At 46.3% G+C, this 115,191-nt stretch overlaps 1 protein-coding gene across 1 annotated transcript; it reads right to left on the bottom strand.

The window, feature by feature from the left end:
• Positions 1–57,644: 57,644 nt before the first annotated feature.
• Positions 57,645–114,862, bottom strand: TIMM44 (translocase of inner mitochondrial membrane 44). The gene is made up of 13 exons (XM_039515168.1): positions 114,422–114,862; positions 109,794–109,901; positions 109,039–109,209; positions 100,397–100,477; positions 98,148–98,297; positions 81,755–81,891; positions 80,513–80,598; positions 77,804–77,896; positions 77,253–77,377; positions 75,393–75,443; positions 73,288–73,377; positions 66,830–66,940; positions 57,645–58,065 (listed from the first exon to the last, which is right to left on the bottom strand). The coding sequence occupies exons 1-13, from the start codon at positions 114,446–114,448 to the stop codon at positions 57,946–57,948; spliced, it is 1,350 nt and encodes a 449-aa protein (XP_039371102.1). The 5' UTR covers positions 114,449–114,862; the 3' UTR covers positions 57,645–57,945.
• Positions 114,863–115,191: the final 329 nt, after the last annotated feature.

Genomic DNA, 115,191 nt, shown 5'->3' with positions numbered 1-115,191 from the left:
AAAAGCACCAAAGAAAGAAGAAACTGCCTTGGAGAATGAACAGTGACACTTGAGTGTGGTTGGTTGATTTTAATTTGGTTGATTAGAAAGCCTGATGAAACCTTATTGAACTATATTATAAATATTGATTGTATATTGTTTTACAATGAACTGAAATTTATATTTAATTTTCATGTCCTGCCAAACAAATCAACTAAATTAATTTTTATTGTGTTTAATACAGTGTGGTGTCATATGTAGGGCCCTATGTAGAGCCAACTCTTGATTTTGGAAGTTATGTTGCATTTAAAGCATTCAGAGTGATGACACTCTTTGCAGTAAATCATATGGAAAAAAGAATTCCAATTACATTTGTCCCTTGCTATGTATAACTGATTTTGTGCCTTACCCTTTCTGATTTTGTCCTTACACGTATATGCTATTCTTTTGTATGCCTCCTTAGTAATTCTTCCATGTTTCCACATTTTGTAGGATTTCTTTTTGATTTTCAGGTCATTAAAAAACTTCCTTTCCTTAGAATCATGAAATCTATCATTCATGATCACTTTCACTCAAATCACCTTCCACCTTCACATTCACAACCAGCTCCTCCCTGTTGGTCAGAATCAAGTCTAAAATGGTTGTCCCTCGGGTTACTACCTCCATTTTCTGAAACAAAGCATTGTCCCTGGTACATTCCAGGAACTTACTGGATAATTTTGTGTTTTGCCATATTCCTTTTTCAACAGATGTCTGGGTAGGTAAAGTCCCCCATTATTATCAGGATTTGTGTTTTGGATATTTCTGTTATTTATTCTAGAAATGACTCATCTCCCTCCTCTTCCTGATTTGGTGGTCTGTAATAGACCCCTACCAGGACATCACCCCTGTTTTTCCCTCTTATCTTTACTCAGAGACTTTCAACTGGTCTGCTTCTAATCTCCCTCTGGTCCTCAGAACAAGTGTACAATGCAATACATCGTCTCTTTTTTCCCTGTCTGTCCTTCCTGACCAAGCTATAGCCCTCTACACCAATATTCCAGTCATGAGATTTAGCCCAGCAAGTATCTGTGATGCCAGTTAAGCTCAGTTATGACTTATGTACTAAAACTCCCAGTAATTACTGTTTATTCCCCATTATTATTACTCCTTGCATTTGTGTTTAGATGTTAAACAGATGCCCCCATGGATTTCCCTCTTGTTGGTCCTATAATTCTACTGCAATTTTCCACATCTACTTCTCCCCAAACATCTAGTCCTCTATTAAGGTCACCCTTTTTTTACCTGGCGGCTTTTTTCACACCTGCCCCCTCTGAACTTAGTTTTAAGCTTTTCTCATAAGGTTGGTGAGTCAGTGCATGAAGATGTTCATCTCTTTCTTGGTCAGACAGACCCCATCTCTTCCCAGCAAACCTCCTTCCTGCAATAGCAACCCCTGGTAGAGGAAGTCAAACCCTCCCATAGACCCATCTTCATAACCCTATTATGTGGATATGCCTACCGTTGAGTGTGTATTGAGCAGAAAGAACACTCAGTGCAGGAGACAAGGGGACTGAGTTAACCTGCAGATGTCAAGTTCACATACTTTCTGTGGCAAAGTACCTACTTCTCCTTGGCTGCCTCAGTCCCTTTTTGCCTTGGGGACACAGGCTTGGGCAAAGCAAAGACCTTCCCGGCCACACAGAGTCTGGCTGATCCTTTTCTCAGTCAGTCCCTTGCTGTTTTTTTCTCCCCTTCTGGGGACAGAGTGCAGTCTTCCTTGCTGGAAGAGTTCAGAGTCTTGCTGCACCTACTCACTAGCAGCTTTGCTTCCCACCCTCCCAGGGAGGGTTTAAAAAGGTCTCCAGCAATTGGGGCCAGCTGATCCTAATTAGTTCCCTGGTAACCCCTGTTCCAGCTGAACCTAATTTCTCCATGGCTAGCTCCCCTCAATGGATAGGGAGAGGCCTTTTAACCCCTCTAGGACTAATTACTACCCCTCCTTTGGTAGCTATTTGTCCTGGGTTTGCCACATTTCATTTTCAGTGACTAATCTCTTAAACCAGTGGGGATGGCCACAGTACAAAAGTATTTCTGTAGATCAACATGTGATTATTTGTATTGCAGCACTGCCTCATAGTCCCAGTCACAGACCAGGATCCCATTGCGCTAGGACCTATATAGACATAGAACAAGATGGTCCTTAACTGTCATTAATTGACAAATATTAACAGCACAACAAACAGACAAGAGAATAATAAAGCAAGCAAAAAAGCCCCCTTTGACTAGGTACCAGCATATAACTAATAGAATGCTACATATTTAGGGAATGTGAGGGCAGTTCACAGTCTAACCCTCATGCTCCCAGGTCTCCTGCCCAGGCCCTCGCTGTGCTGCAGGGATGCTGTGGGTCGGACACTTGCTCTGGCAGTGGCCACATGCCCTCTGGCTCTAGGTGGCACGACCCTTCTTCCCAGGGTCAGTCCCCCCATCAGGGTTATGATCCTCCTCCCAGTCTGGCCTGCAAGGCCTCTTGGCTGGGGGCATCTCCCTGCACTGCGCCCGCTGCCCAGGTTCCCCCTCGCTCCCCACAGTGCTCACTGCTCCAGCACTGATGCTGCTCTGCCTCCAGCTCCTTGGGCTGCTTTTCTGGCAACCTCTGGCTCTGGTTGCTGCAGCTCTGCTCCCAGCACAGGTCTTCTCCCTGGGCTGCTTCTGTGGCCCTGCTCCCAGCATGGATCTGCACCCTGGGTTGCTTCTCTGGTTCTCTCTGGCTCTGGCCAGTGTAGCTCTGCTCCCCAGCTCAACTCAGGCTCCTGCTCTCTCCTTAGCTCAGCCCCATTCTGTTCCAAGCAATTTCAGCTCACATGGAAAGGACCCCCCTGGCCTCCTGACTCCCTCATTAGCCTGCCCTGCCTTGTCAATCAGGCTGACCTGGAGCACTGGCCTCTCCCCAATAACCCTGGGGACTGTCAGTCTCAGGGTCCTGATTTCCCATCGACCCTTCTCCTTTCTTTTGGTACTGGGAGCTAGTCAAGCAACCCCTACACACACACACTGAGTTTCAGTAAGGGACCAAGAGTACCCTTACTCAAAGCTCGGGGCATAGCGCCAACCCTGGGATCTGAGACACAGTCCTTCCAATGTGAGGAGACATTAATGGAATGGAGACATAGAATCATAGAAGATCAGCGATGGAAGGGACCTCAGGAGGTATCTAGTCCAACCCCCTGCTCAAAGCAGGACCAATCCCCAACTAAATCATGCCACTCAGGGCTTTGTCAAGCCGGGCTTTAAAAATCTCTAAGGATGGAGATTCCACCACCTCCCTAGGTAACCCTTTCCAGTGCTTCAACACCCGCCTAGTGAAATAGTTTTTTAGTAATATCCAACCTAGACCTCCCCCACTGCAACTTGAGACCATTGTTCCTTGTTCTGTCATCTGCTGAGAACAGACTAGATCCATCCTCTTTGGAACCCCCCTTCAGGAAGTTGAAGGCTGCTATCAAATCACCCTCACTCTTCTCTTCTGCAGACTAAATAAGCCCAGTTCTCTCAGCCTCTCCTCATAAGTCATGTTCCCCAGCCCCCTAATCATTTTCGTTGCCCTCCACTGGACTCTTTCCAATTTGTCCACAACCTTTCTGTAGTGCGGGGCCTCAAAACTGGACGCAATACTCCAGATGTGGCCTAACCAGTGCTGAATAGAGGGGAATAATCACACCCCTCGATCTGCAGGCCATGCTCCTACTAATGCAACCCAGTATGCTGTTAGCCTTCTTGGCAACAAGGGCACACTGCTGACTCATATCCAGCTTCTCATCCACTGTAATCCCCAGGTCCTTTTCTGCAGAACTGCTGCTTAGCCAGTCAGTCCCCAGCCTGTAGCAGTGCATGGGATTCTTCTGTCCTAAGTGCAGGACTCCTAAGTGATTTCCTAGGCACCGAGTGTGAGGCTGACAGGCCAAGAGCCAGCTCTTGTCCAGGCTGCAGGCATTAGCTAAGAGCGAATGGCCTCAGAGCTGGAGACCAGACCAGGTTAGTTTTGCAGGTTAGTTTTGCCCAAAATAAGGATTTGTCTTATCAAAACGTGTTCAGTGTTTAGACTCTGTGAAATGCTTGTTTGTTGCTGCTGCATCAATCTCACTGGTAATGTCTGTATCCAATTCATAAGGTAAGTTTCAGTGTTTGCTCTGAAACTGGAAGCCCCCACAGTGAGGAGAGAAACATTACCAGGGGTGGAATGCTAGTTTGCCGCAGGAGCTGTCATCTTCTGGCCAACACAAGAAGGCCCACAGACACCAGACAAACCGTTGTGGAGCATCAGAGAACAAAAGACTTTTTTGATTGCTCTTTCCCCTCCCCCCAAAGAAGGGATGTGCACATGGACTCCTCCCATCACCTTGAACTGTGGGGGAAGGGAATAAAAATCCCCGACAAGAAGAAACCCTAGGAACAAGTGACTCAGAGGGGAGGGCAGATTCTCCATCACCCGGCACTATAAAAGACCCTTATAAAAGACCCTTGGGTTCTGAGCCTGTTTATCTCAGATCTGCTTGAGGCTTCATGCAGGGGAAGCCTAAGTCACAAGGACTGAAATCCCAGTTCTGACAGGACCACCCTGAATATCAACATTGGATTATAACCTATGGACTATTTCTGAAAGAACTCTTTGCCGCTACAAAGCTCAATGTCTCTGCTATAAATCTGAACCTCAAGAATGATACTCATGTCTGTATGTTATACTTTTCTTTTAACCAATTCTCTCTTTTCTTATTTTAAAACATTTTAGTTTAGTTAATAAGAATTGGCTGTAAAGGTGTATTTGGGTAAGATCTGGAATATTCATTAATCTGGATCGTAATGTAGACACCTCCTTACGATCCTTAGGGATTGGTAGCACCTTTTCTTTTATATGATGAATAAGATTTTCATTGATCTTCATCATATTTGACTTGGGTGTCTAGGTGGAGCCCTGAGACTGGGCTGCTTTAAGGGAACTGTGTTGTTGACTTCTGAGTAACCAGTGAGGTATAACAGAAGCTGTTTTGGGCTGACTTGGTAAATCTAAGTATTGGAATATCCACCAGCTGGGGGGTTTGCCTGCCCATTCTTTGCAGTTCACCCTAATTGAGTGACCTCAGTTGGCTCCCCTGGAACCCCAGTCACAGGGACCATAAAGAGCCCCAGACACAAGGGAAGGCAGCATGGCCCAGGCAGGCTCCAAGAAGACCCCTGGTGTGGGGTCTCAGGGGGCCTCATCCTCATGGGGCAGCGATGGCAGCGGGGCATGGGAGACTGGTCATTCAGCGGGTGCCTGTGGGGGACGGGTGGGGTTCAGGGCACAGCTGGGCCTGGCAGGGATGGAGAAGTGCCCCTCCCCATCAGCTGGACAGGATGAACTTGGGTTTGGCAGAAGCCGATCTTGGACTCCTCTCCAGAGCAGGCTGATGGGTCAGGAAGTCCTGGTGTGAGGAAGTCCTGCCTGGGTTCCCCAGGGTCACGGGTTACCTCACTGCCCTAGAGGTGGGAACTGACTCCCTGCCTGCCAGGAAACCAGCCACTTCCCCCATCACTGCCAGGTGAGGCTCCAGCCCAGCCCTCAGTCCCATTTCTGGCAATGGGGTCCACTCTGAACTCACAGCTGGTAGGGTCCCATGGTGAGGAGCCAATGGGCCAGGGCCTGCCTGCACCAGCAGGTCCCGCAGCCAGCCCAGGGCCCATCTACCCTAATGTGCAGTAAAACAGGTACAAGCTGCAGACGAGGGCCCTGCAGTACATGTATAAACTGGGGGTAGGAGGGTTCTGGGGTGATGGGACTGAGGTGAGGAGCTTCCTGGCAGCGAGATGCATGCGACAGCAGGATCCTCCCCCAAGAGAAGCACAGCACAGCCATGCCGACCCCACAGGCGTTAGCAGACAGACCAGTGAGTGGAAGCACCAAGCACCAGCCTCTGTGCAGTGAGCGGAAGGAGCTCCACCCCCAGTGCTGACCAGGGCCCGGTGCAACCACTAGGGGGGAGATACCTATGTGTAACACTGACAGACCCAGGTTGTCAGCGGGCAGGATTGAATTTGGGACCTGTGGAGCTAAATGCATGAGCCTCTACCACATGAGCTAAAAGCCACCTGGTTCTTAGCTAAAGTTGTAGACCAGACTCTTTTAACTCTCTCTAAGTGGTCTTGGTGCCATTAGATGGGACAGAACACCACACCCAGAAGGTGCGTGGGTTACATGTGCACAAGGGGACAGAGGTAAGGTGATGAGGGCAAAGTGGGTTAAGCTAAACAGAAACAGGGCAGCTTCAGTCCACAATGAGCATCTCCATCCTGAGCTTTTCTGGGGCCTGGTGCCAGCCTGCAGAATGAGCTCCCCCAAACCACCCCACTGCTCGGCACAGGTCACTAACCTTCCTTTCTCTGGGATTAACTACCCTGAGATTTAAAGCAGCCAATAAATCTCTGCCAAGGATAGGAGTGCCTTTGTGGACAATGTAGAACTCTGCAGTTACACAGCAATGGTTGCTGGCAGAGAACCATGTACTGTAATATGGTTTTTCAAATAGCACACCAAGTGAAGGTTGGGTTCAGTAAGAGGCACATCTTTAAAATAATGCAGGTAGATGGAATCAGGTAGTATAGATACTGCTGAGCCAGTGTCCAACATTAGCTGAATAGAGTGTGATTTGCCTAAGGGTAGGGCAGAAACGTTGGACTTTATTTGTTCTGGAATATGTGCAGGAATGATTTTGTCCACACGCAGCCCAGTAACAGCTGGTATTGTAACTGCACGCACCTTTGATTGAACTGGCTGGTGCGACATACTTTAGCAAAATGCCCAATCTTTTTGCAACGATGGCACTGAGCTACTTTTGCCGGCCATCCTGTGTAGCTTGCAAGGTGTGGTGGGGATCCACAGGGAAAGCATGCTTTTCCTGTACTTTGAATTTGCTGATTTGGTGGGCTAGGAGAGGGTACTCAGGAGCCGAGTGCAGCTCAGTGAGTGGATGGGGAGGTGCCCAGCTCAGCAGGGGAGTGTCTCAGGGTGAGGTTGCAGGACAAAGCCAAGGCACTGGGAGCAGTTGGCCCATTTCGGGAGGGGGAGGTGATGTAGCTGGTTCTGGCTTCTATGTCCCATCTCTGCTGGATCAACGCCACCCCCTGCCTCAGTTTCCCTTCTGTTTACATGTTTTCCCCGACAGGGAAGAAGCTAGTCAGGAAACTAGCACGTTGGAAACAGGGGCCGGTCCTGGCTCCAGCGCCTGCCTGTCCCGGGCTTGGAGGCATGGCAGGGTCGCCGAGGATGGATGCAGAGCCCTCCCCATCGGGCGGCTGGCTGGACAATGGCTCTTGGGCACTACTTATTTTAATTGGGAGAGTTTCTTAAGAGAGGGGGGAATGTGGTGTTTAGATGTTGCTTGTAATTATTAGAACTGGAAGCACTGGCTGTTGGGAGGAAACAGGAAACAGGAAGGAGGAGGGAGGAGTTGAAGAGGCTTAGTTAGAGCTACTGTGGAAGCAGGGAAAGAATTAATAAGGATTTGAAGGGGATTTTAATGCATGTCAGTCAGTTAGCAAGAGTTAGCCTAGCTGTAACCCTAATGATGTGAGACTTCTAGAAGCAAGAAAGAACTGTGTAAAAAGTTATTACGACCTTGCAAATATGCAGGCTGGCGTCTTTTAGGAGTGAGACAAATAAAATAGCAGAAAGGCTTATGTATAAACAAAATGTATTTGTTGCTTTTTACCGTCTGTATTATTGCTAGAAATTGTCTGTAACAAAGGTATAAAGGCTTGCTGTAATTGTTTACCAGTTGAGAGACCTGTCCAGGACTGGGGCGACCCTGTGTCCTATGGCACTCTCTCCCTCCATTGTAATTACTGGAGAAATAATAAAGTATTTGATTTTGCTGCACCCAAACAAAAAGCAAGAACTGAGTTTTTCTCCGACACTACCGAGGATGCAGCAGCAGCTTGGTAGAGGTTTCCACTTTAAAAATAAAGTCCTGTTGAAGTTTGTTAGTACCTTGCCTGGTTACTACAACACAAAGGCAGCACTTCCAAAGGGAGGAATCCCACTCCACATCTGTAGCATTTACCCTCCTGTATGGCCAGCCTTTTCGAGGGAGGCTTAGCCCCCCCCCCCAAGCCTCTTATATGTGCTGCCTACGGCTGTGCCGCAGTAAGATCTGTAGTGTAGCTATGGCCTTATGCAGTGTCACAGCTAACGACATTGTGGAACAGATTGTTGCACAAGTAATTAACACATATTTCAAGGGAGCATTCAAGGTGAAGTGGTCTGTTCATGCCCCTCAGTCATAGGGAGGAAAGGTGGCGGGGAGGGGGAGTTATAAATTATTTGCAATAGGCCATAAATCCAGTATCTTCATTCAGCCCATGTTTTTTAGGTGTGGAAGAATAACGCAGTCTTCACTCTTAGGTTGGTTACAACATGTCAGAGGCAGTTTATCCTCAAGCATTATTGCAAGGGGGAGAGTGCACAATGGCAGGGCTCCCAAAAGTTAAACAGTTAAGGCAAGTATTTATACCTTTTGTTACATACAGTAATGATCAACAACTGCATTTTGTTTATACATATTCTTTTCTGATATCTTACTTTTTCTCAGCAATTTCTGCTACAGTCTGCATTCTATTCTTATCTAACACAAGGTCGAAAAACAGCATCTCTTACAGTTCTTTTCCACTTCAACCTGGCTTCCCTAATATAAATACAGAGAAATGTGTACACATAACCTGACCCTCAAACAAACTGTGACAGTCAGCAGTGACCCCCTAACAGCTAGTAGCCTTATAATAGCTGGCAACCAGTAGGGGAAATTGGACAGCTCACGAACACAGAAGCCTGAACTTTTGAACTGTCTTCCCTTATCGGTCTTGAGGCAGTTGAAGCTAGTCCTAAACCAGTTTTTGCTGAGCACATTGCAGAAGTGCAGGGTTTGCTAACCACCAATCAAATGCTAACATGACCAAAGCCTGTGTGTGAGTGTGTATAAAAGATTCTTGGTTTTTGTATGGAGTAGAGTCTTTGTACCAAGGTGCAAAACTCTTCTTTCTTCTGCAGAATAAAGCAACCTTTCCTTATCCCTGTCTGGCTGTCATTGGCTCTCAGCTAGGCAGACCCGACATTTCGGTAACAAAACCAAAAATCAAAGCCCCACCAAAACAAAACTGCACACACAATTCTTCCCATGAGAAGAGGATGAGAGAGAATGAACTGGACATGGCAAATGTTATTTGCAATCGTGTTGTAGCCATGTCATTCCCAGGATATTAGAGACACAAGGTGGGTGAGGTATAGGGTGACCAGCTAGTACTATGAAAAATTGTGATGGGTGTGGGGTGGGCTTGATAGGCACCTAAACCCCGAATATTTGAACTGTCCCTATAAAATTAGGATATCTGGTCACCCTAGCTGAGGTAATATCTTCTGTTGGACCAACTTCTGTTGGTGAAAGAAATAATCTTTCAAGGACCTGAAGAAGAACTCTGTGCAGTTCTTTCACCAACAGAAGTTAGTCCAATAAAAGATATGACCATGACAGATGTTAGTCATATTATTAATGTACTAGGGGAAGCTGCTCAGATACTGCATTGACGATAACAGGATAAAAACCTATATAGAATAAAGTGAAGGAGAAAGAGAGAGCCTCTTTCCGAGATTATCCTTTTCCTTCTCCCTAATGATCCTATTTGCTAACAAATAGATACATTCTTAGTGCTGTTGTGGTTTTGTGCAGAAGTGTGAATTGTCTCAGTAGATTCTGATGTATTTTATCCTTTAGGCAAAAATATCTTTAAAAAGGGAATATAAATCAGACGTTATGCAAATCCACACCAGTAGGTGGAAGCAGATATTTTGAGTTGTCATTTATTGAGAAGCTATTTCAAAAAGCGAAGTAATGTTCTTGGAATTCTGCTTTAAGCCATAAGGCACACAGCTAAGCAGAGTAATCTATAGAGTGCTGGATCTTTAATTTTTTTTTCCATACAAGAACCTGCTTAAAATCCCTTTAATAAATTTTGTTATCTTCACTCTCCTATTTGTCTGTGCTGTGACAGAAAAATAGAATTGTCTGTTAATAATGGCTTTTATTTGAAGCAGAGAGCTAGAAAACATTTTTGTAAAATGTGTTGAAGAAGAAAATCTCTCTAGAAATGCAAATGATTATCATTGTTGTTATTATCGGGTAAATTCTATAGTCCTTGCTCAGATCCTAAGAGGTATTTAGGCTCCTAGCTCTCATTGGTTTCAGCGGAAGTTAGGAGTCTAAATACCTCTGAGGATCTGGGCCTCATATCCTACTCAGACAAAACTTTGACTGACTTTAATTCAACCTAGCACTGAGTTGGGTTAAGCCCAGTATCTTACTGTACATTGTACAGAAGCTTCTTGCTAGCAGGAGTTAATCTGCTGGCTATTTTTGCAGTAATGCATTTTCTTTATTTAGCACCTTTGTTTTCTTGCATCCTCAGACATTTTGGGCCTTGTACATAATGTGTATAAATGGAATATTTATCATCCTCCCTGAGTGTAATGTGTTTAAGTGATGGTGTCTTGTCAAGCTGCATTCAGTATGGGTTGATCTGTTGATCCTCATTAGTGAGAGAAGTGTATGAATTACAAGCCCAAGACCTGCTACGGGCAGGATCCCACTGCTCATTGCTGCAGCTCAATTTGCACGGCTGCAGAACACTATTTGTGTTTGTGCACAAGGCTTGTGTTGTGCAAACCTTGCCCCATGTAAATACACTCAAAGTAAACCTATAAGCCAGCTCTTGTAAAATGCAGCCAATTAACACCACAGTGACCATGGGTGTAAAGCTGTGGCCTCCTTTTGAGGGTCTACTATTGCCCAAGATCTAAGTCAAGCTGAGGCAGTGTTTGGGTGATGATGTGCTAATTTATGAGCTCCTTGATGCCTATGTTCTATGTTTGTACAGGCCCTAACACAATGGGATCCTGGTCTGTGACTGGGACTATGAGGCAGTACTGCAATCCTGATCTACAGAAATAGTTTTGTACCATGGCTTAAGAGATTAGTCACTGAAAATGGAAGACACCTGCAGTTTAACTCAGTCCCTTTGTCTCCTGCACTGAGTGTTCTATCTGCTCAGTACACGCTGTCTGAACGCACAGGAGAACCGTGATGGATGATGACAAAGGTTAAGTGTTGTTTCTTCTCCTTCTCTTTACAGATCAGGCTGCAGGTAAGACCTGTGAGTGTCCCTGGCTGCTGCTCAGATGGACAGCCCTGAGTCTGTGTCCAGGGCAGCCTTTTATGTGCTTGCCCAGGAAACCCCTTAGAAAAGGCGGGAAGCCCTTCTGGGAAACCCCTTAGGAAAACTGGTTCTGACTGGAACTTGTTTACAGCTTCCAGGAGAACTGTTCAGTGTGAGTAAGGGCAGAGGGACCCAGTCCTATGAACTAATGTCTGCAGTCCTTCGTTAAGCAGAATAGAAGTCAGGAGGAATTTACCTGAATGAGGATTGAAGGGCCTGTCCTGCATTCCATGCGCCCCTTGGTATCCTCAAAACTTGCTCCGTTCCAGTTGGCATTTTGTTGTGTCAGATCATAGCCTGAGCCCAGAGAGAGAGCTGCAGTATGTGGCTTTGTGAAGAAAAAGGAGAGTACATCACAGTAGTAATAAATCTCTGAGGGCTTGTCTTGTGTTGGGGGTGGCATGCACTTGACAATGTCTACTGACGTGATCATGAAATGCCGTATTTCATCAGAGACGCTATTAAATTAAATCCCAAATCTAACCTCACTGGGGCAAGATGTTGATTGATGTTACAGATAGAGGTTGGCTGCTGCACATCACAGAAGGGCTAATAACTATTTTGGGGTGCCCAGATGGACTTTTTAGAGTGTTGTTTACAATGAGGGTTCTCAATCTTTTTCTTTTGAATAACCCCCACACACACCCACACCAACATGCTATAGAAACTCCATGACCCAGCGAGGGAGGCCCCTCCAGGATTCAGATTTGGAGGGCAGGGCCTCTGGGCTTCAGCCACAGGCAGGATTCTGCCCTATGGGGCTGGGAGTGAGGGGCTCGGGAGCTCCACGGGATATGGGGGGCTCAAGACTTGCCCCGCAGAGCAGAGGGATTGGGGTCCCGTGGGCCTGCAGTTGAGAACCGCTGATTTACAACACAGCACTAAAATAATTAGTGAGAGTGATTAATCCAAAGAGAGAGAGAGGTTGTTTGAACATGGGTGTAATTAGCTGCGATTTACATATAAAACAATGTAGATTACAGCAGTGCTCCAGGATCTACACTGGCATGGGAGGCAGCAATACTACCATCACCAGCCATATACCTGTGGTGGTTCCCTTATACAGGAGGAATTCTCTAACATCAAGCTGCAGCTGGTTTAAGTTCACTGAGTGCTAGTTACATGGTGCAAAATTAACTTGGTGGGCCAGAGAATACAGCTGTCTGAGCTCACAAGCCACAACTCTGAATAGCTGTCTATTAACACTTATTAAAGAGACAAGGTGGGTGAGATCATAGCTTTTATTGGACCAACTTGGAAGTGGGAAGTTGGAAGCAACTTGAAAGTTAGTCAAATAAAAAAAATTCCCTTACGCACCTTCTTTCTAATATCCTGGGACCAACTCGGCTATGACAACACTGCATATTAACATTTAAGTCCTGCACTTTCCTTGCATGTAGGATGGTGAATTATACCAACAAACTGAGGCATGAGGAAGTGGACCAAGCAGTAGAGTTGACTGTAAATGTCTTGAGTGATATCACACCAGTAAATTTTGTGACCGTAGAGAATGGCAATGCTAATATCATGATTACATTTGCTTCTAAAAGCTGCCTGGTTTCTTTGGTGGTGCTTTCTTAAAGTGTATTTCCAAAAGACAGGACTCCCACCTCCAGGACTGTCTGGGACTTGGGAGGGCAGAGCTGGGGGACCGCCCCGGCAGGAGGCTGAGGAGCCGGGCAGCACATCCCCAGAGGGAGCGGAGCCCTGGAGAGCGGGATGTGGGTCCCTCATGGCAGCGCCCCGCCCTCTATAACCCCGCTGCTGCTGCTTCTTCTGGCCGCCCTGCCACAGCCCCTGGGCAGCTCGGGCCACTTCGCCCAGCCCCGGCTGTGGCGCTGGGGAGCAGCCACCTTGTGGCACCTGCAGGCGGCTCCGTGTGCCCCGCGGGACGGCCCCCAGCCTGAGAGTCCCCCGCTGAGAGCCTGCCCAGCCTAGCCACAAGATGTGGGTGCTGCTCCCCCGTGGCACGAACCGCAGCAGCCACAGGGCACCCCTGTGCGCAACGTGCTGCTGCAGTCATGGCCGGCTCTAGGCTTGTTTTGGGCAGCAAGAGCCCAAAACAAAACCAAAAAAAAAATGGCCAGAATGCCGCCCCTGAAAATGTGCTGCTCCAAGCACGTGCTTAGTTTGCTGGTGCCTAGAGACAGCCCTGGTCAAGGTTTGGCATAATCTAAGCCACCTGGATCCAAAACACTTTTGAACTCTAAAAAAGTTCAGCTCCAGATTCAAATTTGTAACTTGGGCCCATCTGTACCTACTACAAAAGTTTAAAACAACCTTAAATGTATATCTTTAATAATCAATGCTTTCCAAAATCTAATCAGGTGTGTTTATGCAAATGATCATTTGAGCCACTGAAAATGGGCCTTACTTCAGCATTTAATGTGCACCTTATGAAAGGAAGGATCTGGTTTGCTGACAAAGGCTCAGTGCATGCAGGTATCCAGATGTAACTAACTTACCTTCCCACATCTCTTTGGTCCTATCAATTGCAGGGTCCTTTTGAACTATAGGATGAATTAACATGTGATCTAGTGGACAGAGCATCAGACTGAAAATCAGAATAACTGACTCCTATTCCTAGCTCTTCCACTTCTTGCTAAACAGCTTGGACAAGTGATGATTTCATTTCTCTGTGCCTGCATTTCCCAGTCCCAGTAAAGGGGGGGATAATTATATACACTCTTCTTGGTAAAGAATTTCAAGATCCCCAGACAAAAAGCATTTCAAGTATTTTGAGTTATTTAAACTCAGAACTTTTGGCCAACTTCCAAAGTTTTTATACCCCCTTATTTCCAAAAATCGCAACCCAGTTTTCTCCTCATCTTTATGCTGATTTTAGCAAGAACAAGAATGTAAATGTAATTTAACACACATATGTATTATTTTGACAATCACAATTCTACAATGGCTCAGCTCAGCTTTTTGTTACCTCCCTTGTAAAGGTTAATGTGTTCAACTGAACTGTGTTGTAACACTATGAAAATCAATAAGCAGCACAGTAATTGCAGTTTAAATATGACAGACGGTAACTGACTGGTTCTTCTTTCATCCCTTAAAGATAATTTTTACAAATGTAATTAGTCATTTCAGATTTCCCCCCCCCTCCCTAGAGCAAAAGGCTAGAGCGTTTTAAGAGAGCACTTATTTGTGTCTGTGGACGCAGGGGTGGCTCTAGCTTTTTTGCCGCCCCAAGCACAGCAGGCAGGCTGCCTTCGAGGGCATGCCTGCAGGAGGTCCCCGGTCCCGCAGATTCGGCAGCTTGCCTGAAGGAGGTCCGCCGGTCCTGCGGATTTGGCGTACCCGTCACCGAATTGCCGCCGAATCCGCGGGACTGGCAGGGCGCCCCCCAAAGCTTGCCACCCCAGGCATGCACTTGGAGCGCTGGTGCCTGGGGCTGCCGCTGCGTGAAGGATAGAAAGCATGCTGAGATCTCTAAAACTCACAGAAGCACTCTGGTTAACAAGGCTACATGAGTCATTCTAAGTGGCAAGGGCTTGCATAAAGCTTAGCAATCAACTTTATTTACCTGGCTAGGGAACAAATGCAGAGAGCAAATAAATAATATCAAAATCAACTCTTTTATAGATGGATCTACATTGTCCCTATTTGACCCCAGGAAAAGGAAAACAGCCACTGAACCTGTACTGTTCTGGGCCCTACTTTCCAAGCTTGTTTGAAATTACAGTAATTTCCATTATTACCAAGAAAGATAAAAAAAAATCCATTATTACCAAAAAGATAAAAGTAATTAAATATAAATTCTACACCTTGCTGCTCAGTCAGTGGTTTCCTATCTTTTTACCTATTTCCTCGAAGGTATGCTGTGACTAATTCACAGCTAATGGATGTATTTATAAAAAAAAATAATAATAACAGGAGATATACCAATCTCCTAGAACTGGAAGGGACCTTGAAAGGTCATTGAGTCCAGCCCCCTGCCTTCACTAGCAGGATCAATTTTTGCCCCAGATGGTCCCCTCAAGGATTGAATTCTCAACCCTGGGTTTAGCAGGCCAATGCTCAAACCACTGAGCTATTCCTTCCCCCATTTGCCTCATAGCACTAGGGAAATCATCTCTGAAGACATCCTGTGGAATCTGACAAGTAGCATCAGGGTTAGGTGAATAAATGTGACCAGCTGTCAGACTTTGGGACCTGTTCAGACCTACAGAGCCATTCTAGTGCCTCACCCTGGCAGACAGACTAGGTGGATCTCCAACTCAGGACCTCAGGCTGAAGCCAAGATTTTCAAACCTGGGTGACCCACAGTTTTCAGAGCTTTTGTTAAAATCAGGGCCCTAATTTTGGCACCCAAATATGGTCTAGGGAATCTAATCTTAGTGTCCCATTTTTTTAATCTTGGCCTGAGTACCCATAGGGGAGGGAGAGCTATTGGGAGGGACAGGAAGCCTTTGTGTTTGAAGTAGAATCTGGATTTCTGACATTTAAAGACAAAGCACGGGATGAGGTGAGTGTTTGGACAGCAGTGTAGTCAGTGGGTACCTTTAATGCAGCTATTGGGGGGAGGGATAGCTCAGTGGTTTGAGCATTGGCCTGCTAAACCCAGGGTTGTGAATTCAATCCTTGAGGGGGCCATTTAGGGAACTGGGGTAAAAATCTGGGGATTGGTCCTGCTTTGAGCAGGGGGTTGGACTAGATGACCTCCTGAGGTCCCTTCCAACCCTATAATTCTATGAATATGGCCTGGAGCAATCCTTAATAACAATGCAGATCAGCAGTATTATACAGACAACATCCACTAGCCAGGGACTGTATCCACAGACCATATCTGAAGCTAGCAGGGGGCAGCCAGAACATAACTGGTTATCTAAGGTCTAGCACATCCCTGCTTTATGGCACACAGAGCCTTTGGAGCTATGATTACAATACCCCTTTTTGTAACCCCAAAAAAGGGAGATGTGAAAATATTATTTATGTAAGAGGCCACATGAATAGCTGAGTTCCTGGTTGCATTCAACATGGCCTTTGCCCTCCTACCATACATAGGCAGCAGGTTTGTATAATTTTTGGCAGTGCCCAAAATGGTGGGGCCCGCCCCCCCCCCCGCCGCTCCCACCCTGTAAGCCGATATAAAATGAAGCTACAATGCATCAGCACCACAAGATTACAAGGGTCAATTAAAAGTGGAAAGTCAGAAGCAGCACTTGCCTGCTTCAATATACGGTATTATATTTTGTTGCACCTTTTGTGACAAAGTGGGAATGTTCTTAATGTTTTCCCTGAATACTGTGTGGGTGCCTCAGTTTCCCCTGCAAGGTGCCAACTGAAGGTGTTGGGGACAAAGACATCAGGTGGCCTCCTTGTCCAGAAGAGACACAAAGGCTAGAGGAGGGAGTGTCAGTTTGGAGCTGGCTGGGGAAATGGGGAGAGGCCCAGAACTTGGGTCTGGGCTCCCCACCCTCCAAGATGGACCTGATTGAGGGGTCCTGTTTTCTGTACCTACAAGCTCTGTTTTAGACTGTGATCCTGTCGTCTAATAAACCTTCTGTTTTACCGGCTGGCTGAGAGTCACGTCTGACTGCAGAGTTGGGGTGCAGGGACCTCTGGTTGCCCCAGGACCTGTCTGGGCAGACTCGCTGCGGAAAGCGCACAGTGTGGAAGGGGATGCTGAATGCTCCGAGGTCAGACCCAGGAAGGTGTAAGCTTCTTGCCCTGGAGACAGTCTGCTCAGAGAGAGGAGGCTCCCCCAGAGTCCTGACTGGCTTTGAATGGAGTAGTTCCAAAGCATCCCAGCATCCCCTTCCACACCATGCGCTTCCCAGAAGTCCGCACAGGCACTGACACTCCCTCCTCTGGCCTTTGTCTCTTTTCCAGGCATTAGGAAGCCACCTGATCTCTTTGTTCTCCAACACCTTCAGTTGGAACCTTGCAGGAGAGCGGCCCAGGCCATCAGTTGCCCAGAGACAGGGTTTCGGCCATTCTTTGTGCAGACGGCATCACAATGGCACTCTAGGTCTCTACAACAATCACACCCCCTTATCCCACCATCTAGATCCTTGAGAAATGCATAGGGGAAACTGAGGCACCCACACAGTATTCAGAGAAAACATGAAGAACATTCCCACTTTGGAACACCTGTATACTTTAAAGGGTATAAAATAATCAAGTATTGTGCTAAACACAATGATACTCCAAACTGACCACCAAATTTAAGTTGCACGATTTTCCCCTCAAGTGAGGGCTCTGGGGTGGGGCTGGGGATGAGGGGTTCACAGTGCTGGAGAGTGCTCAGGGTTGGGGTGCTGGGGGCACAGGCTCTGGGGTGGGGCAGGGCTGGGGATAAGGAACTTGGGATGCAGACAGGCTGCCCCAGGGCTAGGGCCAGATAGGACTCCCCACCCCGTTACTGGCAGCAGCAAGCTCCAGGGGAGGGACCCTCCTATCCCCACTCCCCCCCGCCCCCGTCAGCACACTCACTCTATACCACAGTCACTGCACATGCTCCTAGGGACTCTCTCAGGTCCAGAAAGCCCACTCGCCTCCCCTATGGTGGGTACCGGGGCGGGGGGGTTGCCATCACGTGTGGCCTCCCCTGCTGCTGCCCGTGGGTGCCGGGGGTGGGGGAGAGAGCTCCCAAGCACGTGTGTGCCTCCTTCCCCCTCCTCTCTCCCTCTTCCCCTCCCCCGGTGCTCCAAGAGGCTGCCTGCCGCGGATCTCTATAGCCTTAGGCAGAAGCAGCACAAACAAGGGAGAGAGGCACTGGCTGTTTTCTTTCAGGCAGGGAAGCTCCGAGGCGGGGGCAGGGCCAGCTCCAGGCAGGGCCAGGGGAGAAACACAGCTCCAAATATTGGTGGAGCACAGCCCTCAGCCTTGAATATTCCTGGTGCTTGAGCACCTTGAGCCCATATAACATGCCGCCGCCATGTACTCAGTTACTAGGCAGACTTTGAAGTGGATTAGGTTATTCACTGGACTGAAGACTGTACATTACACACTTGCCAATTTAACCTTATCCTGCTGTTTGCTTGAGGATTTTTCCACTTTTGGAACTGACTGAGAGACCTTAGGGGATTCAAGGACAGCACTGCCATGGTTCAGATCATGGTTGATAGTCTTCTCCTGTAACAGAAAGATGCAGTACTGATATCACCATGAGAGCATTTAAAGGTCTATTGAGAGAAGCCAAATTCTGTCTTACAGGACTTCCAAATGGACACTCCTCCCTGTGAGAAGGAAGTAAAGGTGAGAATAAGGGCTTGTCTACACTATTGCTTAAGTCAAGGTAAGTTACATTGTTCCAGGTGTGAAAAATCCACCCACCTGAGCGATGTAACTTACATCAACTTAAAGTGATGTCTACACTGCGCTATATCGGCAGGCGACACTCTCCTGACAACATGGCTTCCGCCTCTTGTTGAGGTGGAGTAATTATGTCAATGGGAGAGCACTCTCCCGTCAGCATAGCACGTCTTCACCAGATGTGCTACAGCTGTGCCTCTGCAGCGATGCAGTGCCGCCAATTTAGTGTGGTAGTGATCACAAGCCCAGAGATATTGCCCCATAGAAATAGCTTTGAACTTTCCAAACTACTGGAGTCTCATAGTCAGTCACCATTCCTCAGGAATACATGTATGAAGTACATTATTTTGATATTTATTATTTCCCTGTTAATGTGCCCTTTTCCTCTTCCTCCAAAAAGTTACATTGCTCGCCTTTCCTCTAACTTCGGTCTTCGCACTGGTGGAGACAGCTGGACTTCACTGACATTCCCTTCAAGTAAGCTGTACTTCTCCATACAATAGACTAGGGGAAGCTTTGCAATAGGTGGATGCACTTCCTACTGACTCACAAGAGTCAGAAGCAATCCTATAGGATCTGTGTTACCCTTTCCTTTTGAGCAAGTCTACTGCAGATGAAGATGTATGGACAGGGTGATGCAACCTTACCAGTCAGCTCAGTGAAGATTTCCCTTCCGTAGAATTCATTCAGCCTCACAGTCCATTGGAAGACCAAGTCTGGCCGCCTTCAAGGCACATCACATTTAGACAGACATCCTCAATTATTTGATAAGTGGTGGCAGGTAGGACAGGTAACAGTGGAACAGCAGGTTCCAACAGTTAGACTAAATCCCTGGGGAACAGCACTGGGTCTCCCTCCCTGCTTTGGAGACCAGCAAGCATGTCAGTGCTCAACAGATACTCTAGCTCGGGTGTTCTCAAACTTCATTGCACCATGACCCCCTTCTGCCAACAAAAAATACTACAAGACCCCAGGAGGGAGGACTGAAGCCTGAGCCTGCCCGAGCCCCACTGCCCTGGGCAGGGGATTTGGGTGGGGGCAAAGGCGAACCCCAAGGGCTTCAGCCCTGGTGGGGAGCTGTAACCTGAGTCTCGCCGCCCAGGGCTGAAGCCCTTGGCCTTTGGCCCTGGATATTGGAGCTTAGTCTTCGACTTTGGCCTTAGACCACAGCATGTCTAACACCAGGCCTGGCGACCCCATTAAAATGGGGTCACGACCTGCAGTTTAAGAACCATTGCTCTAGATAATGGAACAAAGTATCCATTACAATATCTTTCCCTGCTCCCCAAAATAGATAGATTGTACTTCGCCCTTTATAAAAATTGTGCATCGAACCCATGCAGCAAGGGAGGGCAAAATCAGAGCTGCACTGAACTTAACGTAGGGACAGTTCCCTGGGCCAGGGATCAGCAGTAGAGCTGGGTGGGAAAAGGTTTTCCTCATCCCATGAAAATTTGAGATTTTGAAAATTTTCCCCATCACAAACTGGGACAAATAGTTGAAATCTTGAAAATCTGTTACAGTAATACAGTAGCATCTAGAGGCCTCACTGTGCACATCTAAAGGAAGAGTCACACTCTGCCCTAAAGCATTCACACTAAATAGACAGGGGAAACAGAGTAATGGAGAAGGGAAGTGACTTGCCCAAGGTCAGTGGCAGAAGCAGGAACAGCAATCAGATCTCTCAAGCCCCAGTCTAATACCCCATCTGCTGACCTACACCTCCATCCACTTTACCCATCACAGCATAAGACAGGTAAAAAGAACAAGTAGGATGTGTTGCTTTGTTTGGCATTACCTGGAGTTGCATTAACATTCATACAAATCAAATGCTTCCCTTCTGTTGAAGGCAGGGGGGAAGGGTGTGTAGGAACAAATTAACAGCTACCTTGGGTGCTTATCTGTTACCATATTATCTGAACACAGTCTTTAAAATAGTTATCCGTCAGCACTCCCATGATGCAGGGCAGTGCTATTAGTCCCATTTTACAGATGGGGAGCTGAGGCACGGAGAGACTAAATGACTTTCCTAATATCACAAAGTGTTTGGGGTAGAGCAGGGAATGGAACCCAGGTCTCCTGAGTCCCAGGCTCTGTGTAAATCACTGGTCCATATTTCCTCCCTAGAAGGTCCTTATGGAACAAGACCTAGCTGTGCAGGATAGGTTTCATGCTTTCTGGGCTGCAGGGCATGGGCCATTTTAGATAGCTTCAGTGCATTTCCAGGTTGATCAGACCCACACCACGTGTTAGCTCCTTACACACAGACAAGCTGACGACTTCATTCTGGCACCAAACGACATTTAAAACAACCTGACTGTTAGACTGACAACCTAGCAGGTGGCACTGGCACCCTTACTGCTGCTGATGGCTTCCCAGGCCAGCTGTGATGCCACGACTCCACCACAAAGGAGCAGGAGAAAGATGCACAAAACATCAATCAGCCCTCCAAAAATACCTCTGGTCTAAAAATATCAGCTACCAAAAGAGAAAAGTCGCTCAAAGAAGAATCACTTTAAGGAGAAGGAGATGGGAGCAAGGATAGCTTGACAGTTTACATTAGTTTACGAATTACCACTCGGTAACATTGTAGCCTTCAGAGGTTGGCTTTCCATAGAAAAAACATCAGAAGACAGAAGGCCTTAGCTTCAATTCATCCTATCCAATACAAGCCTGATCATCAGTAAAACCAGCAGAACCCATCCCACAATCTGAGATTAAACACATGCCCTTGCGTATACTCCTCCCCCGCCCCAAAGCCCCCTAGACTGGTACAGCTTCCTCCAGCCTTTTGGTCATTCAGTACAGTGGAAACCCAGAGAAGAGAAGGGAAGAGTAGTGAGCACATTTTTCACAACTGACCTCAGGTAGAGGGAAGGATCCTAGGCAAAGGGGCTGTCTCTTTTGGGCACACTCACAAGGTATGCAGATCCCCAGGGGCATTTAACATCGGCACCCTAGAGAGAGACAGCCCATTCCACAGTCCTGCTCCCAGATCCAATAGGACTGGCCTTCCAGGACACCCAAATCTACAAGACTTCATAGACACTACATTAACTCTCTTTGCAATCTCCATGGGTGATCTCCAACGTTAGTACAGATAAAAATTGCTGGATTGGCAGCCCTAGAGAACAAAGTCATTATTTATCCACAGAAAATTGACAGCAGAGGCAGTGGCAACACAAAACTTTGCACACACTGTGGACCTGTGAGGAGTAAAGATAATTTAGTCTCAATGCCCATTCAGTCCTTGTGCTCTCTTCCAAGACTGTGAACATGGCTTCCAGCAGATACCATTGATAGATGTGGGTAACATGTCTATTAATAATTAGACCAATACCAACTCAGCTCATTTCATTTCAGCCACCAAATGGCCATCAAATGGCAAGAGCAATTTTCATTACTCCTGGTCTGGTTCAAAACAGTGCCCTAAAGGAAAGGCTCTGTCTCCCACTGAAGAAGTGACAAAACAGGCAAGCATCCCTTCTGAATTCCTTCTTTCCAGAGATGCTTCAAGTGCTGTGACAAAGAGGGAAAGTTCCTAATGTTTTCTCTGAAGACTGTGTGCGCCTTGGTTTCCCTTATGTGTTACACAAGTATCTAGGTGGTGGAATAAGGGTGTGTGATCATTGCAGAGACCCCAAGTGGGCAAGTGTGATTGCTGACTGGGCACAGAATGGCTGACACTTTGTATCCTGGCAACTGATGGCCGGAGCCCATCCCCTGCAAGGAGCCAACCAAAGGTGTTGGAGAACAAAAAACCCAGGTGTCCTGTTTGCCTGAGAAAAAGACAAAGGACGGAGGAGGGGCAACAGGGGTGTCTGAGGCTGGGCTGCTGAAAGCAAGTCAGTCTTGGGGGCGGGTGGGGGTACCTAGGGCCCTGGGCTCTGGATCCCCCCCCAAGATGGACTTCACTGAATGTTTCTTGATTTTTGTGCTAACAAGATTTGTTCTACGCTGTGTTCCTGATGTCTAATAAACCCCCCTGTTTTACAGCGCTGGCTGAGAGTCACTGCTGACTGCGAAGTTGGGATGCATGGCCCTTTGGGGGTGTGTAATGCTTCCCCAGGCATCCCATCCAGGTGGACTCATGGGGACCTCATGGTATGAACGGGGGGTGCTGAACGATCCACGGTCAGACTCAGGAAGCACTGAAGCTGAGGAGGCTTCTTGCCTTCCTGAGTGTGCAGCCTGAGGGGAGACACACTGCACTAGAGTCCTGTCTGAACTTCATTCAGGGTGGTTTCAGAGCACCAAGGCTGTGACTCCATGGCAAAAGAATAGCAAAACAAAAAGCAACCTTGTCTTCAATGGCAATAGCAATAAGCAAAAATGGGTAAATATACTTTTTATTGTGCATATTGGCCAAAGGCAGCAGCTTTAAGATCTATCACACCCTCATATGTTTTTCTGCTTGGGCAGCGCCAGTTGCTATCTATATAATATACAGAGACACTAACTGAATATGCAGGATCACTTTTGTTCTGAGAATAATTTTGATTTATTCTGTCTGCCATGTCTATTTAGACCATAAACAGTTATGGCCTTATGAACAAGGACTGTGTTTGGATAGTTAGTACAGTATCTAACATGACTTCAAATCACTAGTGTGATACAAATAAAATACTGAAAGCCCTCCGCAGGCAGAGATTTTTCACACCAACAGAGAAGGCAAGTAACTGAAGCTAGCCCTCAATACGTAGAAGTCAAACTGAGTTTGGACTAGAAGGGGGTCCAACTTTCAGATCAGATCTCAAACCGCAGCAAAGATTTGAGCCCAAGTTTTGGGCCAGCTCTAGGTTAGATTTACACTATTAACTAAAGATATTAATGAAGCATAATAAGCAGACTCTCCCAATGTTTCAGATAATCATCACTGTTCAGTTTCTAAAATGCCTGAGCCATATTTCATGGGTGTCCTTTTCTCTCCAAATTTGAAAGCTATGGTATCTCTAGTTTGTCTCTGTTCAACTGTTCCTGCAACATCTTTTCAGCTTTGAAACTGGGTTTAAGTAAACAGTGCCCATCACCTACCTTTCTGATCTGTCCTGAGCTGCAGGCACACTGTCCCATTTAGAGACCAAAAAGCCAAGAGCAGGTTCCACAGGAAATCCCCATATGCAGGGAGCATGAAGTTTCACCTATATCCAGGGAAGGTTCAAGAATCACAGATGCAACAGGCAGGGGTGGCTCTAGGCACCAGCAAAGCAAGCAGCTGCTTGGGGCAGCACATTTGCAGGGGCGGCAGCTGGCAGGGATCCAGCCTGGGAGCTGAGAACCAACAGGGGGTCCTGGGAGCTGTAGCTTGGTTAGCTCCCTGCCTATAGAGCCAGCCCTGGAGCAGGGAAAGAACTACATTTCACAGCATTCTCTTGGCCACTACCAACAGGAAAGGAAGGGGGAGGGAGTGAGGAAGCTGAGACCTCATGCTGCAGCCTGCTGTGAATGGAGAGCTGCACTGTGAAGGGTAGAGAGCATGTTAACATTCAAAAAATAGGACACTCCACGGGGAGGGAGGGTAGCCCCAACCTGCCACCATCCACTCCCTCCAACTGCCCCCCACAGAAACTCCAACCCGTCCAACCCCCCCCTGCTCCCTGATCACCCCCTCCCGGGACCCCTGCCCCTAACTGCCCCCCGGGACCCCACCCTCTACCTAAGCCTCCCTTATCCTTGTCCCCATCTGCCCCCTCCTGAGACCCCCCCCAACTTCCCCCCTAGGACCCCACCCCCTACCTGTCCCCTGACAAACCGCTGGGACTCCCATGCCTATCCAACTGCTGCCTGTCCCCTGACTGCCCCCCAAACCTCTGCCCCATCCAAACCCCCCTGCTCCCTGTCCCTTGACTGCCCCGCCCCGGAACCCCATACCCCTTCTCCAACCTCCCAGCCCCCTTACCATGCCACTCAGACCAACATGTCTGGCTCCGCGCAGCGCCAGACATGCTGCTGCATACGTGCTGCTGTGCTCCCCCACGGAGCCACAGCCCCCCCACCCCCAGCACCTGCCTTCCAGATTTGAACACCTCAAAATTCAGGAGTGCTCAGGCTCAGTTTGGGCAGCTGTTACTTCATTTCTCCCAAATCAAATATACTGATCCACTGTAACTTGCTGTAGAAAAAGTAGGATAAAATTGAGCAAGAAATGCTTCCCAGTGGTTATTAGGACTGGAATTGCTATTTTCAAGAGCCATTGCCTTGTTTGTTTGTTTAAAAGGAAGACAATGATATTGCACTGGCAAATTCCCCATAGAAAGAGAGTGGAACAAAAGAAAAATAAAGGCACCTCAACTTTTCCTCATTTGTGTAGGACAGTCTTATAATATGCATCCAGATATCCTCCAATCACACAAGCTGAAAATGGTTCCACTTTACTGCAGTTCTGTAGCCATATGGGAACCAATCCTGTGTTCTGTGCACATCCAAAATTCCTGCTGAATGACCCGCCCTGGGAGCAAGTTACCAGTGACCTAGGGCTGCGCCGGAAGGAGGATGCAGGTGGCGGGTGCGGGGGGAGAAAGAGAGCCCAGGTCTGGGGTGGCAGGAGGTGTGGGGGGGGGCAATGGTGGGGGGAAAGGGGTGGGGGGGGCGAGCCCAGGGCTGGGGCAGCAGGGGGGTGCAGCAAGGAGCCCAGAGCTGGGACAGGGAGCAGCCAAAAATTTTTTTGCTTGGGGCGGCAAAAAACCTAGAGCCGGCCCTGGCAACAGGCAGCTCCACATCAATTCAAACAGTTTACCTTAAGGAGCTGGCAGTTGGCTTTCACTTCAGCAGCACTCAATACAATAAAACCAGACTTTGCTTCACTTTACAAAAAGCCTTTTTTACAATTCTAATTGATTTAAAATCAATCAAAAACTGACAGAAAATAGAAATATTTTATATATGTATATATTATCCCACCAAGGGAGCTTTGACACTTTAAGGTCAGAACAAACCCAAAATCAATTTGCAGAGTAAATGTAGATTTGAAAAAAAGATTTATCTATAGAAGTGCTACAGTGTCTTCCACAGCAAAACTGTTCCCATAAACTCTTGCAGTGCAGTGTGGCATCAGTGCTTCACTTTTCAAGGAAAAACATCCTCTGTCTAAAAACAAAATACAAGCAAACTGTTCTGTCACCAAGCCATCATATCACACATGCACAATTCTGATCTTTCTGCTTGACCGACACAGTGAAAATCCACAGTGAGGAAAATTATCCGTGCAGCCTTTGGTCACAGAAGACGGCCTTCCAAGTGGAGCAGTGGGGGAAAAAGACATATCTGGCTTCAAGACTAAGCTTGATAAGTTTACAGAGGGGATGGTATGATGGGATAGCCTAATTTTGGCAATTAATTGATCTTTGATTATTAGCAGGTAAATATGCCCTATGTTCTGTGATGGGATGTTAGATGGGGTGGGATCTGAGTTACTACAGAGAATTCTTTCCTGGGTGCTGGCTGGTGAGTCTTGCCCACATGCTCAGGGTTTAACTGATTGCCATATTTGGGGTCGGGAAGGAATTTTCCTCCAGGGCAGATTGGCAGAGGCCCTGGAGGTTTTTCACCTTCCTCTGCAGCGTGAGGCACGGGTCACTTGCTGGAGGATTCTCTGCACCTTGAGATCTTTAAACTATGCTTTGAGGACTTCAATAACTCAGATATAGGATAGGGGCTTATTACAGGAGTGGGTGGGTGAGATTCTATGGCCTGCATTGTGCAGGAGGTCAGACTAGATTATCATAATGGTCCCTTCTGACCTTAAAGTCTATGAGTCTATGAGTCTATGAGAAGGGTTCCATTCAAGCTTCCTGCATCAGGTGAAGAAAGAGAGAAAATACAAAATGTGGCTGCTCCAACCAAGCAAACACAGAGCTTTCTACCTAACGCATTCTCAATTGTCCATGTGGGGTTGAAAAACTGATGTCTGTGGGATACAAATTAAAGACTCACTCTGACTATATAAGCCTGCTAATGCCCAATGCGCTGTGTCACTTAACGTGGGTGTAAACACACTTTACTGACATCCCGCTGCAGTCAATATCCAATACATCAAGCATTTTTTCGGAAAGACAGACGATACACTGTTTCTGGTTAGCAAATCAAAAACATTCCTTGTGAATTTGCAGACATGAAAGACACTGTTACTGTTGTTGAATGAATTGTGCTCAGTGGCACAGTAGGTTAATGCAAAAGTCTTTCACCTTAGGAGACCTGGGTTTAAATCTCCTTTGCATTCAGCGCCTGATCCAAGTCCCTTTGAAGCCAATGGGAATATTTCTATTGACTTCACTGGGAGCTGAACTGGACCCTTAATGCTCACTTCAGATCTCCTTGCCTGAGTAGTTCTTCCCTCACCAACCAAGGAGGAGCAGCAGCCCTGAGGAAACAGTGCTCCCCCAAGACAGGGAGCGCCCTGCCTCTGCTTTTTTCAGCGGGAGCTGCACCTCAAAAGCTCTTTCTTTCTTCAGCTTTGTAGCTGCAAAGAGTTCTTTCAGAATTAGTCCATAGATTATAGTCCAATGCCCATATTCAGGGTGATCCAGATTAAAACTGGAGATCTCAGCCCTATGACTTAGGCTTCCCCTGCATGAAGCATCAAGCAAATCTGAGATAAAAGAATCCAGAGCTAGAGCCAAGAGGTTTTTATACGGTTCCAGGCCTTCTCTTCACAGGTCAGAGGCCTTAGGCGAACAATAGGCAATCATGGAGACTTTGAAGTAGACCTGTTTCCTAAGCATCACCGATAATTAGCTACACAGATTAACATAAGGCAAGTGCCTGTTTTCAACCATTCTCAGGTGATTTGCTAAACATTTCAAAGAGAGATGAATACAGTGACATCACTACATTTACAGTTCATTTAAACGTTAATATTTCCTTTAGATCTCTGAATTAACAGAACACGGCATAGACAGGGACTGTTTGACTACATTGTTATCCTCTAACAATAGATACGTAAACACACAAAACCACAAACATTATCTACCAATATGTTCCTAAAGGTTGAATCTGGGTCATTTAGCCTGCAAGCTGCTTAACTCTTTTTAGCCATGCGTCACACTTTTTATAAGATTCGTTGCAATTTTATAACAGTGGTGGTAGCAACAATGATTTGCATGGTCATACTCTAATCAGATAATGTCACAGGAGGCCATTCCAAGTATGCCCTGAGGTTATAGTGAACTGTTGTAAATCACTAGTACTTACACAGAGCAGCTGCCAAGCACTCATCCATCACACCTGGACTAAGGTCCTGTGGGCTTGCAGTCTGGACCCCAGAAAGTCCAGGGAATGGCATAACTGTTTGATTTTACCAATTTGCTACTTTCTCTGCAGTTGCAGACTTGGCCAGCCATGGGACTCTGTTCCCTCTGCTGCTGTCTTTGTCCCTGGAGCACCATAAAAGGTGCATCATCACATAACTAATGGGGTTAAGTGCCCTCTCCTCCACCCCACCCCCCGCCATGGCCATAATGGCCCTGCTCAATAGCCTTCTTTCCAACCTCCTCCTTCTGTAGTTAAATGTAACATGCTGGTACCAAGGAGCCAGTGCATCACAGCCATGGTCCTAGCTCCTAGTAACATCTTTCCTTTCGCTCACTCACTCATTCCTTAGCATGGCCCTGACCTGATAAGGGATGGTGTCAGAAATGCAGATCTGTGATGGAGATGGTCTCACGGTACCACCTAGCGAAGGGTCTCTTACACAGGGGCACTCTTGAATATCCTGCAGCTCGAGCGCACTGATCAGGACATCAAGGTTAGGGGGGCAAGCAGATCCCCAGCTCACCCCATGACTAGCCTTGCTGGTACCCTAAAGACCCTAACTGTAAGCTGGTTCTACTCCCTGCATTTCCTTGGATCTGCTCTCACATCAAGGCTCTCTGAATCCCAGGGAGGCAGATTTCTCAGCTTGACCTGGGGACACAGCAATCACCTGTTTTTAAACAGTTCCATTTCCCCTGACAAGCAACCTCTCACATTTAGGTTCATTAAATACCAGCTCTCACTTAGCAGGCCAGTCCGTAAATATGTCACAATCCTGCTGAAGCTGACCAATAAGGGCTGAGTTATTTGCTCTTTCATCTCATTTTCTGCCGTCAGCAAATCTAGACACGCTCATACTTTAATTCAATCTTCTGAGTAATATAAAAGGCTAAAACATGCCCTGCTAACTGCTGCTGGCAGCTGGCTTGGAGTGCGAGGTTACTCCAGGAACTGTAAATCTCCTTGTCTTCTGGCTGCTCCTGCATTTCCTTAGAGTGTGTTTTCTGTACGGCTCTGCTGCCAATGCACTTTGGAGTCTCGCTGCCACTGCCACTCTGTCTTTAAATATCTCTGGGAAGTGTTGATACCTACAGATAAAGTTGCTAGGAAGAGGAAATCTCAACGAAAAAATGGATCACTAGCTCTGTAATGGAACGCTAAACTATATTATATGGTCAGCCACTAGCTGGCACCGTGTGTAATATGCTACTTAAGCTAACCTCAGCCATACCTGGTAGAGCATTAAAGCATCTTAGATTAACATATGTGGTGTATATAAGCAAAACACACCAGATGAAGCCAGTAAGTATGTATGTAACCAGTCCATATCTGGTACAGGGACATGAAGTGGTGTCACGAGGAACAAAGCAACAAAGATTGGAGGATCTCATCAGCATACCACTCTTCAGTGCCCCATAGAACTTCAGCTTTGACAAACCTTACAATGGACAGACTTGAAGTGTATTTTGCAAGATTTCAAATTGCAAACAAACTTCACAAAGAAACTGGAGATATTCAGGTATCTTCTGTAATTTATGCTATGGGGAAGCAAGCAAGGCATATCTTTAAATCCTTTAACTTCACTAAAGACAATCACAAATCTGACTATGAAAGGGGTTCTGGCAATGGTTAATGCATACTTTATACCTCAGTTTATGAAAAAGCAGATTTCCACAGGCTGACTATCCCCTTACTTCATAATGTGGAAACTGAGTTAAAGAAACCAAAGCAGATTGGCATAATCGAGAAAAGCCAACAACACGATGTTCCCCATCAGTGCCAGTTATAAAGAAAAATGGAAAAATATGAATCTGTGTGGATCTTAAAAGACTTAATGAAGCAGTTGTGAGAGAAAAATCTATCCTCCCAACACTGGATGACTTCCTCCCCAAAGTGAAAGGAGCTACAGTATCCTCCAAACTGGCTGCCTTGAGCAGATACTGGCAAATTCCTTTAGCCAAAGAAAGTGCTAAACTGAGTACAGTTATCACACCCTTTGGAAGATTTTGCTTTCATAGATTACCTTTTGAGATTATCAGTGCACCTGAAATTTTCCAAAGAAAGATGGCAGAACTGTTAAGGAACACAAGTGGAGTTGTAGTTTTCATGGACGATATTCTGAGATATGGGTCTTCAACGGAAGAACACAGCAAAACCCTCAGCAAAGTCCTAAGCCTAACAAATCAGCCTGCACTGAAGCTAAACAAGGAAAAAATGTGTTTTCCGCCTTCCCCAAATCAAGTGTTTGGGACAGACAATAAACAAAGATGGAATCAGTCCTAGCCCTGATAAAGTAAAAGCAATTTGAGAACTGAATGCACCAGCTAATGTACCAGAACTCAGCTGTATACTGGGGATGGTAAATTACCTTGGTCGATACCTACAAGACCTTTCTGCAGTGAGAAAACCACAGAATGAACTGTTGAAGTGCAACGCATGTTGGCTATGGGGGCCAAACCAAGAAACTTTTAATTAGAGGGGAGGGATAGCTCAGTGGTTTGAGCACTGGCTTACTAAACCGAGCATTGTAAGTTCAGTCCTTGAGAGGGGCCACTTAGAGACCTGGGGCAAAAATTGTTCCTGCTAGTGAAGGCAAGGGGCTGGACTCAATGACCTTTCAAGGTCCCTTCCAGCTCTAGGAGATTGGTATATCTCCTATTATTATAAATTGCCTTAAAAAAAGTAAAAGAAATTTATCACACCAGCTCCAATTCTCAAGTACTACAAAGCCACAATGGTCAGTGTGGACGCAAGTGGCTCTGGCCTAGGTGGTGTACGGCAACAACACGGTTCAGAGTAGAACCCAGCTGCATTTTTCTCTCACACACTCACAGCAACAGAAAAACGATCTGCACAGATTGAAAAGGAGTGCCTGGCAAGCGTATGGGCATGTGAAAACTTTTACAGATATCTGTGTGGACTGGATTTGTTTACACTGATAACAGCCATAACCCATTTTAGCCCTCATCATTAGAAAAGACCTGGATCAAGCATTGCTGGGATTCCAATATCTATTGCTGAGGTTAATGCAATTTAATCCAATTGCTAAATATGTTCCTGGGAAAAATCTGGTAGTAGTAGACACGCTGTCACAGAGCCCTGCATCACATTCAACTACTGTGAGATCAAAGATGAGATACAGGTGCACACTGATGCTGTGGACATATGCAAACTAGTGTCAGAAAAGAGACTACTTCCGCTGCAAAAAGCAACCTCGACAGTCAAGTAGCTAAAGGACACTAAGGAAGTGACAAGACTACTTTGCAGTGCACGGACAATTAAGCAAGTCAAAGGGACCTGTGATTAAAGCTAATTGCATCATAATTCCAAACAAAATGAGAGGAGAAATCCTAAACCTCATCCATGAAGGACATCAAGGATTAACTAAATGCCATGAAGAAGGCCAATCAATCAGTGTGGTGGATGGGCATCTGCAAGGATATAAAGAATAGAGTACCTACATGTGAACATTTCAGAACCAACAGACCAGCACAACACAAAGAACCTTTAATAACAACACCTCTTCTGGACAGACCTTGTAAGAGACTAGCTGCAGATGTATGCAAATTCAGAGGATATCATTACCTGGTCACCATGGACTATTTTTCCTGGTATATAAAAATAATGTATTTAAAAGATATAACATGTTGAAGTGCTATTGAGAATCTGAAGTGCACTTTTGCTCATTTCAATATTCCAGAACAACTAGTGATGGACAACCAACCACAATTCACTGCAACAGAATTTAAATCATTCCAAGCAAAATATGATTTTGATCATGTTACTAGCAGCCCACATTACCCACAAGCAAATGAAAAGGCTGAGCGAGCTGTATAGACAGCCGAGAAGATCCTACAGCAGGAAGATCCATTCCTTGCTATTCTGAGTTACAGATCAATGCTTTTCACAGCTACTGGATACAGTCCAGCACAACTCCTGAGGGGAAAACAACTCAGAACTACTGTTTCAGCTTTGGAAACCTGTCTGTTTCCGAAGTGGCCAGAGCTGAAGAGAGTTGCAAAATCAGATAAAAAGGCTCAAAGAGCTTATGAACACTTTTAAAACAGACTTCAACCAGTTAGAGAACAGCCAGGTCTAGAACCTGGTGACTGTGTTCCTGTCAAATTGGATGGAGAAAAAGATTGGAGAACTCCAGCTGTCATAAAGAAAAAGTATTCGGTGCCCAGATCATATGTGATTGACACTGACACTGGAGAGTTCAGTAGAAACCATCGGCATCTACAACGTGTTCCTCAGAAAGAACAATCAACAGAGCAAAATCTACAGGTGGCAAATGCAGAGCAACAAGAAAACTCAGTGATTCCAAACCAACCGCAGCCAGTTATTGCAACTAACGGACAGCTTGATGACCAAGTTGTTATGTGTTTAGGTCATGTAATTAGGAAACCAGTACTATTCAGAGACAGTTAACAGATAGATCCATGCTGAGCTTCAACGACAGCGTGACAGTGTAAATATTATAAATGGTAATATAGAACTTACCGGGAAGATGTAATGGAATACTAACGTGTATTATACCCTTCAGCCACTAGGTGGCGCTGTGTGTAAAATACCATATTCAAATGAACCTTAGCCATACCTGGCAGTGCATTAAAGGACCTAATGATGAACACACCTGTAGCCGATCCATACCTGGTACAGGAACATGACAGGCCCCAAAGAGACACCAGCCTCATCAAGTCTTTCTCATGTCACCAGAGATACATTCATCACCAGTAATTTCTCGCATTTAGCACAAGGGCCTGCTGGGCACCAACCTCACAATTGGCCATTCTTTTTGGGTGCCCAAATTGAAACCATGATGGGGCTGATTTCTCAGTTGCTGAGCACTTGAAGCTCCCATTAAATCCAAGTGAAGCTGTAAGTGCTCAGCACCTCTGAAAATCAGCCTTTGGTAATCAGAACCTGGCCGAGCACAGCACCATGACCACTGCAGCTTTATCAGCAGAGAAGCCACAGGATCCCTGGAAAGGAGTTGAAAGGAAGCAGAACCACCAAGCTGCAGTGTTTCTGACCCCACTGACTGTAAGAGCCTGGGGATCATCCTTCTGTAAGTGATAATCTACCCAGAGACCCACATCGTCACAGGGAAAGTATCTCTCTATCGGCGTGAAGGACAAGGTCCTTCTCTGGGTACCAGCCTTGTGTGCCACAGTGTAGCCTGGGGTGGTATTTGACAGGTGGTATGGCACCAGACACTCCTGAATGGCAGGACGAGGGGGGGACACTACCTTGACATGGTGGGAAGGCCAGTGTGCTCCAAGGACCATCAGAGCTATGCCTGCAGGAGATTTCATTCTGGGGATGGTTACCAAGCCAGACATCTCAAAGGCAAGGACCAGACAAAGAGCAGTCTGCTGGTCTCCAGGGTGAGATGGAGCAACCTATCCTTGTAAAAGAAAGTTAAGTTATAGAAACCCACCAAGATACCAGCAAACATCTCACAAAAGTTACAGACTTTGTCTCGGCAGGAATGTGCTCTTTGGTGAAAGCCATCAGGAAGCCGAGACTTTGGAAGGCTCTTTACTGAAGGGAAAATAAACTAGAAAAGTAGGTTTCTGGATCATTGGAACAATGGCTACAACAACAAACAGCACACAGGTGAGGAAAGAAATGGATGACTGTAATCCTTCCAAATCCTTGGTATGTCAATGTGAGAAAAGCAATTCAGAAATGAAAATAACCTCGTAATACACCTCTACCCCGATATAATGTGACCTTATATAACATGAATTTGGATATAACTCGGTAAAGCAGCACTCCGGGGAGCAGAGCTGCGCACTCCGGTGGATCAAAGCAAGTTCAATATAACGCGGTTTCACCTATAATGCGGTAAGATTTTTTGGCTCCCAAGGACAGCGTTATATCGGGGTAGAGGTGTATAATTCGGGGAGATGAGATCATGCCACCCAGAGGGAGTAGCATTAATTATGATTTGCAAAGTATAAAAAATTGCTTATAGACGGGGAGCCAATTAATAGCCAGTCGCTTTGAGCTAGGTTTCAAACATGAGACAGGAAAATGACAATTCTACACTGTTAGTCACCAGCAGACAGCTAAGATGATGAGATCAAAGATCAATTCAACGATTGCCTGTAAACTCTGACTGACAATATTCCCCAGCATGACAGTAACAGGGACTTCAATGCCAAGCTTGGGGATGACAACAATGGAGTGAAGAAAGCAATGGACACGCACAGCCTTGGTCCCTCACATCAGAACAGTGAAAGGCTGGTAGAACAGGGCTTGCTATCAGGGCTCATAATGAGTGGAACCGTATTCCCACAAAGATAGCCACAAAATAACTGGGAATTCCCCAGAGGACGTCACCAGGAACCAGAGTGACTGTGTATGTAGGGGAAGGATGTTTAGATCAACTCTCCAGGATGGCAGAGTACAGAGGAGCTGATGTTGGACGTGACCACAATTTGTGCGTGGCAAGACTGAAGATCAAAGTTAAGAAAACAAACCCTCCAAAAGCACCAAGAAAACTGACAGCAAAAGGCGATGGACAAGACATCACAGCAGCACTTTCAGAGTGAACTGAAGAACAGATTTCAGGTGCTACCAGACTAAGATCTACACAGGAAGTCAATATTGGCACATCCTGGTCCTTTCTGCGGGACCATGTCATGAATGCTGCAATAACTATAGCTGTTTTCCAGACCAGATCAGTCTGGGCAAGGGAGGATACATGGAACTGTGTGAAAGGAAGGAAATGAGCCAAAGCAAATATCAACTCATCCAAAACATCTCCAGGAGCGGAAGCAGCAAAAAAAATCTGCATAAAATAAAGGACAACGCAGTAAAAAGCAGAGTGAGAAGAGACAAGAGGAACTACACAGTGTAACAGGGTGGCCTGGCCCTTTAAAGGCCAGAAGCCTGGGGGCGAGCAGTCCTGTTTCCTAATTAGACCCAGTGGTGGATTACCACATGGGCCAATGGGGCCTGTGCCAATTTAGGGGCCCTGCAGGAGTGGCTGGAACTCTTGCCCTGACCCACTCCTCCTCTTCCCCTGAGGCTGCACCTCCTGTGGTAGGTTGAGCAATACATACTCCCCCAGCCCCCAGGCAGAGCTGCTCGCCCGAGCCTCACGCTGCACTGGAATGAGGGGCCCCCTGCCCTGAACTGCACAGGACTGGACTGAGAGCCCCTGCCCTGCACTGTGCAGGGCTGGACTAAGCCCCTCTCCCTCCCCCCTTGGTGCAGCGCAGCACAGCACTCACTCACCTGAGCCCTTCTCCATTTCCCTCATAGAATCATACAATATCAGGGTTGGAAGGGACCTCAGGAGGTATCTAGTCCAACCCCCTGCTCAAAGCAGGACCGATCCCCAGACAGATTTTTGCCCCAGATCCCTAAATGGGCCCCTCAAGGACTGAACTCACAACCCTGGGTTTAGCAGGCCAATGCTCAAACCACTGAGCTATCCCTCCCCCCAAGAAAAGAGGCAACTGCTTCCCACACTGGGAGTTGAACCCAGGCCACCTGGGTGAAAACCAGGAATCTTGACAGCTAGACCATGTGGCACAGGCCCTCTTCTCCACTATGTGGCATGGAGCTGGTCCATACCCCTCTTCCTCTCCCGCCCCCCCTAAACTGGCCCTCTCCCCTCTGGTGATCAGTTGGCAAGAGCAAATGGGACAAATATCCAGTTTTGCCAAAAAAGTTGGGACATCTGGGGCCAAAATGGGACGTATGGTCACCCTAGGCCAGGAGTGTCACGGACTCTCAAGACTTCTGCTCTCTCTCGGCTCCGTGTGGTCCCTAGGAGGAACTCCTGCAGTGCGACAGCCCTTCTCAGGGGTCCACTCTCTCTCTCAGGGCTTAACCCATAGGCCCCTCCGCCTCCTGGAACCGCACCTCTCTGAGCCCTCAGCACGCCTGTCTCTCGCCATGGGCCCCCTCAGGGAGTCCACTAGCTCTGGACCCCTGGGGCCTCCACTCCCTGATCTCTAGAGTGGAGTGACTCTCAGCCAACGTAAAACAGGAGGATTTATTGAGCGTCTGAACTCAGCACGGGAAACTCTTCAGGCTTAGCATCCCTCAGCACAGTACATCTTGGTCTCTCCTGCATCCAGGTGAGCCCTGGCTGTTCTCTCCCCAGTCCAGCAGCCCCCCTCTTTCCAGCCGATCATCTGATATCATCTTCCCCAACAGCTCCTCCCCTGTCCTTTGTCTTCTGTCCCAGGTAAATGGGTCACTGGGGCCCTCTGTCCTTTGTTCCCACTGGCTGGAAATGGTTGGTCAGGTCACCGGGGTCCTCTCTCCTCAGCCCTTTGTCTTCCCACTGGCCAGAACCAGCTGGCTGCCAAGCTGGGGTCGGCCTCCTAGTCACCAGGTCACCAGTCACTAGGGTCCCCCATCTCCAGGCAGTTGTCCAGGGTCCCGGCTGCTAGGCGAGGTCACACCGGGTCCTCTGCAACAACAAACTCTCTCCCACCACCTTGTTACACACACAGCACACAGTGAAAACTGAGACCTGCACAGTATTCATGTAAAACGCCAAGAAAATTCCCGACTTCGTCACAAGGGGTCTCCAAACTTTTTCAGTCAGGCCCCACCCCCGCCCCCCCAGAGCTGGAGCGAGGAGCGGGGCTGGGGCCCACATTGGGGCTGTGAGTGGGGGTGCTGCCAGGAGCAGAGCCACAGCTGGGACTGGGGGCAGGGGTGGGGTGGGGCTGGAGTGGAGCTGGGGGCAAGGCAGGCCCGGGCCCTGCAGCATCCCCCGAGCGTTCCTTCATGCCCCCCTAGGTGTCTCCCACAGTTTGGGGACCACTGCCCCAGGCTGTGGTAAGAGCCACCCAGGGAGCCCGGGCAGCTGCGGGGAGCCCCGAACCCTGCACCTGCCTTGGGCGGGGGGCCAGGATGCCTGAGAGCAGCCTCCGCCCGTGTTCCCACCCCCCAGGACATGCTGCCCAGGGCAGGTGGAGGGTCCAGGGCTCCCTACAGTGGCCTGGGCTCCCTGGGCAGCTCTTATCATGGCCCGGTGGAGCCTTGGGGGAAGGGGAGGAGCAGGGGTCAGGGCCCCATGCTGGGGGGAGGAGGGTGTGTGGGGACCAAATGTTCTTTGTGCCCAGGCCCCAATATATCTTAATCTGTCTCTGATCAGACACAGGTGTTTCCTATAAAGAGCTGCAGGAAGCTGTAAGAGAGGGTGTCTGCAGAGATGCGGCAGGAAGGGACAGTTTCCTGCACTAGTCCCTGGAGCAGGGAAAGGGCTACAGGAGGGAAGGCTCATGGGAGCAGCCCTGTGGCCACTGTCCCATACCTGTGAAAGAACCTAGGAGGGACGTGAAACTTTTATTAAGCCAAGGGGGGATGGACTTTGTGTATGTTATTGCTTCATTCGAAGAAAGAATGGGGACTGACAAACAGCTGTGTCACAGAAGATGGTAAAGTAGGAACCTTCTGGGCTATGGTATTGAACTTTATTTTGCGATCTGAGGTATCCCTATTCATAGGCGCCGACTTATATGGGGCTCTGGGGCTTTAGCCCCAGGAATATTCCCAAGCAGGGGCTCTGCCCCACCAATGTTTTCTCCCCTGCTTGGAGCGCACCCGCCGCCGCCACCGTCGCCACGGCTGGAGCTTCCCCCCTCCCCGCCCGGCAGGGGCGGCTCTAGGCACCAGCAAAACAAGCTGGTGCCTAGAGCTGGGGCCCCAGCTCATCCTGCCGCTGCGAGCCGAGGAGCAGCCCGTCCCCTGCAGCCAGGGCAGGGCCGCGCTCCCGGCTCCGCTTGGGAGAGGATGGCCTCACGTAGCGCGGCCCCGCCGGGCTGCAGAGGACGGGCCGTTCCTCCTCCGCTTGTTCCCCGGGTCCTAAACAGCCCGGCAGCAGCTTGGCTGGGGGGGGGGGCTGAGCTCCGCCCCGCTCAGGCTGCGTGGTCAGGGGGCGGGGCTACAAGCTCCGGGCCGAGCAGGGGCAGCTGAGCTCAGCCTGGAGCTCATGGCCCCGCCTCCCCACGCGGCTCTGAGCGGGAAGAGCTCAGCCCCTCCGAGCCATGCGGCTGCCGCGCGGTGAGCCGCGGGTAAGCAGCCGGGCAGGGGTGGCTAAGGGGCAGGAGTCCCGGGACACTCAGGGGCAGGGAGGGGCACAGGTTCTGTGGGGGAGGCGGTCAGGGGCCAGGAAGGGGTTGGATTGGGGGTCTCAGGAGGTGGTTGTCAGGCACCCCGACCCCATTACCCCCAGGCCCAGCCCTGACCCCAGCTCCAAGCCCAGCCCCACTGAGATGGGCACCCCCAAACCCATCCTCCCCACCCAGCCCTGTCCCCAGCTCCAAGCCCAGCCACTCTGAGGTGGGCACCCCAAACCCATCCTCCCCACCCAGCCCTGACCCCAGCTCCAAGCCCAGCCCCTCGGACCTGGGCACACCCCGGCCCCATCCCCCTCACAGCCCAGCCCATCTGATCCGGACATCCCCCTGTACCCATTCCCCCCACAGCCCAGCCCCCAGCTCCGAGCCCAACCTCTGATCCGGACACCCCCTGTACCCATTCCTCCCACAGCCCTGACCCCCAGCTCCGAGCCCAGCCCCTCTGATCCGGACATCCCCCTGTACCCATTCCTCCCACAGCCCTGACCCCAGCTCCGAGCCCAGCCCCTCTGATCCGGACACCCACCTGTACCCATTCCCCCCACCGCCCTTACACCAGCTCCGAGGCGAGCCCCTCTGAGCCAGACAACCTCTGACCCCATCTACCCACAGTCCTGAGCCCAGCCCCTGTGAGCCAGGCACCCCCCAGAGCCCAGCTCCCCACCCAGCCCTGGGCAACAGCAGCACCACCTCCAGGCAGTGACAGCCCATTGGCACCAACCATCACCCAGCAACAGCCCATTATGTAATTGCAAATGTAGACAGACCAGTAAAGCATTTAATGTTTTTAAATAATGTATTTGGTGTATTTTCAAATTATTACAAATTAATTTTCACTAGTTACTTTTTACATTTCCAAATACATGTTACTATAGTATTGCAACTTTTTATTATGTAAGGGGAATTGCTTTGCCCCAGGCCCCTGAATCCTCTGGGCGGCCCTACCCAGTGTGTGTGAGGAGCTGGGAGGGACGGAAACGGGTCCCCTGGAGCCGAGCCCGGGCTGCGATGGCGGCGAGGGGCTCCTGGAGTGTGTGAGGAGGTGAGCAGCCGGCTGGGTTGGTGCTGAGCAGGTAGCCCCGCAGCCGGAGATCCTTGCCTTCCCTCCTGCCGGGCTGGGCCAGGGCACCGTGAGGCTGAAGAGCAGCAGGTCCAGGGGGCTCTCCAGGTCCTCGGCTGCCAGCAGCCAGACAGTAAAACAGAAGGTTTATTAGATGACAGGAACACAGTCTAAAACAGAGCTTGTAGGTACAGAAAACAGGACCCTCAGTCAGGTCCATCTTGGGGGTGGGAGCCCACACCCAAGTTCTCGGCCTCTACAGATTTCCCCAGCCAGCTCAAAACGGACACTACATAAACTGGCCGTTGTGTCTCTTCCGGACAAGGAGGCCACCTGATCTCTTTGTCCCCAACACCGTCAGTTGGCACTTTGCAGGGGAAACTGAGGCACCCACACAGTATTCAGAGAAAACATTAAGAACATTCCCACTTTGTCACAACAGATGCAACAAAATTTAATACTGTATATTAAAGCAGGCAAGTGCTGCTTCTGACTTTCCACTTTTAATTGACCCTTGTAATCTTGTAGTGCTGACGCATTGTAGCTTCATTTTATATCAGCTTACAGGGTGAGAGCGGGGGGGGGGGGGAACCACCATTTTGGGCCCCACCAAAAATTATACGAACCTGCCGCCTATGTCCCTATTAAGAAATGACTCTGTGACTTGGGTGTTGTTAGCCTAAGAGAGTGTTGGAGAAATATCTCTGAGGAGCCCTAAAAGGGGGAAACTGAGGGGAGAGGGGTGTTTTCAGGGCCACCCCACACCATGAGGGGCGTGAGGTCACCCATGGCTAACATTGCCAAAGCAGCTGAAGTGGCTGCTGAAAGGAGTGATAGTAAAACACTTTATCCGTAACGGACCCTGTGGCTGGGTGTAAAGTTGCAAGTTGGAGGCTTTGGGGAGTTTCTAAGTCTACACGTACCTGGGTGGGGAACAAATATTTGATCAACGGTTCTTCATTCTAGCAGACAATCATAGAACAAGGTCCAATGGCTGGAAGGTGAAGCTAGATGAAGTCAGACCAGAAATAAGTCAAACATTTTTAACAGGAAAGGTAACGTTAAACTCTGGAACAATTTACTAAGGGTCATGGTGGAGTCTCCATCACTGGAAATGTTTAAATCAAACCAACATCACCAGAAATTATTGACTTTGACAAAGAATTTAAACACCCAGAACTAGACATTGAAAAATCTTGCCTGACAAGCAAATAAGAGAAAAATGCAGTAAAAAGGGTAAAACTTGGGAAAGTTGCCTGTGAAGATCAAGGTCCCAGGGAAATGTTGGAAGCTTGCAATGATGAGACCACTGATAAAACCAGTGAACTTTTCAACATAGTATGGCAGCAGGAAAGGCCTCCAGAACAATGGAAAACAGCATTATAGTCAAAATGCCAAAGAAAAATGAGCTAAGTGACTACAATAACTGGTGAGGTGTTACCCTCCTCTCAGAGATCTACAAGGTCTTCTGCAGTATCATTTTAAGCAGAATAAAGGAAGCAGTTGAAGCAAAAGAAAGGAAAGAGAAGACTGGATAGCAACCCAGAAGATCATGTCTCAACCAGATTTTCACCTAAGAACAATCATAGAAGAGAGAATCGAATAGCAAAAAAACACTCCTCATAAATGTTGTAGACTTCCAGAAAGCACAAATACAGCTTTCAGCAGATGAGGGATTTATTTATATCAACATTAGTTACACAGTGTTATGATGGTGGGTGGAATGGGATGCGGGCAGAATGAATATTCATGGCATTAAGTATCAGAGGGGTAGCCGTGTTAGTCTGGATCTGTAAAAGCAATAAAGAATCCTGTGGCACCTATAGACTAACAGACGTTCTGCAGCATGAGCTTTCGTGGGTGAATACCCACTTCTTCAGATGCAAGACTTCAGGTGCCACAGGATTCTTTATTGCTCATTCATGGCATTGTTTCATAGCCCACAGCCAGGATGCAAAACTCTATTGGGAATGGCTTGTAAGTAACCAATTGGTTTTTGCTTTTTTCCTGAATACAATAAAATGTTAACCCATTTCCCAAATATGTTCCCTGCCCTTCTCTGCCCCAGGCATAGTATTTGGCCCATGGGAACATATGCCAAGATTCTCCAGCGTGGGAGTCGTGTCACCCACCAACTCCAGGGGCAATCGGAGGCAGCTGTAGCTCCTCAGAACCTCGGAGGATCAGGCCAAGGCCTAAATGTGGGTGCTGGTGCCACACTTTAAATCTCCATGCTCAGAGCATTGGCCCTAGTTGCTCCTCCAGCAGCATCTTGCTAGGACAGAAACAGATGCTGGCATTTCTTTGCTCACAGATAGTCTGATTTCACAGTCTTCTCCTTCTCGTGTGGCTGACTCCAGCCCTTGCGCCGGGCTGGCAGCAGGAAGCCGCCATGATGTGTGTTGTTTATCTGTCTGCAAGATCCAGGTAATTCATGGGCACAGAGCTCACAGGCCACACTGGGTCATTTATCACCGAAGGCAACTCACACCCGGGGCAGCTGCCCAAGAAAGCCTTGAGGTGCCATAAACCGTGTTCTCGTCCTTCACTCTCTGCGCCTTGGCAGCTTCGCCTCATGCACAAGTCAGTGGGGCCAGTTTGGTCAGAGGCGTGTAAGGAGCCTACTGTATTTATCATGTTGACACCAGGGAGACAAGCGAAAGTTTCCATTCATCTTTGGGAAGCTGGACGCTGAGGTGCCCACCAGACAGACGCACTCCTGCCCCTCCCAGCTCGCCTAGGGGGGCAGGAAACAGGAGGGCACAGAAACAAGCTGTGCCAGTGTGATGCAAAGAGAGGTCTGCCATGCTGGGAGTGACCCCAGCCGGGCAGGGTCCCACCGCTCTCATCCTCTTGCCAGCGGCTGGCACAGATACATGGGCACCCAGAGGCTGCAGGGCCCTGTCTGAATGCCCCATCCTTCCCAGCCCTTTGCAAGTGGCTGTCTCTAAATTGAAGGGACGTGGGACAGGTCCCCTAAAATCGGCACTGATCCTGAAAAGGGACTCTGCAGCCAGACCCTTCCACTGACACTGAGCCCCCGCCAAGCCAATGGATGTAAGGGGCCATGCTGCTGGGCAGAGCTGGCCCAAACGTTTTTGTCACAACAGTCTTCCATCAGAAAATGCAGTTCCATCTAAAGTGAAATGTTGTATGGAAATGTGTTGATTTTGATGAATTTTTTGGAGGAAAAATGTCAAAACAAATGTTTTTGACTTTGTCATTTGGTTTCTATAATGTTGAAACATTTCATTTTGACTTTACGTCGTTTAACTTATATATACAAAATATAATATTTGTTATTTGATGTTATGTTTTGACCGTACTGAAACAGAACATTTGGATGTTTCCAAATACAAACTTTTCAGAATTTCCTTTCCGCGAAAAAATTGAAATTTTTGACACAGATAGTTTAGAACAAAAGCAAAATTTTGAAATACTGGAATTTCTGTCAGGATGGAAATACTGTTTTCCAGCCAGCTCAAATGCTGTATCTCTTTGGTACTCAAATCAACATGTAGGTGCCTCAGTATGGACTGAGGTATCTATCTCACTTTAGACACCTATGGTTGAAAATACCTCTCACTTTGTTAGAACATAAGAATGGCCGTACCAGGTCAGACCAAAGGTCCGTCTAGCCCAGTATCTGTCTACCGACAGTGGCCAGTGCCAGGTGCCCCAGAGGGAGTGAACCTAACAGGCAATGATCAAGTGATCTCTCTCCTGCCATCCATCTCCGTCCTCTGACAAACAGAGGCTAGGGACACCATTCCTTACCCATCCTGGCTAATAGCCATTTATGGACTTAACCACCGTGATTTTATCCAGTTCTCTTTTAAACGCTGTTATAGTCCTCGCCTTCACAACCTCCTCAGGTAAGGCATTCCACAAGTTGACTGTGCGCTGCGTGAAGAAGAACTTCCTTTTATTTCTTTTAAACCTGCTGCCTATTAATTTCATTTGGTGACCCCTAGTTCTTGTATTATGGGAATAAGTAAATAACTTTTCCTTATCCACTTTCTCGACATCACTCATGATTTTATATACCTCTATCATATCCCCCCTTAGTCTTCTCTTTTCCAAGCTGAAGAGTCCTAGTCTCTTTAATCTTTCCTCGTATGGGACCGTCTCCAAACCCCTAATCATTTTAGTTGCCCTTTTCTGAACCTTTTCTAGTGCTAGAATATCTTTTTTGAGGTGAGGAGACCACATCTGTACACAGTATTCGAGATGTGGGCGTGCCATGGATTTATATAAGGGCAATACTATATTCTCAGTCGTATTCTCTATCCCCTTTTTAATGATTCCTAACACCCTGTTTGCTTTTTTGACTGCCTCTGCACACTGTGTGGACATCTTCAGAGACCTATCCACGATGACTCCAAGATCTTTTTCCTGACTCGTTGTAGCTAAATTAGCCCCCATCATGTTGTATGTATAGTTGGGGTTATTTTTTCCAATGTGCATTACTTTACATTTATCCACATTAAATTTCATTTGCCATTTTGTTGCCCAATCACTTAGTTTTGTGAGATCTTTTTGAAGTTCTTCACAATCTGCTTTGGTCTTAACTATCTTGAGCAGTTTAGTATCATCTGCAAACTTTGCCACCTCACTGTTTACCTCTTTCTCCAGATCATTTATGAATAAGTTGAATAGGATTGGTCCGAGGACTGACCCCTGGGGAACAAAACTAGTTACCCCTCTCCATTCTGAGAATTTACCATTAATTCCTACCCTTTGTTCCCTGTCCTTTAACCAGTTCTCAATCCATGAAAGGACCTTCCCTTTTATCCCATGACAACTTAATTTACGTAAGAGCCTTTGGTGAGGGACCTTGTCAAAGGCTTTCTGGAAATCTAAGTACACTACGTCCACCGGATCCCCCTTGTCCACATGTTTGTTGACCCCTTCAAAGAACTCTAATAGATTAGTAAGACACGATTTCCCTTTACAGAAACCATGTTGACTATTGCTCAACAGTTTATGTTTTTCTGTGTGTCTGACAATTTTATTCTTAACTATTGTTTCAACTAATTTGCCCGGTACCGACATTAGACTTACCGGTCTGTAATTGCCGGGATCACCCCTAGAGCCCTTTTTAAATATTGGCGTTACATTAGCTAACTTCCAGTCATTGGGTACCGAAGCCGATTTAAAGGACAGGTTACAAATCTTAGTTAATAGTTCCGCAACTTCACATTTGAGTTCTTTCAGAACTCTTGGGTGAATGCCATCTGGTCCCGGTGACTTGTTAATGTTGAGTTTATCAATTAATTCCAAAACCTCCTCTAGTGACACTTCAATCTGTGACAGTTCCTCAGATTTGTCACCTACAAAAGCCAGCTCAGGTTTGGGAATCTCCCTAACATCCTCAGCCGTGAAGACTGAAGCAAAGAATCCATTTAGTTTCTCCGCAATGACTTTATCGTCTTTAAGTGCTCCTTTTGTATTTTGATCGTCAGGGGCCCCACTGGTTGTTTAGCAGGCTGCCTGCTTCTGATGTACTTAAAAACATTTTGTTATTACCTTTGGAGTTTTTGGCTAGTCGTTCTTCAAACTCCTCTTTGGCTTTTCTTATTACACTCTTGCACTTAAGTTGGCAGTGTTTATGCTCCTTTCTATTTGCCTCACTAGGATTTGACTTCCACTTTTTAAAGGAAGTCTTTTTATCTCTCACTGCTTCTTTTACATGGTTGTTAAGCCACGGTGGCTCTTTTTTAGTTCTTTTACTGTTTTTCTTAATTTGGGGTATACATTGAAGTGGGGCCTCTATTATGGTGTCTTTAAAAAGGGCCCATGCAACTTGCAGGGATTTCACTTTAGTCACTGTACCTTTTAACTTTTGTCTAACTAACCCCCTCATTTTTGTATAGTAATTATACAATATAATTTTGAAATTAAATGCCACAGTGTTGGGCAGTTGAGGTGTTCTTCCCACCACAGGGATGTTGAATGTTATTGTATTATGGTCACTATTTCCAAGTGATCCGGCTATAATTACCTCTTGGACCAGCTCCTGCGCTCCACTCAGGATTAAATCTAGAGTTGCCTCTCCCCTTGTGGGTTCCCGTACCAGCTGCTCCATGAAGCAGTCATTTAAAGTATCGAGAAATTTTATCTCTGCATTTCGTCCTGAAGTGAAATGTTCCCAGTCAATATGGGGATAATTGAAATCCCCCACTATTATTGGGTTCTTAATTTTGATAGCCTCTCTAATTTCCCTTAGCATTTCATCATCACTATTACTGTCCTGGTCAGGTGGTCGATAATAGATCCCTAATGTTATATTTTTACTAGAGCATGAAATTTCTATCCATAGAGATTCTATGGAACATGTGGATTCGCTTAAGATTTTTACTTCATTTGAATCTACATTTTCTTTCACATATAGTGCCACTCCTCCCCCTGCACGACCTGTTCTGTCCTTCCGATATATTTTGTATCCCAGAATGATTGTGTCCCATTGATTGCTCTCAGTCCACCAGGTTTCTGTGATGCCTATTATATCAATATCCTCCTTTATCACAAGGCACTCTAGTTCACCCGTCTTATTATTTAGACTTCTAGCATTTGTGTACAAGCACTTTGAAAACTTGTCCCTGTTTATTAGCCTGCCTTTTTCTGGTCTAGCCACTGAGGCTCGAGGGCTTATCTTGTCCAGAACTCTTTGTTTGTTGCATTAACTGCTGTAACTCGTGGCAAACTACAGACTGCTCCCCGAGGCAGCCCCACCGCTCCAGACCCCCTCTTCCTGCACGAGTTCAGATTGCACAAACACTGGTGAGTGTGGCAGCTCCTGACTGTGGAGCAGTTACAACCTGAGCGTTACATTGACCATTTTTCCTGTGCTAGGCAATAGGGTGGGCGGGGAGAGTGGAATCAGCTCCTCTCAGCCCTGTGAGTCAGAGCTTTGGGCAGCGATACTCAGACTGAGGCTCGGGCAGGGCCGGCTCCAGCTGTTTTGCTGCCCCAAGCGGCGAAGGGGAAAAAAACAAAAGCCGCAATCAGCAACACTTTGATGGCAGCTCTACCACGCCGCTTCATTCTTCAGCGGCAATTCGGCGGCGGGTCCTTCCCTCCAAGAGGGACTGGGGGACTTGCTGCCAAAGACCCAGATGTGCCGCCCCTTCCCATTGTCCACCCCAAGCACCTGCTTCCTGCACTGGTGCCTGGAGCCGGCCCTCCATGCAAGGCTCATGCTGCACCAGCAGCAGGCAACGGGGGTGTGGGCTGCACAGTGCAGGCTTTCAGGGCGGGGGCCAGAAACAGGGATGCACCATAAATCCACTTCGTCTGCTTCCCTTGAATGGTTTAACTCATTGTGAGCCTGCCCTGAATGCCCAGTTGGTACCGGCTACTGTTACAACCCAATGGCCCCCTCCCTCAGGGGGTCCCCTGGGGAGGCAGATCAGCATTGTATGTGCTAACGCTGGCACAGGCATTGCAAGATATTGTGGGAAGGGTTAAAGGTGTGAGTGCAGGTTGCAAGGGGCCAAAGGGGGAGAAAGGGAGAAGGAAACAGGTTAACTTAACACTCCAGCTGGGTTCAAAGGAGGGACTGGAGCCAAGCGTTACTGTCACTGTCTGGGAGGAGCAAAGCTGGCGTGAGCAGGGGAATGGCCTAGACACTGCCCAGCCAGGTGGCCCCTTGCTAGGAGGCAGCTCCATTGGCTAATGCTGCTTCCTTTGCCTGAGTAATCTCTTGGGGCTGATTTTTAGCTGCCCGGGCCCTTCCCTGCCTGTCTGCTCTGGGGCTGGGGCTGGAATGGGCCAGCGGCCAGCCCCAGTGATGGCTCTGAATGGTGGACACTGCCCAGGGAGAACATGGTGGGGGCTCTGAGGGGCAGAGAGGAGGAGGGGGGACTGGAGAGAAGGGAGGGATAAGGTGTGGGGAGGAAGAGAGGAGAGAGAGAAAATAGGGAAGGAAAATACACTGGGGGAGAAAACCAATAAAAAACCCAAAGGGAGAGAAAATGACACCACCCCCCACCAAGGGGCTGTGGAGGGAAGAGACCAGGACAAGGAGCAGGATGGGCAGCAAGAGACACGTGTGCAAAGGGCAAAGCCAACAGGAGAGGAACCTCCACCCTAGGCTGTGAAATGCGTCACTCACTGGACAATGAAATACAGAGTGTGCCTGTGAGTAAGTGTGCACAGTGTGTGTGTGTGTGGATGTGTGCAGTGTGTGCATGCAGGAGACATGTGGGTGGGTGTTTAGGGGTGTGCAGTGTGTGCGCACAGGGGTATGGGGATGCAGAGTGTGTGTATAGGTGTGGGCGTGTGGGGGGGTTGTACAGCTGCGTGCAGTGTGTGCGTGCAGGGGGCGTGGATGGGTGTACAGGTATGTGCAGTGTGTGCAGATGGTGTGTGTGTATGTGTACAGGTGTCTGGAATGTGTGTGCATGGGGGGTGCGCAGTGGGTGTATACAGGTGTGCGTGCAGAGGGTGTGTGGGTGGGTGTAGAGGCGTGTGCAGTGGGCATGTGGGTGGGGTACAGGTGTGTGCAGTGTGTGTGCAGGGGGCACGTGTGTACAGGTGTGTGCAGTGTGTGTATATGAGTATGTGCACTGGGTGAGAGTGTCTCCCTTCTGCCCAGTGGAGTCGGCAACAACAAGGAACAGGTTCAATACCTAGGGGTGCCTCTTAAAAAGACAACACAGAACCAGTTCCAGCCCCCACCCAGTAACCTGGGAAGCCCTAACACCACCCTGGACACAGCTAAGAGGCAACACTTCCCCAGTCAGAGGCACTGAGCGTGTGTGTAAACATTATTAAAAGGGGACGAGAACCCAGCATTAATTTGGAAAACCCCGTGACCATGTTCAAACCATGTGACCACAAGCAAACCCCGCCCTGCAGCGCGTTGGGCAGTGTCCCTTGCTTCGAATGAATGTCCCTTAATACATCAGTCCCCTCTCCGCCCGCTGCACCCCATTCCCATAGCGCAGACCCAGCGGTCGCGAGGCTCACCGCCCAGCCGGGGTCGGGGGGGCACCGAGCAGGGCTCACAGCCACCACTGTGCACTGCTGCTTGCTGCTCCTGCAACCTCCCGCTCCGAGCTTCCGACACTTACCCCGGCCCACCGTGATTGCAGCAGGTACCCCACAGCCAGGGCAGTCTCTGGGGTCGCTGACCCCGGCTCCAGGAATCACCAGCCAGAAACAAGGACTCTCCGATGAGTCTAATCAGCTCTGTGCTTACACGCTGGAGAGAGGCGGCTCAGACAGCATCTAGGACTCGGCCCAGGCTACCCCCGAGGTACAAACACCCATCCCCCACTAGGATTTGGCATCCCGACCCCCTGCTTTGCAAGTGAGCTCAGGTTAGGGTGACCCCCACCCCCAATCAGGGCAGGCTGAGCACAGGGCTGCTGCCCTCAGCTCAGCCAGTCAGGATCACCTCGCACTCAGTACCGAGCAACCTGACACCCAGAACCAACCAGGGGAGGGGATATGTGGGTATGGGGTGCTGTGGGTGTGTACAGATATGCTGCAGGGATGCAGTGGATCCAATCCCCCCAATCCAGCCGGCACCAAGTCCAAGGAGCTCAGCACTCTGAACAGCTGCATCCGTACGGTGAGTGGGGCTGACGGGCAGAGCCCGGCAAGGCAGTGCTGAGCGGTTCATTCCCAGCCTGCCCCTGCAGCAGGTCGGTGTCTCTAACTTGTCTGGGAGAGGAAGTGTCTTCTCAGGCAGTGGTCTCCAAAGTGGGTGCGCAAGAGGATCTATTGGAGGCCATGGCAGGAGGAGCACCGGGCTTCCTGCGCTGGTGCCTGGAGCCGGCCCTGCGAGAGATCCTGAGGGAAGAGTGGGAGTTCCACAACGCGGAGGGGTTGACAGCGGCGCCCTCACGTGTTCGTTTGCTTTCAGCGTATTGCGACGTATTGCAGTTTATGTGCGCCTGGTTAAGTGGATTTCAGATCATAGTATCTAGTTTTAACTAAACTAACCCTCACACAATGGACAAGTGGATTAAACCGGGAGAGGCGTGGCCTTTAAAGATTTAAAGGCCCTAGGGCTCCAGCTGTGGCTGGGAGCCCCAGGGCCTTAAATCATCCCAGAACTACCAGCTGCAGAGGCAGCTGGGACCCCCGGGGCTCACTGGCAAATTAAAGGGCCTGAGGCTCCGGCTGCTGTGGGGAGCCCCGGGCCCTTTAAATCACTGCCAGAGCCCGGCTCCCAGGGCTCCAGCAGCTGGGCTCCAGCTGCGATTTAAAGGGCCCAGGGCTCCCTGCAGCAACTAGAACCTCTGGCCCTTTCAATCACTGCCAGAGCCCTGCCGCCACTACCCCAGCGGTGGCAGGGCTCCAGAGACAATTTAAAGGCCCCGGGGCTCCCTGCAGTGGCCAGAGCTCCGGGACCTTTAAATCCCCACCTGAGCCTGGCTGCCGGAGCTCCGGCAGTGATTTAATGGGCCTGGGGCTCCCCGCAGCGGCTGGAGCCCTGAGCCCTTTAAATCACCGCTGGAGAAGCCAGTCCAGTCCGGCTTACTTTCACCTCTGTGTGTCACCTATAAAAACTCTCATATCTGCACACTTAAACTCAGAAATAGAATTTTCTAACCTGTTTAAAAATCTTCCAAAGGAAGAGTTTCAGTGGGTTTTGAACCCATTTGTTAAAAATATAAAACTGCAACACCTTCCAATTAGTTTGCAAGAACAACTGATTGACATCAGGGATGATGGAAATTTACTAGCCGAATTTCAACGAAAACCTTTGCATAATTGGTGGATGGGACTGAAAAATGAGTATCATGATTTAGTAAGCGCAGCCAATGATGCACTTCTTCCATTTGGAACTATGTATCTTTGTGAGGCATCTTTTTCAGTTATGACAGCCATTAAAACCAAGGTGCGAAATAAATGAACTTAGAACCAGACCTTCAAATCGCTGTATCACAAAGTGTTAAACCAAGATTTTAAAAAATAATGAAGCATATTCAATCACATTGCTCACACTAAAAAATATTAATATTTTTAGCGAGCAAAAAGGTTTTTTGTACCGTTAATAAATAAAATTAAAAAATATTTTAAAAATATTGTTTATTTCATCTTTATCTCATCCTTTTTCAATTTCTAGTTTTGTGTATGTTTTATAATGTACATAATATATTAGTACAGTAATACATGTACATAATTTATACATAAATAAGTACATATATTGGGGTGCATGCTCAAAATTTTTTTTAAGGATAGGGGTGTGCGATCAAAAAAGTTTGGAGACCACTACCCTAGAGCCCCATTGACAATGTATCTGCAGCACCATATATGGACAAATTCACGGCATCCCTGCACTGCTGCTCTAGCTAGGCTGGGATCGCTGTCCCAGAATTCTCTCCATTGGTACCATTGTTTCATGCCACTGGAGGGCGCTGTTGCACAGATTGGGCTTAGCCACTTGTGCGTTTCTTGCCATTTGCCATGTTGTGCGGGAACCCGCCCTTGGGCAGCAGCACGTGGCTGCATAATGGCCAAAACACGGCGCTCACGTGGACACGGGGAATGGCTGGTGGAAGGCGCTGTTCAGCTGCTTGCTTGGGATGGACAGAACCAAAGCAGCTTAGACAAGGCTCCTGACGAGACCTGTCCTGTCTTGTCCGGTCCTGCCAGCAGCAGACAGTCAGGCAGGAGGGGCCGTGGGAGATTCTAGAAGCATCTCTGAAGGAAGCAGAGCAGCACTGGGGCTAATAGGGTTTCCTCAGCTTAATAAAACTCCTTGTTCAGTGTTGGAAGAAAGCTTCACTACAGCCAGGCATAGACTTGTAATATTGCAATTACCACACCGAGGGCCTGGCAAACAGTCACAGAGGCAGGAACTAGAGACAGGTGAAAAAGGGAATTTCCCACAAAAACATTAAGAAGGAAACAAAATTTGTTTTTTTTCTTGAAATTGTCACAGATTTTTAAAGTTTTCAGCACCCTTCCCGCCCCCCGGTAACAGCTTGTGACACCCAAACATTTTAGTGTTTCCATCAGTAAGTGGGAACGTTTTTAAAAAATGAAAATATTTTGCAAGAGTTTTGGAAAAACTGTCAAGAAGCTGCAGCAGTACCAGAGCCACAGAGCCCCTAATGTGGATGGACCGAGCTTCACGCTGCCAGGGTGTGCCCAGCTAGAGAAGCACAGGACATTTCTACTACAGGATATTCAGTACAAAAGCCTGGGGCTCTCTGGCTGCCTGCCGCAGCCAGGCAGCGCCAAGAGACCAGCCCATGGGAAGGGCAGGGGCTGTAAACAAGGCAACATTCATTAGTTTTGCAGGTTTTAGTCAAAACGTTGTAAAATGCAGGAAATTGCAGCTGGCATTTCAAATATTATTTTCATTGTTTTTACGGCAGAAGCATTCAAGGGCCCCAGCAGTGCTTAGGTGGACGCATGGCCTGAGCCACTCGGCCTAGCGCCAGTGACTTCCTTCCACCCTTTTTGAAAACACCCTTTTCTGAAGCTGGGTGTCCCTACACTATGGAGTGGAGCATTTCCTTCCGTAACTATGTTCTCTTTAATTATAACCCGCAGCTCGACTGCGTCCAACCGAATCGTTGCATCTGACCGATTCCTGCATAACTCGGCCGCGGCGAGAGCAGCCCCCGCTGGGCACCAGGGCTAGCTGTTGCAGAAAAGCCAGGCAGGGATATCTAGGACCAGCCCACCAGAGTTTTAAGGTACGTATTTAATTCAGAATTTCCCAACTGGTTAATTGCCTAAGAACTTGCAATTCATGAAGAAAAGGCTCAGAATGCTCCTCAGATAAACTCTCAGCAAGACCAAGTGGCTTGATCATTGGCTTAGGTAGATAATTGCCTCCACCTCTTGTATTGTCTCAGTCAATCCCTCATTGCTTCCCAAAGCTAGCGCCTCTGGTCCCTCTCCGCTACCCTGATCCATGCACAGAGGGCTCTGTTGTCTTCCCAGCAGCCAGTGGCTGTTGGGACATATTACACAGAGCTATATTCTACACAGCCTCTCCCGCTCTGTCCTCCAACTCTAGTAACTCAGCTAAGGGCTCCGATTGGCTTTTAGCCTTTCACTTCAAACTGTTCAGTGCCTCTTTCCAGGTCCCAAACTTGAGCTCTGCCTCTGCTTCCTGGAGTTTACACCTTCCCTTTTCTCTTCCTACTCTGTGGCAGCCCAGCTCTGTCAATGCTCTAGCCCAGCTTAGAGGGATTTTTACTGCTAATTTAACATTACCAGGCCGCACTTTGCCGTTAATGCAGAGTCCTGGGCCTGGCTCTGGCCTACACTTAGGAAATTAGGTTGATATAACTAGGTCTAAGGGGTCTGAAAAATCCACACCCCTGAGCAACGGAGTTAAACCAACCTAACTGCCAGAGTCAATGGGAGAATTCTCCTGTCAATCTAGCTACTGCCTCTACAGTGACAGGAGAACCGCTCCCATCCGTGCAGGTAACATCTTCACTAAAGCACTACAGCCTCACTGCTGCAGTGTTTCAAGTGTAGACATGTCCTTGGTCACTTATCAAGAGAGTAGCTAGCGAGCCCCAGCAGCAATCAGAACCCCAGGGTGCTAGGCGCTGTTCACACCCATACCCAAGGCAGTCCCTGCCCTCACAGACTTCCCATCGAAGACGAGACACAGCAGATGTCTGTAAGACACAGGTGGGAACACGGGCTAACAGTGAAACGACTGATTTACACGATATGCCCTGGTCACAGCACCCCAGCCATTGGCGTGGTCCATGAGTACCGTGGCAGAGTGGAGCTTTAAGGAGAGAGCTCAATGTTGGGGGAAAAGCTAATAGTCTGGGGGGGTGTTATCAGGAGTGTCATATGTAAGATGCAGGAGGTAATTGTACCTCTCTACTCGGTACTGGTCAGGTCTCAGCTGGAGAACTGTGTCCAGTTCTGGGTGCCCCACGTTAGGCGAGACGTGGACAAATTGAAGAGAGTCCAGAGGAGAGTAAAAAAATGATAAAAGCTTTAGCAAACCCGAGCTATAAGAAAAGGTTAAAAAACTGGGCATGTTTAGTCTTGAGAAAAGACGACTGAAGGACAACTTGGTAAGTTTTCAAATATGTTAAGGGCTGTTTTGATGGCAGGCAGTCGTTCTTCACATCCTCTGAATCACAGAATCATAGAAGATCAGGGTTGGACCTCAGGAGGTCATCTAGTCCAACCTCCCTGCTCAAAGCAGGACCAACCCCCAACTAAATCATCCCAGCCAGGGCTTTGTCAAGCCTGATCTTAATTCCACCACCTCCCTAGGGAACCCATTCCAGTGCTTCACCACCCTCCTAGTGAAATAGTGTTTCCTAATATCCAACCTAAACCTCCCCCACTGCAACTTGAGAACATTACTCCTTGTTCTGTCATCTGCCACCACTGAGAACAGTCTAGATCCATCCTCTTTGGAACCCCCTTTCAGGTAGTTGAAAGCAGCTATCAAATCCCCCCTCATTCTTCTCTTCTGCAGATTAAACAATCCCAGTTCCCTCAGCCTCTCCTCAGAAGTCATGTGCTCCAAACCCCTAATCATTTTTGTTGCTCTCCGCTGGACTCTTTCCAATTTTTCCACATTCTTCTAGTGAGGGACCCAAAACTGGACACAGTACCCCAGATGAGGCCTCACCAGTGTCGAATAGAGGGGAATTATCACGTTCCTCGATCTGCTGGCAATGCCTCTACTTATACAGCCCAAAATGCCGTTAGCCTTCTTGGCAACAAGGGCACACTGTTGACTCATATCCAGCTTCTCGTCCACCGTAACCCCTAGGTCCTTTTCTGCAGAACTGCTTCCTAGCCATTTGGTCCCTAGTCTGTAGCAGTGCCTGGGATTCTTCCATCCTGAGGGCAGGACTCTGCACTTGTCCTTGTTGAACCTCATCAGATTTCTTTTGTCTTAATCCTCTCATTTGTTTAGGTCCCTCTGTATCCTATCCCTACCTCCAGCGTATCTACCACTCCTCCCAGTTTAGTGTAATTTACAAACTTGCTGAGAGTGCAGTCCACGCTACCCTCCAGATCATTAATGAAGATACTGAACAAAACTGGGAGGTAGGACAAGTAATGGGCTTAATCTGCAGCAAGGGAGATTTTGGTGTGATATTAGGAAAAACTCTCAGGGTAGTTAAGCTCTAGAATCTGCTTCCCAGGGAGGTTGTGGAATCCCTGTTACCGGAGGTTTTTGAAAGCAGGTTGGACAAACAGCTGTCAGGGATGGTCTAGGGTTACTTGGTCCTGCCCCGGGGCTGGATTTGATGACCTCTCAAGCTCCCTTCCAGCATGACATTTCTCTGATTCAAAGGAGGCAGATAGCTCATGGCTGTAGGGATTTTTACACCTGAAAAGGGTAGCACAGGAAAAAAGCACAAAGGTGGTTGTAGGGAAACAAAGCACAAAGTGACTGCCTGTGTGAACCCCCACATCACCCCCAGACATTACAGCAAATGATCAGAACAAAATGCAGCCAGGGAATTGCTTCAATATCTGGTTCAACTTGAGAATTGTGAAATGTTTTGCTGACATTTTCTTCCCAGAAGAAAAAGCATCATCATCTCCTAGCTGCCAGAACAGGTCCCCTTGTCCTGCACAGGACCTAGGAAACCATGGGCACATCTACATAGCAAATAGATACCTGCAGTTGGCCTGTACCAGCTGGCTGGGGCTGTGGGACTCTCACTCTGTGTTGACTGCCCAGCTCGAGCTGTAGCCCAGGCGCTAGGAGCCTGTGGGGTTAGAGGATCCCAGAGCTTGAGCCAGGCAGTCTACACAGTGATGAAACAGCCCTGCATCCTTAGCTCCATGAGCCCGTGCCAGCTCGTATGTCTAGCTGCTGTATGGACATAGCCACCGGGGAACAATCATTGTCCAGGACCAAATGCTTTGGACCTGCTGGTGATTCAAGGAAGGGTGTAGAGCAGCCTGCTGGGGGCAGCTCAAGGCTTTGACCTTGATCTTCAAAGACCAAGATAGTTTCGGTCCCAAAGTGCTGAGTGCACCCAGGCTCCTGAGAACTGATAATGGCCCTGCCAACATGCAGAGCCGCTGCCTCCCAGCAGCCTAGCTAAGCCTGCATTTAGGACAAAGCCAGGACCAGCCCACAGTGTTTTTGAGGCTGGGGCTGATTTGGGGGTTGTCTGATTTTATTCTGGGAACTACTTGCCTAGAGACAAGCACACTGCAAGACACAAGAGAGCAAGAATTCACGGGCAGCTGCTCAGCAGGGGAGAAGGGGGAGCACCGCTCCCACGGGAAGGTGCTTCTCCAAGTGGGTTTAAACAACACCCACAGACTGCAGAACAGTAGCTTGGGAGCCGACAAGGGCAGCAGCCAGTGTGCGCTAGCAGTGGCCTGTGGGGAGGTGGGTTTCCCTCAATTAACACACAAGCCTGGTAGTCACGACAAATGGGTTCCCTTCACAGCCTCCTTGTGTTACTCTGGCTAAGGCACTGCGCCTCCTCTTCCCTCCGAGTCGTGGAGATGGAGTTAGAGCCCAGCCTTCTGTGCAGGCCCCTGCCGGGTAGCCATAGACTCGCTCTCCAGCCATGCTGATTACGCCAAGGGAGAGGGCTCAGGGGTCAAGCCGAGCAAGGAATGTGCAACATCTCTCAGGGGAATTCAGTCTTTTTCCAACAGCCAAAGCCCCAGGCAGACAGCGCTCACCTCAGGCAGCTGTCTGATCCATGGCTGGGTAGTGTTAATTCTCTGGATTGGTTACAGACTGCGCCAGGTCCTCAGGTTTGGTATTATACATTCAAGGTGTGATTGGCTGACTAAAGCATGTGCTATGTCTGTGTCAGTGGAGGAGCAGAGCAGCATGTCCAGTGCAAACACTCAGGTGTGCCACGTTGTCTCACAGTGACAAAGGTAAATCCTCTGCTTCTCACCTGGCAGGTGCAGCGTGGCAGAGTCCAGCAGCATGCTGGGCCTTTGCTTTTATTTAGTCGTACAAATGCTAGGATGGGAGAGGCTATTAAACCCCAGGCACAGTGCAGAGCAGATTGCTAGGGGCTCCTGGCAGATTGCTGATCACCCTCCAACAAGGAAGTGGGGGAAGTTGATTCTGATGGGGGGTGGGGAGGGTCGCCTGGGGCCCAGAATTTGTGCATGCACCAGGCAATCAGACTTCTGAGCTGTTCTCACAGCTATGTCAGTGCTAAAAGACACGACGTCTGCCTCACCTTTGCTCTCCCAGCAGCATCTGCACCCAGGGCCCAGCCCCGTGGCCGAAATATGAGTGAATTCCAATCAGTTTGCTGATGAAGGTGATCTTTCACAGCAACACCTTCTTCCTCAAACACTGAACAAGACCCAAGCCCACCATCTGTCCTCTCGCTGCTGGAGCTGGTCACATGGAGGGACTCACCCAGTCCCTCACTGGGTTCTGCAGTGTGAAATTTATTTTGTTCCGATATTAGGAACCGATACATAAATTCAAGACATGAAGTTTAAAAAACTAAAATGACTCCACTCGTAAGAGAACCGAGGTGGAACTGGCTGAACTGAGAGCAAATCCACAGCCAGTAAAGCCCACAAATTCCCCTGTCCTGAGAGCGGGAGACCCCGGCATGGTAGAGTTGTGCATCATGTGTGGGGGCCTAAGCCAATGGGTGCTGAACTTGCCACATACATCAGACTGTCTGCAGCAGCTGCTACAGGAATGATAATGATGCCTGGTCTAGACAGTTGATTTCATTTAGATTCATCCAAAGAACTGCTCTGAACGCTCACAGGGGGAGGAGGAGGGGGGACAGGCAGAATGATTTTTCTTTAATTACAAAGCAAAAAAACCAGCTCTTCTGCTTTGTGGAGAATTGGAAAAAGCCAGGGCTCAACATTCCCTTAAATCCCCTATTAGGTAAGTTATCCTCTGACCAAATACGTCACACCCTTAAAAGAATCTTCACTCTTTATTGAAGGAGGCAGCAGAATAATTTATGAACATGAGAACATCTCAGCTGAACCTCCATTTACCCAGCACCAGTTTGGATTCTGTGCCAGTGAACCTCCTCCAAGCTCTGCAGCCATCACACAGGTCCCAGTGAGAGGCCAGGTGCGCACCTCCACCTGCAGCAGGAGACCGTACCCTTCAATTCATATAGAGTAGGTAAGTGAATCATACCCTCTGAACTCAGTCTGAGCAATAAATAACTGGGGGGGGGTGTGGGGAGTGGCTATGGCCCAAGTTGGTTTTGCACCTTATTTGCTCTGTTTGTTGCATCTAGAGCAGATAATGCCAAATGTTTGCGTCCATCCCTCTTGGCCCTGGTCACTATTCTACAGCTCCGCCCCTTTCTCTGTCACAACTGCCACTCTGCCCAGGTAAGTACAGTTCATGTGACCACCCGTGGATCTGGGGAGATTCAAACACAGAGACTCTCAAAGCAGTGGGTCCCACCTGCATCAGAAGAGAAGTGTGTGTAACACAACTGGGAGCACTCCTCACTGCTACAGCCAGGTCTGTGTTGATACGGCCTCGCAGGACTCTGCGGAAGGTGCATGTGTGGAGGCATGGTTGCATTTGGTTTGGTAAAGTGCATGACACTGCATCAACAGAAGGCTTATTGGTGCAACCTACTACAAGAGCAGCTGAGACCTGCATGTCCTGAAAGAACTTTGAGAGCCTTTCAGGGAGCTGGGGAGGCTGCCTTTGGGTTACTATAGATGCTGACATAGCAAACGATACATGTCACTTTGCTACTGCCCACTACCCACCTGGGTCCATGTCAGAGGAGGAAAGAGGCCAGCCTCCTCCAGCCAAGATTTAAAAAGGAACCAACAGCAGCTGCTAGTGTCTTAAATCAGTTACACTTAATCTACTGCACATTCCTACAGCGTAAAGCTAGCGCTGTGCCCAGGGTAGCCATGTCAGTCCCAGGCAGGTCACATCAGGGACTGGGAAAGTGATGGCACACCCAGTAGCTGCCTCTTCTGACTGTTCCCCACAGCTTCCTCCTTACACGGCAGGCTGCTGCAAGTTCAGACATGGCACTGGTGCAAGTGAGAGGTGTAGGAAGCTCTTGGATGGCGTTCTTAGAGGATCTGCTCTGTGCTTGAAGCAGAAATGTCCAATAACCTCCAAGCAGCATACGGGTTGAGTTCATCCTGGTCTCTGCAGAGCGCCCACACATACAGCATCCGCAGAACTTTGTCCTGAAACAAAAATTCACTTGTGAGAACTGAAACTACACACTGCAGAGAACACAGCATCGCTGTGGGCTACGAGTCACACCCCTCCCCCCCTCACAGAGAACATAGCACCGCTATCGGGCTAGGAGTCAACCCCCAGCACCACCACATACGCTGAGAACAACATCGCTGTTATACAAGTCCTACACTGATTTTGTTTTTCTCTCTTTTAGTTAAGGTTACTAAAATGCTGGATATCATAAGCTCACTTTCTCTTCAAAAACTTAACCTTTTGGGCTGAATTGTCCCTGATTAGTTTTTGCCCCATAGGGTTGTGATGCTTGAAAATGTGAGCCAGGCAGCCATTTGAGTTATATGGCAACAAGAACACACACCCATTTTCCTGTTCTGACAACCAGTTTAACACAGATAGCCCAGGAGCAGCTGAACTCTGCAGGGAATCTCCTGCAGTTAGTACCTCTGATTTTATAAAGCTGAGAGTATTTGAATATGGCCTTGTGTGCATGCAAACACCTAAGTACGCAATCTCCAACAGCCTTGGGCTGGCTGGTGCCCATTAGGAAGCTTGTTTGTCCTGCTCTTCTCTCATTTTTCGCCTTTTAACTTTTCCCCATGTCTCCCCACCCCCTGCCCTTCCTTCTCTCCTTAGTAACTGAGGAAATTCAATACAAAAACCTCTTAATAGAACTTTAACCTGCACTATGAAAAGTCACAAAACTGCAGGAAATGCAACTATTACATTTCCATCCAGGTCAAAGCCCTGCACACATGTAGTACTCACTTGAGTCCTGTTATTCTGGGTCAATACATATACAGTAGAACCGCAGAGTTATGAACATCTCGGGAATGGAGGTTGTTTGTAACTCTGAAACACTCATAATTCTGAACAATACGTGATGGTGGTTCTTTCAAAAGTTTACAATTGAACATTGACTTAATATGGCTTTGAAACTTTACTGTGCAGAAGGAAAATGCTGCTTCCCTTTTACTGTGTTAGTAGTTTACATTTAACTCAGTACTATACTGTATTATTATTATTAAGTCCTCTGCTGCTGCCTGATTGTGCACTTCTGGCGTAACTCTGGGGTTCTACTGTAGTATTTTCCTGAAGAAGTCTATGCTCTTAAGTGTATAAACATATAAGATGGGTAAAGGGGCTGAGTTAATTGCAAATTAAGGTTTCAATGGCATTTTCCAGCTATTTGTGACATTAAAACTCCATTTCATTACATTCTGTAATGAAAGAGGCAAACTAAGAAAGGAGAAAATTGGCACCAAAGTTGTGATCTAGGTGGAAAGGTTTCGGCTCCTGAAAAATAGAGTGTTTTATTGGAAGTGTGGCAGACAACTACAGGGATCTTTAAAAAAAAATAAAATTGAGGAATCCTTGTGGCACCTTAGAGACTAACACATTTATTTGGGCTTAAGTTTTCATGGGCTAGAACCCACTTCATCAGATGTATGAAGTGAAAAATACAGGAGCAGGTATAAAAACATGAAAGGATGGGGGTTGCTTTACCAAGTGTGAGGTCAGTCTTATAAGATAAATCAATTAACAGCAGGATACCAAGGGAGGAAAAATAACTTTTGAAGTGGTAAGAGAGTGGCACATTACAGACAGTTTGTGACACCAAAACACAGGGAAGATGGCTTTCTTACTGGGGAATGAGACATCACAGAACAAAAAAACCAACAACCCGTTACCTGCACTGTGGGAGTTCTGGGTGACTCATTTTGCATTGTTATTAATAGAGCTACATCCTAATCTTGGATGTGCAGTGCATGTTGCTACATATATTCAAAGAAACTGGGACTAAAAACATCTGAACTCCCAGAAGTGGATTTCTAAACTGTAGTTATGCATTTAAGATTAAAATTTGTCCCTTATTCCCATGGGATGCTGTGACAGGCACAGCATCCTGCACCACAATCTCTCAGGGTTAATTTTAAAGAGGATTCCTTGAACCTTTCAAAAGTGCTTTGCTGGATGGTTAAAGGCCTATTTCCCCAGATCAACTGTGCAAAACTCCACAGGCATCTGTCCCCTGCTCTCTTTTTAAAGTGGTGTATTTGCTAGAACACCTGGCATAATCATTTCATATGCTCCCAAACCTCCTGTGTATCCCATTGAGGGTGAGTTTGCAGCACTGTAGTGGGTGAGTGCACACAGGGCAATGCTGCAGCAGGAACAAGCTCATGATTTCTATTTAGCGAGTTTACAACTTGAGGCTCCTTTTTACCTACAAGCTTATTTGCTCGTGACTCCGAGCACTGCAGAAGTGCAGCAGTACAACAATCCTGGCTGCCAGGCGGCTTGCAGCTGACACTGGATTAAAACTCAAGTTTCATTTCCTTTACAGCATTTCAATACATCTCCTGGATTTATTGCTGTTCTCAAGGAACCAGACAGAAAACGGGCTTTCATATCCCCTTTAATAAATCAGCCCATTAATACCCATCTTTTACCAATAGGTTAATTCAACGTGAGAAATCACTAAATAGACCTCTCTTCTCCCTGTGGTCAATATGACAGGCTGCAAATCAGTCCAGATTGGCCCCCATCATTAAAAATTAGACCTTTTTTCTGTAAACCTACAGTCTGGGCTCAGACGAATGGCTGAGAAAAGCCAATATTTATTAAACACATGTATTAATTTTAATGGAAGGCTCCTGGAAACTGCCAGCTCCAGGCTCCTTGCAGCATCACCTATTATACATCATTAAACTACTTAAACATTGCCAGGCACAGCGAGAGCCAGCCGTCTGGAGAGCCTGCCACTCAGCCACAGAGATTTCCAGAAAACTTCACAAGCTCTTAAATCCACGTGTCATTAACTCCCAAAACGAGCTTGACAGAACTTATCTGCAGACAGTGCTTAGGTGAATGACGCTTTCTACAGCCTACACGGACAAATGAAACCACTGCAAAAAGTGATTCCCACACAGATTCCAGGACAGGGCATGGTCAGTCAGGCATCCCCAGAGTAGCTTTCAGAGGTCCCAACACAGGACTGTGCCATGTGCAGTATCTAGCATGAGGTGAGGAGAACAGTTTACCTGGTTTGAGCCAGAACCTTAGTACAATTACAGTGGATCCAGAACCTAAACTCACAGGGCTTGAGATTATTCCCCACCCCTCTTGCAATTTATTAATTTTAATTTCTCCCGCTTCAAGTCCATTTTGCTAATTTCTGCCCAAATTCCCAGAACCTCTGGGCTCCTCACACTCACACCCGCTTCATCAAGGACGGAGAAAGGCAAGAAAGCATGCACCCAAACCATACAAATAAACAAATTAAATATAAAAACAGGAAACAGCCCCGCTGGGAAATGAAGGTCCTAATGTGCCCTGATTTGTTGTTCTCCAGTTTCCCCCATCTTTAAAATGGGGATAATGATACTGACGTCCTTTGCAAAGCGCTTCGAGACCTAATGGTGAGAGCTAGATATTCCTTACAGCTGCAGTATAGAGCTACCACCACAGGTAGCTGAGAGCATGTGTGTGGAGCAGCAGTCAGTACGGTTACCACAATACTGCCACTCCCTTTTCATCTCTCCCTCCTCCCAGGTGCTCGCAGCAGCTCCTAGCTTGGCACCATTCTCCTACTTAACAAATGGGCTTTCACTGCTCCTTTCAGATGGCCCTACAGGGCCCCAACCAGATGCCGTTATTATTCATAATTACTCTTTCGTTATGGTTTTTCTCTCATGAAGAGTCACATGAGACTCTCCTATCAGACACTTCCATGCAGTCCAGAATCATCAGAAACAGCTGACCCAAGACAACCCAGGTACACAAAAGCCAAGTGCATGAAGAACAGACCAAGCGTATGAAATTCTGGTATCTATGGATATGTCTACACTATGAAATTAGGTCGATTTTATAGAAGTTGATTTTTAGGAAGCAATTTTATACAGTCGATTGTGTATATCCACACTAAGCGCATTTAGTCAGCGGAGTGCGTTCTCACTACCGTGGCTAGCATCGACTCTCAGAGCGGTGCACTGTGGGTAGCTATCCCAGTCTCCGTGCCCACTGGAATTCTGGGTTAAGCTCCCAATGCCTGATGGTGCAAAAACATTGTCGCGAGTGGTTTTGGGTACATGTTGTCAGTCGCCCCTTCCTCCGTGAAAGCAACAGCAGACAATCGTTTCATGCCTTTTTTCCTGGGTTACCCGTGCAGATGCCATAGCACCACAAGCATGGAGCCCGCTCACCTCACTGTCACCACTGCTGTTGTGGGCAAGTCTACTGTAGGGGCTGCTGTGATCCAAGTAGCCAATGCAATCATGGACGTTCTGTTATCAAGGGTAGTGACTCTGGGAAATGTGCAGGCCTTTTTAGATTTTAGGTGCATCATATTCCTGTCCTTTGTCGCTGGTGAAGTTGACACAAGTAACAGCTCCAGGGCTCTTGCTCTTTTGCCTTGGCCGAGGTGCCTTGCCCTAACCAGACCTCCAAGCATTCGACACAGCAGCAGCTCCTTGCCTTCGCAGCAGACGGTGCAGTAGGACTGCTAACCGTCCTCATCCACCGCTTCTGCTGCAACTCTGCTCTCCTGCTCCCTAGCAACAAGCTTGGGGAATCTGTACTGGTTTCTCCTGGATGTGGCTGGCAGCAGATGTTGCAGTAGGACTGCTAACCATCGTCACCCACCGCTTCCGCTGCAACTCTGCTCTCCTGCTCCCCAGCGATGAGCTCGGGGGATCTGTTCTGGTCCTTCTGGTTGCTGCTGGCAAGACGGTGCAGTAGGACTGGTAACTGTCCTCATTGGACATGTAGCTAGGCCGGGGGTTCTGGGAACGTCTTCCCTGCCCGGCTCCTAGCAACCTCTAGGGCATAAGGCTCCATCACTTCCCCTGCAACTCTGCTCTCCTGCTCCCTGCTCCCCAACGACGAGCTCAGGGGATCCATTCATGAAGCCTGGACAGTAGTAAGGAGCAGTTCAACTATAGGCTGAGCAAGTGCAGAATGGTGGTAGAATGTGCCTTTGGATGTTTAAAAGGTCGCTGGTGCTGTTGGTCAGACCTCAGCGCAACCAACATTCCCACTGTTATTGTTGCTTGTTGTGTGCGCCACAATATCTGTGAGAGTAAGGGGGAGATGTTTATGGTGGGCTAGGAAGTTGAGGCAAATCACCTGGGCTTCGATTTTGAGCAGCCAGACACCAGGGCGATTAGAAGAGCACAGCAAGGCATGCTGCGCATCAGAGAGGCTTTAAAAAACCAGTTTCATGACTGGTCAGGTTTCGGTGTGACAGTTGTGTGTTTCTCCTTGATGCAAACCCACCCCCTTTGTTGATTTTAATTCCCCGTAAACCAACCATCCTCCCTCCTTTGAAATAAAGTAACTATTGTTTTGAAACCATGCATTTCTTTTTTTTTTTTTTAATATATAGAGATAACAGACAAGGTAGCCTGGTGGGGTGGGGGAGGAAGGAAGGACACGGCCACATTGTCATTCAACAATAAGCAGCCTTCTGTTGCTTGGGCCATCCTCTGGAGTGGAGTGGCTGGGTGTCCAGAGCTTCCTCTCCCCCCCCCCCCCCCCCACGTTCTTGGGCATCTGGGCGAGGAGGCGATGGAACTTGGGGAGGAGGGTAGGTGGTTATCCAGTGGATGCAGTGGGGGTCTGTGCTCTTGTTGGCTTTCCTGCAGCTCCAACAGACGCTTCATCATGTCCGTTTGCTCCCCCAACAGACGCATCATGTCCATTTGCTCCCCCATTAGCCTCAGCATCGTGTCCTGCCTCCGCTCTTCACGCTCACTTAATTCTTTCCTGGCCTCTGCCACCGAATGCCTCCATGCATTAAGCTGTGCCCTATCAGTGCGGGAGGACTGCATGAGCTCGGAAAACATGTCATTGCGAGTGTGTTTTTTTCGCAGATGATAGGGGGAGTGTAGAAACATTCTATGCTCTACGATTCTGGGGGGACTGCATGGTCACCTGTGCTGCTGAGTTCACCACACTGACCAAACAGGAAATGAAATTCAAAAGTTCCCAGGGCTTTTCCTGCCCACCTGGCTAGTGCATCGGGGTTCAAAGTGTTGTCCAGAGCAGTCACAATGGAGCACTCTGGGATAGCTCCCATGGCCAATACCATTGATTTGCGTCCAAACTCAACCCAGCAAAGTCGATTTTAGCGCTACTCCCCTCACCGGGGAGGAATACAGAAGTTGATTTTAAGAGCCCTTTAGGTCGATGGAACGGGGTTGGTTGTGTGGATGCATTCATTTTTTAATCGACTTAACGCGGCTAAATTCGACCTAACCCCGTAGTGTAGACCAGGCCTATGTAAAGCAGCCACATTAAGAAGTGATTAGCTAATTAACTGAGGCATGTTGAGTAAGGCTAACCCTCTAACTTGGGGTGGGGGGAGGTTACTGTCTTTACTTCTATCCCTGCTGTTTTTCCCAAAAAGTTTTTAATATGCAATTTTTTTTTTTATTCTTTTTTTTTTTTGCTCAGAAAGATCCTACATTTCAGCCATGAAGTGACGGGATGTATGTGACGGAAGTGAGATTGCTTGTTCAAAACCCACACCAAGATGACAGGGAGATCTTGTCCCTGGATCCCAGCAGGGAGATCCATAAAGGTAGCAGCCCCTGTTCCTCTCTGCACTCAATCCTGGCTAGATAGTCACACTCCTGCTTATTCCCAATTTGGCTTGAACCACTGCTGGGACTTTCCACCCACTAAATTCCCTTTGTCTAGCAGCTCTGTCATTAGATTTTAAAGCAAAGCAACCAAGCAGCATGCTGAGAGTGATTCTGTATAATCCTCTGGGTGGCTTGCTGCCCGTGGCCCTCATCTCCTTGGGTTTCACAACCTTCTCTAAACCATAATCCCATCCTTTGCTACTCCCCACTGCTGCCCAGGATCCCTGGGCCTTTTAAATGCACCAGCACAACGAACTCAGGCAGTGTACCTGCCACCCCCTGCATCTGACAAGAACAGAGCTCTGAGTGGCTGGGCCAGGCCAGGCACAGGAAGGGAGCAGGTGTAGGGAGGGGCAGGGACCCACTGTGCTAGATGCATCTGGATACTCTGCCCTTTCATTATTTGGTTACATGACTTCACCTGGGATTGAAGTGCAACTTATTGGACTCAATCACCATTTCCCACTATAAAGACAAATCCCATTAGCTCTACACTAGCTCATTACACCTTCCTCATTCTGAGGCCTTTTTAAGAGGGCTGCTAAGGGTCTGACCATCAGATACCTTGTTTTTCCAAGTACTTCCCGTCAGTTTTTTCTGTTGGTGGATTTTTTTTAAATCAATTGCTCCATTTTCTAGATCTCTGTTAATATCAGTGAAAGCATCTGAGTTCTGGGACGTACGAGAAGTTTGGACATGCTTACAGGGCAAAGTTTTCATGTGTGCTTTGAGTGCAGGACCTTGTTACTTCACACTGGTGATATGGAGACCCATTGTGAAGCACTGAACTTCATCTGTTAGTAAGTGATCATCCTAAAGAAAGCCCGGTTCTCCATCAAAAAATGTACTTGTTTGTTTATTGGACGTGCTTAGTTTTAATTAGTGATGTTCTTGCAAACATACTGAAGTAATGAGAGCTCAGTAATGCCAGACCTCTTGCTAGAGCACTAGTTCATCTCTGCTCAGAAGCAGAGGGCATGTGTTTGTGGGGGTGAATTATGGAGAGCATGGATTACTTAAATGCACATTAGCGAGGCTCCATGGCAGATGTGTGTGTTACACAGTGATGACTGGATTAAAAGTGAATGCACACAATCTCACTAGAACCGACTGCAAAGCACTTCATTTTTCACACACAGTACAGGGTATCGGTGATAAATGAAAGTGGGGGGGGGGGGGAGCTAGTTCCCTTTTATGGACCCAGCCAGCCAGTTAACTATGAAATCCCCCTTAGTAGCTGTTCGCTACTTGCTTTACCTGTAAAGGGCTAAAAAGTATCACTGCTATGCATAGGTAAAAGGAAGTGAGTGGACACCTGGCCAAAAGAACCAATGGGAAGGCTAGAACTTTTTGAAATTGAAACAAGACTTCCCTTTCGTCTGTGTGTGGTTATTCTCAGAGAGAAGCAGAGACAGGGCGGAAACTAAGCTGTAAAAAGCTTGGGGTCAGGCATGAAAAATCATCAGTATACCTAGAAACTACTCATTTGAAATCCCAGCTATGTAAGCAGATCAGGAAATGTCTGGGAAGACGTGATCAGGTTTATCTCCTTTTATTTCTTTATGGCTTGCGGACGCCTCTGTGCTAACCCCAGGTGCTTTTGTTTTGCTTGTAACCTTTAAGCTGGACCTCAAGATCTATTCTTGATGCTTAATCCTTCTATTTGCTCTTTTTAAATCTAGCAATAGCCTGAGTTTCCAGATGTATTTGCTTTCTTTTTGCTTTAATAACATTTACCTTTTTTAAGAACAGGACTGGATTTTTGTGTCCTAAGAGGTTTGTGCACATGTTGTTTAATTAGCTGATAGCAACAGCTGATTTCCTTTGTTGTTCTCTCTCAGCTCTTCTCCGGCTGGGAGTGGGAGGTGAAAGGGCTTGAGGGTACCCCACAGGAAGGAATTCCCAAGTGCGCCTTCCTGGGTTCTCAAAGGGGTTTCGCACTTGAATGGTGGCAGCATCTATCCATCCAAGGTCAGAGAAAAGCTGTAATATTGGGAGTTTAATACAAGCCTGGAGTGACCAGTATTTATTGCTAGAATCCTTGCAGGCCCCCACCTCTGCACTCAAAGTGCCAGAGTGAGGAATCAGCCTTGACTGCATCACTTACCGGATCTCCTTCTACCACCTCTCCTTTCTGATTTTTAATCATCATAACAAGTTGAGCCTGGAAAGTGATAATTAATACGGGTCCCTGCTCCATCATCTTCCCCATAGCAAGCTGTAATGAGAAAAAGTTTCTATTAGAAAGTGGAGATGTCTTTCTGCATGTTAACATCAGGAGAATTTAAAATGACTTATTACTTGCACAGTAAATCACTAGCCTGTAATCCCTTTCAAAGCTGATTCTGACTACTATACTGAATTATATCAGTTGTGCTAGTACAATTGATTGAGTCAATTGTACTAGCACACTGTTCCGAAATGTTTCTTCATTATAATCATGTTTTTAAATACTTATACTACACTTTCGGTCTTTAAATCCTTGATTGTATTACCTCAGAAATAATGTCTCTCTAAGGTAGCAGTAAAAGTCACAGACTGCTTTTAAGCCATAGTATTTGATCATTTAATTAAAGACTGCATTATAATGCACACAAAGGGCAGTGCTAAGATGTGTGTTCAAATGAACTATGGCAGTGTTTCCTGGATTTCAGCACTTATAAAAAAAGTTAAGGCAAGTTGCTAGAAGCCACTTCCCACCAGCATGTGGCACGTGACTCACTGTACATGTCCTTCCCCTTAAAACAGCCACTGGCTGACTTCACCCAGGCAAAAGGGCAGAGAATTCTGCCACAGCCCCACCTGTCATGCTCTATGGCAGTGGTCCCCAACGCGGTGCCCTAATGCGCCTGCGTCCTGGCCCCTGGGAGAGCACTTGCCAAAATGCCGCTGAATTTCAGCGGCATTTTGGTGGGGACGCCTCTCGCTGACGCCACTTGCCGCCGACAAGTGATGTCATCAAGAAGCTTCGCCCCCGACTTTCGGCAGGTGCTCCACCGCCGCAGTGGTCCTTCGGCTGGCGCCTGCCAGCCAAAAAGGTTGGGGACCACTGCTCTATGGAGTAACAACGATAGAAAAGGAGAGTCTCTGACTCTGCCAAGACTATGCTCAGCTCTTCACCTGCCTGGCAAATGAAGCTTTCCTAGTTGCACTTGAGCCTAAGAGTATGTCTACACTAGAAAGGTAAGTCGAGCTATATTAGGTCAACTTACAGCTACCACATGAATTCTGCCAGTGGGGTACATCCACATGACCTTCCTTGGGTCAGTGGTGCACGTTCTTACCAAGAGCGCTTCCACTGACCTAAGAGGGGCAGTGTGGGGAGCAGAGAGCCTGGTCTCAGCTCCGCTGGCAGCTCCCTGCCAGGAGTCCAGCTGCCCCACAGGCTCCTGGGCCCAGCTCTCCAGGGGAGTGGGGGGTAGCTAGGCTCTAGCTGCCCAGCTTTCTTGTCAATTTCACAGCAGGTGACAAGACAGACAACAGCCGATGTTAGTAACCGACATAAGCCTTACGCCTCTCGTGGAGGTGGAGTTATTATGTCGGTGTAGTAGGGCACTTATATTGGTGGGAGGGAGGCTGTAGCGTAGACCAGCCCTAAGTTTCTAGCATAGCAATAAATCATATTGCCACCTCCCCAGCAGCTCAGCCGGGAGTGAGGCAGGGAACCAGACTACTCAATGACAAACATTCAGCTCTAAGCACTTTCATCCCATGTGTCTAAAGCCAGACTTTACGGTCATGCGCCAGGTCAGGAATTCAATTGGGCCGCCATTTTCTGCTAATGCAGATGGTGATGTATATATACACACACCTTTTCTGTCTTAACATAAGCCGCAGTGCGTGCACTGAATTTCAGTATAGCTGTGTATGTAACATCTACATTTGAATCACAATTCTGTACTAGTATGGCTTTTTGCATTTAATTTTTAGTGTTTTTAGCAAAAAAAAACTTGTCTCCAGTCAGTTTGTTATGTTACATGCTTCTAAGTCAATATTTTGAAACGTGCATTCCTAAAGTTGCACATCTAAATCCATATTAAGGCACTTAAACAAAGAGGTCTTTATTTGAGAGGTGCTAAGCACCAAAAAATCCCATTGAAGTCAAAGGAAGCTGTGGGTGCTCAGCATCTTTGAAAATTAGAATGTTTGTCTAGATACCTCAAATATGTATTTAGATGTCTATGTTTGAAAGTGTTGGTCTTAAGTTTCACTCTTCTCATGTACATGGGAATTACATATTCAAATACAGACGGAACATTACTTCACTATATATGTATAAAACACTATCTGGAGAATCATTTTGCACACACAACAGTTCAGTTTTGGAAGTGACATGCTGCAGTTTGCTATTTTCATTCTAAATGTTCTTTCCCAACCACAGCAAAGATGCCATTCTGATTGAAAACACTGTCTGTACATGCCAACATAAGTGTGTTTTCTGAGTGTAAAAAAGTATCAGAAGAATGTCTGACAATACCTTTTGGCTCAAAGGTCACAGGAGAACATTATTAAATATCCCCTTGCCCATTCACCTGTGAGCGAAGAACAAACAAAGGCAACCCCAGGGTAATATTTCAAGGAAGTTGTAAATGGCTGAAAACAGACACATAACAAAGTGCCTCTTCAGCCAGAACTGCAGTCCTGCTACCGGGACATTGTTCTATTTAGCAACAGAAGGGGGAGGGAAAAAAAAAAATCTAAACTTCCCACCCAGGAGTTATTATTCAGCACACCATGAAGTCATGTCTCTTGGACACAGACTTAATACTGGATGTTCCTAAATTAAGTGAGATGTTTAGAATAAAGTGATAATGTTTATTACTTCAATAAAGTCCATTTGATTAGAATGCATTGTTCATTGCTGGAGATAATCAAGGGAATTGCAGCTGTAATGGGCAGATTCCTGCTTGGTTGGCACTCATATCTAATTCCTCATGTTACAGAAAGGGCAGAAAAGGTTTCCTATTATTTCAGAGGAGTTGGTGTAAAGGAAGGGGACAGTCTGGTATCCCAGGAGGCCCTCAGATTACTATGGTAATACGGGCCTTGGAAGGAGAGGGAAGGGAACAATTCTTTTATAAGAATTGCCATTACTCATCAATGATGGTGCCCCACCAACCAATGCGGTTATGGAACATAAGAACGGCCATACCGGGTCAGACCAAAGGTCCATCTAGCCCAGTATCTGTCTACCGACAGTGGCCAATGCCAGGTGCCCCAGAGGAAGTGAACCTAACAGGCAATGATCAAGTGATCTCTCTCCTGCCATCCATCTCCATCCTCTGACAAACAGAGGCTAGGGACACCATTCTTACCCATCCTAGCTAATAGCCATTTATGGACTTAGCCACCATGAATTTATCCAGTTCCCTTTTCAACATTGTTATAGTCCTAGCCTTCACAACCTCCTCAGGTAAGGAGTTCCACAAGTTGACTGTGCGCTGCGTGAAGAAGAACTTCCTTTTATTTCTTTTAAACCTGCTGCCTACTAATTTCATTTGGTGACCCCTAATTCTTCTATTATGGGAATAAGTAAATAACTTTTCCTTATCCACTTTCTCAACATCACTCATGATTTTATATACCTCTATCATGTCCCCCCTTAGTCTTCTCTTTTTCAAGCTGAAGAGTCCTAGCCTCTTTAATCTTTCCTCGTATGGGACCCTCTCCAAACCCCTAATCATTTTAGTTGCCCTTTTCTGAACCTTTTCTAGTCCTAGAATATCTTTTTTGAGGTGAGGAGACCACATCTGTATGCAGTATTCGAGATGTGGGCGTACCATGGATTTATATAAGGGCAATACTATATTCTCAGTCTTATTCTCTATCCCCTTTTTAATGATTCCTAACATCCTGTTTGCTTTTTTGACCGCCTCTGCACACTGCGTGGACATCTTCAGAGAACTATCCACGATGACTCCAAGATCTTTTTCCTGACTCGTTGTAGCTAAATTAGGCCCCATCATATTGTATGTATAGTTGGGGTTATTTTTTCCAATGTGCATTACTTTACATTTATCCACATTAAATTTCATTTGCCATTTTGTTGCCCAATCACTTAGTTTTGTGAGATCTTTTTGAAGTTCTTCACAATCTGCTTTGGTCTCAACTATCTTGAGTAGTTTAGTATCATCTGCAAACTTTGCCACCTCACTGTTTACCCCTTTCTCCAGATCATTTATGAATAAATTGAATAGGATTGGTCCTAGGACTGACCTTTGGGGAACACCACTAGTTACCCCTCTCCATTCTGAGAATTTACCATTAATTCCTACCCTTTGTTCCCTGTCCTTTAACTAGTTCTCAATCCATGAAAGGACCTTCCCTTTTATCCCATGACAGCTTAATTTACGTAAGAGCCGTTGGTGAGGGACCTTGTCAGAGGCTTTCTGGAAATCTAAGTACACTATGTCCACCGGATCCCCCTTGTCCACATGTTTGTTGACCCCTTCAAATCTCTAATAGATTAGTAAGACATGATTTCCCTTTACAGAAACCATGTTGACTATTGCTCAACAGTTTATGTTTTTCTATGTGTCTGACAATTTTATTCTTTACTATTGTTTCGACTAACTTGCCTGGTACCGACGTTAGACTTACCGGTCTGTAATTGCCGGGATCACCCCTAGAGCCCGTTTTAAATATTGGCGTTACATTAGCTAACTTCCAATCATTGGGTACCGAAGCCGATTTAAAGGACAGGTTACAAACCTTAGTTAATAGTTCCGCAATTTCACATTTGAGTTCTTTCAGAACTCTTCGGTGAATGCCATCTGGTCCCGGTGACTTGTTAATGTTGAGTTTATCAATTAATTCCAAAACCTCCTCTAGTGACACTTCAATCTGTGACAGTTCCTCAGATTTGTCACCTACAAAAGCCAGCTCAGGTTTGGGAATCTCCCTAACATCCTCAGCTGTGAAGACTGAAGCAAAGAAACCATTTAGTTTCTCCGCAATGACTTTATCGTCTTTAAGCGCTCCTTTTGTATTTTGATCGTCAAGGGGCCCCACTGGTTGTTTAGCAGGCTGCCTACTCCTCTTTGGCTTTTCTTATTACACTCTTGCACTTAAGTTGGCAGTGTTTGTGCTCCTTTCTATTTACCTCACTAGGATTTGACTTCCACCTTTTAAAGGAAGTCTTTTTATCTCTCACTGCTTCTTTTACATGGTTAAGCCAAGCCACAATGGCTCTTTTTTAGTTCTTTTACTGTGTTTCTTAATTTGGGGTATACATTGAAGTTGGGCCTCTATTATGGTGTCTTTAAAAAGGGCCCACGCAACTTGCAGGGATTTCACTTTAGTCACTGTACCTTTTAATTTTTGTTTAACTAACCCCCTCATTTTTGTATAGTTCCCCCTTTTGAAATTAAATGCCACAGTGTTGGGCTGTTGAGGTGTTCTTCCCACCACAGGGATGTTGAATGCTATTGTATTATGGTCACTATTTCCAAGCGGTCCTGCTATGGACCTCTTGGACCAGCTCCTGTGCTCCACTCAGGATTAAATCTAGAGTTGCCTCTCCCCTTGTGGGTTCCCGTACCAGCTGCTCCATGAAGTAGTCATTTAAAATATCAAGAAATTTTATCTCCGCATTTCGTCCTGAAGTGAAATGTTCCCAGTCAATATGGGGATAATGAAATCCCCCACTATTATTGGGTTCTTAATTTTGATAGCCTCTCTAATTTCCCTTAGCATTTCATCATCTCATAATTCTATCTCACTGGGCCAGTGGCTAAGCAGAAAATGACAAGCGTCAGAACAGATCTCCCTCTGCGATGTTTCACACAATGGAACTGCTAACAGAGCAGGATATTGCTGCTAAGAAGCAAACTCAGTGATCCTCTCCCACAGCCTCTGTTGGTTACTGCATTTCTCCCTGGTTCTGCATCTTGATGTTAGCAAGATTACTGGCAAATCCTAGAGCAGCTGTGGAAGGGGTGAGTCTCACCACCATGTGTGAAATACTTGCTGAAAAGCAGCAGAAAACCTCCTCTACATACACCCAGGGAATCACTAATACCCAGGCATCATAAAACTGTATTTTAGATGTAAATGAAGCTGCAGCAATTTTACTGCAGGCAGCATTTTCTGAGAGAAATGGAAACCCCAAGAACAGTAAGACAGCAGTCGTGTAAAACCTAACATAAACCAGCAGCCTTAAACCATCCCCAAATCCCACAGAACTAAAAAAAAGGAGCATGAGGAATGGAGTCTCTTCTAGGCAATTTAATAAACTGTAAAGCAATGATACTGGGCCACATTCTGAGGTCTTTCACATGCAAACTACCAGTGAAGTTCATGAGAGGTACTGTGGTGTGGTACTGATTCTCTTCCCATCCTTTGTGTGTTTTGTCAATTTAGATCATAAACTCTTCAGGTAGAAACTGTCTCTCGCTATGTGTATGTACAGCACCTAGCACAGTGGAGCACTGATCTCAGCTGAAGCCTCTACATACTGCCATAATGCCAATATTAATAGGAATGTGCCCATGTGAGAAGGCAAGTCTGAGCCGGTGCTCAGGATTTGACCCACCTCCGAGGAGGAAGAGAAAATGGGAAACTTACATCAATGTTGTCAATGTCAAGAATTCTGGAGTGGAACAGGAGACCCATTGCTTTGGCTTGTTGGATTGGATGAGCAAGCTGACTATAAGTCTAAATAAAGCAATATAAACTTTGGTTACATGTTTGATCTTTTCATATCCTAGGAAATCAGTGACAAAGGAAAGGAAGAGGGAGGATTCCTTACAGTGAACATTTCAAAAGAAACAAATCAAAATGAACACACTGAACAATCTCGGTTCTTTGCAAATATGCTGATTACCATATTCATGTAAATATCAGGTTGTTTCATTAAATGCTCGTGGGGGTGGGGAGGTTCCTCACAATCCAGCCCTGTCTGGGACTCCCTCTGTCATGCAGCTGGACATAACAATAGGCATATAATTAATGACATAGAACATAAGCATTGAGAGCACCTGCTAGCCAAAGTATTTACAGTTCTGATCTGACAGCAAACATGGAAACAATCTGGAAAGCAAGTGAACTTTCTAGCCATTTCCCCAGTACACAGAACTTGGAGATTAGCCCAGTTTTTTCTGGCTCCTTTTTAGACGCACATGCTTCATTGTTATTTATGCATCAAAAACTGTTGTCCTGGATGTCGAATTGCTATTTGCTTCCAGCAATATACTAGGTGTAGATCAAACAAAAAGGAAGGCACAGTCTGTGCCTTGAAAAGCTTCTAATCTTCATCACAAATCCTAAAAGTGCACATACCCTGCAGAAGCTTACTGGTAAGGAGGTTAGACTAACAGGAGTCAAAGCAGAGGGTTCTGAAGGGAGATTAGACAGGGAAACCTTACTGAACCAAGAACTGCACCCTGAGAGCTAGTGGGTGGTATTTAGTTATTCTCAAACCTGATTTGAACATTGGCCAGTTGTTTATTAGAGTTATTATACACACAGAAGTCTGCACTAAATTTATTATACTGGACTTTCACAAAGGATGAATCATTAGCACAACAAATAAGGCAGAGTCAGAAAAGTTTTAGAGGGAGTAATTTGTTCTCTTCCTGTTATACCTCATGAGAGTTTGAGACCATCCCTGGGAATAGCTATTTCCCTTGTTCTCTATACATTAGCAAATGGTGCTGGTTTGCTACAAATAGTGATTTGCACAATTGCATTTGAGACCTTCCCCCGTGATGTCCTAGATTCTCCCATCAATGGGACACTCCATTCATTTCCTCAGCTGGTTTTGCAGCTGACTCTCAACTTGGCTAGTTTTATTTTTAAGTTTAAAATAAAACACGTAGGAAACCCTTGCCTCTCAGTATTTCAGGCATGGGGGTAAGCCTGCTGCCTCCACTACAAACTTTTCAAGAGGGCTGGTCTACAGAGTAAACTAAAGTACTTAAAATCAGTGCTGAAATGCTTGCACAAGGCTTTAAACATCCCACTCTGTTTTACCAAGGTATTGATAGTTTTATTCTAAATAAAAGACACAATCAAAAGAGACTGAAACCCTATGAAAAGGATCTGCCCAGTTCAAAATGCAGAAGATTCCCTGCACAAGTTTATCTGGTTTATGTGAATTTCCAGCCCTCTTGTGGTGGAAATTGATGCAACTTTAAAACATTAAAAATGTTGAGCAATTAAATTTCCTTTTTAACAAAAGGATACTATTTTCTGTACATTGTCAACAGCCCAATTATTCTGGAGCAGGATGGGCAGCAGAAACAGACAGCATTTAAAGGACAAGAATAAACGAATCCCCAAAGGTTGCTTCCACAAACTTAAAAAAAAAATGTGATGATGGAGCTATTGCTGAAGTTACAGATCAGATACAGTTTACATACATTTGTGTTTAAAGAAGTGGACCCAATGCTGAAATTCTCTCATAGTAGACACCTGGGAAAACATTTACTATTTTATAGCACACAAGATCAAGGTAGCTGTTCCTCAGAAGACCAAACGAAGGGGACAAACATGAGGAAGGGGCTGGGGAAAGGAAGGACAAGGCACACAGCAATATCATAATGGAGATGGTGACTGTTTGGCCAAGGTTAGGGCCATGCTGAACCTAATCTTGGGACATTTCAGGCCCAAAATTAACACCAGAGGGGAATCCCAGCCTTTAGAGACCCATTATTAATATTTATACTTACTGCTTCATAGCACCAATCTTTGAGGACATCCAGGTCTCCAGATATCATAGCCTAAAAAGGAAGTAATAAATAAGCAATACAAACAAGGGAACTTTTTAAAAATCTGTCAAACTATCAGCTCTTGAAAAGTGACCTTCTTTAAATCCTATATTATGCCACAACACCTTTCACCTAACCTGCCTCAACATGGAGTGCGATGAAATTTCAGACACTAAGGTGATGAGCAGTACAGAAGTACCTATAAATACATACTGCTTGAGATAATCACAGATCTTAGGCTTAAGTAGGTAACATGCACCAAACTCTGTTAATATCTTCTGGCAATTTTCAAGTTTGGGGAAATGTATTTTAGCAGGAACACAGAAGCAGGTGCAAACAGCAGGAACAAATGGTCAATTTTCAACATGGCAAAAAGTCAACAGTGGCACATTCTGTTAAACTGAAAGGCAATAATACATTTCCAACTAATGCAAATATTTTTTTTTTTTAAATATTGCATAATTAACTTGTGGCACCTACTCCTATAAGATATTATTGAAACCAAGAAATTAGCTGGATTCAAGAGAGAACTAGACAGACAGAGTTCCATTAGGCAGGATAACTTTCAATACAATAAATATAATAAATCTCCAAGCTTCAAGTCATAAGTGAACTTACTACCTGGGGTTAAAAAGACCCTTCCCCATGGGCAGTCTATTCTATAAGTGTCCATCTAAGGATTTCTGCAACTTCCTTGAAGCATTTAGCATTGGCCACTGTTAGAAGCAGAATAAAAGACAGTCCAATCCTGTTTCACAATTCCTATATGCCTTAGTTTTCGGCTCTGTCTACACTACAGATACAGATAGTGTAGCTATGTGTTTAACCAGTTTAAGACACACTCAATTGATCGGTTATTACACACAGATGCGACCACACAAGATCTGCTTTCAAAATAGACCACCATGAACATCAAATCCTTTTTTGAATCATCCTAAGCAACTGGCTCAATGAGCTCTTATGGCCGCGAGCTCCAGACAAACTATGAAATGTGTTAAGGAGTATTTCCTTTTATCAGTTTTAAATACACCTCTTGCACTATAATTGCACATGTCCCTGTTCTAACATCATGAGAAATAAAGAATAGCATTCTTATTTGGTCTAACATCCATGGGTTTATATATACCATTCTCATTTTCCTTCTCTAAACTAAACAATCCCAATCTTTTCAACTTCTCTTTACAAAGTCCTTTCAAACCTGTAATTCATTTTGCCACCCCGCTTGTCAACACTATATATTGTCTGTCGTTGTACTACCCAGAACGAGGTAGTATCTTTTATTGGATAAACTTCTGTTGGTGAAAGACAAGTTTTAGAGCTCACACAGAGCTCTTCTTCAGGCTGGTCCAGTTCAGATCCAGACTTGCAGAAGAGCTCTGTGTAAGACTGAAAGCTTGTTTCGTTCACTAACAGAAGTTGGTCCAGTAAAAGATATTATTTCACCCACCTTGTCTCTAATAACCTGGGACCAACACAGCTACAGCAACACTGCATACAATATTACCCATTCATCTAACTGTGTTAGGTCCCTCTGGAGCTCTTAGCATTCGTCACTCAGGGAGAGAGGCAGTTTGTTTTCCAGTCTGGTCAGGGCCTAAAACCTGCTAGACTGGGTGGGGTGGTTCTCCTGACCTGAGATTCATCACTCCTTACACTAAGTCATTTCTTCCAGTTAGTTAAGCTGGGCTGGAACCCTGAGTTTGAGAGGCAAAAAGCCAGTCACCCAGCACTTTAGCAAAATCAAACAGTCTGAGTTGGAAGCCTTCTGAGAGACTTTAAGGGCAGAAATAAGTGCATCATGTCCCTGCCCCTCTAACTCACCTCCAGGACATTGGGGATTATGTCGTTCTCACATTGCTTTAGAAACCGATCCTTGTCAAAAGCTGGGTCCACTTTGAGAATCTCTGTCAAAACCTCTGACATTTCTGTCTTCGAGAACAGTCCACCTGACAAGGCAATTCAATTCAATGAGCGTTTGTTGGCACAAGTGTTGCCAAAAGGTAAGGGAGACACACAGCCTTCACATATCTATCACATAGGTCAGTTCTGCCAGGACAGAGCTAAACGTGTTTGGGGTTCTAATTTTATCCCCATTTGTCATTACTGCCCACTCCTGAGCCAGTGGCTGGTTGCTACATTCCACAAGACACGATACGTATATGCAAAATATCAGGAAGCCCCAAATTCTTTCCCAGAGGCTAGTAATACACTGAGGGCAGCAGCACTAATACTCCCATTGTTAATCCTGAGTCTCAGCTACGTTTCATGTAACCCTCGAGAGACTCTTCTCAACAAAGATGAAATGGTACTGGGTCCAAACCCTTTGCCTGTGATGAGTGGGCTGATACTGCAGTCTGCCCAGGGTGTGGTACCTATTAAATCGGTGACTTTGTCTGTAACAGCTCTGGATGCCCGAATGAAGGCATTATCGCTTTCATCATACTTCATCTTCATTTCAAAGAACCCTGAAAGAAAAGGAGAGATCAGCGTCATTGACTTGCCATGTCACTCTTTTGTGCATCTTTAATTGTAATTAGCATGTTCAAGTGCAAGACTGGATAGGTCTGACTGAGGGGTTTGGACTTTACCTATGAACTCCTTTCCAGATCGGTCATATGATTTAACATATTTCAATACTTCGGTGACAAGAGGTTTTTTGGTCATTAACTTTCCCACAGTTAGGGATAAATTATCTTAACCATTAATCTTTTTCCATAGCGTTTACAGATTGGTTTCTCCTATGCATGAGCATCAGAGCCCAAAGATCATACAGCAAATAGTGTTCCTAAATCATCCCAGCAGGTTACAGCACTGGTGCAAGGCCTTCCATCCCTCCCCAAAGCACACCACTTGCACCCAGAAAGCCAGTGTCCAGGAATATAATCCAAAACCACATCAGTGGTAGTGCAGGATACTAACATTAGGCCAACAGCTTTCAGCAGGTTCCTGATCCAAGAGAAAACCTTGATGATTTATGTCTGGGAACGTACAGTAGAACCTCAGAGTTACAAACACCAGAGTTACGAACTGACCAGTCAACCACACACTTCATTTGGAACTGGAAATGCACAATCAGGCAACAGCAGAGACCAAAAGAGAAAGAGGAAAAAATAAAAAAAGCGAACAGTACAGTGCTGTGTTAAATGTAAACTACTAAAAAAAGAAAAGGAAAGCAGCATTTTCCTTCTGCACAGTAAGGTTTCAAAGCTGTATTAAGTCAATGTTCAGTTGTAAATTTTTGAAAGAACAACTACAGCATTTTGTTCAGAGTTACGAACATTTCAGAGTTATGAATAACCTCCATTCCGGAGGTGTTCAGAACTCTGAGGTTCTACTGTGGTTCAAGGACAACAAGGTTCTAAGCAGCAATGCACTCCCAAACCTCGAGGACAAAGATAAGGCCTAAAACAGAAATAAATCTCCTGGGATGAAGGAGATATCCACCCCTCTGCTACAGCTCTTTGTAGAAGCTCTTTGTAGGTGTTCTTAGGAAACCAGAGATCAGAAGGGTGGGCATTAGTGGAAGGAAGGAAGAGATGAGATCCTGCAAAGCAGAGTCTCCAAGATAGATACAGAAGCAGGTGTTAAAAAAGTAGGGAACTGACAGTGTAATCCCACTGCAAAAACAGATTCAAACTGCCATACCACATCAGACCAGTATCCCATCTAGTCCAGTATTCTCTTTCTCACAGCAGCTAGTTCTAGAAGAAGCTGCATTAGGTAGTTATGGGAAAACCTACCCACAGTGGAGGTTTCTTCCCAAAGCATATTAGTCAATGGTTGGCTTAAGCTCTGAATTTTACTCCTTATAAAAACTAGTTTTCTATCTGATGATATCTTCACATATACCATATATAGTACATAAAGGGAGCAACAACTAGCTCTGCTCTACATAGCCTGGGTACAACCCCACCTGCAATACTGTGTGTTGCTCTGGGTCCCACAGTTCAGGAAAGATACAGAAAAAACTAGAGAAAAGGATGACAATCCTGCATCTTGGTGGGGGTTCGACTAGATGACCCTTGCTTCTAACTCTACGATTCTAAGGAAGCAATTAATCTCCAATCACTGCACAATCTGTGTAACATGAGGGGAGTCTGAAGGAGCTAAACGTATTGTCCAGCAGAGATTATTCTGGGGGATCGTCAGGGCGACCATTGAATACTTTCAAGGGAATCCTGTCTCACAAGAGAGTGGGACAAAGAGCAAGCAAGCAAAAAGATAAGGAAATATTCAGGCTAAATATTAGGAAAAATTCTTAACAGTCAGAGCAATGGAGAGGTTAAAGGATTTTGTGATTTATCTTGGAAAACACAGGGGCAAGCTGGACATCAGGCAGCCTTCTTTGGTCCAGTTATTTCTGATTATTGAAACATTATGTCTTCAGCGTGCTCTCTTTACTCCTTTCAGCCCTTACTAACAAGCCAGACTATTATCATGTATTACCCAATAAGCACAGGATGCAACATGGACAGCTAATGGTGCTGATGGGAAACTGGGATTACAAACAGTCCAAAAAAGAGGTGAAATGCCCACAATCCCACAGATGGGACCAATTCAAAAAAAGAACTTGGCTTGCTGCAGGCAAGATACTGTGGCATATGCTTTGTGTCAGAAAGAAGCCCAGTGTCTGCCCACTCTCAGATTACACGAGTCACAGGCTTCATGCCACTCACAGGTTGTACACAGGGCTCTGGCCGCTCCTCAGTGCCAGGGTGCATCTGATTAGAAGGACCATGTTCAGAGTTCAGTACTCTTACAGCTGTCGGTCACAGCCATCTACAAGATGGAAGTACGCAGTGGGGAATTCAGATTTCAAGAACTGGGAGCAGTGAGAAAATCTCTGTTAAAGACTGCCGGGGTGTGTCCCACCACAGATAGAGCAGCTTGGAATAACTGCAGTGTCAGCAGCTACACCTACTTTCTATCTCACACCGCCTCACAACAACAGCAATGACAAAAATGGCCATGATTTGTATTATGTTAAGACTAGTTGCACAGATGGCATCAGAGCCCAGGTGGTAAGAGAGCAGAGGTAACTGGAAATTAAGTTCTGTTCCTTAAGCCTTGGGAACACTTACTATTGAAGACCACATTGTTGTCCTTGAAATCTTTCCACTGCTGATACCATTTGGAATCCTTGTGCAGCACCACACCCATCGCCTCCCTAGGGAAGAGCAAAAGGCAAGTATTTAATGAATCAACAGCTGAGCTCTTAATGAGACTAGAGACAAGGAGAAAGATAGTGATGACCATTCACTGTGCAGCATCCTGTGCAGACTGCATTTGACACCTGGAAAACGCATTGTGTGAGCCTGAGTGAATGGGTGGAGTGGAGAGGAGTTGGAAAGAAAGGTCAGGAGTTCAGATTTGATCCCATTAAGTTTATGTTGACAGTGAGACATCCAGGAAATATCATAGAGACCTGCTCAAATGTCTGAGGTGTGGAAGACAAAAATACTAGAATATCCAAATCAAAATTTCAAGTCAGGGCAATATATTCTTTGTTAAATGCACAGTAACAAACATCTGATGCATTTTCTTCCAACTTTGCAAAAAATATTGTATTTTGCCTTCAGAATAAACTTGCCAATCTTCAGGTCAAACCAAAGTTATAGGAGGATAAAATATGGCTTTCCAACAGAAGCTGGCTGCAATCTTGATTAGGGAGAATCTACCAATCACAGTAACTGCCCCACCCCTCTTACCCATAGAAATGGAGTGCCACTGAGCTTCTATCCCTGCCCAGCTTCTACTCAGGGTATGGCTACACTGGCGATTTGCAGCACTGGAAAGCCTCTGAGCATGGGGAATAAGGATTCCAGTGCTGGTGCTGCAGCGCTGTCATCAAAGTGGCCACACACCAGCGCTGTGATTGGCCTCAGGGTATATAGTGTATCCCAGAATGCTTTTATAAATTACTCTCTTTGTTTTGTTATGCAGCAAAACAAACAGAGCTCCTGTTTGCTGTGATCATCTGTACCTGGCTGTAAACAATCAGATGAGAGGCAGACAGGAGAGTGAAAAAAAACAGCAGAGTTGTGTTTGCTGCAGCTGTGTTTGCAATTAAGAAAGACTAAGGGGTTGGAATGTTGTTCTTTTTTTTTCAAGTCAGAAGCTAAACACAGTGTTGGCTTGAATGCTGGGATAGCTGCCCATAATGCATCACCCCAGCAGCGCTCAGAGAGCATCACTCCCTCAAACCATCCCTTATCCCTGCAGCATGACCTCACCTCTAGTCTCCACCTCCCAACCTGTGGCCCAAGTTTGAAAACATTCAGCAGATCACATATGGCAACAGTCTCTCTTTATTCAATACATACTCATTAGCTTCAAATATTCTCTCTTTGACCTTCTCTCCAGCAAATTCTGTTCTTTTCCTAAGTCGCTCAGGACGTCTGTAAGGACCCATCTGCCCCAGAACGCTTTCGTCTATTTCCTTCTTCACTGTTTCTACTCCCTGAAAGGAAAAACATTCCTATTAGAGTGGACTTGTTGCAGAAATCTATCACCTCAGTTGAAAAGAAGATAGAGTATGTGGGCCACGTTCAGCCCTGTTGTAAGCAAATACACCATTGCTTAAAACAAGGTTAAATGTGGCCCTGCATTTGGGAAGTTAACAGCAGACATACAATAAAACAGCTGTCTGGATCAGGCTGAGAATAAACAAGTGGAAAGGAAACTGGGGAACTAACCAAACTAACAGACGCTTGGTAAAGAAGTCTCTGCAGAGAGGAGGAGTGGAAACCCTGGCAATTCAGGTAAGAATTCTTACTGAAAGATAGTGCTGACTTGCCTGGCTTTAAGGAAAAATAAGTTCCTAAGTCCTGAATGCTACAATTCCAGTTAGGAAGAAAGGGACTACAGGACAGCAGAAAATGCAGGAGAGCAGGATTGAAATGACAAATGTATCTGATATTAAGGACAGGGAGAAGCAGCCAAAATTATAGGAGAGCATATTTTCAAGGTCAGCCAAATCCAGTTCTCAGTCCCAGACCCAAGCAAGAGAAAAAGCTCTGGGTTACCTGAAATGTGCATCTGTAAGCCAAAAAAACAGGCAGCCAAATTATTTACAGCAAACTGCATCACTATTGGTGAGAAAACAGATTTGGGCCTGAATTCAAGTCATGCTGCTGGACCACATAGAATTGTGTGGAGAAGTCTCAATAGTGCATCTAAGCCAGAGGAAGAAGCCATGGATATCAACTCTCTTGGTTGAGTTTCTGTTTAGGGAAGGGACTTTCTGGACTGAGACACAGGTAATCTTTGGGCAGCCTCTGCCAAGGAGAGACCTGTTGTGATTACTATTGCAGCATGCTCGGTGTGGAGGGGCAAGGCTTGGGGGTGTTTCTGAGGAGGTAGGCAGGGTGCAGGCTCCATCCCCTCAGGTAGAGCAGAATATAGCAGCCTGCCTGCTTAGTGAATTGTTCCCATTGTCTCTGTGAATTCCCCCAGGAGTATAAAACAAGTGTAAAATGTTTAAGGCTCCTTCACATTGCCAGAGTGGTATAAAGGACAGTATGGCCTTAGAAATGCTTATGGTGCTTTAGTGATTAGAACTGGTTTACATTTTTGGACTGAAAAAATTTCCCATCAAACTGTGCTCCATGAACTCTTTGGTACTGACCCTTCCAGAGATGATCAGTAGCCAATGTAAATTGTGAGTTTGATTCCCCAGTCCTCGCTTGCTCTTCAGTGGCCCATGATGTAACACTGAGCATACGGCTGCATATATTTGTTGAGTAATAACTAGAAATAAAAGGGTCAAACCTAGCAACATTACTATTAGGTAAGGGGGTATGGAGGTTTCCTCCAGTGCTCCCCATTCCCATTCTCCATCCATTGTATTGTAGTTTATTTAAATTACTGAAATAATTGAAACCAGAGTGATTATATTGTGTTATTTTGACAAATAAAATATCCAGAATTTTAAAATAGTGTGTACAGAATTTTTAACTTTTTGGTGCAGAATTCCACCAGGAGTACACTGTGTGTTAGGACAGGAGAAATGAATACCCTCTGCACATCAGAACTGAAAGTAAAATGAAATCTTTCCTTTTAATCAAAAAAGGTTGTTCCAAAAAAAATCAGACTGATACTTTGCCTCCAAAGGGAGAGAGACTTCAAAGGTTTTAATTGTTTGTTTTGTATAAGCACTCAATTTCAATATACATGCTTTTGTTTTAATTTCCTGTTTTCTTATGTTTAATCAATAAACTTTCAACTGTAAAGTAAGTGATTTTGGCTATTTGCCAAGAAATTAAGTAAACCATGGTCTCTGTAAAAAAGATTTTTGTATCATTGTTTTCATATTGAACAGTGAAAGGGTTCGTCACCTTTAACTTTTTTAATCCTTGAAATTAATACAACATTAAATGTTTCAGATCTCAAACAGTTAATACAAATTGGCAACTGGATTGCTTGGCAAACTGAATGGTTTCATAACTGAATGTGAAAAGTAAAAAAAATAAAAAGTTAGTTCAAAGCATGTAAAACCACTTGTTTCACTCAGTGTTACAGGATTTTATTTTTGTTTCAGACATGTTATCTGATTGCCTTGTTTTAATTGTGTTTTAATTTATATTCTAGTTTTTCCTTCCATGATCTCCGGTTTTTATTTTTGCATTTTGATTCTGGCCCTGGTTATCTCCTGTCTGTTTGTTTAGGGTCTGTTAGTATTTGTGAGTTAAAATGTTTTCCAAAAAGATACCTTGAAAGAACAATGTTGGTAATGGAACTTATCCCATTGCCCCCAGGTGCCACTCCTTTAGATAATTCCAGGAGCTTTAGTTCCAATGAAGCAGTCCCCCATGAATTAACTATCATAAGGGATGATGGAGTGAATAAGGATTTGCTAGAAAAAATTATGGAGATTCTAACTTGGATGTATGAGATCATTCCAAGAAATATACATTCTTTTAAGGTATGGCTTAAGCATAAAAGGAAGTTTGCAGTAGGGGATTTAATTGAAAGGAACTACGCATATTTGGAAAAGTACAGGTTGTGTAAGAAAGAGAAACATCTAATTTCTGTTTTAACAATATTGGCTGGAAATACCTGTTTTATTAATCTGAAGTACAGAGCTCAGATACAATTTGTGTCCCGAGTTGAATAGTTTGTTGGGAAAAACATTGCAGGTTCTGAGGAAATGCGGGTACATTGCAAACAGACTTATAAAGGATGTTACAAGCAAGAGATGGAGAAATGAATTCTACAAGAAAAATTCTGAAAGAGGTACAGAAGGGCCTACATTAAAAAAAAAGTATATTAATTTGGAATCTAAAAAGAACATGTTTAAAAGCGAGATAATAAAGGATTTTATTTGGAAAAGAATTGGAGTATCAAACTGCAATTCAGGAACATGAGTTGCTACAAAACATCGCAATCAAGGAATCAAACTATTTAAACTTAATAAAGGAAAGAGATAAACATCAATAGCGTAACTGCAATTGGAAATTAAATTAATCAGTAAAGAAAATGCAATAATTAAAAGAAGCGAAAATAACTGGTACTAAAAAGAAATTGCAGAATACTTTGAATGCTCAAGTGAGACTAAGAGGACAGCTAAGAAATTTAAGAAGGAAGTTATTTTTAAAAGTACAGTGCTGCAAGAACAAGGTAAAATTGTTAAAGATCAGCAAAAATTTGAATTTATGTCACCCTTTTTATATCCTCCTAAAATTGTAACCTGGAGGTTACAGAGCGGATGACATCTTTAACAGAGTGTCAGCAGAGTTTTAAATTAATGTTGCTTGCCTGAAGGAGAGAATATTGTATCTTCAAAAGCTCCTTAACAGCTCGACAAATGGCTTATAATTAAGGCTAAGATTATGTCACAGAAGTCACGGAATCCGTGACTTCCAGAGAACTCCATGACATTTTCTGCTTCAGAGTCAGGGCCACGGGGCTGGAGCCGTCAGCCAGGAGGCCCTAGAGCTTTCAGCTGCAGGGGCCCCCACAGCTCCCAGCCACGGGGGGCAGCCATGGGACTCCCAGTTCCCAGCTGCCACGCGGAGCTCCCAACTGTGGGAGGCAGCCCCCAGAACTCCCAGCTGGCACCAAGAGAGGGGGGACTGCGAAGTTTCAAGTAGTGGCTAGGGCCCTGCAGCTCCCAGCCACCAGTCCTGGAGCTCTGGCCTCCGCGGGCAATGGGGTCTCTGCTGCTCCCAGCCACCCTGAGCGGTAGCAGCAGTGGGTGCTGGATCCCTCATTCTGTCACAGCTATTTTTAGTAAAAGACAGGTCATGGGCGCCCATGATTTTTGTTTATTGCTTGTGACCTGTCCGTAACTTTTACTAAAAATAAGTATGGCAAAATCTTAGCCTTACTTATAATATTAAATAGGAAGGACAAAATATTTCTAAGTAGTATAAGAACTTAAGGCAAGCCTATTTTTTGCAGGATGAGCAGTGTAATTTTTAGGTGTCTTTTATCAGGGGATTAGAGTCTCAAATACAGAGTCCTCTTCTTGGATAGGTAAACTCTATGACAAACTCAACAAATGAAATCCTGAAGCAGGCTAGAGAGCTGTGTGAAACCATCTAAGCAAACCAACCAAAAGAATAAAGGGAAGGAGACTGCTCAACTCCACTGTAAAATACACCCATAGCTTCCCAATAGCTGGGAAAATTGGAAATCAAGCACTAACTAAAATAAGCAAACTGAACAAAAAGATTTCTGTTGTGGAAAACACAGGACCTGGTCTTTTTCCTGCTCTGCTCCCCTTTTTTCCTCCTTATCCCCCTCCTCTACTTCCATCCAGGATATATCAATTCAGTCCAACCAAATTAATTCTGATTCTCAACCTCAGGTTCCACAAAAGAAATGCCTATGAGGGAATAGTGGTACATAAAAAGTTAAAGAAAATAACCTGGTAACAGAAAAAAAAATTGTTTAATCTAACAATCCAAGGTAATAACAGCCTAAAAGCACTATTAGACTGTGGAGCTGAAGAATGTTTAATGAGTTCCTTTGTTTTCAATGCCACTGCAAAACCCTTGACTCCTAATACACCGCTCCAGAAAAGGAAATGTACATTGTCACGCAAAAGTTTAATACAATCAAGTTTTCAATTAAATTTGTTTGTGATTTTATGTTGTGTTTTCAGGAGGTCGAAGCCTCTCACCCCTTTTATGTTTTTAAAGGTTCTAGAGACAGTTTGTCTGGGGACAAGTTTCTTTATCCACTTTAAAGCACAAGTGGATTGGAAAGACAGGGTTTTACAATTAAAAGTAAAACTTTCTTCCTATAGAAACAAAAATGGTTTTAAGTCTATTTGGTAAGCCAGTCATAAAAGTTTAAAAAAATGACTGTCAAAGAAGGAGGAATTTTACCTCTCCAACCAGAGAGGGGGAAGTGTATACAAAAAGTAAAAGAAATAACTGAATTTTCTCAAATAAACTTGCCGCTCTACACACACACACACACACCCCTTCCCCCCCTACACACAACTGTTCCTCACTCCTCTTTTCCATAACCTCTCCCCTGTTCCGCCTCTTTCCCTCCTCACCCTTGACCAACCTCATCTCCCAGCCAACCCTTCTTGCAGTCTGTTCAAGGACAAATTTGTTCAGAGTAAAAACATGTGTAAACACGTGTAAACTGCAGTTTTTGTATTTTGACCAGAAGTAATTCAGACGTGTTCTCTCCTTTCTAAAAATTCTTTAATAAATAAGGAAATGTATCAACAGTTATACAGAAGTGACCCAAAATTCTGCCTGGTTAGGAAAGGGTTTTCTTTCATAATCTATTTGGGAAAGCTCAACATTTTCAGGTTTTGGGAGTAATTTGCTCCCCATCCAAGTAGGGGTCACAAAATTCACCCACTGCTCTGGTCTGAGACCTACCATGCCCAACGTATGTAGGAAGAGATACTGGTACAAACAGCTACGGTTTGGGGTTTAAAACACACCCAGATTTTCACCTATTTGGAAGACAATCCTGTGTCCTTGAAGCCCAAAGACCTGTTAAAATCTGGTCAAACAATTCCAGAGGCATTGTATGTAATTGATTACTTTTTTTTTTTTTTAATAGAAATTCCACCTTTTGCAGAGAATTTCCCTGTAAACATGGTAATTAAGAAAGGACACGTGTGAAATTACCCTATGGGTTACTTCCATCCATGCAACATTTCTAGAAAATTGGTCCAATGTTAGCTAAAGAAGTTGTTCATCTCTTGGATTTTAAGGAGCCTAATTCCTACCTTTGTTTTAGTGCATAATCCATTGTCTAAAACTATTAAAATGTAATTTAGGTACTGGGAAGGACAGGACTTAATCCTGCCAGTCACCACAATTGGGGAACTCCCAGAATTACCCTCTTTATTCAGATTTTTGGAGTTTATGTGTTATATTGTACCTACCTCTCTTTAAACTTGAGATTTATTCTAGAAGGTTACAAAATTCTCTCTACACCTGGCTAATTGTATAGCAAGAACTGGTGTTCTATAAAGAAATCACTAACAAAATCCTGTTTAATTCTGGTAAAATACCAGTTCAACAATCTCACATACAGAGTAAAGTTGAAGAGAAAACAAATTCCTCCCCCAGAACCTGCAAATGACTTTTCAAAATAGGTAAAGAAAATGACATGGAAAAAAATGTTTGGATTCCCTGATGCAGATGGGAATTACAAAAGAACGACCTTCTCTGCGTAATGCACCACTGTGGCCAATTCTAAAAAAAGTCTCATAGATGGAGGTTAACAACTGATTATAGACAACTAAATAAAAGCTCCTAAACAGGTGGCCCATGCAATGTAGAAATCAAAATTTAGCCATGCTAAGTGGGAAAAAACGTGTTTTACCCCTTTTGATGTGGTGAAAGGGTTTCGGACCCTGGACATGGTCCCAAAGGACCAACTCAAATTCGCTTTTACTTAAAATCAACCATAAAAATGAATGCGTCAGCTTTGGTTTTATGTACAAACTCAAGCTTCTACACCTGGCGTAACAAAATGCTAAAGCTAAATATATGTCTGATTTGTTTCAGCTAACCAAGGCAGTAAATCAATTAGATCAGGAACGTAAATTAACCATTTTAAAAAAAGGTAAAAAGCCATTCACATGTGAATGGGCAACATCATATGGGCAATAATAAAGCTAACACATTAGCCAAGGAAGGTACATTACATAAAGGGCACCCTACTGCCAAGTGGGAATATTGACTCAAGGTCAGGCAAAAAAAGCACAAGCTCCATATACTGATGAAGCCACTGCTCCTACTTTGCAAATGCTAATCATTTAAAGAAAGGCAGTGTAGCCTTTTTAAAAAATAATTCTTAACATTAGTTAGTCCAAACCCAACTAAATAATCCAAATGTGTCCAAATTCTACTGTTATGGTTTTGTTCCAGATTGTTTTCTGTGATGGAGTATTTAATAGGATCCTGGACATAACTATGAATGATGCTTAATTTAAAATCCAAATGTAACATTAAAAAGAGCTGTTTTTTAAAAACAAAGATGACAAACACCATAAATTTGTAGTTGCAACATCTTATCAAAAAATTATGCTATAGCATAATTATAAGGTATGGAAAGGACCTCCTGGTACCAAAGACACCTATGAAGCCTCAAAACAATTTGCTTATTGACCAAAACTGTATAAAAATGTGCAAAATTATGTAAAGACCTGTACTGCATGTCATAAGTTCTAACCCACCAAACCTCTAGTTCGGGCTCCACTGCAGCTAAAACAGGAATGTTAGCCTTGGACAAGCCTACAAGTGAACTACATCAGACCTATGCCAACATCTCTGTGGGAAAATAAACTGTAACTTGTCTTTTCACCAAGTGGGTGGAGTGCTGCCCCCAATTACAGTGCTGCACCTACAGCATCTCTTTTGGTGAATATTTTTACCAAATGAGAACTGTCCTTAAAAATTAAATCCGACAGAGGTTCTACTTTTACATGGCCATACCGGGTCAGACCAAAGGTCCATCTAGCCCAGTTTCCTGGCACTGGCCAATGCCAGGTGCCTCAGAGGGAATGAACAGAACCGGTTATCATCAAATTATCATAACAAAACTAAAACATTTTTTCCTTTGTGCAACAAACTATAGAAAATGTGCTCCTGGAGTAAACTATAACAGTATTCCTACGAAACACCAAGTAGGACAGCAAGTATTTTATGTTAAACTATCAAAGGAAAAAGAAGGTGCCCAGGAATTCAGACCCATTTATCTGAACTGGTACATTTAAAATTACAGACAAATCTCCTGTTACCCATCAAATTAAAATAAATAGCCAACTTGAAATGGATATATATCAACCAAGTAAAGGTGTTTTTAAAAACAAAAATTAACTCAAGAAAAAATATTTCTCCTTTGTTCCGTTATTTTGTTTTTGCAAAAAAGTAATAATTACTTCTGGGAGTTCTGCCAAGGCAAAAATAAGAACTTATGTTAACAAATAAACTAACATCCATTGGCAAAGAATTCTTTTCTTGGCTTATGAGTATAATGAGTTTTATACACTCAATTTTTATTTATGTTAAAAAACAAATTTTAATGTAATTAAAGCTAGAAGTCGTTCCTCCTTTACTTGTGCCTATGCCACATTACCTGCAAAAATAAAAAACTATAATTCCAGACTCATGTTAATAAAAAACAAACTTTAATTACTCACACCAGAATACTAATTCACCACACTGCACATCTCCATTAATACACAGACTTTATTGGCAAAAATGTTAGGCAAAACTGAATATGACAATTTTAAAAAATGGTGTTTCAATTATGCCAATAAAACAAATTACACCAATAAAAGAATTATCAAACTTCATAAAATTGTTCCCCAGTTAAAAGTTTGCTTAAATTCAAAAGATAGAGGGAAGGAGATTATTCAATTAAGACAAGAAATTGTATCTGTTATTGGTCATATTGCACATGCTAAAGCCAAAGCTAGTAAATCAATTGGTGAAATCAAACTTGCTGTAAAACTACGTACTATAATTCAGAGTTAAATGTTTCAACATGAATTAAACATAGTTAAAAAGGAAAATGCAGGAACAGCTAAAATTCCAGAAAAAGTCTTTGCAAGAAATAAAATCTACCCTGAGTAGTACTGTTACTGGTATCCACGCTGCATTAATAATACTACTGTTAAAATAACTAAGTAACTACATACCCATAAATAATATAATGTATTTAATAATAAATTAACATTCCTATGGTGGGAAGAACACCTCAACAGCCCAACACTGTGGCATTTCATTTCAGAAAGGAAAACTATGCAAAAATGAGGAGGTTAAACAGAAATTAAAAGGTACAGTGACTACAGTGAAATCCCTGCAAGCTGCATGGACACTTTTCAAAGACACCATAATAGAGACCCAACTTAAATGTATACCCCAAATTAAAAAACACAGTAAAAGAACTAAAAGAGAGCCACCGTGGCTTAACAACCATGTAAAAGAAGTAGTGAGATAAAAAGGCATCTTTTAAAAAGTGGAAGTCAAATCCTAGTGAGGTAAATAGAAAGGAGCATAAACACTGCCAAATTAAGTGTAAAAATGTAATAAGAAAAGCCAAAAAGGAGTTGAACATCGAGCCAAAAACTCTGAAGGTAACCACCAAATTGCTAAACAACCATGGAGGCCCCTGGACGATCGAGATACAAAAGGCATACTTAAAGACGATAAAGTCATTGCGAAGAAACTAAATGGATTCTTTGCTTCAGTCTTCACAGCTGAGGATGTTAGGGAGATTCCCAAACCTGAGCCGTCCTTTGGAGGTGACAAATCTGAGGAATTGTCACAGATTGAAGTGTCACTAGAGGAGGTTTTGGAATTAATTGATAAACTCAACAGTAACAAGTCACTGGGACCAGATGGCATTCACCCAAGAGTTCTGAAAGAACTCAAATGTGAAATTGCGGAACTATTAACTATGGTTTGTAACCTGTCCTTTAAATCTGCTTCTGTACCCAATGACTGGAAGATGGCTAATGTAAAGCCAATATTTTAAAAGGGCTCTAGAGGTCAGACTGGCAAGTCTAACGTCAGTACCGGGCAAATTAGTTGAAACAACAGTAAAGAATAAAATTGTCAGACACATAGAAGAACATAAATTGTTGGGCAAAAGTCAACACGGTTTCTGTAAAGGGAAATCATGTCTTACTAATCTATTAAGAGTTCTTTGAAGGGGTCAAACAAACATGTGGACAAGGGGGATCCAGTGGACATAGTGTACTTAGATTTCCAGAAAGCCTTTGACAAGGTCCCTCACCAAAGGCTCTTATGTAAATTAAGTTGTCATGGGATAAGAGGGAAGATCCTTTTATGGATTGAGAACCGGTTAAAAGACAGGTGACAAAGGGTAGGAATAAACGGTAAATTCTCAGAATGGAGAGGGGTAACTAGTGGTGTTCCCCAAGGGTCAGTCCTAGGACCAATCCTATTCAACTTATTCATAAATGATCTGGAGAAAGGGGTAAACAGTGAGGTGACAAAGTTTGCAATCGATACTAAACTGCTCAAGATAGTTAAGACCAAAGCAGACTGTGAAGAACTTCAAAAAGATCTCACAAAACTAAGTGATTGGGCAACAAAATGGCAAATGAAATTTAATGTAGATAAATGTAAAGTAATGCACATTGGAAAAATAACCCCAACTATATATAGGATAGGGGCTAATTTAGCTACAACTAATCAGGAAAGAGATCTTGGAGTCATCATGGATAGTTCTCTGAAGACGTCCACGCAGTGTGCAGCAGCAGTCAAAAAAGCAAACAGGACGTTAGGAATCATTAAAAAGAGATAGAGAATAAGATGGAGAATATCTTATTGCCCTTATATAAATCCATAGTATGCCCACATCTTGAATACTGTGTACAGATGTGGTCTCCTCATCATAGAATATTAGGGTTGGAAGGGACCTCAGGAGGTCATCTAGTCCAAACCTCTGCTCAAAGCAGGGCCAATCCCCAAACAGATTTTTTTACCCCAGTTCCCTAATTGGCCCCCTCAAGGATTGAACTCACAACCCTGGGTTTAGCAGGCCAATGCTCAAACCACTCAGCTATCCCTCCCACTCCTCATCTCAAAAAAAGATATAGTGGCATTAGAAAAGGTTCAGAGAAGGGAAACTAAAATGATTAGGCATTTCAAGTGGGTCCCATATGAGGAGAGATTAAAGAGGCTAGGACTTTTCATCTTGGAAAACAGGAGACTAAGGGGGGATGTGATAGAGGTATATAAAATCATGAGTGGTGTGGAGAAAGTGAAAAAGGCAAAGTTATGTACTTGTTCCCATAATATAAGAACTAGGGGGCACCAGATGAAATTAATGGGCAGCAGGTTTAAAATAAATAAAAGGAAGTTTTTCACACAGTGCACAGTCAACCTGTGGAACTCCTTGCCTGAGGAGGTTGTGAAGGCTAGGATTATAACAGGGTTTAAAAGAGAACTGGATAAATTCATGGAGGTTAAGTCGATTAATGGCTATTAGCCAGGATGGGTAAGGAATGGTGTCCCTAGCCCTCTGTTTGTCAGAGGGTGGAGATGGACGGCAGGAGAGAGATCCCTTGATCTTTACCTGTTACGATCACTCCCTCTGGGACACCTGGTATTGGTCACTGTCGGTAGACAGGATACTGGGCTGGATGGACCTTTGGTATGGCCATTCTTATGTTCTTAATAAGAAAACTAAAAAGAATTTAAGAAATGAACCAGTACCAGCTTTAAAAATTCAAAAAGCAATTGAATTCCTATATACTGAATTCCAACATTTTAAAATGAACAAAAAACCCACTAGGTCAAGCTATTACCAAAAAATCAAGCTCTATACAACAGCCATAACCTATAGGCTAGGAAACATAACACCAATTTATGAAAAGAAAGAAAAATTGGAAGTTACCTTTATGGTTAATGTACCTTATGTCAAAGCTAAAAATATTTGCTCCCTTCAAGTAGCTCACAAAGTGGTGGTGTAGCAAGGTTCTGTGGACACTAAGATGGTTACTCCAGACTTGGTTGCCTACTGTAAAAATGTAACCACCATACAGAACTATCTAGTTTCTGATCTAAAAAAGTATCAATGGATAAATCCAGTAAACTAAATACGTAAAGGTAATCCATTTGTAAAAAAGACCTGTGGTATCAACACTCAAGAAACCATTTAAAAAATGTAAAGTAAGTCTGACTAAACTTCTTAAAAAACAAAGTTGTAATTTCACCTATAGTTATAAGAAAGCTATTTAGCACAACCTTAAAGCATATGAGTATAAAACAAAGTAAATGGTGTAAAAAGCATTACTACCTTGCTGTGAAAGTATATTTAATCACTGTTCTAAAGAAATCCTTGCTTTACCTTGGGGAAAAGGTTTTGTATTCTTTGGAATCTAGTTCAAAGTTAAAATGCAACTTCTTAATATTTTTAAAGAACAAAAGATACAAATAAGTTCTGAGTTTGACACGTTGCTAGGTATAAAAAAATGTCCATCAGGTTAATTTGTTCATGGAATCTAATCCGAATGAATGAATGGAATTAAATCCCAATTTTGAAGTACAGAATTTACAGACCCTAGGCAATAAAAATGTATCATTGACAAAAGGCTGCTGATATTTTAACTGTTAATATTGTTAAGTTTGGGGATTAATGATAATGTTGTGAATACATTAAAAAAAGCAAAACATGAGCTAACAAATAATCCAACACAAATGCAGGTTCACAACATATCCTCCCCTCTCCCCATCACTTTCTCCAACCCCATCATCACCAATGCTTTCAGGTTTTAGATCCCCTAAATCAACTAGGTCATGTCCAGTGGCTGTGGTTTAACTAGTGCACGCACTGCCTCCTGAGCATAATGAGGGGATGTCACCAACTTTTATGCCCTTTTGGGGTTATTACAAAGAGACTTAAAAAAAAATCTCATCATACTCCCTTCCCGGGTCATCTCACCTCCCTGACTCTAAGACCGAAGGAACAGACCAAACTGAAATACGTTCTTCCTAAGAGGAAGGCCATTACTAGGCCTTGCTCTTGCCCATGTGGAAACAGGGTTAAAGGATTTAAATACAGGCCTCTCAGTTGGAAGAAACCGAGCAATTGTCATGCTAAATCTTAGCCTAATATCACGGGACCTGTAGAAGCAGCAGGGCTCACATCAGAAGACGGCAGAGTAGAGTCAGCATGAGTCAGCATGACCCAGCCTTGAGATAGCAATGTTTTGAGTACAGAAGTGAGAAAATACAAGAATGGGCAAAACAAACTGCAGATGTTTTTAATTAATGCATGCCACTAAAATGTATAAATGCTTGTACTTTGAAGAAACTGAGGCAGAGATGCTCTCTGTCAGTTGTGTTCTTCCCTTGCAATTGCATGTCCTGAATAAAGCTGTCTCTGATTTTGTTGCCTCCAGTCTGAGAGTGGAGTTAGTTTCTTCAACACTCATAACTCCCTCCATATCAGCCACCATTTTTCCCCCCCAAAGGTCTTAAATCCCATTCAAATGCCCCAAATCTTTTTAAATCCATGCACCTCATTGGTTTCCGGACAATGGGAGCTGTGAGGATGGTGCGGGGGTCGGGGGCAGCACACGGAGCCGCCTTCCCACCCCACAATCAGGGACACGCAGTGACATGCCAGCAGCAGCCAGCCGCTTCCTGGAGCGGCATGGGGCCATGGCAGGCAGGCAGCCTGACTGAGCATCCACTGCGCCACGAGACTTTTAGCAGCCCAGAGATCGCGAGGGGGCAGTCAAAGAGCCTGGCAGGCCAGACAGAAATGTTAGATGGGCCAGCCCCGGCCCGCATTTTGGCCACCCCTGCAGTTCCAGTGGGAACTGTGAAGCCAGAATGGGGGGGGTCGGGGGCAGCATCCGGAGCATCACTGATTGCCCCTCCACCCGGGAGCTGGGGCAAACTGAGGCTTGGGGCTTTCAGCCCGTGGTGTGGAGACTTGACGTGGGCCGGATAAAATTAAGCAGTGGGCCGGAGGTTCCCAACCCCTGGTCTAACAGCTGTATTTGGGGTCGGGAAGAAATTTTTCACCAGGACAGACTAGCTGAGACACTGGGGGGTTTTCGCCTTCCTCAGAAGCATGGGGCATGGTTTGAACTAGAGTAAATGGTGGATTCTTTGTAACTTGAAGATGTTAAATCAAGATTTGAGGACTTCAATAACTCAACCAGAGGTTATGGCCTACTCCAGGGGTGGATGGGTGAAGTCCTGTGGTCAACCTCTGCGATGTGCAGGTCAGACTAGATAATCATGATGGTTCCTCCCTGACCGGAACGTGAACCAGAGTCCAAGGAATAGGTGCTGTGGTCGACCTGCCTGTCAAAGCACCCATTTGTAACTGACCAGCCCTCCAGTATTCCAAAATCATCATCAAAAGCCATATTTCCCCCACCTTTTCCAGTCTCTCTACTGCAAACTGTGTATCTGTTAAAAAATAGACGTAAAATAAGACAAAATAAAAGCCCCTTTACAAATCAGAACTAAAAGTAAAATTAACCCCTTTCTTTTCATCAAAAAGGTTGTTCTAAAAATAAGACTAGTATCTTGTCTCCAAGAATTTAAAGGTTTTGTTTGTTTTGCACAATCACATAATTTCAGTTTCAATAGAAACGTGTTTTAATTTCTTGTTCTTTCTTATGTTTGAGCAGCAAACTTTCCACTTTAAAATAAGGCCTGGTCTACATTAAGAATTTACACTGATATAGCTATCTCTCTCAGAGGTATGAAAAATCCACACCCCGAGAAATGTAGCTATATCAACTTAACCCCCAGTGCACACAGTGTTAGGTTGACAGAAGAATTTTAAGATGCCTCTTGGGGAGGTGGATTACCTACGCTGATGGGAGGGATTTCTCCCATTGTCGTAGGTAGCGTCTACACTGAAGCGCTATAGTGGCACAGCCACAATGGTGCAGCTGCACCACTGTAATGTTTTAAGTGCAGACAAGCACTAAGTGCTTTTGAGTGTTTGCCCAAAAAAAAAAACCCCCAAAACAAAAAACAAATAAATCAAGGTCTTTTTCTTTCTTTTTTTTTTTAAGACCTTTTTGTATGTATCACTATTTTATGTTGAATAGTAAAAGACTTTATTACATCTTTAATACAATAGACCACACCGTGCTCCCAATGAAGTCAACAGGAATTTTGCCATTGACGTCAATGGAAGCAGGACCAGGTCCTAAGTTTGGCCATTGTAGCCATCACAGAAGAGTGATGGACACGAGCACACATAAAATTCAGTATACAGTAAGACTATCAAATCCTGCAAAATGACTGCTTGCTGGAAGGGATGGCCTGGTAGCCTGCTTTGGAGAAAAACAGCAGGCAGGTCTGAAAAGGGAGTTATCTTACTGCAGCAGATGTAGCGAACAGGCTTCATTATAGAAATGTTACTGTATAATATCTGCTACTGCAGCTGAAGCTGACCTTTAGCAGATGACATCTTATTAGGAACAAAACATAAAAATTGGCATGACTGATGAGATCAATGATCCAGCTCGCCTAGTACCCTGTCCAACAGCTGCTAGGATCAGATGCTTCTTTATTTGCAATACACCTGTAATGAGAAATTTCTTCCAACCCAGTCATTTAGAGGTTAGCTTACAGACTCAGACTTTAAGGCCGGAAGGGACCACCATGATCATCTAGTCTGGCCTCCTGCCCATTGCAGGACACAGAACCTCACCTACCCTGAAATAGACCCCTAACCTCTGGCTGAGTCACTGAACTCCTCAAATCATGATTTAAAGACTTCAAGTTACAGAGAATCCACCACTTACATTTATGCCATGACACAGGAGTATTTACATCCCTTCTAGGAAAAAAAAGGGGCCCTACCTGGTGCCGAAGTAAGGTTCAGTGGTAGGTGTGACAAAGTGGGGCTTTTCTGTAATATTTTTATGGAGCCGGTGTGTGCCTCGGTTGCCCTGTCCTTTGCACTGCTACCCCGTGGGGGGGAGGGTTTAAGCCTGCTCTCAGAGCAACGCTGGACATGAGGTGTGGGCGTTGCTTTGTTGTCTGAGCTGTAATGAAACTGATCCAGATCAACAGAGGGCCCAGAGGGATAACAAAAAGCCCCAATGACTCAACAATTGACAACACCGGGAAGCTCCAGCAGATGGGGTTGTGAACATAGCATGGCTTTGCCTGGAGACAAAAGATTGGGAGGTGACCAGCAGGTCAGGGAGAGACAGAGCCTGAGATGGAATCCACTACAGCTTGGCTGGGGTCTGTGCTGGCTTGGCCAGATGAACTATGTTTTAACCTTCATTTCTTTATCCTAAACTAAGGACATCCAATGCTGTGTTCCAGTTGACTAATAAAGCGTACTCGGTTTTAAAAACACAACTTGGTGTCACTGCAAATACTTGCTGAGGTGTGTTAATCTTGCAGAGCGTACAAGCGTCTGAAGAGGAGTCACATGCAGCATGGACTCCCACCCCACACGGGGAAGCAAGAGACCTGATGCTTAAGATTGTTCAGGGCTCTCAATCCTGGTGATTAACAGCTCTTTAACTTATCAGTTTATTCTAGCACTTCTTAAGTATCTCCTGTATGTTGGAAGGGTTTTGCTCTCAAAACTACATTCACTTGAAGGTGAAAAAAGTAGCATAATGCTGAAGAGTGCAGCAGAATGACTTGACATTTACAGTTTGGGAGGGTTCCCCCCGCCCCCCCCAAACAGCTTTCTTGTTAGTGAACGTGGTGCCTGCATGGCAGGGCACCAAAGAAGACATGTCTCCTGCATGTGTACCTGGGAGATTGCTTTAAATGCTGCTGTCTTGCCCAGTTTCTCCCCTCCTTTGGTGACTGATTCTGCAGATTGCTTTGCTGTTTTGGTAGCTTCTTCCACACCTTCTTTTATCTTTCGACCAATATCACTCTTACTTACTTCATCCAAACTCTGCAATAATATGGAAGGAAAATGATGTCAGAAACATGGATCACCACCTGGATTTGAAAGAGATTCCTCTTTTTGACCTTTAGAGGCTTCCCAAGTCACCACCAGGGACAATCAGCAAGTTAACAGCATGGGCAAGGTCTGTAGGACTAATGGTCACAGCGAGCCTGACTTTTGTGCTGCAGTGTCAGCAGTAATCCCAGAGCTGTGCTGTGATCACTGGTGAAGAAGATATTTTTGACCAGATACAGAACTACATATATTGGACTGGCAATTATTTATACACAGTGAACGCCGCTTAACAGCAACCTCTTGGTTCCAGCAAAAAGTTGCTATTATCCAAAACTTGCCAATAAGTGGAAGGCAGGTTTGCAGGGCTGCAGCCAGGGAAAGAAGCTTTGGGACACAGCAAGCCCAGGGCCCCTGGTGCCAGGGCAGGACACCCCCATGACAGCACAAGGAGAGATACTGTGCAGCCCTGGAGCCCCTGCTCCCTGTGGAAAACCCCAGCTTCCAGGCTGCAGGTCCTCCCTCCCAGCTTCTGCTCTGCCCGCAGCCTCCCCTCTCACGCAACAGCACCAGGACTCCTGCATTGCCCAGAGGCCATCACGCGCTGCTGACAACATATTGGCTTTTTTGGGGCTGCGCCACCTGGCAGTTAAAATACTCTAGACCTTTCCTTTGAAATACTCACATGCTTATTAACTCTCTAAGAGACAGACAGAAATGCAGTCCAGGCCAGTGCAGCTCTGGTGGAGAGAGCTCTGTGCACTAATTTTTGATCCACCAGGAAAGAAGTTCCAAATACTCTTTCTTCCACGCCAACAAAATAAGATTTACATACACCTGAGTGTGCCTGGGGGGTGTGGTGCTACACACATGCTGTGGCAAGCCCGAGGTTAAAAATTCTCCACAAACAGTTGATCACCATTTTACTCTGAACCAGCACAGCTGCTTTAGCAGGTGCTCTTTGCAGGGATGTCAGAGACTTCACTGGCAGTGGACAGCTGATTCTGGGGTGGTGGGAAGACAAACCCACCCAGAAGGAGTTGCCAGGTAGACAGTACCACCAGGTGTTTTCCTTATCAGCCAGCCCTGCCCCCCTACCCCCTCAATCAGCACTCCTCCCCTTCCTCTCTGCACCCTGCTTGCCAGGAGGGAGATGCCATTGCAGCTGGGAGTGGGTAGGAGTGCACAGATCAGGCACCCCTGGCCCAGCAGCAGTGACAGCACAGGCTCCTGCCTCCCCCCAGCCTTTCTGGGCCGGGCTGCTGGAGGCTCCTGTCAGCTGGTGCCAGCCCTTGGACGCTGGTGCCAGAAGCAGGGACCACCTTCACCACAGTTAGCGCCATGCGCCCAGGGACTCGACCATGAACAGCATCTCCCCACCTATATGGCGCCCTCAGCCTTCTTTCCCTACCCTCCCTACCGGCTCGAGGCTTCCCACAGCACCAAGAAGAGCTGCCACAGGATCCAGCAGGAGGGCCCAGCAGGTAAAACAGGACCCACGTGCTAGCTGCCCCCCCTCCAGAAACCCTGCTTCCTCCACCCCACTCTGTACCCTTCCTCCCTGCTGGCTCAAAGCTTCCTGCCAGTCTATGGTACTGAGAGCAGCTGCCTTCCATCCCAGTAGGTTGGGGACCCAGGTGCCAGCCACGCGAGATGTACAGCCAGTCCCAGACTGCTGCATAGCCACACATGTGCACAGCTCAAGCACAACATTGCTCCTAGCCATGTTCCCAATTGGGCTCTTCCACTTTGGTGCTAGTATCTGACTTGCCTATGCCCCAATGAAGACAAAGTCTTGAGGCATTTTCTCTTCTGCAGCTATCAGATAGTCAGACCCCCATGTACACACTCCTCTACCCTACAGCAAGGAAGAAACACGGGGTGCTGATACTGCCTGCACATCTGCCGTCACACTAGTCACACCAAAAAATTCTCCAGCAGTTACCACTGCAGGTCTCTTTAGTGGCCCTGGCCTGTAAGGGCAGCAATAGTGACCCTCCTTCAACTAGAAGAAAGAGATAAAGGACATTAATTCGATGCAGAAAAAGTGCAAATCACAAGTAAACTGAGATTTTTGCAAGGTTATACTGTACCTCTTTGACTGATCCGGTTATTTCTCCAAGCTTCTTTTTAATCACTTCAGAGGTCTTAACCGTTTCAGATTCAATGGTTTTCTGCAGCACAAAGAAAAATTTTATGTTAACAGGAATCAATGCATCAATCAGAATTATAACCACCTGAGAATTTCACAGCACTGCATCAGTAGAGTGCAGCATACAGCACTCTTCGGGTGACATACTGCTGTAGGACAGAAGAACAGCCCCAGTTAAACTCTGTCCTCAGTATGATCCATGGACTCTTCTAACTAAATGAAGTGAAAGGAACAGAAATGGAGATCAGTCACATGGAAAAAATCAGAATATAACGTTCTATTTTTAGATGTTTAAAATTTGTGCCCAAATCAATGCTGTGTAAACCAATAGCTGCCTTAAATATGAGAGAGAGATAATGAAGTCGGCAAACAGGGTAAGTGGCGTAAGGGCTTCAAACTGAATAGGAAAAAGGATCTAACAGCAAATCAGTTACAAGTAACTTGAGGGCCTTGAGGTCCCATAACAACCAGATTCAGGAGGGAGAGGCAATGGCAGACCGTAGTGTGAGGGCTTTGGCGGAGGTTCACAACTACGGCCATCAGCATTGTGAAGCAATCCCCCAGAAGGAAAGGCCACATCACAACTGAGTCAAGTTGCACCTCGGTGAAGCTGATTGTCGGCATAGGCATAAGCAGAGATTTCTCTTTGATGATGCAGACACCCAAAGAGGTCAGGAGAGCATGAAGGGTGAGGATGGCAGAGGAAAGCTCTTGTCAGGATAGCACAACAAGGAGCCATTCATCTAGGTAGGGGTATACCTACTAGCCGAGATGGCTGCCACCACAGCGAAGACCTTCGTGAAGACTCACAGCTGTGGCAAAGCCGAAAGTCAGAACTCAGAATTAGTAGTGGTGCTCTCCCACCTGGAATCGGAGAAATTTCTGGTGGGCCAAGTGGATGTCTACATGGAAGTAGGTGTCCTTCATATCAAGAGCCACGAACTCGACCCCAATGGATACCACTGGAGGGAAAAAATGGTTTCTAACCTTTCTGTAACTGTGGCTCTTCGAGATGCGTTGTTCATGCCCATCCCACATTAGGTGTGCCTGCGCACCATGGGCACCATAGCTGGAAATTTTTCCATTAGTGGTATCTGTCGGGGGGCTCTGGCACTCTCTGGTGCCATACGCTCATGCACTGGTATTAGGGGCACAACCAGCCCTGCACCCTCTCAGTTCCTTCTTGCTGGTTAACTCCAACAGAGGGCAGGAGGGTGGGTCATGGAATGGACACGAGCAACACATCGCAAACAACTGTTACAGAAAGTAACAGTTTTTCTTCAAGTGATTGCTGATGGCCATTCCATATCAGGTGACTCACAAGCAGTACCCAAGGAGGTGGGCTCGGAGTTCATGGACATGAGGATTGCAACACTGCTCTTCTGAAATCATCTCTGGCTTGCTGGGTGATGGTGCAGTGGGCGGACAATGTATGCACTGACGGCCAGGTCACAGCCCTGCAGATGTCTCGGATTGGGACCTGGGCTAGGAACGTTGCTGACAATGCCTGTGCTTTTGAGGTACAGGTAGACCTGAACACCTCGCCATCTGAGGAAGGCCACCACCACCGCCACGCATTTCGTGAAAACCCTAGGTGCTGCTGACAGACCAAAGGGGGGGGATGGTGAACTGGTAATGGATCTGGTTTACGATAAATCTGAGGAACCGTCTGTGGCCTCAAAAGATGAAGATGTGGAAACAGGAGTCTTAAGTCGAGGGCGGGATTCAGGGAGGGAATGATACAGGCCAGGGAAACTGCAGAACCTCAGTTTCTTGAGATAATTGTCGAAGCAACACAGGTCCAGGATGGATCCAAGACCCCCTTTAGCCTTTGAGATTAGGAAATATCAGGAGTAAAACCCCTTCCCTCTTTAGTTCTGAGGCACCTCGTACACTGCCCCTACCTGCAGCAGGGCTAGCACCTCTTGGACTAGAAGTTGCTTGTGAGAAGGGTCCCTGAAGATGGAGGGGGGTGGGAGGAGGGATGGAAGAAAACTGAAGGGTGAAACCTTCCTCCACCATACTCAGCACCCAGCAATCCAAGGTTATGAGGGACCACACTGGGATGAAGTGGGAGAGTCAGTCTGAAAACAAAATGTGGGAACTAATACTGCCCTTGGGTGCATCTTCAAAAGTTCTCTTTGGGCCTCCCAGGTATGAGAGAGACCCTGGGGGTGTGGTTGAGATGGAGAGGAGTAGTTGTCTAGGCTTGTAACTCCTGCTCCGTTTCTTGAACAGGTCCTGTTGAAGCAGTGAGGCCGAGAAGCAGGCCAGCTGCTGCAGCCTAAAATGCTTCCTCTGATGGTGAGTAGAGGCCCAGGGATCTGGGGTGGACCTAGAGTCCTTCACACACAGCTTTGTGTCTGTTTGCTCCAAGAAGAGGGCAGTACCCTTGAATGGGAGACCCTGGATGGTCTGTTGGACCTCACGTGGAAACCCCGAGGATTGAAGCGAGGAGCATTGCCTCATGACCACTGCAGAAGTCATTGTTCTGGCCGCTACATCAGCTCCATCCAGGGCCGCTTAGAGTGAGGCCCTGGCTACAATTTTCCCTTCCTCTATCAAAGCGGAAAACTCTTGCCTGAAGTCCTGAAGCAGCAAGTCTTTAAACTTTGCCATGGAGTCCCAAACATTGTAATCGTATCTCCCCAACAAGGCTCATTGGTTGGAAATACAAAGCTATAACCCACCCGCTGAATACATTTTTCTTCCAAGCAGGTCTAGATTTTTCCAGTCCTTTTGCTTGGGGGTAGTGCCTGCCTGGATCTCTCATTGGCCGCTGTGACCACAAGGAACCAGGGAGGAGGGTGAGAGCACAGACATTCATACCCCTTGGCAGGCACATAGTACTTCTTCTCTGCCCTCTTTGAAGTGTTAGGGAGAGAAGATGGGATTTGCCATAGGGACCTGACCGGACCCATAACGTCCTTGAGGGACAGAGCAACTTTTAACTGGGCTGCTGCAGCCAAAACATCAATGAGACTATGTGAGGACTCCTTAAGTACCTCACCTCCAGACCCAGGTTAGCAGCCACTCTTTTTAGAAGCTCCTGGTGGACTCTAAAGTCATCTTGGGACCAAGTGGTTTGGTGCCACAGGATGGCTTCATCTGGGGAGGAGGAGGAGGAAGAGGCCTTCCTCTTCTTCAGCCCTGATTACATACCCCTGGGCCAAGTCTTGCGTGTTGGTACCAAGCTTGGTAACTGCATTCAGGTTGGGTGCTGGATGGTGCGGTGGAGAAGCCCTCCTCTCAGACACTACCAAGAGGAGTGACTGGACATGGTCCCAGTTCTGGGGGAAAGCCCCACTCATTCCAGTACAGCCACTGGACCTCCATCAGCCGCTCTCATCCAGGCCAGGTGCCTTCAGGGGAGCCCACACCAAGATCCAGTGGGATGTAGGATGGATAGTGGCGGGGACTCTTAGACTGAGTGTAGGGTTCCACCTCTGACTCCGAGGAAGAGTCCTTCTGAGGAGACCATGGTGGGGGCAGTACACCTCACTTCAGCCAGTCGTTGTCTAGGGTCCAGAGTTCGGTGCCAGACAAGGGAAGTCCTCGTCAACAACAGGGGGGCTGGGCTGCCTCTGCTCGGTACCAAAGGTCCTGGTGCCGAGTATAAGCTCAGGGCCCCATACTCCCTTCTGCTCGACACACTCATCAGAGCAGATTGTTGACCCATCGGGGTTGGCGGTACCGGAAGTGTCAGTAAGTCCCTGGCCACTGCAAAGGTGGAAGGCACCGCGATCCCACTAGTGCTATGACGACTCCCCGGCATCAACGGCTGGTCCCACACTGGACTCAATGGCACCCGTGAGCAGGGTGAAGTTGACAGTGCCGCTATCACACCGGGAGCGTAGGAGGGCCTGACGCAGGTCGCACTCCACTGCAATCCCCTTGTTTGTCCTTCCTTGGTACTGGGGAGCGTCCCTCCTTGGATTGTTGCTTATGTTTCTTTCTCAGTACTGGAGATGGAGAACGGTACCAAGAAACACGCAGTGTCAAAGGGGCACTTCGCAGCAAAGCCGAAGTGCTCAGTGCCAAGTCCAACCAGCTTGACTCTAACACTGGTCTAAGCGTGGTTCCATTAGGATAGCCCTTAGTCTAGCCTCCCTGTCCTTTGTACGAGGCTTCAAGTCCCAACAGATCTGGCAACACTTTCGTACCTGAGCCTCTCCCAGAGGCTTCAGACAACTAGTGTGGGTTGCTCACCAGCACAGGTTTGCCTCATGAGGCACAGGACTTGAAACCTACATACCAGGACATGCCCAGACCCAGGAGTGAAGGAAGGAAGCACCTCTAACTAAGACAGACGGTCTAACTATATACATTAATACTATCTACACTATATACACTACTACTAAACCTAAGACTAAATATAACTAAACTAGAGAGTAACCACTGAATAAATGCCTTGCCAAAGCAAAAGAAGCTGTTCCAGCAACTGTCACAGGTGGTAAGAAGGAAATGAGAAGGTGTGGAGCCGGCCGTGCCCCTTACACCAGCACATGAGCGTGGCGCACGAGAGAGCACTAGAGCCGACCCAATGAATACCACTGCGGGAAAAATTTCCAGCTATGGTGCATGCAGTGCACGCACACACCTAACGTGGAATGCACGTGAGCAATCAGTCGAATAAGAACTTGGATTTCCTGATAAAGATGTTTAGTCGCTTAAGATCGAGAATGGGGCAGAACCCTCCACCTACTTCAGGATGAGGAAATATGGAGAGTAGAAGCCTCTCCTCTGGTAGGGAGGTGCTCTTTGAAAGAAGAGCATCTGCCTCTTGCTGGAGAAGGCACTGATGGGAAGGGTCTCATGGAGGGGAGTTGGAGAAAAGAAAGAAATTCTATGGAGTAACCGTGATGGATAATCTCCAGGACTCAATGGTCCGTGGTGATCCTGCCCCAACTGTGGGCGAACAGGGAAAGACGGCCCCGAAGATGACACAGGGCACCATGGGTGGCAATAGGAAGGGTTCACAGTTTTCACGCAACACGTCAAAATTGTTTAGGCTGTTGGTGGGCAAGGGACGTGGAGGTGGCTGTGGGTCAACTGCCAGTGGGACCAGAGGCACTTGCATGAAGGTTTCTGGTGCTCTTGGCAGGAGGCTGGGTAAGGTGCATATAGCCGGGGGCAGAACCGCTGGAGCTGCTGCTTGAGACACGGGGCTGAATGGTGTCATTATTGGGGAGCGGCACCCTTGATGGTCCCTGAAGGTGGAGGATGTCCAAGAGCTGGTTTTGCTGGTCCTGAACCTCCTCCAGCGATACTAAACTGCTCAAGATAGTTAAGACCAAAGCAGATTGTGAAGAACTTCAAAAAGATCTCACAAAACTAAGTGACTGGGCAACAAAGTGGCAAATTAAATTTAATGTGGATAAATGTAAAGTAATGCACACTGGAAAAAATAACCCCAACTATACATACGATAGGGGCTAATTTAGCTACAACTGATCAGGAAAGATCTTGGGAGTCATCATGGATAGTTCTCTGAAGACGTCCACGCAGTGTGCGGCAGCAGTCAAAAAAGGAAACAGGATGTTAGGAATCATTAAAAAGCGATAGAGAATAACATGGAGAATATCTTATTGCCTTTATATAAATCCATAGTACACCCACATCTTGAATACTGCATACAGATGTGGTCTCCTCATCTCAAAAAAGATATACTGGCACTAGAAAAGGTTCAGAAAAGGGCAACTAAAATGATTAGGGGTTTGGAGAGGGTCCCATATGAGGAAAGATTAAAGAGGCTAGGACTCTTCAGCTTGGAGAAGAGGAGATTAAGGGGGGATATGACAGAGAAGGGGTCCACATCGCATCCTGGCCGGCGGTGGAGAAATTCGGTGGCGACGCCTCTCGATGACGCCACTTGCCGCTGACAAGCAACGTCATCGAGAGGTGTCGCCACCGAAATGCCGCAGAAATTCGGCGACATTTCAGCGGGTGCTCCACTGCCGCCACGGTCCTTCGTCTGGCACCCGCCAGACAAAAAGGTTGGAGATCACTGTGATAGAGGTATATAAAATCATGAGTGATGTGGAGAAAGTGGATAAGGAAAAGTTATTTACTTATGCCCATAATACAAGAACTAGGGGTCACCAAATGAAATTAATAGGCAGCAGATTTAAAACAAATAAAAGGAAGTTCTTCTTCACGTAGCGCACAGTCAACTTGTGGAACTCCTTACCTGAGGAAGCTGTGAAGGCTAGGACTATAACAGCATTTAAAAGAGAACTGGATAAATTCATGGTGGTTAAGTCAATAAATGGCTATTAGCCAGGATAGTTAAGGAATGGTGTCCTTAGCCTCTGTTTGTCAGAGGCTGGAGATGGATGGCAGGAGAGAGATCACTTGATCATTGCCTGATTCACTCCCTCTGGGGCACCTGGCATTGGCCACTGTCAGTAGACAGGATACTGGGATAGATGGACCTTTGGTCTGACCCGGTAGGGCCGTTCTTATATTATGCCATGGTCTGCTGCCACCCTCTGTAACATGTCTTGGTATTGCCTGTGATCATCAGCGGGAGATAGGCAAAGAGGGATGAGCACCTCATCCAGTGATGAGGAACCGGCTCTACATCTGCCTCTTCCTCAGAGCCCAACAGTGAAGGAGCCTGGGCCGAGTGGTATGAGGCTTGGGAGGGTGGGTATTGCTGGCAATATGGGTCCCAGAACGCTCAGTGTGGCTAAGGAGAGGGACCAGGGGGTGTGGCAGGCCCAAGAGATACCGGAACCAAACCGTCGCTGCCGGGCCATAAGCCGGAGGATAAGGAAGCGAGGAATGCTAGTCCAAGCTGTGCCTGGACAAAGAGGAGAAGGAGGGCTCCAGCTCAGAAAAGTATTCCTAGTCCGAAGATGGCTCGGATAGTGATGAAACAAACAGAGTGGGCCAGTCACAGTGCAGAATCAGCAGGGGGCGGTCCGGAAGGAGCAGGAGCAGTTGTCCTCCAGAGTAGGAACCTCGCAGGTGAGTGGGGAACCTGAGAGAAGCGGAGAAGGCGGGTAAGGTATCTCCAGTTCCTCTGGCGAGAGATGGGGCTCCACACAACCAGGAGTCCAGGGAGTGCCTTTGGAGATGCCAGAAGACCAAGGCAGGGTCCATGGGGCCAGCTGGACCAAAGGACGTGGAGGTGGCAGCAGGACAGGTGGTGTATGCTCCAGGGACTGCTCCAACAGGGTTGGTACCAGGGCGACCAGCTGTACCGCTGGATCCTTCTTGTGCTTTGCTTTACTCTCGATGCGGAGAAGCTTGGGTGCTGGTGCCACAGTGTTGGGGCACGACATCTCACCTGACCTGCCCAGCTCAGAAGTAGTCCTCAATAGGGATTTGCTCCTATGCCCATGACAGTGCTTCCTACCTTCACGTCTGGGTTTCTCCTCGATCGCTATATCCAGGGCGCGAGAAGTGCTGGAAGAAGCGCTCACCACCAGTGATAGATGCTGCACAGATGGTTCTGGAGCCGAGTGGGTGCATAGTCTCATGGCTTCCCCCATCCAGTATTTTCGGAAGCAAAGCTTCTGCACTTCCCGAGTCCCGGATGGGAAAGACTTGCAAATCACCCAGCGAGCGATGATGTGAGCCTCCCCGAGGCAGTAAAGACGCCACTGGTGCTTGTTGCTCATGGACAATGAGCATGGGAAAGAATCAGTTTTTAAACCCCAGAACATACATCATAGACCCCAGCGGGGCAGAGGGAGCGTACCCCAATTGAGGTAGACTAACACTAATTACTATATACAACTAGCTATCTACAAGAAAAAACAAACAAGAACTATACACAAATGGAGCAGGTCACTCTCTTAGCTAAAAGACTAAGAGCAGGAAGGAATAGAGGTTCTAATTCAGGCCATGCAGCAGTTAGAGAGAACAGGAGGCGTCAACATGGACGGCTCCTGGCTAACCTCGGCTAGGAGCACAAGGGGACATACGACACACGAGCAGGTCAACGGACACTGCTAGGAAAAACATCTGGCTCCAGAGCATGGCACACATGTACACCCATATTTGGAATACATATAGGGACCATCACTCGAACAAGAAAAATGTTAAGAGGCAATAATATAAATGTGAAACAATTCAAGATTATTATTAATTCCCATTTCCCTGGTTCCTTCACTGCACTGAATCTGGCCACTGAAAGAATGTGCAATGCTGTCGTAACAGACTTCAGTTCATTAGTGCAATGAAAGCACTTTCTCTCTAGTAAAGCTGTTTTATAATCCATTAAGAATGTGATTATGTCTAATCGATATAATGAAAGTGAAAAAGCCTTAGTTGTATCTCCATGTCTATAGATAAGCAGGTAAAAAGTCACTTATTATTTGTGATTTCTATTAAAATGTCTGTTGGAAAGAAGTTCCACCAAAAACTGTAGAAGTACTTAAATCTTTACACTTTTTACACTAGTTCATTGCACCTAGTGGTGTTTCCATCAGTCAGTCCAGACCTTTCCCGAATACAGCAAACCCAACAGCTCATTTGCACAGAAGCTTAGGTTACAATACTCTGAATTGTAATAGACTGCTGACTGGCCAATGAAGGTGTTGGACAACAAAATAATTCATGATAAAGACTTACATATTTCCTCCTTGCTTCCTGGAGCGCATCAGATTCTTCTAGCTTTTTAGCTTCATCCCGGAATTTTTTAATACTTTCTTTCATCTCTTTATTTTTTGATAATTCCTGTTTGATGTTGTCCACAAAACCTGATATAAAGCCTTTTCTGCCTCCAGAAGAATAATATCTAGACTAAAAAAATAATTATTAGCATCTGTACAATCTAAAGAGACATTAAGTATCATATCCAGGTAGATTTACACTTCATGTCTGCCACGCAAGAGGATGTGGAAATTAGGCATCTTGAGGATGGCCAAAATACCATAGCCAAGGAGCACTGTGCCTTCAGAAGAGCAATGAAATCTCACACACACTGCACAGAGCACTAGAGGTAAATGTACACAAGCAAAAAAATTACTCCCTCAAGAGGCAAAGGAGTCACACTGTTCTGACTGAGCTGATAGGTTTCAATAACCAGCCAATTTCTTCTGTTGAGGATCTCTGCTTTTGGTGGCTGCACACATGACTGGAGCCTCATTACTGGATTTTATCAACTGGGCTCATTGCTGGCAATCAAATATATGGAGGGAAAGCTGGGATCTGACAAATCCAAAAAAAAATATTTCGTAACATCTTTGAAAGCCACACTGAAGTCTACAACCTAGGGTAGACACTTGTCAGAAGCATATCAATTTCTAGTAGACCCCAATACTCCTATCATTACTGAAACATACTTTCAGGCTAATGCATGCATAAAACCCTGCCCATCAACATACCTGATGTAGCTCTAAAACAGGCGTGCCCATTCTATAAACAATGCCACTAGGGAATACTGGAGCTGGGTATCTTCCATATATAAGCTTTGTGCCACTGACAAGGCATTTCTGTGAACAGAAACAAAGAATAAACAAATTTTACCAAAGAATAAAGAAATAATTAGAATCATAGAGTATCAAGGTTGGAAGGGACCTCAGGAGGTCATCTAGTCCAGCTGCCTGCTTAAAGCAGGACCAATCCCCAGACAGATTTTTACTCCAGTTCCCTAAATGGCCCCCTCAAGGATTGAACTCACAACCCTGGGTTTAGCAGGCCAATGCTCAAACCACTGAGCTATCCCTCCCCCCACAATTAAACCTGCTTGGGCCACACTCAGTGCCCAACAAGCCAGTGGAAAAAGGGAAGTAAAGAACACAGCAAAAAGGGGCATTTCTGGCTAACCTTTGTGGAACAGAAGCTGGGAGCTATACTGGAAATACTCGCTCACCAGAGCTTGGATACATAGAACAAACCAGCGCATTGCAACTTTATTATGAATTAAAGCACTGCCGCATCCCTATCACTCACTTGTACAAAACATGAGGGTCAGACTGTAAGCTATACCCCAATATAGGTGGGCCTATTTGTCATTATTTTGGGGGAATTGGGTGGATATAGCACTGCTCTAGCTAGGTGCCACCCACCATCCCAGAGTAGCTAGATGTTTCTGCTATTATTAGCAGTTAAAAGCTCATGGTGCAATTTAGTTTGCCATCTGTAATCTTCAGAGCTAACATCCAAATGGGATGAACAGGGAAGATCACACCTCAGAATAACTTTTTCTATTTGCAAACTCAGCCACTACTGGTTTAAGTGATATTTGGAGTATTTCTTTGCAATTTATAGGGCTAGAAACATTTTTTTAAAGAAAAACTAACTGTTTCTGCTGAAATGCAGTGGGACAGCCTATCACTGCTTGCAGCTTCAGTCCTACATCCCCTACTCCTGGGGAAATTCTGTGCCACTGCGCAAGTGCAGAATAAATAGCTCCTGCCATTTTTTTTCCCCTGCAGTATAACTGATTCTGATGGGGAGGTGTAGGGAAGCAACGAGAGGTCATGTTGCAAAAACACCTTTTGCCCACCATGGGCTGATGTGGCACCAGAAGAGAGGGCAGCTGGCTCATGGGCCTGACCAACCAGCCACGGAGAGGGAGGGGGCAGAGGATGCTTTCCTTACAGTGCACTGCCTGCAGGGCCAGGTGAGGAGGCATGGGGGATGGACATAGTAGGGCACATGAGGCTGCTGGGGGATCTCATAGACTGGGGATCAGAAGGGCTGGTGGGGGGACAGACTGGGGTGAGGGCACAGGAGCTAGTGGGGTGACAACATTGCGCCAGGGGCTGAATGGGAGTGGGGGTGCAAGGCCACATGGGGACAGAAGGGTGGGGGTGCAGGGCCACATGGAGCTATGCCAGGCTGAATGGGTGAGCAGGGCCACGGGGGGACAGAGGTGCATGGACACACGAGAAGAGGGGCAGATGTGCCCAACTGAATGGGAAAGGCTAAGGGTCAGCCAGGGTCTGTATGGCAGAGACTCCCCATCTCCCTAACAATACCTCTCCCAAAAACCTGTTCCATATATTTCTCCTACCCACCACACCCAACAACCCTCCAAGTTCACTCCCAGGCCACTGCCCATCAATAACTTCCCTCTCCCTGAGCTCCTCTGTTACCCTGACTCCCCAAAGCCTTTGCACTGCTTCTGAGGGGTGTGGGAAATAAGTTTCTGTATTGTAGTTTAAATGAATTACTCAAAGATCTGTATTAATATTTCCAGTAAGGAATCTATTTGTCAAAAAACATTTCCTGAATCTTTTTTGTTGTCTGTATTGTTACAGACATACTTGCTGACAGGTATTTTGAAATAAATTACCAAAATAATTGAAACTGGCATGGTTATATCATGTTATTTTAACAAATAAAATATGCACAATTTTAAAATCTTGTGTATAGAATTTTTAATTTTTGGCACAAAATTCCACCAGGAGTAATCCCCTTCTTAGACAGACACACACCAAATTCCTGATTTCAGATTAAGGAGCCCCTACCTGCTCAATTCTCAGAGCCAATACTGCTTCTCCACATGACTGCCTCTCTCTAGAATCACTCCACCAAAATCACTATGCCCATGCTAAGCCAGACTCCTTTCAGTTAACACAACTCTAACAGGCTTTATGGATGGGGAATATTTGATCTTGCCCTCAAGGCTTGTAGTAGGGGACCTCAAAGGCTCTGGGCTCCCATCTTTTCACCAGGCTCGTGTCTTGAGCAGCCTGGTTGTTTCGCCTTGCTGCTGCTGCTATGAAGGAGCCCCATCCCAAATATCACCAGCTGAAGGCAAGGCTTATTGCTGAGAAAGGGTACTCCATAATTCCCCAAAAATATTGATACAAGGATCTTTGTATCAGAGTGACTGACAATTAGTTTCCATGTTTGCAACAAGACATCTTTCAACTCAGTACCCTGCTATTTACTTTTTCTATCAAAGCTCAAGGGGACAGCTACAGAAACTGAGAAATAATACATTTAACCCTGATAAAAGGAAATAATTTTCTATGCCTTCTGCCTATGAAGCTCACTGCCACAAGATATGACTGAAGAGCCCAGCAGGTTTTAAAAAGCATTAGATATTTATATGGATAATGAAAACATCCACAGTTACATTAAATAGGAGATATACAACTTCATTCTTCAGGGCCTAAGCCAGTGGTTCTCAAACTTCTGTACTGGTGACCCCTTTCACATAGCAAGCCTCTGAGTGCACTTTTTAATATATTTAACACCATTATAAATGCTGGGGACAAAGCAGGGTTTGGGATGGAGGCTGACAGCTCACAACCCTCCATGTAATAACCTTACGACCCCCTGAGGGGTCCTGACCCCCAGTTTGAGAACCCCTGGCCTAAGCTAACCACGAAAAGCTTGAAGCTAAGAAAAAACTTCCCCTATATGGGAAAGTTATCCCACCGCTGTCCTTAACAAGGTTTCTTGAACTTTCTTCTGAAGCAGATGGTACTGGAAACTGTCTAAGGCCTGGTCTACACTAGAAAATTAAGTCAATTAAAGTATGTCACTCAGGGGTATGAATAATCCACACCCCTGAGCAGAGTAGTTAAACCGACCTAAGCCCCAACATAGACAGTGCTAGGCTGACAGAAGACTTCTTCACTTGACCTAGCTACCACCTCTGAAGGAGAAGGATTACCTACCCCAACGGAAAACCCCCTCCAGTTGGGGTAGGTAGGGTCTAAATAGAATCGGCACTGCTGCAGAGGGGCAGCTGTGCCACTGTGGCATTTCAAGTGTAGACACACCCTGAGACAGCCTGGCTACTGTACTATATGACCCATTGGGCTCATCTGAAACAGGGTGAAAAGTCCGAGCAGTCTTTGTATCTGGGGTCACCAAAAGGTCATGAGTCTCCTGAATGCAATTTCAAACTCTCCAGAGCAATCTGATAAAAGAAACTTCTCATTTGTTTCATTCATTCATTCACTAGCTGAGCACAGGGAAAGCTTCACATTTGGAATGTAACATTTTTTATCAAAGGTCATCAAAAATCAGTCTAACAACACGAAAAGTTAAATTAATTTCTTCCATGAGATGACACGTGTACACAGCAACCCATGTGGAGAAATAAAGGTAAACTGAGGCAGCCAGTAAGCCAAGAATGCTGAGGAAGGTGAAGCAGGACCACCCAGAGCACAGTGCTGATCCACTGGGACAGTAACATCCCCTGACCTTCGCTTTTTGCCAGAGGAGCCAGCCGGAGCCCAGCCGCTCTCGGGGAAAACACCCTGAGAACAGCCAGCGCCTTCCCCGCTCTGCTCTGGAGAAACCAGACCTGGAGGTTTTCAGCTCAGCCCCTGTCCCTGTAGCTGCTCCCAGCACCAAGGGCACCACCTGGGACTCGGGGCTTCTTGTTCCCGCCTCTATCGCCCGCCCTCGGGACCCGCCGCCCCTCGGCGCGCTGGACAGGCCCCGCCGCACGAGTTGCACGAATCCCGCATCCAGCGCGGGACGCGCCGCGGAACCTGCCCGGGCAGCTGCCGGGGACTGGGGCGAGATACAGCCGCTACGGGCCCGGCCCGAGCCAGGAGAGCAGCCCGCGGCAGAAGCCGGGCAGCCCTGCGAGGAGACCTCAGGGCAACGCTCCCGGCCCGCTCCCCTCAACCCCTGGCCCGCTCCCCTCCCCTCGCTCAACCCCCTCCCCGGCCCGCTCCCCTCCCCGCTCAACCCCTCGCCCGGCCCGCTCCTCCTCGCTCAACCCCGGCCCGGCCCGGCCTGCCCCTCGCTCAACCCCGGCCCGGCCCGCTCAACCCCTCGGCCCGGCCCGCTCCCCTCGCTCAACCCCCGGCCCGGCCCGCTCCCCTCGCTCAACCTCGGCCCGGCCCGCCTCGCTCAACCTCGGCCCGGCCCGCTCCCCTCACTCAACCCCCGGCCCGGCCTCGCTCAACCCCGCCCTCCCCTCGCTCAACCCCTTCCTCCGGCCCGCCCCCCTCACTCAACCCCCTCCTCGCCCCGGCCCGGCCCGGCCCGGCCCGCTCCCCTCGCTCACACCCGGACCCCGACCCGCTCTGCTCACCCGGCAACCCCAGGCTGCCGCCGCCATCGTGGGAGCGAAGCGTGTGTGTGAGACCCGCCCGCCGCGCCGCGTGATGGTGTCACCCGCTCGCGCCGGGAGCGGGGGGGGGGCGTCGCCGGGCCGGCCGGGAGTCGGGGCGCGAGAGGCCGCCAGAGCCGGTGGGTCTCCTGGGCAGCGGGCTCCACAGGCAGGCGGGCGGGCGGGCGGGCGGGCGAGCTCAGGGCCCGGCCTGGGGACGCAGCGGAGCCAGCAAACCCCGGGCCGGGTCCCACCCGCTGCGGGGAACGCAGCGTTAGCGCCCTGGCGGGATCGGATAACCTTAACTCTGCCTCCTCGGGCACGCGCAGCGCGGGAAGGGCTGCAGCGTTCCCGCGCCTCGGGGACGGAGGGTGTTCGGGGCTCGGGACTGGGCCTTCCAACACTGTACAGCCGAACGGTGACTGACTAGGGCCCTGAGAACAAGGCTGCGGCTGCCCTGTATTGTCCTATTAGTAGTTTGTGTTTAACAGAGTCCCGCCCGCCCCCTTCCTTTGGGCTCTGCGGCTGCCTCAGGAGCACTTCCGGTTCCAAATGAGGGGCCTGATTAACGCGTCAGTTCTAGGGTAATGACGTGTTCACGTGCCAGTTCTCCCACAGGGCGCGTTCATTCAGCGCCCAGGCCCGACCGTGCTCACTTCGTGAGCTGTTATTCACGACTGTGTTTTCTCTTCTTCAGTGCCTGGCCCCAGGCCTTAGATACTGGACTTTGCTCTGAAGACACAATTAACAAC

Source organism: Mauremys reevesii, linkage group 26, assembly GCF_016161935.1.
Source record: "Mauremys reevesii isolate NIE-2019 linkage group 26, ASM1616193v1, whole genome shotgun sequence".
Classification (NCBI taxonomy): domain Eukaryota; kingdom Metazoa; phylum Chordata; order Testudines; family Geoemydidae; genus Mauremys; species Mauremys reevesii.
This window is presented reverse-complemented; position numbering and strand designations above follow the sequence as displayed.

Coding starts and splice junctions, on each gene's coding strand:
- TIMM44 (XM_039515168.1), bottom strand. CDS start 114,448: ATGGCGGCGGCAGCCTGGGGTTGCCGG. Junction 77,897..80,512: donor CAACAATGTGGTCTTCAATA/GTAAGTGTTCCC, acceptor CTTTTCTTTCAG/GGTTCTTTGAAATGAAGATG. Junction 66,941..73,287: donor TTGACATTGACAACATTGAT/GTAAGTTTCCCA, acceptor TTCTCATTACAG/CTTGCTATGGGGAAGATGAT.